Raw genomic sequence first — 143,859 nt, 5'->3', positions numbered from 1 at the left:
TAACCTATACCAAAATAGAAATGGCGAATATGTACTGTACAGTATATGTACATATGCGTTACAATACCTTTATCTTTTGTTCAGAATCAGCTACTTATCACAGGTAACTGACGCGACTTGCTTCTCATCCACCCCCGCAGCGCCACGGAGCTTTTACTGACTGAAATTGAGTGTTTATTTACTTCTACGACTTCAAAAGAATGGTATGTTCCACTCGACGAAACTGGACCGTCATTGTAAGATACTGCTGGGCTTTGTCCCGCCCATCTCAGTGTTCTGCATGGTGATTGGATGATCTGTCTTTTTGATTGACAGTGAAATAACCGAATCAGCGATCTTGAAGTGTAAACCACCGCGGAAGTTTTTCAAAACCGATCCAGAGACTTTACCGACTCCCAGCGACTTTGTCTTTCTAAAAAGTCACAACTGTTGTCAATAAATAAATAAACATAAATACATAAATAATGTAAATATATTAGCTTCCCTTCCTTTAATGACCAGCAGCCGCCACTGCAAGCCGCATTAGCATGCGCTGCTAAACTTAGCTAACGCTAAAGCTGGAGTAGTCAATGTACAGCTGGTATAGCAGTGTGTATTTATTATACACCAAAATAATAATTAGCTGGCAACACAAAATAAATTGTGACAAAAATAAAAAGTAAAAAAAATTACAAAATAAAAATATTTTTTAATTAAATTAAATAATTGTAATTAAATAATTTAATACCATACATCCCAAACATTTACACAATAATAGCAGTTTGTTGATGAATTTTCAGTTCATAGTAAATATAAACTGCTATACAAGCTGTACACTGACTACTTTGATTTCTGTATTATATGTACAGTAATAAAAATGGTTGCTGAAAGGTGAGGGAGGTGTTTTCTCACATTGCAACAATTTGTACACTCTGAAGTCAGGCAGCATGTAAGAACTTTTTTTTTTTTTTTTTTTTTTAAATGTGACATACCTTTGGTGTATTAAAAAAAATAAAATACATATTCATGAATATTTAACAGCTCAAAGAGCAACATCTGAGCAGACATTATATTTTTAAACATGCATAGAGTACAGAAAATATCACAACATGTCAAGCGGTGGCTCGTGATGACAGGTAATTAATAAGTACTGCGGTATTAGTAGCAATATCTGCCACAAACACAACTATTAAATATGAGCTACGCCAATCAAAAAAAGCCAAGTCAGGAAAGAAGTGGAAAAACCCAAGCGGCAAAAAGACTAACTCTGCAAAGCAAAGTGCTTCAATTGCAATTTTGAGCAACGCTATTACAATTTGACATTTTTAAGACAGTAACCATCTCCATTTAAGTGTGTTTTTTTTTCTGCAAGCAGTATTGCTTTCATAAATGACTGTCAAGTTAATGCACTGAATGGCTTTTTTTTTTTTTTTTTTTTTTTTTTTAGCTTTGGGGATCCTTCATTTCACATTTTTAGCAGCCATTGCTTTTGTAGCACACGTTATCGTCTCAAAAGTACAGTACTATATGAAATTAAACTTTGATATGCAGTACTTTGGAGTAGTCAATGTACAGCTGTTTAGCGGTGTGTGTTTATTATACACTGAAAATAATACAATTAGCTGGCAACACAAAATAAATTGCGACAAAAAACAAATAAAAAGTAAAAAAAAATAAAAAATAAAATTTTTTATTATATCAGAAAAGCAGGAAGTGAACAAATGTAACAGTTACTGATTGTAAAAGTACCAGATGGAGGGGTAGGATTTAATAAGCTTTGCTTCTTCCTACTCCTTTTGGACATGTGGAACTGTGAACTGATTATGTGATGCATTCAAGTGTAATCTGATGCATGTTCAAATGAAATTAAACCATTACCATTACAACACCATAATTCAAGCAATGTGATTGTGACGTCGTTAAAAATCAGCCATAAATAATTTCCAGAATTTTTATAATTCTGGAATAATATTTAAATATTTTTTTTATGAATTCTTAAATTTTGTTAATTTTTTTATTAATATTTTTTTAAGTCGGAAGGTTTTTCACAACTTTATGGTTGTGAAACATGCTTGGGGATATGATGTGGCACTTTTATACAATTGGCTATTATTTTATTATATAAGATTGCTATTCAAGCTGTACACTGATGACTTTAAAGTAGCGTATTTTCCGGATTATAAGTCACACTTTTTTTCATAGGTTGGCTGTTCCTGCCACTTATACTCCAGAGCGACTTATAAATGAAAAAAGTGTTTATGTTACATAAACACTGGACACCTTTTCTGTTCATGTTTATTTTTTGTGTAACTGAATAAGCATTGTGTTAGCATATCTTACATCTATTCTTTTATTGTTAGAACTTGCCTTCCAAGATGGCGTAATGTCGGTTTTGGGCAAGTAGTTTGTAAAATAAATTACCCGCAAAAAATGCGACTTATGTATATATATATTTTTTTTTCCGACTTATAGTCCAGAAAATACGGTATATTGAAGTTTCTTGAGAAGATATCATCAAATACTATTCACCTTTGTGAGAGAGTATAAATGTTCAAGATGCAGCTACATTTGTTTTTCTGAAGGTGAAGTTGAAAAGCACACCCAGTTTGGATATTTTAATATCTCCGTGGCCTTGTTTTTTTTTTTTTTTTTTAATCAAAACATTCAGCGGGTGCAGTGAGAGCACACTGCATAATAATAAAATCAGCTTGTTTCTTCCTGCATGCAGAGTAAAAACATCTGTGGCATTTATATTATTCTACATACTAAATATCATAATGTGTAGAATATTGAAAAGGGCGGGGGGGGGGGGGGGGGGGGGGTGAGCACCGTTTCTTGATGTACTTCACCTTTAAATAGTGTTTCCAAGCAGTAACATTAGCCACATTTACATGAGTTTTTCCCCTTTCCGAAAACAATGTTATCCATGGAAAGGAATATTCCAATATCTTGTTTACATGCGCCGCTACAATCAAACAGAATAGTCAATGGGGCATGCCCAACATTGTTTATTAGTGACCGAAACCAAGAAAAAAAGCAACAATTTTGTCATATATGTATATATTTTTTAATATTCTTGATCGATCTAGGTCACGCAGTCAGGAGATTGGGAGGACTTTGACATGAAAGTTTAATGTTATGGTATTATATACCCAAAAATTATTATATTTTCCATAAAAATTAAGATATTTGAGAACAGTGGAATGTTTTATCAGAGCTGTTCTTGTGGAAAACCGGAACCAAAGCACTGAAAAAGTAGAGAAGCATTGAAGACAGATTTTTTTTAAGCAGAGTCAGTTTCATCACTATCCTCTGATTTGGCCTCATATAGTATTGTGACATTCACGAACGAGCTGGTTCTTTTGAACGGCTCATTTGCAGGAACAATTGGAACCGAGTCGCATCCCAATGATGTCCATTGTTAGCTAGCTCATATTAACTACTTTATGACGTTATAAATACATGTTCATGTTTAATACATTTAAAAAAAGGTGCAGTTTTTTAAATAAATGCGTCTGCACCTACTTCGCCAAAACAAATTCCTAGTATAAAAACTCATAAGTCATCAGTGACCACAACATTACATCCGTGACATTTGTCAAGCTAATGTAGCTAAAGTAGCATTGGGAGGTTATCGTGTGGCAGCAGAAGATGTAATACCGAGTGTACGTGGCTACTGTCAAGCTAAGTTTCGGGATGGTAGAAAAAATAGAATCTGTAACAATAGGTGCGTCCCAATGATGTGCATTGTTAGCTAGCTCATATTAACTACAACAGTAGATGGTGGAAAAAATAGAATCCGTAACAACAGGTGCGTCCCGATGATGTGCATTGTTAGCTAGCTCATATTAACTACAACAGTAGATGGTGGAAAAAAATAGAATCTGTAACAATAGGTGCGTCCCGATGATGTGCATTGTTAGCTAGCTCATATTAACTACAACAGTAGATGGTGGAAAAAAATAGAATCTGTAACAATAGTTGCGTCCCGATGATGTGCATTGTTAGCTAGCTCATATTAACTACAACAGTAGATGGTGGAAAAAATAGAATCTGTAACAATAGGTGCGTCCCGATGATGTGCATTGTTAGCTAGCTCATATTAACTACAACAGTAGATGGTGGAAAAAAATAGAATCTGTAACAATAGGTGCGTCCCGATGATGTGCATTGTTAGCTAGCTCATATTAACTACAACAGTAGATGGTGGAAAAAATAGAATCTGTAACAATAGGTGCGTCCCGATGATGTGCATTGTTAGCTAGCTCATATTAACTACAACAGAGGTTGCAACAAAGGACTCCATAGTGAATATTGTACATGCAGTGTTTGATTTTCAGAACTTTAGAGCCCCCCAACTGTAACACAAACTTGTGAAATTAAAGGTTGCTAAGCGGGAAACCAACCTAAACGACATATAAACCAAAACTGGGTCTTAGGTTCTAAAAGGTGCCAATCAGTGGACCAGTTTAAGGCCAAAACACAAAATCCCACACAACACAGTTCATTTCAGTTCATTGACACTAAACACCACGAGAGTCAACTGAGGGTGTTGACTCTCACACAAAGAAGCCAGAACTGAGCGCCAAATGCTCCTTAAATACCCGCCCCCCCCGCTCTGCTGATTACTCAGACCTTCACCTGGGAGCAAACGCCACAGGTGCTTCCACTTGCTCCTAACGAACAAGGTGATTTTTGTGGGAAAAAACACCAAAAAATAACAATAACTCATCAGTGATCGTTCACATTTGTGACATAAGTCAAGGTAATGAAGCGTTGGGATTTTATCATGTGGCAGCAGAAAGTAACACCGAGTAATACCGTTTGATTCCCTTTCTTTCTCTGCTCATGGATCAGAGTTGGCCCGGTGAGAACAAACAAAAAAAAAGTAATAATATGAAGCCAAAAATGCATCAGCGCAGCCTTGGGGGGAGCAGAATGACGGCGGCGTAAAAAGGAGGCTGCATGTGTCTTAAAAAAAATCAACTATTTCTCTCGGAGACAAAAATGAGGTTGGGGAATTGGACAGAGCACCGACGTTCCGACCCTGATGAAAAAACGGCTCGATGGATGTGGAGAAAGCCACCGGAAAGAAAAAAAAAAAAAAAAAAATTGCAACCTAACAAGGGAATCAATCGGAGGGATTTCCAAGGCCGAGCCGCTGTTTAGACTTAAGCCGAGGAACTTCCTCGCTCCGTCTTATGGGACTTGGCGAGTGTTTCAAGTCAAACGGCGGCGTGATTTCTAACCCCCCCCCCCCTGTGTTATAGCGGCAAAACGCACAACGTTCACACATACAAACAAGAAGCAGGAAGGAGAGTGGGGGCAAGGGGACGGGGACGCGAGGTGGCAGACAGTCATTGTGGAGACAGATGGGGGCGGTAAATAGGGGTGTCATGGTGCTTTGATGGAAAGAGGCAGAGGAGAATTCATCCTGTGCCTCTTCCAGCTCGTGTCCTCCTGCTGACAGCATCAGGAAATAAGGCCCTCCGTGTCCGTATACGCCACGGCGTATGCGTGTGTGTACATGTGTGTGTTTCTGTACATGTGCATGTGATTTTTTTTTTCCTTTATGTGTATTTCTCACAATATATGTGTTGTGCATCTCCTCACTTCTGGGAATTGGATGAAAGCGTTCCTATCTGGGGAGAAAAATAGCGATAAGAGTGAGAAATCCTTCCTGTTATTCCTGATCTTTATGTTCATATCAGGTTGGAAATGAAAATCACATCCAATCGTTTTCAGTAAAATGTGAATGGATCCCGTAGAGAACCTGACGAGGGGAACTCTAGTAAGATTGTTGGTTTGAGAAGGGCTTTGTTGATAGACGGCGGTCAATAGATAGGGTGAACAGGCTACATTTGGATTGATGTACATACAGTGTATACACATCGATCCAAATCCGAATCCTGTAACAAGAAGAATGTGTAATAAGTTCCCGACTCTATATCACGGATTTCCTGTCGCAGAAATTGCTATTAGGCTACTTTAGCTACTTTAGCTGTTGGCTATAAAGTGGGAACCAAAGTGCTATGTGTAATTTAATTTAAAAAAAAAAAAAAAAAAAACTTAAACTATATTAGAAAAACAATTACTAAAAAATGTTTTATGAAAAAATTAAATTAAATTTAAAAAAAAAAATAAAAACAAAAAACAAAAAAAAAATTAAACTATATTAGGAAAGCAGGAAGTGAACAAATGTAACAGTTACTGATTGTAAAAGTACCAGATGGAGGAGTAGGATTTAATAAAACTAAAATAAATCATTAAAACAAAATAAATCACTTAAATTATATTAGGAAAGCAGGAAGTGAACAAATGTAACAGTTACTGATTGTAAAAGTACCAGATGGAGGGGTAGGATTTAATAAGCTTTGCTTCTTCCTACTCCTTTTGGACATGTGGAACTGTGAACTGATTATGTGATGCATTCAATTGTAATCTGATGCACGTTCAAATGAAATAAAACCATTACCAAGAGTTTTGATGTTCCGACACCCCCAGGTAAGACCTAGCTACTAGCTGACGCCGGTATTACACTCGGAACAAGCTATCAAGAATCAGCTAGTGATGTTGCTAGTAGCAAATACAATAAATATATATATATATATTTTCATGTCAAAATATCCGAACTATCCCTTTACATGCAACGCACCGTACCAAACATGACTTGCTAGAAACAATCTTAAGCTGTGTGTGTGTGTGTGTGTGTGTGTGAGAAACTATCTGTCTCGCTTTTTCGCCTGCGACTGCCTTTCCTGGCGATTAAAAATGAATGCACTGCCTTCTGCTTCCTGTCACTTGTACTGATGCTCCTCCTTTTTCACTGCTGTGCACCCCCCCAACGCCTCTCACTAAGCCCTCTCTATTTTCTCCAGGTCACCTCAATATATCACCCCCTATCACACACACACACACCTACACACAACTGTAGGTGTGTGTGTGTGTGTGATGGATACTGTACCTGAACTCACCTCCTCGGCCTCCCTACGAAAAAAAACATACGCCATCAAAGACCCGCTCACAGGTAACGCTCGGGATGATCTCATTAAGTGCTCCTAAGCGCGCAAGACTTGAAAGAGCACACTTATCAAACACACACACACACACACACACACACATAGTTAACAGTGGTTTAGGACAAGAGAATGAAAGACACGATGCCTGCAGATGGCTCATGTATAATTCTTAAAACCGAGGCGGGTTTTTAGAACAATCTAATGATTTCAAAGCTCCGGCAAAGAAGAACTGAGCAAGATCTTTACTTTGCAGCATCCACAATCTGATCCCAATCTGAAAATTGCAAGTCTTCACATTATGCAGTGATGGTTTGTGATGCTATTGGATGTTGAGCATCGTTCTCCATCACTGCCGAGGTTGGACGCCGTAGAACAGATAAAGGATATGAAATGATCACAAGGGTTGTGGGATCATTCAGAAACTTCACCAGAGGATCCACACACACAGAACCGGGCCATGCTGGACCTAAATAAAGGCCCCATGAAGATGATGACTGCAGTTCGATATCCATAAGACGACAAGATGGCGCATTGCATGATGCCTTGCTTGTAGGCTTTAACAAGAGATTGGTTGTTGGTTTGTTTTGATTATATTCATTCATTTTCACGAGGGTTGCGGGGGTGCTGGAGCCTATCCCAGCTGTCTTCGAAGCGAGAGGCGGGGTACACCCTGGACTGGTGGTCAGCCAATCACAGGGCACATATAGACAAACAACCATTCACACTCACATTCATACCTATGGACAATTTGGAGTCGCTAATTAACCTAGCATGTTTTTGGAATGTGGGAGGAAACCGGAGTACCCGGAGAAAACCCACGCATGCACGGGGGAGAACATGCAAACTCCACACAGAGATGGAATTGAACTCAGGTCTCCGAGCTGTGAGGCCTGCACACTAACCACTCAGCTGATGTGCAGACATTTAACCTAGCATGTTTTTGGAATGTGGGAGGAAACTGGAGAAAAACACACAACTCCACACAGAGATGACCGAGGCTGGAATCGAACTCAGGTCTCCTAGCTTGTGCGACCTGCGAGCTAACCACTTGACCGCCTTGCAGCCATAAATGGCCACAAACTGTGTTGTTTTTTTTAGGTATTTTTATGAGGGCTATAGCATCAAAATAGGTATTTATGTTGTTAGCTAGCTCCTATTAACTCGTTAATTGATGATTGATGGGTGATTGACATTCATTCATTCATTTTTTACCGCTTTTCCTCACAAGGGTCGGGGGGGGTGCTGGAGCCTATCCCAGCTGTCTTCGAAGCGAGAGGCGGGGTACACCCTGGACTGGTGGCCAGCCAATCACAGGGCACATATAGACAAACAACCATTCACACTCACATTCATACCTATGGACAATTTGGAGTCGCTAATTAACCTAGCATGTTTTTGGAATGTGGGAGGAAACCGGAGAAAAACACAGGGAGAACATGCAAACTCAACACAGAGATGGCCGAAACTGGAATCGAACTCGGGTCTCCTAGCTGTGCGACCTGCGCACTAACCACTTGATCACCGTGCAGCCATATATGGAACAGTGTTGCTTTTTTAGGTATTTTTATGATAGGTATTTCTGTTGTTAGCTAGCTCCTATTAACTTGTTAATTGATGATTGATGGGTGATTATCAATCATCAGTTATCAATAAATTGCCAACTTTTTGTTGCCCATGTTCCTTCTTTAGATTCCTTATTTTGTTCATAAAACATAAAGCTATACAATAACAAAATTAGTAGCATTATTTATTAGGTTATAATGGGAATGGGAATGCCTGTAAACTTCCTCCAGGATTAAGATTATGTTCCGGAGTGTTCGGAATGTGTGTGTGTCTTTCCCTTCGGTCTGTCCTGTTAGTAGCTGCATTAACCTGGGGTCTCCATGCTCTCCTGATCAGCGTAACCCCATTAACTCCCATTAAGTCCCATTAAGTCTCATTACCAACCTCGTGAGGATTGTTAGCGCTTGCGTTATCTCACGTCCTAAAACACTACAGCATGCGCTTCTTTCGATGGCAGACAAAAGCAGTGGATCGCCGCACCAAAAATCATACAGTACTTTACATGCTTTCCTCATCATACATAAGCAGCTCGGCGGTATGACGTTCTGCGATTGACAGTAATTGAGTCAATGGCGCTGTCCAGCAGGGAACCAGTCGGCAGCCTCTTTGCCGCCAATGGAATACTCCAAAGACTCTTCTGTGTGGGGGGGTCGAAATACCAAGAGGGTGAGATGGAGTGACGGTTTGACACCCGAGTCAACTATAATTGTACATGACTGTCAGAGTGACAGAAATAAGCAGTTTGTGGCCACAGGAATGAATTATTAATTGACTACCAGCAGGACTTGTGTTTTACTCTGATGTCCAACGGAGATTAAAGCAGGAGCCGATATTGGATTAGATGTCGTGGAACAGAGTTTAATCTCCAGAACTGTTAAATCCAGCATAAGGCTCTGAAGGTTTGTTTTACCCAGGACGCTTTTTGTCCAAGACCTTTTGATTGACCTTTATTTTGTCCTCCATAGTAACAAAACATCAGTCTAGATTGGGTTTGTCAACAGTTTATATCAGTAGCCATGTTTAGAGTTTTTCTCTTTCCGAATGGAATCTTTCCGAATTACCTTTCCGAAAACAATGGTATCCAAAGAAAAGAATATTCCAATCTCTTGTCTACATGCGCCGCTATAATCAAACAGAATAGGCAATGGGGCATGCCCAGTAAAACGTAAACATCAACATCACGTGATACCGACTTCCTCGAGTTTTTCTTTCGCTTGTTGGAATAACTCCGTATTGCGATGTTTTTCATTCGTCCGGTCTTGAATTTTAGTTTGGATCCAAAACAAACTTCCCGCAGAAGTCCAGTCCAGTGCCGATTTTCGCTCCATTTTTAAAACCGAAGAACGTCTCTGTAGGGGTGCGCCGATCGATCGGCCACCGATTGGTATTGGCCGATATCAGTAGCCACGTTTACATGAGTTTTTCTCTTTACGAATGGAATCTTTCCGAAAACAATGGTATCCAAGGAAAGGAATATTCCAATCTCTTGTCGACATGCGCCACTATAATCAAACAGAATAGTCAATGGGGCATGCCCAGTAAAACGTAAACATTAACATCACGTGATACCGACTTCCTCGAGTTTTTCTTTCGCTTGATGGAATAACTCCGTATTGCGATTTTTTTCGTTCGTCCAGTCTTGAAATTTAGTTTGGATCCAAAACAAAATTTCCGCAGAAGTCCAGTGCCGATTGCTCGCCTCCATTTTTAAAACTGAAGAACGTCTCTGTAGGGGCGCTCCGATCGATCGGCCACCGATTGGTATCGGGTGATATTAGTAGCCACGTTTACATGAGTTTTTCTCTTTACGAATGGAATCTTTCCGAAAACAATGGTATCCAAGGAAAGGAATATTCCAATCTCTTGTCGACATGCGCCACTATAATCAAACAGAATAGTCAATGGGGCATGCCCAGTAAAACGTAAACATTAACATCACGTGATACCGACTTCCTCGAGTTTTTCTTTCGCTTGTTGGAATAACTCCGTAATGCAATTTTTTTTCGTTCGCCCAGTCTTGAAATTTAGTTTGGATCCAAAACAAACTTTCCGCAGAAGTCCAGTCCAATGCCAAATGCTCGCCTCCATTTTTAAAACCGAAGAACTGACTCTCCAGCCAATCAAAAAAAATGCGTTTGCAACCGAACGGACTGAAAAAGTATTCTAGTATTCTGAACGGTATTTTAGGGGCGGTGACCTCGTTCATTCCGTTCACAAAAAAGAACCAGTTCTTTTGACCTGTTTGTTCATGACCGACACACCACTTTTGAACGGCAAAATGAGAGAAAACATTGGAGTCTGGGCTTTGCATTAAAATCATTTTTTGAAGGAGGATTTAGACACCATAAAAAATGTTGTACTATCTAAAATTGCAAGGATCAAACCATGGCGGTTGAAGAGAAAAGGTCGTTGGTAGAGGTCGTATCAATAAATCCAATAACACTGGTAGACTCGACCTGATTGTTCTGTATCAGTGCAGGCCATCTTTATTTCAGCCAACCTGCTTTTATAAGGACTTGTGTAAAAGTCCAAATCCTATCCCGATGCTCCATGTGTGTGTGTGTGTGTGTGTGTGTGTAGAGGTGTGTTACAAGGAAAGATAGGATCTGACCCATTAACTTTACAGGACACTCATTGGGCAGCGGTGCAATTGGGGTCAGTCGGCAGATTTTATTCCCCAAAAAGCACGACAGTGATGTACAGCAGGAACGTGCCAGTTGTGGATTGAGGAGGGGGGGGGGCGGGGGGGTGCGGAGTTGGTGGAACATTAGCGTGGGTCCTTCCCGTCTCTGGCGGGGAAAACACAGATTGCAACACTCTTCCCAAACGGTGTGCAAAGCCAACAAAGTCGGGATATCATGTGCTGCCAAGCTGCCAGCTGGACTTTATTTTCTTTTGTAACCCATTTAAAGCACTCCACCAACACCCCCCCCAGTCCCCCCCCTCACATATTGCCATTTTTAGAACATATGAAAGTGCAAATATGGCCTCTGTAGAGTCTAATGGGAAAAAAGCCATGATCAAAACTACAAGAAGGCATAACAATATAAATAAAATAAATATGAATATTTAGCGGGCTGCACGGCGGACAAGAGTAGTTCGCGTGAAGGCCTCACAGCTAGGAGACCCCAATTCAATTCCACATAAAATATTTGTATTATTATAAAAAAAATTATAAATAAATATATATTTGTATTTATTTATTTATTTTTATTTCAATTTATTATTTTTATTATTAATCAACCTTTCATTTTTGCTCACTGGAAAAAATCTGGACACCTCAGTTACATCATTTAAAAATGGATGAATTTATGAAAAAAAAATAAATAAAATTTATTAATCAACATGTAAAAATATATAGATTTTTGACGCAAAACAAAAAAAATAGATTTATTATAAGAAAAAATTATAAATAAAAATATATTTTTATTTATTTATTTATGTTTATTACAATTTATTATTTTTATTATTAATCAACCTTTCATTTTTACTCACTGGAAAAAATCTGGACACCCCTGTTACATCATTTAAAAATGGATGAATTTATGAAAAAAAAATTATTAATCAACATGTAAAAATATAGATTTTTTGACACAAAACAAAAAAATATATTTACTATAAGAAAAAATTATAAATAAATATATATATTTATTTATTTATTTATGTTTATTACAATTTATTATTTTTTATTATTAATCAACCTTTCATTTTTACTCACTGGACAATGTACTAATTACTAATCTACTAATTTTAAATAATAGATTTTATTTAAAATAGATTTTAAATAATCTACTAAATGTACTAATCTGGACACCCCTGTTACATCATTTTTAAATTTATGAATTTATGAAAAAATAAAAAAATAAAACAAAATTTATGAATCAACATGTAAAAATATTTAGATATTTTTTTACACAAAACAAAAATATGTATAAATATTAGCAAAAAAAGAAATGGTAAAAAGTAAGCACAATGCAAGTTCTGGACACCGGTGTTACATCATTTTAAAATTGATGAATTTATGAAAAAAAATAAAATAAAATTTATGAATCAACATGTAAAAAATATATAGATATTGTGTGAATGAATGAAAGAAGCACTGCTCTTAGCTTGACAATTTTGGATCGACATTTGCAATAAGATTTGACTGTTATTGTTATATTATAGCTTCAGCTCCAGAAATCTCCCGTTTTTCTATTCAAAGCCATGATACAGTTTCAATGAAATACTTCGGAAAGAACGGGCGGGCCGGATTCAAACACTTGTTGTGGCCCCCGGGCTGTAGTTTGCCCACCTATGATGAAAATCTGGAGAGGTGGCAATTATCTCCGCTATGGATGAAATCAAATGAATCAGACTATGGACTATGATGGACTATGATGACTATGATGAAAATCCTGGGTGTAAGTATTGATATTTATGACGCGTTGTTGCATTAAAAGCGTGCCACATAAATAAAGCGGCTTTGCCTAACAGCCAGTTAATTGCCGTTAAGGTCTGGGGGCTAATTACAGCACCTCGGCAATAAATTCCACTCCCCTCACCTTCCACCGCCAGCTATATTTGATCACATGCACTTTTATGCACCTTAGTGAAGCGGCGGCGGAGCGGAGGGAGTAATTACAGTGTAGGACGGGTCACCGGGTCGGCGTTTCGCCTTAACTCCGGAACACCGCAGCATTTGGGACCGTTGGGGGAAAAATGAAAGGCCGGTTTGCGGCTTAGAAGCCGCGCATATTAATCACATATTGGTACGGACACATTAACCTACAAATGGAAGGGCTTGCTTTTGCGTTGTATTAATTAGCCGGCGAGCGCTTTGCTCGACCTCTGCTACTAAACTTTTTTTTTGCACGCATGTTAAAGTCGTGAGGAGGTTGGGGGAATTCCAATTTTTTTCCATATTAGACCCATCCGTAGAAATAGGGAAATTGTTATGGGAAATGCTTTCCGACATTCCGCAAAGACAGCTGGGATAGGCTCCGGCACACCCCTGCCCGCGACCCTTGTGAGCATACCCATTAGAAAATGAATGAAATGATTGAGCGTGATGATTTTGGATCGACATTTGCAATAAAAAATTGACTGTTATTATATTATAGCTTCAGCTCCAGAAATGTCCTGTTTTCTCTTCAAAGCCATGATACAGTTTCAATGAAATACTTTGGAAAGAACGAGCGGGCCGTATTCAAACACTTGGCGGGCCGGATGTGGCCCCCGGGCTGTTGTTTAAGACCCATACACAGAAATCGGGAAATTGTTGTGCTTTCCAAGATTTCGCAAAGACAAAGATGAACATAAGCATTAGAAAATGAATGAAATAATTGAGCGTGAAGATTTTGGATCGACATTTGCAATAAAAAATTGACTGTTATTATATTATAGCTTCAGCTCCAGAAATTTCCCGTTTTCTCTTCAAAGCCAGGATACAGTTTCAATGAAATACTTTGGAAAGAACGAGCGGGCCGTATTCAAACACTTGGCGGGCCGGATGTGGCCCCCGGGCTGTTGTTTAAGACCCATACACAGAAATCGGGAAATTGTTGTGCTTTCCAAGATTTCGCAAAGACAAAGATGAACATAAGCATTAGAAAATGAATGAAATAATTGAGCGTGAAGATTTTGGATCAACATTTGCAATAAAAAAATTGACTGTTGTTATTGGTATATTATAGCTTCAGCTACAGAAATCTCCGGTCCCCCTCCCCCTGCGACCCTTGTGAGCATAAGCATTAGAAAATGAACAAAATGATTAAGAGTGACGTTTTTGGATCGACATTTGCAATAAAAAATTGACTGTTATTATATTATAGCTTCAGCTCCAGAAATCTCCCGTTTTCTCTTCAAAGCCATGATACAGTTTCAATTAACTACTTTGGAAAGAACAAGCGGGCCGGATTCAAACACTTGGCGGGCCGGATGTGGCCCCCGGGCTGTTGTTTAAGACCCATACACAGAAATCGGGAAATTGTTGTGCTTTCCAAGATTTCGTAAAGACAAAGATGAACATAAGCATTAGCACCCCAACCTGCGACCCTTGTGAGCATTAGAAATTGAATGAAATTATTGTGTGTAACGATTTTGGATCGACATTTGCAATAAAAAATTGACTATTGTTATTGGTATATTATAGCTTCAGCTACAGAAATCCCCCCCCCCCCCCGCGACCCTTATGAGCATAAGCATTACAAAATGAATGAAATGATTGTGCGTGACGATTTTGGATCGACATTTGCAATAAGAATTGACTGAAGTTGACGGAAGTTGTTGTGGGAAATGCTTTCCGAGACTTTGCAAAGACAGCTGGGATAGGCTCCAGCACCCCAACCTGCAACCCTTGTGAGCATTAGAAATTTAATGAAATTATTGAGTGTAACGATTTTGGATCGACATTTGCAATAAAAAATTGACTATTGTTATTGGTATATTATAGCTTCAGCTACAGAAATCCCCCCCCCCACCCCCCCCCGCGACCCTTATGAGCATAAGCATTACAAAATGAATGAAATGATTGTGCGTGACGATTTTGGATCAACATTTGCAATAAGAATTGATTGTTGTTATTGTTATATTATATCTTCAGGTCCAGAAATCTCCCGTTTTCTCTTCAAAGCCATGATACAGTTTCAATTAAATACTTTGGAAAGAACGTGCGGGCTGGATTCAAATACTCGGCAAGCCGGATGTCGCCCCCGGGCTGTTGTTTAAGACCCATACACAGAAATTGGGAAATTGTTGTGGGAAATGCTTTCCGAGATTTCGCAAAGACCACAAATGCCAGAATGTGAGGAAATGACGACTAGCTTTGGTGTTTTGGGTTCAGCACACACACACACATACACACATACACACACATACACACACGACCCCCTTATTTGCCATGGAAGTTTCCCAGTTTAAGCCCATCCTAAAATGGGAGGAGGGAAAGGCAAATAGAAAAAAAAGCAGCAGGAATATTACAAGTCAACACATGGAAGCCACATGGTCTCCAACGTTTTTCTCATAATAACGCCATTGCACTGAAGCTCCACTTTAATTCCAGCGTTAAGCTAATTTCCTGGTTTTCTAGGCCAATGTCCAAAGAGGTGAAACCAGACGGCGTGTCTTTGCGTCCCGTAGGAGCGCAAACAGAAGAAGCCACCTCGGAGCAGAAGCCGTTATGCATTTTCGGGACGGGAGATTTAGGACGCTCCCTGGGCCGGCGCCTGCTGCAGATGGACTACAAGGTGGTCTACGGCAGCCGCAGGCCTCACAATTGTGGTTCTTTGCCTCAAGGAGCTCAGGTATGTAACACACACACACGGAGTGACCGCCATGTTGTGGAGTTCAGTCAGTATGTTGACAAAAAAAAAAAATGGTTGTTATCAGCTGAAGTGAAGATCACAGTAGGTTTTTTGTAGTTTAACAGTATTTTATTTATGCTTCTGTGTTGCTTAATTACTGTTCAACAGGGGGTGCTGGTCGGCCAATCACAGGGCACATATAGACAAACAACCATTCACACTCACATTCATACCTATGGACAATTTGGAGTCGCTAATTAACCTAGCATGGTTTTTTTTTTTGGAATGTGGGAGGAAACCGGAGTACCCGGAGAAAACCCACGCATGCACGGGGAGAACATGCAAACTCCACACAGAGGGTGGAATCAAACTTGGGTCTCCCGGCTGTGTGGCCTGTGCAATAAACACAAAAAATATATACATAGTATATATATAGTATATGTGTATTATGATCACACTGATGAGGGTAAGCGGTATAGAAAATGGATGGATGATATTAATGTTATTTTTATTACTTTTTGGCTAGATTTTTGGAACAAAAAATTTTGTACATACTTAAAAATCAAAATGTAATTAATGCAATTAACTTGCATTTTGTTTACTTTTTTTGTAGCTTTTTTTCCCTTTTTTTCTTGCTCCATTTCTTTTTTTTGCTAATATTTATACATATTTTTTTTGTTTTGTGTAAAAACATATCTAAATATTTTTACATGTTGATTCATAAATTTTTTTTATTTTTATTTTTTTTCATAAATTAATAAATTTTAAAATGATCTGACAGGGGTGTCCAGATTAGTACATTTAGTAGATTATTTAAAATCTATTTTAAATAAAATCTATTATTTAAAATTAGTAGATTAGTAATTAGTAGATTGTCCAGTGAGTAAAAATGAAAGGTTGATTAATAATAAAAAAGTAATAAATTGTAAAAAATTAATCAATTTATTTATTTATTTATTTATAATTTTTAAATATTTTTCTATAATTTTTTTATATTTTTTAAATAATAATACAAATATTTGATGCATGAATGTAAAGTTGCTAAAAGCACTGCAGTGTAGGTCAATATATGGTCAACTATCTAAACCCAACCTCCACATAGTACTATCTTTGTGTCATATAGATTGCATACATTTTTAATAAGTTCCCATTGATTGCCATTACATAATTCCTACTGTGTGTGCTAACATGGAGTCATGTGTGTGTCACGAAGGTGTTGAGCTATGCCGACGCAGCCCAGTTGGCCAGTCTGGTCTTTGTGTGTTTACACAGAGAACATTACGGCTTCATGGAGACGCTCGGCTCACAACTGGAAGGAAAGGTACTTTCTGGAGGTTTTATGGAGTCTATATTGATGTATATTAAATGTACCGTATATATAAGTCCGATATTCACCACTAATGAATGATAATGCAAGCGTCACGGTGTAAAAATCATATGCATATTTGACTTTTTGCCTCGCAGCGATTGCGGTGCTTTCAAGGACCACCAGACCAGAAAAAAATGTTCCCACATACAATTAAAGCCCACAGGCTTTTGTCTTTTGAATGCCTTATAAATGCTTCATTTAGGCAAAAATGACATAGAAATTGATTTAAAATGCATTTTTAAAACAAAAATAGACCGTATTCAAACATTTATGATGACAATTTAGAGTCACAGATTATCCTATAATCAGATTCTGTAATATAAACTACTGCAAAAATCTTGTGCAATAACCGTGCAATAAAAAAGTGCAATAACCGTGCAATAAACATGTGGATGATCAACATGTATGTTTTCAATGTTTTGGTTAAAAACCTGACAATTTAGAGTCACAGATTATCCTATAATCAGATTCCATAATATAAACTACTGCAAAAATCCTGTGCAATAACCGTGCAATAAACCTGTGGCTGATCAACATGTATGTTTTCAATGTTTTGGTTAAAAACCTGACAATTTAGAGTCGCAGATTATCCTATAATCAGATTCCATAATATAAACTACTGCAAAAATCTTGTGCAATAACCGTGCAATAAACCTGTGGATGATCAACATTTATGTTTTCAATGTTTTGGTTAAAAACCTGACAATTTCGCCCCTTTGGGACTAATAAAGGTATACCGTATCTTAATAATAATAATAATAATTTTGAGTGTTGTTTTCAACCCTATTGGTGTGTACTCGTCGGAGTAATTTATGGACTTTAGGTCTTTCTGTTTCTGATTTTCCTCACTACTTTTGGTCCAAAGGTGCTGGTGGATGTCAGCAACAACCCTGAGAAGAACCTCTACCCGGAGGCCAATGCTGCATATTTGCAGAAGTGAGAGCAACTGAAGCATGCAGCTTTAATATCAGAACGTCGGATGTTTGAATCAGCAGGAATTTTTTTTCTTTTCCAGACTCCTTCCCGGATGCCGAGTGGTGAAAGGTTTTAACACCTTGTCTGCCTGGGCTCTGCAGAACGGACCGTCAGATGCCAATAGACAGGTAAATGTTTCTTTTAGTTTCTTAAAAATATTTCAAAAAGAGGTTCCCGTACACTGTGTCGCTCTCATTCATTCAAAAAAAAAAAACACAAAAAAAACAAAGCTGAAGTTTTTTTTGAAATTTAAAAACAGTTTTATGATTTTTTTTTTTTTTTAGAAAAATCAGTAAATCCTCAACATCTTTTATAGAAAGAGGAAGGGGGAGGAAAAAAAACTTCAGGTTTGTTTTTTTTGTTTTGTTTTTTGTTTTTTTCCCTCCCCCATCCTCTTTCTATCAAAAAAAACTTCAGCTTTGATTTTTCTAAAAAAATAAAAAAAATAATTAAAAAAATTAATTAAAATTAATAAAACTGTTTTTTAAATTTAAAAAAAAAGTGTTGAGGATTTACTGATTTTTCTACAAAAAAACCCAAAACAAAAAACAATCAAAAAAATTTTTTTTACATTTTTTTTTGTTTTTTTGTTTTTTTTCCCTCCCCCCTTCTGCTTTCTATAAAAGGTGTTGAGGATTTACTGATTTTTATTTTTTTTTAAAATCATAAAACTGTTTTTTAAATCACTGGCATGGTTGCCCCTATTTGTACATGTGTTCATGTGTGTGAATTAAATTATGTATATGTTTTTCATATTATGTGAAACTCTGTACACCTGCTAAATGAATGTTATTGCCCTTCCGACAGGTGATACTCAGCAAAACAGGTCGCCCTCTAAGTCCCCGGATTGGTTGCCTGCACCCATCGGGGACATACATATATTTTAATATGGATTTAATATGTGCGATGAAGGTCAAACGGACCGACACGTTACCTAAATAAATGAATGAATGAGAGCGACAAAGTGTGCGGGAACCTCTTTTTGAAGTCTTTGTTGTTTCGTACGCATTTATTTTCTTAAAAAAATATATATTTTTTTAATCGATTTATTTGGTAATTCAACGGCCACAGCAGAGCGATAAGCCTTCGGTCGGTCTCTGATGTGTCGCCGCAACGGGGGGGAGGGGTGTTGACCAACAAGTTAAAAATAATGGTGTCCGTCGAACTGGAAGGAATCTCATTCCAAATGATATTATTAACTCGTTTTGAAGTTTGGATCAAACCAATTCCACGCGACAGCAGCCAAATCTGAGGAGTCGGCCTGGTGTCTTTGCAGCGAGAGCCACGTCTGATGTATCCTTGAATCAATTAACTCAAAGTCACTCTTGGATCTGAGCGTCCAAGCCCGCGTTTCGCTTTCTCGCTCTGTACTGCGAAACGGCAGCATATGTTGGGATTTGTTGTTTCAGTGTGAAGCGTTTGAACACTCCCGGAGGAATCCGTAAGCACATATGTGTGTGTATGTGTGTGTATGTGTGTGTTGGTGTATTTGGAGCATCCTTGACCGATTGTTCTTAATTTATTGGCTTTCTTCAACAAAAAAGTACTATTTCATCCTTGAAGATTTATCAAGTGCTTTAATTGTATGTACCCCCAAGAGACAACAATATATTTTCATCATTAAATCATAGAATATTACACGCTGGCCCCAACATTAGGTACACCGATGCCTAACGAGATCTGAGTGAAGCTGTATCAAAAACTGCAGTTTTAATTACATTCATTCATTCATTCATTTTCTACCATTTTTCCTCACGAGGGAAAAATAATTTGAGTTAAAAAAAAAATTATAATAAATTGTCCAGTTTTTCTTCATTTTTCTTAAGCTGCTGCATGTCCCCTTTTCTTCTGGATAATAAATGCTATAAAGGGATAGATTGGATTTTTTTGGCATCAAGTTGTTCATTCATTCATTTTCTACCGCTTTTCCTCACGAGGAAAAAAAAATTTGAGTTAAAAAAAAAATTATAATAAATTGTCCAGTTTTTCTTCATTTTTCTTAAGCTGCTGCATCTCCCCTTTTCTTTTGGATAATAAATGCTATAAAGGGATAGATTGGATTTTTTTGGCATCAAGTTGTTCATTCATTCATTTTCTACCGCTTTTCCTCACGAGGAAAAAAAATTTGAGTTAAAAAAAAATTATAATTGTCCAGTTTTTCTTCATTTTTCTTAAGCTGCTGCATCTCCCCTTTTCTTTTGGATAATAAATGCTTTAAAGGGATAGATTGGATTTTTTTTTTGCCATGAAAAATGCCGAGATGAGAGGCGGGGCTACACTCTGGACTGGTGGCCAGCCAATCACAGGGCACATATAGACAAACAACCATTCACACTCACATTCATACCTATGGACAATTTGGAGTCGCTAATTAACCTAGCATGTTTATGGAGGAAACCGGAGTACCCGGAGAAAACCCATGCATGCACGGGAAGAACATGCAAACTCGAGGGTGGAATTGAACCCCGGTCTCCTAGCTGTGAGGTCTGCGTGCTAACCACTCGATCACCGTGCCGCTTGCAGTTTTAATTTGTATTCATTTAATAGTAATAATTAGCATGCTGCAACTCCACAGTGCATTTTGTAGAAAGTAAAAAAAAAAAAAATAAGGGAAAAAAAGGAAAAATAATACAAATAAGGAAAAAATAATAAAATAAGGAATAAGAATATAAATATAAAAATTGGCAGGTGCTGTTCAGAATAAATGTAAATATATGTACATCAAAAATAATAACCTATACGAGGAGTGGGCAAACTACGGCCCGGGGGCCACGTGCGGCCCACCAAGCATTTGAATCCGGCCCATCAGTTGCTTTCTAAGTACTTCAACTTTTAACATAAAAACTGGCCTCTTATTGACCGTCTTATTTAGTAAAAAAAAAAAAAACAAAACCGTAAAATTAAATGACATAGTCTGATGTTGTAACATTTTTACAGATAAAATTAGACAAATAATTGAAGAAAAATTATAAGCATAAAATACTGTGTGTGTGTGTTAAATATATGTTGTGGCCCCCCCTGGACAATTTTGTTAACTCAATGCGTCCCAAAATTCAAAGTATTTGCCCACACCTGACCTATATAGTAAACAACGTAGAATTGCAGTAACAAAAATGTAGAGTTGCAGTAACCAAAAGGTAGTATTGCACATGTTGTACCTGAATTTCTTGAATGAATGAAGTCGGGTATTGCACATTTTGAAGCTTATTGTACATAAGAGTGAGATGTGTGTTTTAGTGGTGCATTAAATACAGTAAAAATTGGTATATTTCAGACATAGTTGGGAATGGTGATTAATCATGATTAATTTATTATATTTTTAATTTTTTATATATATATTTTTAATTTATTTTTAAATTTTTAATTTTTATATATTTTATATTTTACATGTTTACATTTTTACATTTTCAATTTTTCAATTTTTCAATTTTTTAACCATCTGACAGCCCTACTATTAATATTACAGGTCTACCTGTGTGGGAACAGTACAGAGGCAAAGCAGGCCATAGCAGAGGTGGCCACCAAGATGGGCTTCACAGTTGTGGACAAGGGGTCTCTATCTGCAGCCAAGGACCTGGAGGACGTCCCCCTGCAGCTCTTCCCAGAGTGGAGACTCCCCCTGAGAATCGCCTTGGGCCTCACCGCCTTCTTCTTCTTCTACGTGCTCATCAGAGACGTCATCTACGCCTACGTGGATCAGGGGAAAGACATCTCCTTCAGAATCATGGTGTCCCTGGCCAACAAGGTGACGACTTGACAAGCAGCCTTGGGGTGTTAGCATCTTCTAACTGAAGTCGGCATCTGTCAGGTGTTTCCTATCGTTTCACTCGTCATGTTGTCGCTGTGTTACCTGCCTGGAGTTATCGCCGCCTTCCTTCAGCTGTACAGAGGAACCAAGTACAGGTGAGACATCGGGGTGGATGTTAGATTTGGGGGCGTGTGTCCCAAAATATGACTGGAACCGACTGGTGCTGATTTTTCAGGCGCTTCCCTGATTGGCTGGACCGATGGATGCTATGCAGGAAGCAGTTAGGACTGCTGGCACTGGCCTTTGCTTTCCTACACGTACTCTACACGCTCATCATCCCCATAAGGTGCTTTGTGAACATATTCATAGTTTTATTCATTATTAAAAATTATTTACATTTTTATTTAAATTTTAAAAAAATCATTATTAAAAAAATATAAATCATTATTTAAAAATTAAAATTAACAGTTGGTATTTTCACAGAAAATTGATTTCACTTTTTCCAATGCAACCCTCACATATTTTATTCAAAACTATTTTAAAAATTTCTATTTTATTTTGATGTTTATTTTATATTATGGTACACTCTTCTATCTTTCATGTCGGAGGGCATGGGTTTGATTCCCGGCCAAGGTAGTGTCAGGACTGTCATCTGGTGTACAAACTTTGGTTTGAGGCCCGAAATATAATAATAATAATAATAATAATAATAATAATAATAATAATAATAATAATAATAATAATAATAATAATAATAATAATAATAATAATAATATACGGTGCATTTTGTAGAAAGTAAAAATATAAGGAAAAATAATGTAAATGAAATAAGGAATAAGAATATAAAAATAAAAAGTGGCAGGTGCTGTTCAGAATAAATGTAAATATATGTACATCAAAAACAATAACCTATACCAGGGGTGGGCAAACTACGGAACGGGGGCCACATTCGGCCCACCAAGCGTTTGAATCCGGCCTGCCAGTTGCTTCCGATGTATTTCAACTTTTAACATAAAAACCGGCAACACGACTTGAGTAAAACAAAAAAAACGTAAAATTAAATGACATAGTTTGATGTAGTCTGATGTTTATAAATATAATATAATATTATTATAATAATATATATATAATATTATTATATTATATATTTATTAATATATAATAAAAAAGAAAAACAACTGTGCAAAAATGCTTTGTCTATATTTTTTATTTCCTCGTCATTCATTTTTTTGGACGTTTTTCCAACACTGCCAAAGCTGTGTATTTTTTCCAATTCTTTTCTTTCCCTGTAATGTTGTAACAAATTACCGGTAATTATTAAAACAATTACTATAGAAAATATTGGATGAGAAGAACAACAATGGAGGCAAATTAAATCGGAATTTATTTCTAAGTGCTAAATTGGCTTGACAAAGTTGAATAACTGAATCTTTCTGGGTCTTTCAGATATTATGTGAGATTCAAGATTTCTGCCAGCACTGTCACGCAGGTAAGTAAGTGTTTGACAAAGTAAAAAAAAAAAAAATTGTGTAAATTTTTTTTTACATTTTTTACCAGTGTACGAACCCCTGCCTTGTGTTGCTGTCTTATTCAGATCAGGGAGAACCAAACGTCAAAGTTTGACACAACGATGGCCTGGCGAAGTGACTCTTACTACTCTGTGGGGATGCTGGGTTTCGGTTTTTACGTTCTACTAGGAATAACATCGCTCCCTTCAGTGAGCAACGCTCTCAGTTGGAGGGAATTCAGCTTCGTACAGGTAGTCCTTTAATACTGGATGTGTGTGTTTTGTGTGTGTTTGTGTGTGTTGACTCTGAATACAAAGGTCCAGTGTACAGACTGCTGGGCAAAATCCCTGCGTCCTGTTTACCTTACTAGTCATTCCGGGCTGAAATGTCGGTGGATTTTTCCCACCCAAGCTCGTTTAAGCGGTTATTTCATTCATTTTTATTATTCATCCGTCTGGGCCTGAATGTGTGTGTGTGTTTGTTTGCGAGACCCGCTATCGCTCCTCGATTTTTTAACTTCTCAAATATCTTTTCCTATGATATTAATATGCTAGGTTCATTGGTGACTCCAAATTGTCCATAGGTATGGTTCTTTAGGTTCTATCTTGCAGTTGACAGGATAAATCAATTATTTCTAAGACGGTTTTGTCTTGTTGACAAGCTGTCAGCGCTAAAGACGAGATTCATCATTCGATCGAATGATTGTCAGTCGGACAATCAGGCAAACCGTCACCTTAAATGAAGCCCGTTTCTTGAGCCTTTACCCGATCAAGTGCTACAATTTACCCTCCATTACTGTGATTTCAGGAAAAAAAAAATAACTGCTAGATTCTTCACACCGTTTTGTAGCCAACACATTTGGCAGCCATTCCGCACAAAGGCGCTCAATGTGGAAAAAACAGACTCGCACATTGTTGGGTGTTTCAGACACATTAGCGCCACGCTACACCAGCCAGCTTGGATGCAGCCTTGCACCTTAGAAAAAAAAAATGCGAGCCGCAACTAGACTGATGATTCACCAAAATTCATGAAATAATAATAATAATAATGCACAGTTGGTATCCACTTGAAAATGTTGCCTGCTGGTAGTATTTTAGTATTTTAGTATTTTACTACAGTGCTAAGGTGGACTTGGCATGTAGGCCATAATGAAGATTTTATATCATGTTTATGTGCTTAAAATTAGGCAATATTCCTTCCACGAGGAATAATATTCAAAAAGTACACAACTCTTAGTTGCATTTTCTCACTGCGTTTTGACCTTTTCCCGCATCTTGATCAATTGAAAACATAATCGGCCTCACTATGAGAGAATGATCATTCATAAATGTAACTGGGTCATACCAAGCTCATTTTCTCATTCCACGACCCTCCCCTTTACTCCAGGAGAAATTAGAGCAGTTTTTTAAATGTTAAGTTATTCATCAAATGTCATTTCACGGCCGTATTTTATCCTTGGTCACTGGCTTGGATATCAAGTCATGTATTGTATTTCATTAAGTATTATTTAGGGCCCTTTTCTGGTTTTTCTACTCAAGTATTTGGGGTGACGCACGTGTCCTTTATTCATGTTCACCCATCCAGCCTCCTGACACGACCGCATTGAGTGATGCGAACCCGTGAAGGACATTTTGAAATGTGTGATTTGAAAAGGCCTTATCCGTCGAATTGTCAGACGCTAGCACCAGAACATCTTCTTCCTGACGGCATGGTGTCTTTCTGCTTAAAAGCAAAATGTATTATGTAGATGTATTATATTTTATCGTGACAGCATGACAGAAACTATCCAAAATGCATTCATCCTATTTAGCAAATGGCTACAAACCTTTATTTTCATAGGTAATAATTAGGGCCATCAATCGATTAAAATATTTGATCGGAATTAATCACATTCTGTCCATAGTTAATTCACAAATTTAATCATAATTAATCGCAATTAACTGACAATGCAATCGTGACAGCATGACGAAAACTATCCAAAATGCATTCATCCTATTTGGCAATTATTTTATTTTCATAGGTAATAATTGGGGCCGTCAATCGATTAAAATATTTGATTGAAATTAATCACATTTTGTCCATAGTTAACTCACAAATTTAATCATAATTAATCGCAATTAACTTACAATGTTATCATGACAGCATGACAAAAACTATCCAAAATGCATTCATCCTATTTGGCAATTATTTTATTTTCATAGGTAATAATTTGGGCCGTCAATCGATTAAAATATTTGATTGAAATTAATCACATTTTGTCCATAGTTAACTCACAAATTTAATCATAATTAATTGCAATTAACTCACAATGTTATCATGACAGCATGACAAAAACTATCCAAAATGCATTCATCCTATTTGGCAATTATTTTATTTTCATAGGTAAAAATTGGGGCCGTCAATCGATTAAAATATTTGATTGAAATTAATCACATTTTGTCCATAGTTAACTCACAAATTTAATCGTAATTAATTGCAATTAACTCACAATGTTATGACAGCATGATGAAAACTATCCAAAATGCATTCATCCTATTTGGCAATTATTTTATTTTCATAGGTAAAAATTGGGGCCGTCAATCGATTAAAATATTTGATTGAAATTAATCACATTTTGTCCATAGTTAACTCACAAATTCAATCGTAATTAATTGCAATTAACTCACAATGTTATGACAGCATGATGAAAACTATCCAAAATGCATTCATCCTATTTGGCAATTATTTTATTTTCATAGGTAAAAATTAGGGCCGTCAATCGATTAAAATATTTGATTGAAATTAATCACATTTTGTCCATAGTTAACTCACAAATTTAATCATAATTAATCGCAATTAACTCACAATGCAATTGTGACAGCATGACAAAAACTATCCAAAATGCATTCATCCTATTTGGCAATTATTTTATTTTCATAGGTAAAAATTAGGGCCGTCAATCGATTAAAATATTTGATTGCAATTAACTCACAATGTAATCGTGACAGCATAACGAATACTATCAAAAATGCATTCATCCTATTTGGCAAATGGAATTAGGGCTGCCAGAAACCTTTATTTTCATAGGTAATAATTAGGGATTAAAATGTTTAAGCGTGATTAATCGCACTTTGTCCGTAGTTAACTCACAATTACCGAGCCATCATAATTCAATTTTTCCGTCTGAATGTGACATGACATTTCCTTATTTTCCAGTCAAAGCTCGGCCACCTGACTTTGTTGCTCTGCACCCTCCACACCTACCTCTACGGCTGGGACAAGTTTCTTCGCCCCTCCACGTATAAGTGGTACACTCCAGCGGGCTACATGCTCGGTCTGGTGGTGCCTACGACGGTGCTAGCATTGAAGCTACTACTCCTCCTTCCTTGCGTGGACCGAAACATCACCCGCATCCGTCGGGGCTGGGAGAGGCCTGCAACCGACGAGGAGAAAACACTTTTAATGTAGGAAACGTAAATAAAACACATACATAGCATATTTCATATTAGGGGCAGTGCCCCACCAGACACCAAAACATGTTCTATTTTTTTATGTGTGATGTTATTGAGAAATGAATGTGAATAAATACCCATACTACGACTCACAGCTGAGTTCCTGTCAGCTCTCCCTGTCCATTTTCGACTCTGTTGGACACTACCGACAGGTTGCCAAGGAAACGCCACAGAGCAGGGGTTACCCCAGTAGCTCCTTTCTGAGTGGTTGCTAAAGGGTCAAATAATACAGCACTACACCAGTGGCTCCCTGTTGTTTTAATCTCTCTCATAGCCAACCCCCGCCATCGAGGGTGTCGGCACTTGAACGCTCCGCAATCAAAGCAGAGCCTTCCATGAATCATGTTTAACAACAAGCGGTCCATCTTGACATCAGGTAGCACTGTGGTGCGGCAAAATGTGTATTTTTTTTTTTTACACCTTTTACACACGTGATATCTGTTTTTGACGGTACTTGTGAGCGAGCAGCGACACGGCGGGGATTAAACCTTTGTCCTTCACCAGATGCACCATGTTTGCGTGGGTCAGGAAAGCATAATAACGGGGAAAATATGTCTTACTGAGAGGCTGCATTGGGACTAACAGGCTGTGCGGCAATAGAGGCAAATAAAGTGTTCATTATCTATAAAGCTTATGAGCCGAGTTGCAAATACTAAAGTTTTTATTACAAATGACCCACAGGGTTTTTTCGCTGCTGCACTCATTGGCCGCACCCCCCCCAATATTGATCCAAATTTAGTTTGCTGGATGTCTGCTAATCCTAATGTCTCTGAACACTTCTCATAAGCTACTTTCTTTGAGTTTTGATACATTTTTTTATGTGTTTTGATACATTTCATATATATATAATATATATAAAATATATTATATATTATATATATATATATATATATATATATAAAACCCTTTGTGGAAATAAACGACATCATTCAACAACATATTTTAAAAAATGAAGAAAAAAAAATTAGTTAAAAAATATAATAAATATATATAATTAATTGTTTATATATCTATATATAATTATAAAATTATATATAATTATAAGAATATATATATATATATACATAAACCCTTTGTGGAAATAAACATCATTCGACAAAATATTTTTAAAAATGAAAAACAAAATTTCGAGTTCAAAAATATAATAAATATACATAATGTAATTAATTGTTTATATATATATAATTATAATATTATATATATATAAAACCCTTTGTGGAAATAAACGACATAATTCGACAAAATATTTTAAAAAATGAAAAAAAATTTGAGTTAAAAAATAGAATGAATATATGTAATTATTTATATATATATAATTATAGTATTAGTATATATATATATATATATATATATATGTATAAACCTTTGTGGAAATAAACGACATAATTCGATAAAATATTTTAAAAAATGAAAAGAAAATTTTGTTTAAAAATATAATATATATAATATAATAAATTGTTTATATATATAGATATATATATATATAATCATTTTTTTTGCTCTTCTGGCACCCCCCCACCGTTAAATGCACTTCCAATTAAAAAGTAATGGAATTGCACCGAAATGTCTTTCTTATTACCATGACTCCTTCGTATTCTATGCGTGAGCTCATACAAATTTCCAGATGACGCTCGTCATCTGCATGTGATCCGTCACCGGGGTTCATCCCCCCGGCTGAACATTCACATCTTCCCATTTTTTACATCTCATCCCATCAGCGGTGAGAGGAGTGTGTGGAATCCTCCATCACATTAGGACCTCAGCTGCCAGGACATGTTACGGATATATTTTTTATGAGTAGCACAAGTAAGGACTGTGCAAGTGTCTTGGAAGCCAATATGAGCAGGAGTGGAATGATCAAACTTGAATGCATACATATACAATATACACACACACACACGCACACACACACATGCATTAAGCTGTTACATGCATGAATGTTCGCATTCCTGGGGATGAACGTTTCTGAACCATGGACTTATTATAATCTAAAATATAAATCATATGTTGGGAAAAATGTCATACAATATCTATTCTGCCCTGCGATTGGCTGGCGACCAGTGCGGGGTGTATCAGGCCTCTCTAAAGCCAGCTGGGATAGGCTCCAGCATAGCCCCGCAACCCTTTGTGGATATAAACGACATCATTTGACATAAAATATTTTTAAAAATGAACAAAAAAAATTTTTAGTTAAAAAAAAAATTATAATAAATTGTCCAGTTGTTCTTCATTTTTCTTAAGCTGCTGCATCTCCTCTTTTCTTATGGAAAATAAATACTTTAAAGGGATAATTTGGATTTTTTTTGGCATAAAGTTCATTCATTCATTCATTTTCTACCGCTTATCCTCACGAGGGTCGAGGAGGGTGCTGGAGCCTATCCCAGCTGTCTTCGGGGGAGAGTACAGGGTACACACTGGACTGGTGGCCAGCCAATCACAGGGCACATATAGACAAACAACCATTCACACTCACATTCATGGAATGTGGGAGGAAACCGGAGTACCCGGAGAAAACCCACGCATGCACAGGGAGAGAACATGCAAACTCCACACAGAGATGGAATTGAACTCAGGTCGCCTAACTGTGAGGCCTGCGTGCTAACCACTCGGATGCCGTGCAGCCCGGCATGAAGTTGTATGACAAGTTACAGTCCAGTTAGCGACTACCTGGAACCTGGAACCTGGAATCTTCTTCATCACCTAAGTCCGATCAGAACTGGACTTAGATGACTAAGTCGGGGGTAAGTTACCGCTGATGTACTACACTGCTGTCATACAACATGTCAAAAAATCTGAACTCTGCTTTTAAAGGAAAGCATTGTAGTCATATATTGTATATTATATGAATGATTATTGTAGTTATATTATTGTAGGCTAGCATAGCATCTTTAGCCTGCTAGCTTACAATGTGTGTTTATACACTTAAATTCTCACCCCGAGCAATGGCTGACTTCAGTCATCTGCATATTTTGATGTAAAGTGTAGACTGCCTCAAGCTAAATGTTTATGCTTTTGGGGACTAGATGTCGCCATGGCAACAGCGACTTCAGATAGATGTACATATTTAAGTACATTCTGGTATTTTGTTAAGGACAATATGTAGGACAAAGCTGACTTCTGGTTGTTATTGCTGTTGTTGTTATGTTCTTTCTGCCTTTTATTAAAAATTCAATTGTAAATTTCACAGATGAGTCCTTGGTGAATTCTTCATTACACAATGCGGAACTTTACCCACAATGCAGCAGTTTATTTATATTTCCTAGCCGGCCCACAGATAATCTTGTTAAGGCTATCAGACTGTCTAGGTGTGTGAAATTTCAACATGAGAGGAAATTACAATATGTAAGACAGCTTGTTTCACACTTTCTGTGCGCATTATTAGATTCATCGTTTCCCAGGGCGATATTTCAATCTCCTTTATAATCTCAGCACAGCAAATACACACAAAGACACGCACACGCCGCCGAAGAGGAGATTCTTTGGTAAAAGGAGGATAATACAAGACTGAGATTACAGATTATGTGAGCAAGATAATGTTATTAGATGCTGGATAATAAAGTTTGGACATAAATGTTGTGCCTGGAGGTGGACCAGGATCTGATAATGACAGCTGCCGCATCCTCCTCACTTCCCCGAGTCGACTTCCTGCTTATTTGATTAACATCGCTCTCATGTTGTTTCACACCTGCCCAACAGATGCCACTGTTGAGCTGACATAATTTATCTGATACGTCATAGCCTGCACGGTGGTCGAGTGGTTATCAGATGTGTGAACTGTAGGTTTGGTTTTTTACAGTAAACAGTGTAGCCTAGCATGATATGAGTCTAATGTTACCACTGGAGATCACATAGAGTTGTGGTCATTTTGGGGGGGGTAGAACTCGGTTCCATATCGATACAATCTACCGTTCGGGATTTAATTGCAAAATAAGCTAACTCAGTTACAATACAGCATAAACAGTTGTCAGCCCCCCCAAAAGTGCCCCCGAGCTTTCCACTGATGCCACCCATGACTTTCTATGACATCAGGAAGTGGGAAAAAAAATGCTGTAACTCAAAAACCAAAAGTCGTAGAGAGTCGTTCTTGGCCATTGGACAGCTTGTGGTCGCTTATGGTGGACTAGAACTAGCATAAAAACACCCGTTCAATCAGAATGCAGCATTAAAAAAAATTAAATACTGTATCTCAAAGCAGTCACTTCTGATCAAGTAACAGGACGGTGAATCGTTTTTGAAAAGTAGCGGTTTTGAGACACACTGAATGCCGTTGCTGCGTGGATGAAAGGTTGAAAACGCTAAAATACGTAAAACGTTTCAACCTGAAGGAGTAATACCGTATTTTACAAACTATAAGTCGCACTTTTTTTCATAGGTTGGCTGTTCCTGCGACTTATACTCCAGAGCGACTTATAAATGAAAAAACTGTTTATGTTACATAAACACTTTTTCTACCTAATTATGCATTTTTGGCCTTGTGAGACTTATACTCCAGTGCAACTTATGTATGTTTTTTTCTACCTAATTATGCATTTTTGGCCTTGTGCGACTTATACTCCGGAGCGACTTATAGTCCAGAAAATACGGTCATAAACTGTCTTCTGCAGTTGTCCCTTGCTAGATCGCATTTTGAACATCACATCCTCACTCTATCGTGCAAAAAGTAATCAAAAAATGGTCGCTATTATTCATTTGTTCATTCATTTTCTACCGCTTATCCTCACTAGGGTAGCCTAGCATGTTTTTGGAATGTGGGAGGAAACCGGAGTACCCGGATAAAACCCACGCATGCATGTGGAGAACATAAATGGAACACTGTTGCTTTTTTTTAGGTATTTTTGTGAGGGCTACAGCATTAAAATAACTATTTCTGTTGTTAGCTAGCTCCTATTAACTAATTTTTCCGTCCTCAAATTGTGATTGATGGGCAAAAGTGCAGTTCTCCTTTAAGCGTGCCACAATTTAACCTCTGTTTATTTATTCATCAGAAAAAAGATGTTGACCAGTGCAGGGTGTACCCCGCCTCTTGCCCAAAGACAGCTGGGATAGGCTCCAGCATGCCCGCGACCCTTGTGAGGATAAGCGGTAGAAAATGAATGAATGAATGAAAAAAGATGTTCATCTGTGTCGTAGTGAATAGCTATTAGTAAAAAAAATAATAATATTTGCATAAGCACATGCAAATCTTACATAATATTGGCCTACATTAAGCATTTTCAAGCATAAAATGAAAAAAAATGCGGACAAACTGACTTGTTGTGTGCGCCTTTAAGACGCTGAATATAATTAAGAACCACAAACATGCATTATTACACTATAAGAAGATATACAGGAATACATGACGTATCATTGTTTATCATTATTGCATTGCTTTATATCCTATAGATACATAACAGTGAATCATCGAGACTCAATAACACTGACGTTGACTGACGTGTCGGCGAGGAGAGACACTTAACAGCACTGATACATGCACAACAGTGTATCATGTGTCATGTTTTTGTTTTTTTTTTTACGCTCTGTTTGCTCGCACAGTACACAAGAACTCAACCTGGCTCTCCTTGTAGAGCACCGATTTAGACCGTGTGAAGTGTGTTTAATCACACTGGCTGAGGGACTGCGTTACACTACGGTGAACACTTTATTGTAATTTTGTGCGAGTGCCCTTGAGAGAGAGAGAGAGAGAGAGGCCGATTTAGGCAATGAGACGCACCCAGAGACGAGAACAGCTTCAGGGATGCTCCACTTGGAGGGAGAGGAATGGAAATGATTGCTTGTGTTTATCAAAACAATGTATGGCATCAGGGGATATTTGTCTATTTTTGACACGTTCGGAGGAACATAAAAACTCTCAAATCTCCGAGAAAAAAAAAAGAGACGTTTATACCCTGGAAGGCCTGTGTGTTTGCCTGTCTTATCTTGCTCACGATTGCACACATGAGAGGAGGCGGGGCCTGTTCAAAGGGCATAAACATACTCCACCTGCCCAAAGTTATCTCTTTATCTACCCTTTGAATGCATGTGCAAAACTCATCCGCATCACTCATAAAGACGGTTGATTAAAGTTTCTTTCCATCAACAAATCTGCTGAGGTCGCTTTGGATGACGCCGTGCGGGGGTCACAGGTTGGTCTCCACCCTCGACGATTGATTCCGCTCCCAGCCCTGTCGAATGCGAGTGAGCGTGCGATCCACGCACGGCAGCAGGAGAAGCATTTTGAGCAGCAGCACCACGGACGGCACCACCAGACACAGCATGTAGCCCGGGGGGGTGTACCACTTGTACGTAGACGGGCGGAGGAATTTATTCCAGCCGTAAATGTAACCGTGCGCAGTGCATATGAACAAGGTTACGTGGCCCAGTTTAGACTGTGGAGGATAAAAAAAAAAAACACACACTTTGCATATTTTCATTACTAATTCTCCCGAGATAAGACTATTAGATATACTTCGGAGTAGTAAGAGCACAGCTTGCATATTTAAAAAAATGACAGGGCGGCGGTCCTTTTGCAAGCTGTACACTGACTACTCCAAGTGTCATTTTTTTTCGGAACTCAAGAACACATGCATAAATTCTTAAGAAATAACATATTACATAGGGCGAAAGTGCAGTGCACGACAGTACTCCCCGCTGACTTCATGAAATTGAAATTGTCATCAGGGAATCATTGAGTGAATGACATTGGGAAGCAAAAAACACCTCCAAGATGATGGAGGAGGCTGAAGTTAAAAAAAAAAAAAAGGGCGGCGGCCCTTTTGCAAGCTTTACACTGACTACTCCAAGTGTCATTTTTTTCGGAACTCAAGAACACATGCATAAATTCTTAAAAATAACATATTACATGGGGAGAAAGTGGTTTTGAACAAACGTGGTGTTTTTTCACAGATGCACGACAGTACTCCCCCGCTGTCTTCATGAAATTGAAATTGTCATCAGGGAATCATTGAGTAATTGAGTGAATGACATTGGGAAGCAAAAAACACCTCCAAGATGATGGAGGAGGCTGAAGTAAAAAAAAAAAAGGGCGGCGGCCCTTTTGCAAGCTGTACACTGACTACTCCAAGTGAGTAATTTTTTTTCAGAACTCAAAAACACGTGCATAAATTCTTAAAAATAACATATTACATGGGGCGAAAGTGGTTTTGAACAAACGTGGTGTTTTTTCACAGATGCACGACAGTACTCCACCGCTGACTTATTGAAATTTAAATTGTCTTCAGGGAATCATTGAGTAATTGAGTGAATGACATTGGGAAGCAAAAAAAAAAACTCCAAATGATGGAGGAGGCTGAAGGTAAAAAAAAAAGGGTGGCGGTCCTTTTGCAAGCTGTACACTCATATAGTCAAGAACTCAAGAACACATGCATAAATTCTTAAAAAATAACATATTACACCGGGGTGAAAGAGTTTTGAACAAACGTGCTGTGTTTTCACAGATGCACGACAGTACTCCCCCGCTTACTTAATGAAATTGAAATTTTCATCAGGGAATCATTGAGTGAATGACATTGGGAAGCAAAAAACACTTCCAAGATGATGGAGGAGGCTGAAGGTAAAAAAAAAAAAAGGGCGGCGGCCCTTTTGCAAGCTTTACACTGACTACTCTAAGTGAGTAATTTTTTTTCGGAACTCAAGAACACCTGCATAAATTCTTAAAAATAACATATTACATGGGGCGAAAGTGGTTTTGAACAAACGTGGTGTGTTTTCACAGATGCACGACAGTACTCCCCCGCTGACTTCATGAATAGAAATTGTCACATTAAGTTTAATAGTGGAAAATGATCTTAACCCTTTGTTTTCTCCTTGGCAGCTGTTGCAGAATAATTGGTGCCGACGCTCGAGTGTCCTCTGCCGTTTGGTCGTTAATCACGCGGTCGTGTGCGGCTTGCGTACTATGCTGTCGCGCAGCTAGCACAGGTAATTGCGGTAATGTTGCGTTCCTGAGGTGATTGTAATGATTTTATTCAACCCACGATCGAAAGCAACAAACATATTTGCATGACGGATATTAAAATCCGCCATGTTGCCTTGTTGGTAAATGCGATCACAATAAAAATCTATGCAAATCGATCTCAGTTGTGTCGTCTTATCTTCTGAAAGGATCAATTATCTTGACCCCTATCATTGAGCGCCTTTCCGTATTGTTCCATCTGTGCACGTGACCTTTACACACACGGACCTGTGACCTGTATTAGCAAATGTGGGGGTGGCCGGGGAGGGGGTATTACACCTGCTATCATAATTCAGTTTAATGAATAACTTAACATTTAAAATGCTGAGCTAAAAGTAGCCGAGGCATTCATTGTGTGTGCTCCTGTGTTAGGGAGTTAGTTAACTAGGCTCTGGGGAGCAAAGAGCCCGTGACGCATTGCTTTTACAGCACTTTCAAAACTCTGATGATAAGAAAAAACTTGCTAAGTTTAATTGCAGATGATCAAAAAGGCCATTAAAGGAGATTTTGCTGATAGTAAGAGCAGGATGAGAACAATGGCGCTGGGGCGCACTTCAAGACTAAATCGACTTCTTTTTTTTTGTTTTTCTATTTTAGTCACACTGCAGGCTCTTTTATTTTATTTTATTTTTTTAAATATTACAACATCATCGCTTTTTTATCCGTCTCTTTCTGATGCTTGTCAGAGTCATAGTTATGACGCAGGATAAATGAACCCTTGGAATTGAACAGAGCACTTATGACAACTACTTATGTAGGTTCATTCCTCATTATGTTGTGTAATTTTGTGTACCTTATACAGTATATAAAATATATTGTTATTATTATTATTATTGATATTTTAATTACCAGTCCAGGGTGTACCTTGCCTGAAGTCAGCTGGGATAGGCTCCAGCATACCGCCTAGTGAGGATGGATGGATGGATTTATAGTCTAATTAACTTTTTGTTGTTATTATTTATTACCAATTATTGCTACTTTGGGTTTAGTTCAAATTTTGGTTGAAATTATACTTCACGATTTGTAGAACCATGTGATTTCTTCCAGAAGAAAACATATGGAATTCTATATAGGTATATAATTATTATAAATGCAAATATGATTGGTTTATTTATGTACATAAATTATTAATCATATGAATTCCAATATGTTATGAGGTTCAATAAATGTTTTTAAAAAATATGGTTAATTTTATGACTTTTTTCACGTTTATTTTTGTTTTATTTATGTTTTATCTGTGTGGTATGAAGACCCACAAAGTGTGTTTAACATATTTATTACAATTAGAAAAAAATTGTTATTTAATTTATTTTTGTATTTATTACTTTGCTATTTTTATTTTTTGGGAAAATATTAAATTAAATTAAATTAAATTAAATTAAATTAAATTAAATTAAATTAAATTAAATTAAATTAAATTAAATTAAATTAAATTAAATTAAATTAAATTAAAAAGTCAAAATGATAATAATTATAGGATAATAAATATTTTGTCTAAAGAGCTTCTATATACTGGTGTATTAACCATTAGAAAAACTACATTTTCATAATTACCAATGCTGTTGATTTGCAGTGACTAAATTGCCAAGCTATGTCCACAGGCGAACCGCAGCTAAAACTGTTAAGTAAAAACTACAAAAAAATTCTAGAGGATTCCTATGACAACAATGGAACGGCGACATAAAAGAAAAAGCGGGAGGTCGCTGATCAAATGCTCCAAGCCTGCTCTGTATTATATGTGATGCCCTGCTAACCAGCCTTAAAAAGTGATATAATGGTGGCCCGTTCCTATGAAAGGGTTTTTTTCTTCAGTGCAATGAAAAGCATGTTTCTCTGTATTTGGCCTTGTGGAGATGAAAAGACACCAAAGAAGTGCAAGTGTGCTCTGACCTGAATGAAGCTGAACTCCCTCCAACTGAGCGAACCTCCCACAGAGGGCAGCGACGTTAGGCCGAGCAGGACATAAAGGAAGAACCCCAGGATGCCCAGGACGTAGAAGGAGTCAGTCCCCCATGCTTCTGTGTCATTAAAGTCAAACGGGGTGGTTTTGTTGTTCTTCATCTGCAAGAAGAAGAGCTCTTCACTTCTTGGAACGTGCGTGGATCAGCTGCTGAAGCACGTACCTCGTCCACCACACGGGAGATGAGTTTATGCCTGACAGCGTAGCGAATCGGAATGATGAACGTATAGATTGCGTGGAGGAAAGCGAAACCCAGTGCAACCAGGCCCATCTGCTTCCTGCACAGCATCCAGCGGTCCAGCCAGTTAGGGAAACGTCTGCACAAATAATTTAGATTTGGTTTTATCCGTGCACATTCTGCAGCTTCTTTAAAATGATTACCTGTACTTGGTTCCTCTGTATAGCTGAAAGACGGCGGCGATAACACCGGGCAGGTAACACAACGACAACATGACAAGGGAAACGATGGGAAAGACCTGAAAGATGAGGGGAGAACAACATCAGAATGAGTTGTTCCGCTGTTGTCACTGCCACCCTTATATGGGCATGCCTGAGTACATGCTGACTATCCAACAAATGGTTGCTGAAGTCTGACGGCATTTTTAAGAGTCAGAAGGGCAAGCTTTAAGTTATCAAAATTAGGTTCGGCAGCTGTGTGGAAGTCCTCGGGAGCTGCGGGTGGAATAAATTACACAGACCATTTGGGCGGGAGGCAGGAAAGCCGAAGAAACACTGGAAGAGGCGCACAGTCTGGAAGATCTAGAAAGCTTTCTGTGCGGGTTATTGTGGGGAGCTGCTCTACAGGGCTCCAAAACTCAATACAAAGGCTCAATACAATGAGTGTAATAGGTAATATTAGTGGTTTTCTGATATACAGTAAATATATAAAAGCAATGTTTACCGTCTTTTGTGTTATTTCCAGCAAAAATAACGATTGACTTCAACTTAAAACAGACAAAAATATTGGAACGGCAATAAGAAATCGCCAAAAGAATGCCGAAAAAAATCTAAGCCTACATGAAAACACTGTCGGGGGTACTGGAAGCCATTTTAGCCAAGAAAGTCATTTCTGGAAAAGACTTAATTCATGAACAAAAAAAGCATATTCGGAAAAGGATTGATAGTAAAAAATTACAGATAATTATAGATTTATGATACAAAAAAACATTGTCAAAAGCACATTAGCTGGTCACCTTGTTGGCCAGGGACACCATGATTCTGTAGGAGATGTCTTTCCCCTGCTCCACGTAGGCGTAGATGACGTCTCTGATGAGCAGGTAGAAGTAGAAAAAGGCGGTGAGGCCCAAAGCGATTTTCAGCGGAAGTCTCCACTCTGGGAAGAGCTGCAGGGGGAAGTCTTCCAGTTCCCTGGCTGCAGATAGAGACCCCTTGTCCACAACTGTGAGACCCATCTTGGTGGCCACCTCTGCTATGGCCTGCTTTGCCTCTGTACTGTTCCCACACAGGTAGACCTGGACGGACAATTTTATGAAGATTTATAAAATAGACTAAATGTGTAATAATTGTTGCAAATTCCCTCACTGTAAATGTTTAGGGTAAACTTCATGTTGGGTTTCTAACAGGCAACTTACGGGGCAACTAAAGGCGTCCTCAGTAAGGCCACAGCCTAGCCAAAGCTTGTTCTTGTACTGCATATGTTTATGTATTTATATGCAAATTACGAATTTGCGAATATCGCCTGTTGTTTTGTGGGAAAACACTGACATTTCAAGTGCTAGCTAACCTGTTGCCGCCCTTTAAGTCGCCAAATCCAATCCATCAGACAGTATGCAAAGCGTTTACATTACACCGTACTACATGATAACCCACAATGCATTGCGCTCCTCCCCGAGCCGAAATCGACAGGCTGAAGCTCACTTTAGCTCTAAACTCTTTAAATACATCACCTTGTTGAGATTTTTTTTAAATAAGACGAGAAAGTGTCCGTTTAGATCCCGAGTGTGCCATTTATTTGTCCAAATACCAACCGCTTACAATTTCGTTCGGACGAATTCGGCTAAATTTAAGCTAGCTAGTTAAAACTTCCGGTTATTGTAACAAAATAAAACACCCCCTTACTTTTCTCATACATAAAAAGAACGCAGTGATAAATCACTGCTTTTACTTTGAAAACCAGAAGCGAACCAACTCGCAATATCAGAATCAGAATCGCCTTTATTGTCATTATATTGCATACAACGAAATATGAGTGCGACTCCACGGTGCATTTTGTAGAAAATGAAAATAAGAATAAAGAAAGAATAAAAATAAAACAAGAAATAACAATATAAATATAAAAGTGGCAGGTGCTGTTCAAAATAAGTGTAAATAGTAAATATAAGTACATCAAAACAATAACCTATGCAGTAACAAAATGTAGAATTGCAGTAACCAAAATGTGGAATTTCAGTAAAAAAAATTTTGACGATAAATACTCAACATTAACACATTAACACAGCCTTAATGTGTGTGTGTGTGTAAATTAGCATGGGCTCCTTTAAGCTTGTGACTTACATTTATGCTAATCTTCATTAATTACATAAATTAATCTGTTGGATGGAAATTGGACTGTAAAGCAATAAAGTCCGTACAGTTCTGCTACTGTGTCCGGACTTTAAAGTGCTCCAGCGAACCTACCTAACACGCATACAGTCGGTTCTCCCTCACAGTAATTACTATTTGAAATTTTAAACAACAAGTGGCCTTAATAACATGTCTGTAATACCCCAAGGATCAATAATTACCCTCTTCAAACACCCTCTAAACCACGCTATTCAGAGGAGCCACTTTAGCGGAGCTCTCCAATAAGTCACTGAACACACCACCGCCCTCAAGCCATCGGATGACAAGTGGCCCTTATCAGACAAGTGGATGAGTGGATGAATACAAGCCAGAAAGCAACAGCTTAAGTCGCATTTCAAAACCACGGGGAAAAAGTCACAGCGTCCCGAACATCGGAAAAAAAAAAAACACTGCAGCTTTTGGCCTTAATGTGATAGTGGGTCCATGTCATCATTTGCAATAGAAGAAAATGGTGGATATTCACCAAGATAGCCGCAAAAAACATCACTCGATGCTTGGGGATGCAATGCAGAGATCCAACTATGTGTAACCAATTTGTCATAATATTGAATATTATTAAAATACACTGTTTTTCCCAAATGTCATGGTTAATCAGCTTATTAATAAATATCATACCTAGAAATGTGAGATTCAAAAAGATGGCCACTTAGACATATTCTACATCATTCAATTAGTGCACCGCGGGGGGCCATTTTTTTATTTGCCCTCAGCACATTCTACCAGAAAAAAAAAAAAACGGAGAACAAAGTAATTATTTAATTTAATTGTAATTTTTAATTGTAATTTTTTTGAAAAGCAAATAAAACTAAGAATAAAGTCAAACTTTTTGGAAAATTCATATGAAAAAGAAATTTGCACATTCTACCAGAAAAATTGAAAAAAAATGTAATTTAATTGTAATTTTTAATGTTATTTTTTTTTGAGAAGCAATTAAAACTAAGAATAAAGTCAACATTTTTGGAAAATTTGGCTGGGAAAAACTGGGAAAAAAAGAAATGGATACATTTGCACATTCTACCAAAACATAGAAAAAAATAGAAAAAATTGAAAATATTAGTAATACAAAGTCATTATGTAATTTAATTTACATTTTTTTATTGTAATTTTTTTGAGAAGCAAACAAAACAAAGAAGGAAGTCAAAATTTTTGGAAAATTTGGCTGGGAAAAACTTATAATATGAAAAAGAAATAGATAAATTTGCACATTCTACCAGATAAATTGGAAAAAAAAACTAAAAAAATGTAAAAATATTAGGAAAACAAAGTAATTATGTAATTTAATTGTAATTTTTTTGAGAAGTAAACAAAACAAAGAATAAAGTCAAAATTTTAAAAAAATTTGGCTGCAAAAAACTTGGAAAAACAGAAAAAAATTGAAAAACTAGCAAAATTGTATAATATAAGGATAAAACGTTAACTTTGTCAAGTAAATTAAAAACAACTTTTTAGCCGAGCTACATGAGTCGGTTAAAGAAATAGATACATTTGCACGTTCTACCAGAAAAAAAAAAAACTAGAAAAATGTGAAAATATTGGGAGAACAATGTCATTATGTAATTTAATTGTAATTTTTTTATTGTTTTTTTTAAAAGTAAACAAAACAAAGAATAAAGTCAAAATTTCAGAAAAATTTGGCTGCAAAAAACTTGGAAAAAACAGAAAAAAATTGGAAAAACTAGCAAAATTGTATAATATAAGGATAAAACGTTAACTTTGTCAAGTAAATTATAAACAACTTTTTAGCCGAGCTACATGAGTCGGTTAAAGAAATAGATACATTTGCACGTTCTACCAGAAAAAAAAACTAGAAAAATGTGAAAATATTGGGAGAACAATGTCATTATGTAATTTAATTGTAATTTTTTAATTGTTTTTTTTTTTAAGTAAACAAAACAAAGAATAAAGTCAAAATTTCAGAAAAATTTGGCTGCAAAAAACTTGGAAAAACAGAAAAAAATGGAAAAACTAGCAAAATTGTATAATATAAGGATAAAACGTTAACTTTGTCAAGTAAATTATAAACAACTTTTTAGCCGAGCTACATGAGTCGGTTAAAGAAATAGATACATTTGCACGTTCTACCAGAAAAAAAAAAACTAGAAAAATGTGAAAATATTGAGAGAACAATGTCATTATGTAATTTAATTGTAATTTTTTAAAAAAATTTTTTAAAAGTAAACAAAAGAAAAAAAGAATAAAGTCAAAATTTCAGAAAAATTTGGCTGCAAAAAACTTGGAAAAACAGAAAAAAAATTGAAAAACTAGCAAAACTGTATTATATAAGGATAAAAGGTTAACTTTATCAAGTACATTTTTAGCCTAGCTACATGGGTCGGTTTACAAAATGCTAAATCCAGCCCCTTTCCATGTCGGGACACAATAACATGGTCAAAAAATAAGCATTTCCATACATTAAAATAGACCTAAAATGACCTAAAACACCTTATTGTTATATTACCTAGAATTAAATAAGCCTTGTTTCTATCGAATATGGAACCCATATGCATGTTGAAATGAAATAAAACCATGACCATTATGTCTCCTCTTCCCTCCTTTCACACCAACATGGACTACGTTGGTTGCACCCAAACACCCATCGGTGATGTTTTGCTGTTGCTGATAATTAAAAGATTGCGGCTCCATGAGTCACGAGGGCATGACAGCACTGCTGGCATCATGTGCAAGAAATCTTCTTGGAGTTTTTTTTTTGTAGAGAGGTGTAAAACGCTTGATACAGTAACAGTACACGCGCCACTCAATCACTAATCCCATTTCTAGATCTCACCTTATTGCTGAAGCTTATTACCACTCTTGCCGCTCGCTGATAAGGCGATTAAGATGTTGGGAGATGAAAGGGGAAGGTGTGTGTGTGTGTAAGGGATGGGGGCGTGGGGGGGGTTGAGAGAGCTGGTGGAGGATAGAGGAAGAGAAGGCCTGCAGTTTGACAAGCGAGTCAACTGAGCAGTTTTCCCCCAGGTGTGTGTAAGTGGACCGGGCAGCCAGCCATGTCTCCTTACATTACTGCAACATAACAGCAGGGGACAGCCGACAGACTAAATCTCCATCTGAATGTAAATGTGACACAACCACAAAGAGAGATGGGGGGGGGGGCACCACTGTGGGTCCAATTACGCTGCTGGTCGGGGGAATTGCTTATCTTCTTACCGAAACATTGCCAAGTCAAACAGAGGCTGGTATGATTCAGATTCATCATTGAGCATGTTTGGGGTTTTTTTTGAAAAAACATAAGGCTTTCATTGCTGATGAGAGGAGGCGAACGGCGGCGGCGTCGCTGCGTGGAGTTGGCGTGTTCTCCTCGCGAGCGCAAGCTTTTTTTCCTCCTGGTACTCCGGCTTCCTCCCAACATAATTGGAGATTCTACGTTTTTAAGATTGTACATTTGTTGACGTATTTTTGACAATCTGAAACATTTCATAACACTTCAAAGGTTCCATTATGCTGCTTATCCTCATTAAGGTCAAAGGTGGTATGCTGGAGCCTATCCCAGCATGTTCTCTATTATTTTATTAATGTTACAACTTGCCTTCCAAGATGATGTAATGTCGGTTTTGGTCAAGTAGTTTGGAAAATAAATTACACACAAAAATGCCACTTATACTCCAGTGCGACTTAGGTATGTTTTTTTTCTACCTAATTATGCATTTTTGGCCTTGTGCGACTTATACTCTGCACCGACTTATGTATGTTTTTTTTAACCTAATTATGCATTTTTAGCCTTGTTCGACCTATATTCCGGAGTGACTTATGTATGTTTTTTTCTACCTAATCATGCATTTTTGGCCTTGTGCGACTTATACCCCAGTGCGACTTATGTATGTTTTTTTCTACCTAATGATGCATTTTTGGCCTTGTACGACTTATACTCTGGGGACTTATGTATGTTTTTTTTTTACCTAAACCTTGTGCGACTTACACTCCAGTGCGACTTATGTATGTTTTTTTCTTCCTAATTATGCATTTTTGGCCTTGTGCGACTTATGTATGTTTTTTTCCACTTAATTTAGCATTTTTGGCCTTGTGCGACTTATACTCCGGGGCGACTTATGTATGTTTTTTCTACCTAAATCTTGTGCAACTTATACTCCAGTGCAACTTATGTATGTTTTTTGTCTACTTAATTATGCATTTTTGGCCTTGTGTGACTTATGTATGTTTTTTTCTACCTAAACCTTGTGCAACTTATACTCCCGAGCGACTTATGTATGTTTTTTTTCTACTTAATTATGCATTTTTGGCCTTGTGCGACTTATGTATGTTTTTTTCCACCTAAGCCTTGTGCAACTTCTACTCCAGTGCGACTTATGTATGTTTTTTTCTTCTTAATTATGCATTTTTGGCTTTGTGCGACTTATACTCCAGTGCGACTTATGTATGTTTTTTTCTACCTAATGATGCCTTTTTGGCCTTGTACGACTTATACTCTGGGGACTTATGTATGTTTTTTTTTTTTACCTAAACCTTGTGCGACTTACACTCCAGTGCGACTTATGTATGTTTTTTTTCTTCCTAATTATGCATTTTAGGCCTTGTGCGACTTATGTATGTTTTTTTCCACTTAATTTAGCATTTTTGGCCTTGTGCGACTTATACTCCGGAGCGACTTATGTATGTTTTTTCTACCTAAACCTTGTGCAAATTATACTCCAGTGCAACTTATGTATGTTTTTTTCTACTTAATTATGCATTTTTGGCCTTGTGTGACTTATGTATGTTTTTTTCTACCTAAACCTTGTGCAACTTATACTCCCAAGCGACTTATGTATGTTTTTTTTCCACCTAAGCCTTGTGCAACTTATACTCCAGTGCGACTTATGTATGTTTTTTTCTTCTTAATTATGCATTTTTGGCCTTGTGCGACTTATACTCCAGTGCAACTTATGTATGTTTTTTTCTACCTAATTATGCATTTTTGGCCGTGTGCGACTTATACTCCGGAGTGACGTAAGTATGTTTTTTCTACCTAAACCTTGTGCGACTTATACTCTGGAGTGACTTATGTATTTTTTTTCTACCTAATTATAAATTTTTGGCCTTGTGCGGTATTTACATATAGTACAGACATAATAAATGTGTGTCGCTATAAAGAGTTCAGGAAGTGATACCAGGGGTTCGGAGTTGAGTTTGCCGTGTACTACATCTGCAAAAGTAGCCTCTGTTTGTATTTACCGTATGCTGACAACGACAGAGCAGTACACAATTTCTGCGATATGGCGATAAACGGGTTTTGGGACCCAACACATGTTGACCAACAGCTTGTTCGGTTGAAAGAGCCGACTCTAGGAGCTGGGTGGTTCACAAACGATCTAGCATGAGATGGTATTCAGTTGTTTTCAATGAAAGTAGAGCACTGCAGTGGTACGAGTATGTGAAAGGGTGTGTGTGTATGTGTGTGTGTGTGTATTGTTTGTGTTGAAGAGGATTTGAGGCAGATTCAGGTTTGGTCTCCAGAGGTTCCCCCCTGTATGTTTGTGTTTCCCTTTGTAGCTGTGAAGCGGAAACTCCAATAAACACTCGTCTTTCAACTTTCTAACATTATAAAAGTGTGTTAGATTGTGTGTTTTTACAAGCGCTGCCCTCATTCTTCTCATATTGATATGGAAACATGGAAAAATCAATAACAGGCACCGCACAACACTGACTGAATCAATTCCGTCTTACACCCAATCGAGCTTGTTCTGCGGTTCCTGACTGACTTCTATGGAGGATTTGAGGTCTACAGAACACAGCAAGCATTTAATATGATGTTCTAATATCTTCCAAGGGTTCGGTTCCAATGTCCACTTATCCCCTTCTCGTGGAACGTTGTTTTTTTTTTTACCAACATATGTTCCTCTTCTACTATCTCACCTGTTTTCCTGACAGAAGAGCATTCTGCAGAGCCCAAGCGGAGAGAGTGTTAAGACCTTTCACCACCGTGGCTCCAGGGACCAGTCTGGAGAACACACAGCAAAGATTTCGGCTGACATTTTTTTTTTTTTTTTCAACACTTCTCTCTCTCCAAAAGTACCAGAAAGGTCTGAATGTCACAAATCAATGTCTCCACTTCAACGAAAACTATACTCAGCGGGCTGTTCTGACGCTCAAGGAGGCGCTTTCATTTATTTTCGGATTAAGGGGGGGGGGCTTTTGATGTTGTGCATTCTGTTTGTTTTTACACAGAAAAAGCGTTTAACCCCAAATCTCACCATCCAAAAAATTATATTATATTATAAAAGAGGATTAAAAATAACATAAAGTCAACAAGTCCATTTTTTTCAACATTTTTCCCAGATTTCCTAAATAAATATTTAATGACAATAAAGTTTTAATATAATATTTTACGAGAATAAAGTCCTAATATTGTGAGTAAAAAAAAAATCCCTGCAGGATGAATATGCAATATCACAAGAAAAAAAGGTGATATTATTAAAACATAAATAACAAGGATAAAGTCATAGTTTAATGAGGATCATAAAAGTATGGCTATGACGTTTAATGGGTTACTGAGAAAGAACTACGTGGACCAAAAATTGCATCCTGGTTCTTGTGGGCATTTTTATATTTACTCCTTAAAATGAACATTGAGATTATATTTAATATTTTTGTACTTTTATTTTTCGAGATGCGCATTTCAACTTATTGATCTATTGAGTGTATATATTGTCTTATTGTATGTATTTTATTGCCTTATTAACATACAGATGAAAAATAGCCCCTTGGCTAATTATAATTTATGAAATTGCATTGTCTCCTACAAATAAATCTAAACTAATCTAATATTCTAACATAATAATTGTTAAATAATTATAAAAATTACAAAGAAATACCAATCAAATTTAATAATAAAATAAAATTAATTAAATAAATAATTTAATATATTTAATAATAATTTTATAAATTTACTAAAAATTATAATAATAAAATAAAATTATTGGTATTACGCTTTTTTAATTTATACGGTAATGCAATTTTCTGTTACTAACTAATTTTACCTCTGCAGGTAGACAGCGTTGGCTTCCGGGTAGATGCCTTTCTTCAGGTTGTTACTGAGGTCCACCAACACCTGCAATCAATCCATCGTCGGCAATGAGACACCAGACATCTTTTCTTCCACACAAGCTTATAAAGATGAATGAGCGTTAGGGAGAAGACGTCTCTCGTTATTTATTAGCATTATATGGAATATGTTGTATAAATACATTTATTCAATGTATTATACACTACCGCTCAAAAGTTTGGTATCACTTTTTTTTGGCCAGTTTGAGATATGTTTTTTTCTTGGCAGTCCTACCATGAAGTCCCGCATCCTGAAGTCATGCTGTGCTATATATATCACTATATTGACACTTACTATAATAAGTAAAGTAAAGTAAAGTAAAGTAAAAGGCAGGAAGTGAATAATAATAAATTAATTACCACAAAAAACAATTTCATGAAAAGTAAAGTAAAGTAAAGTAAAGTAAAGTAAAGTAAAGTAAAGTAAAGTAAAGTAAAGTAAAGTAAAGTAAAGTAAAGTAAAGTAAAGTAAAGTAAAGTAAAGTAAAGTAAAGTAAAGTAAAGTAAAGTAAAAGGCAGGAAGTGAATAATAATAAATTAATTACCGAAAAAACAATTAAATGAAAAAAGTAAAGTAAAGTAAAGTAAAGGAAGTGAATAATAATAAATTACCAAAAAAAACAATTTAATGAAAAAAATCAAAAGTAAAGTAAAGTAAAGTAAAGTAAAGTAAAGTAAAGTAAAGTAAAGTAAAGTAAAGTAAAGTAAAGTAAAGTAAAGTAAAGTAAAGTAAAGTAAAGTAAAGTAAGTGAATAAAAATACATTAATTACCGAAAAAAACAATTTAATGAAAGTAAAGTAAAGTAAAGTAAAGTAAAGTAAAGTAAAGTAAAGTAAAGTAAAGTAAAGTAAAGTAAAGTAAAGTAAAGTAAAGTAAAGTAAAGTAAAGTAAAGTAAAGTAAAGTAAAGTAAAAGGCAGGAAGGGAATAATAATAAATTAATTACCAAAAAAAACAATTTCATAAAAAAAATTTTAAGTAAAGTAAAGTAAAGTAAAGTAAAGTAAAGTAAAGTAAAGTAAAGTAAAGTAAAGTAAAGTAAAGTAAAGTAAAGTAAAGTAAAGTAAAGTAAAGTAAAGTAAAGTAAAGTAAAGTAAAGTCAGGAAGTGAATAATAATAAATTAATTACCGAAAAAAACAATTTCATGAAAAAAATAAAATTAAAAATAAAGTAAAGTGAAGTGAAGTGAAGTGAAAGCAGGATGTGAACAAATGTAACAGTTACTGATTGTAAAAGTACCAGATGGAGGGGTAGGATTTAATAAGCTTTGCTTCTTCCTACTCCTTTTGGACATGTGGAACTGTGAACTGATCATGTGATGCATTCAATTGTAATCTGATGCATGTTCAAATGAAATACAACCATTACCATTACCATAATATTGTGGAATATGCATTGTGTATCCTGAATGATTAACAGTAAAAAGGCAGCACACTAATCATAGTTGTTTATGTAAAAAGAAAGCATGAAAGTCAATATTAGGCCTATTGCACCATTAGCGAGAGCATCCATTTACCTTCCCTTCCAGATAAGGCGTCAGCGTCTCCATGAAGGTGTAATGTTCTCTGTGAACACAAATGAAGATGAGCCGCGCCGCCTTGGCCGCGGCCTCATGCCTCATCACCTGCACGACACAAATAATTGTGATTTAGTCGCACAAACATAAGCTTAAGCACCTCGTGTTTTTTTACCTGAGCTCCGTCTGGCAACGGACCGCAGCTTTGAGGTCTGCGGCTGCCGTACACCACCTTGAAGCCCGTCTGGAGCAAACGCAGACCCAGGGAACGGCCTAAATCCCCCGTCCCAAAGATGCACAGCGGCTCCTGTTCAGGGTAGGACACCTCCGCACCTCCTCCATCTTCTCCTCCTCCCAGATGATGGAGAGTCAGATGCTCCGGCTTGGCCTCCTCTGATATGTTACTTGTCACGGTCATGATGTTCATGATGGTCAGTGTTCTCTCCTGTGTTGTTATATATAGCGCCGGAATCTAACCTCCCGCCTTGTCGTGCAATATACAACAACATGTGACATCCAGCCATAGTTGTGGATTATATCTCGGAGATAAAAGGTCAATCAAGGGAAGATGTTGCACCGCTAATCGTCCTTCACGTGTGTGAGATAATGTCATGTGACTCACCACTCCGCCCCACAACTTGGCGTGTTAAATGTTTTTATTGAGTCTTACGCAACAAGAACTTGAACAGACTTTGAACTGTAAAAGAAATGAAAACATCAGGATTGACCTGGGATTTAAACGCTCGCCAAACGGTTCATCAAGTTCACCGCCACTTTATGAAAAAGCTGAGTCATCAACAAATCGCCGGCCATTGCAAAGATAACATGAGCGTATTGAGAGCGGAGATCTCTGGAACGAAGATTTGTCATCTGCAATTTCAACCCCTGCATCATTCTTGATAGCGCTACAAATTGATAAGGTGAAATGGAGACTTTATCGGAACATTTTATACTACGTTGTTTATGTTCTAATATTGCCAATAATAAACTTTACTATTCACATTCTCATTTATATCTTGATAAATGTCTCCGGCCACGCCCACTCCACTGTCGCGTGCATAGAAACACTTCAAGATATCGCAAACAATGGTAAGTCGCTTTAGCATTTTAGCGTTTTCTCCCCGCTTCCTGTATGCTAGCGCTTTTGCTTTTGCTGGTAGGGAATCAGGAACTCCAACCACTTGTACCTGATGGTGGCGTCGTTAGCAATTGTAAACAGGTGGCTTTGCTAGCAAGTAAACAGAACTTGAGGGAGGGCAGAACGCTTATCTGTTTACAGAAACGCCCATATAAGGAAGTCTGCCCCTCTGTGACATCACAAAGGTACGGTTTGACCACGCCTTTTGAAACCGAGCGTTTTGAACCCAGCCCAAACTTTTTTCAGCGCTCACTTCCAAATGTGTAAACCTCATTATCTGGAACTTTGGCATCATTTAACACGAGAATACTACAATAACAATATTTTTTATTACAATAGCCGTAGTTTGCACAGCATTGCATCATATCAAGAGGTGTATAGTACCTAATATTTCCCCCTATCTCATATATAGCTGAATAGAGAAGCAAAATATGTATATATGCATATTTATGCATATATAACGGTAATGGTAATGGTTTTATTTCATTTGAACATGCATCAGATTACAATTGAATGCATCACATGATCAGTTCACAGTTCCACATGTCCAAAAGGAGTAGAAAGAAGCAAAGCTTATTAAATCCTACCCCTACATCTGGTACTTTTACAATCAGTAACTGTTACATTTGTTCACTTCCTGCTTTCCGAATATAATTTAAGTGATTTATTTTATTTTGTTTTAATGATTTCTTTTAGTTTTATTAAATCCTACCCCTCCGTCTGGTACTTTTACAATCAGTAACTGTTACATTTGTTCACTTCCTGCTTTCCTAATATAGTGCAAGTTTTTTTTTTTACATTTTTTTATTTTTTTATTTTGTCACGCTAATTTAATTTAATTTAATTTAATTTAATTTAATTTAATTTAATTTAATTTAATTTAATTTAATTTAATTTAATTTAATTTAATTTAATTTTGTTTAGTTTAGTTTAGTTTAGTTTAGTTTAGTTTTAATTGAATTGAATTGAATTGAATTTGTTTAGTTTTAATTTAATTTAATTTAATTTAATTTAATTTAATTTAATTTAATTTAATTTAATTTAATTTAATTTAATTTAATTTAATTTAATTTAATTTAATTATTTATTTTTGTCACATACTGAAGTACAAGGTGATATGAGCATCCAATGACATAATGTGTACCATAATAAGTGTCAATATAGTGATATATATAGCACATCATGACTGGTTCAAGACCCTTCATCCTTGTATTTAGCAAACTGCTTTTATTGTTTCTTGAATTGGCTCATAATATATGTATGCATATATATGCAAAATATGTACATATTGCTAAATCCATAGCCAAAGTGAACATCCTATATTGGATGCTACTTGACATATTGCTCCTATGTGCTCTATCGTTACTTTAAATGTGCCGATACTAGAATTCATTTTCCCATTTGATTAAAAGTAATTCTGCTGTTTTGTGGTTGCAGCCTTCTTTTATTCCTTCTCGCTTCCACTCTCGACACTTGTGACATGTGGGAGCTGTGGGCCCACAGATTCATTATCATTTCAAAACCCACTCTTCCAGCCAAGCGGCTGAGAAAAGAATTTGTGCAAATTTACTGCTCGTGTCCCCACGGCGAACGCATTTGCAAAGTTGTGACACGAACAGATGCAACGGTGCAGAAACCAAGTGTGGCACATATGTAACTGCTTTGTGCGAACACACACACACATATACACACACACACATGCATGCTTTACTTGACTGCGTGTGTGCAGTAAAGTGGGTCGGAAGATGGCAGCCCATTGGCATAGCATTATATCACGTTTACTTACAATTTGCTCCTTTCCACGTAGAAGCAGTCCCGTTCATTTGCATACCGAGCTAAAGTTATGGCAGGCACGCAAGGCATTACCTCAGGAGCTTTTACGTTCAAGTCCATAACTAAAGCATTAATGTCTACCTGAGGGGGGGGGGTATCGCAGCCGAAATGAGGAATCATTTAATGTTTAACCTTTAAGGCATCCATTCACTTGTACTGTTCTAACACACCTGAAAGATAAGGGATCCATTCACTTGACTCATTTATGGCTCAGCCGGAGGGTCGTCTTTTTTTGTCCTCACTTACTCCTCACTTCCTAAAAATCACATTAGACTTCCTCGGTTCCTTGCTTTTTTTCCTTTCGGTGACTTCAAATGAACAATGCTTCCATTCGCTCGGCAAAACCTACACCGATGTTTAACCCGCCGCTACAAATGCAAAATCACATAAAAGACCACCGTCCAGGACAGGGGTGGGAAAATATTTTGACTCGTTGAGTTAACAAAAAATTGTCCTGGGGGGGGCACAACATTTATTTAACACACACTATTTTATGCTTATAATTGATGTACTCTGCCTCTCGGCCAAAGACAGCTGGGATAAGCTCCAAGCGTGTGCAAACCAGGGGAACAAGGCAGGAGACAACAGAGAACAGAACTTTGAGAGAGTTCAAAAATTGAAATGGTGAACTATTAAGGCAAACTATTCATATTTCTGCTGTGGGAATTGAACCTTGGACTAATTCATGAGAACTATGGACTATTATGTAGATGACAATCTATTAGCGAGGAGGCTAATATGAGGAAATATGGAATATTTCTTCCATGCATTGTCCTCAAGTTAACAATTCAGTATCCATTAAAATGAACAGTCAACAGGAAAAGATCAAATTTTATAATATTTTATAATAAAACTTGGGACATGCTTTATATAGATATATATTTTCTTTCATTCATTCTTTCATTCCGAAATGGGATTCCCAGGGGTGGAATATTCCTTTCCGGACGAACGGAAAAGCTCGCAATACGGAGTTATTGCAACAAGTGAAAGAAAAACTCAGGGAAGTCGGTATCACGTGATGTTGATGTTTACGTTTTACTGGGCATGCCCTATTGACTATTCTGTTTGATTATAGCGGAGCAGGTAGACAAGAGATTGGAATATTCCTTTCCATGGATACCATTGTTTTCGGAAAGGTCATTCAGAAAGATTCCATTCGGAAAAAGAAAAACTCACGTAAAAATGGCTAAAAATATCGGCCGATACCAATCGGTGGTCGATCGATCGGAGCGCCCCTACAGAGACGTTCTTCGGTTTTAAAAATGAAGGACAGCAATCGGCACTGGACTAATGCGGAAATTTTGTTTCGGATCCAAACTAAATTTCAAGACCGGACGAACGAAAAACTGGCAATACGGAGTTATTCCAACAAGTGAAAGAATAACTCGGGGAAGTCGGAATCACGTGATGTTGATGTTTACGTTTTACTGGGCATGCCCTATTGACTATTCTGTTTGATTATAGCGGCGCATGTAGACAAGAGATTGGAATATTCCTTTCCATGGATACCATTGTTTTCGGAAAGGTCATTCGGAAAGATTCCATTCGGAAAAAGAAAAACTCACGTAAAAATGGCTAATAATATCGGCCGATACCAATCGGTGGTCGATCGATCGGAGCGCCCCTACAGAGACGTTCTTCGGTTTTAAAAATGAAGGACAGCAATCGGCACTGGACTAATGCGGAAATTTTGTTTCGGATCCAAACTAAATTTCAAGACCGGACGAACGAAAAACTGGCAATACGGAGTTATTCCAACAAGTGAAAGAATAACTCGGGGAAGTCGGAATCACGTGATGTTGATGTTTACGTTTTACTGGGCATGCCCTATTGACTATTCTGTTTGATTATAGCGCCGCATGTAGACAAGAGATTGGAATATTCCTTTCCATGGATACCATTGTTTTCGGAAAGGTCATTCAGAAAGATTCCATTCGGAAAAAGAAAAACTCCTCATGTGGCTACTAATGTCTGTCACGTGATGTCGGAATGCTGTGTGTCTGCAGCTCATGCGGCTTTAGCTCATTCCGCTAAACTTGAAGGACATCGGCAAGGTTATGCAAAGTAATTCTGCATTTTCCCGATTTCTGCAAGGCAATCAGAAGAAGGCCGTGCCTGACCTCTGACGGGGTCAAAAGTCAACGCTCTCAGTTTGGTCGCACAGCAATTAACCTTCCCACGCTGTAAGAAAAAACCCTCGTGTATATCTCCTACACACACATGCAGTCACATGCAGAAACTGCAACTGATGCACATTTGTACAGCACATCCCTCGGTGACCCTTCGCCGCATCAAATACGATATTCTCCTCGCTCATCGGAATGAAAGCATTCATGCAATCGAATGTGTTTTAAAAAAAATAGTCGAGCACACCTCATCATTCACTATTGTGGGATTTCTACCTCTGGGAGATTTTATAAGCTTGCATAAACTGCATTTTCCAAATGACATTGTGTCATCACACACACACACACACATACACACACACTTGGCACTTGTGCTGCCAATATAATTCATGCTTGAATTCTCTAATATGTGATATCTGCAAGCCATTCATTATTTGTGCCTTGTTAAAAAAGACTTTTTCTTTCGAGCACAGCACATCGTCGCATATGCTAGCTTGCTCCCGTTTCAGTCACTCAAAACCCCACCGACACACACACACACACACACACTTACACACACTTACACACATTGAAGCGTCAGATGTTTCTAAAGCAACCCGGGTTGAGCGCCTAAATGGGAAACCTACCAATGGAGTAGGTTTTGTGGCAGTTAAACTTTCAACGTTTTCCCACACTTGGAAGTCGAAAATTTGGAGCGCTTCTAAACAAATGTGTGATTCCTTTTGCACTTTCTCGGCCCCCGCCACATATTGCTTCGTCGTGCGTCGTGCTCTTTTTCAAGCAACTCAACTGTGTATAAATGTTAGATAGTTCCTATTTTTATATATTAAATACCTGCTAAATGCTTGTTTCTTATCACCGCTAGCATGTTGGCGGCTATTTGTGTACACATTTGTAAATGAACATGGTGCAAGGCATAATAGAATCCCACTGAATGGCAAAAAGCAGTGTGAGAGATTAGCGTAGGAGACAATGAATAATTTGCTTTCCTATTACAAACCGACAGTAACGCGTCTTCTTATCAGCTCTGACAGGATGTATGCTTGTATTTTCTTCAGAGGAACGCAAGACAAAGAAATGTGGGATGAGGTTGGGTTGGGTTGGAGGGACTGGATTTTATAATTATGGACGCATTTTAGCACTTTAATGGATACTGAATTGTTAACTTGTGGACAATGCATGGACAAAAATATTCCATATTTCCTCAAATGTTGGCCTCCTCGCTAATAGATGCGTTTGTCATCTACATAATAGTCCGTAGTTCTCATGAACTAGTCCAAGGTTCAGTTCCCGCAGCATAAATATGAATAGTTTGCCTTCATAGTTCACCATTTCAATTTTCAACTAGTTCTGTTCCATTGTCTCCTGCCTTGTTCCACTGGTTTGCACACCTGTAGGCCTTCATATACCACTCCACTTCCGTTGTTCCCCCGTCAGATCGTTTCCCTTGACTGCGTCTTTTGTTGTACTTTGCTTTTCCTACTTTGTGAGCACCCGTTGTTTATTATGAAATAGTTTTGGTCCCTGCTCTTGGGTGTTGAGGATGTTGAGGACCCTGCACAACAGTATTGTCCTAGTGGAATTCTAGAACATCCATTAATTCATTATCCTCACCAGGGTCGGGGGGGCTGGGGGGGTAGTGGTTGCTGGAGCCTATCCCAGCTGTCTTCGGGCGAGAGGCGGGGTACACCCTAAACTGGTGGCCAGCCAATCACAGGGCACATATAAACAAACAACCATTCACACTCACATTCATACCTATGGACAATTTGGAGTCGCTAATTAACCTAGCATGTTTTTGGAATGTGGGAGGAAACCGGAGTACCCGGAGAAAACCCACGCATGTACGAGGAGAACATACAAACTCCACACAGAGATGGCCGAGGATGGACTTGAACTCGGGTCTCCTAGCTGTGAGGCCAAATTGTCGAACAATAAAATAGTTTTTCTTTATTTATGCTTTTTAGCATGTTTTGTTTCTTCACAAACAAACGCCACAACAAATAATAGTGTTCTTTTATGCAATTAAATAAATTAATAAATGCGTAGCTAGTATCTGGAAGTCCTCAGGAGCGCTTGAGAGTGTGACCAATCACAGCGCAGTGGGCGTAGTGAATTAAACAAACCGTTTGTGTCTGCAGGAAGTCGGAAGTCCAGTGAAATACTCCAGAAAGAGGCGCAGAATCTGGAAGATCTAGAAAGCTTTATGTGTGTAGCTGCTTTTTTGGAGTCCACAACTCAATACAAAGCACACTAGCGTGTGCAATGCTTTGTGGGTAATATCCACAGCAACCATGACTGTAGTTTTACAAGTTTAAATGCTGAAAAATAATAAAAACAATCACATCATTTGAGATTTTATTGTTGGAGGGGGGGCATTCTATGGTATCAATTTGTAAAAATGCAATATGTTATCAATTAGAAAAAGCAAATGAAAAGAAACGCTCGTGTATTTTGAGCAATGTTGCCATGCTGACCATCCAACAGGCCTTCTGGCTCGTCGTTATTTTTCCACCAATCTGCAGTCTTTGTTGGGTCTTTGTATCCCACAGGCCCGTTTAAATGAGATCAAATGCCATCCTCTCATTAGCAGATTCTTTCCCCTTGTTAACTTTCTAATGGAAGGAAAATATGTGCTTAGACGTTACAATTGCCTTAATCACCATCAATCAGCGTGCTTTACTTTGCTTCCTCCACGGACAGGAAGCTGAAAGAAATTGCACCTGTGATGAGCACGAGGTCAAACTTCACTTCCTTCTCCGATTTTTTTTTCTGACCGCGTCAGCTCTTTCACGCCACCGGAAGCGGGGCCGAGGTAGATGGAGCGAGAAATCCTGTCGGGCCATTCAGCCTCGTAATGGGAATTTAAGTGTTTCTAAGTCAGCATGCCGCTTGTTCAGCCACTGGAAAGCTATTGTTTTTAGCGACACACCAAAACCTGCACAGAAAGCTTTCTAGATCTTCCAGATTCTGCGCCTCTTTCTGTAGTATTTCACTGGACTTCCTTTTTAAACAGACACAAACGGTCTGTTTAATTCACTACGCCCACTGCGCTGTGATTGGTCACACTCTCAAGCGCTCCGGAGGACTTCCAGATACTAACTACGCATTTACTAATTCATTCCATTGCATGAAAGAACACCATTATTTGTTGTGGATTTTGTTTTGTGAAGAAATAAACATGCTAAAAAGCATAAATAAAGAAAAACAATTTTATTGTTCTACAATTCGGCCTCACATCTAAGAGACCCGAGTTCAATTCCACCCTCGGCCATCTCTTTGTGGAGTTTGCATGTTTTCCCAGGTTTTCTCCGGGTACTCCAGTTTCCTCACACATTCCAAAAACATGCTAGGTTAATTAGCGACTCCAAATTGTCCATAGGTATGAATGTGAGTGTGAATGGTTGTTTGTCTATATGTGCCCTGTGATTGTCTGGCCACCAGTCCAAGACAGCTGGGATAGGCTCCAGCGGTAGAAAATGAATGTCTTGTTTCCGTGCCTTACAGTCTGCCCCCCCGCCGCCCTTATAATGAATAATAATTATCATATGTACAGTTGAATAAAAGTGTGTTCAACCTGGAATTGAACATTGTCAAAGTTGAAGATGGTCACACATCTACTGGAAGACAGTTCCAGAAAACTGTACACAGCTTTTCTAGAGTCTTAGCTGAGCGACAGAAGCTACTCCAACGATCTAAGCACTAGATTAATACGCTCATACTTCCTTCCTGACTCTAGTCAGGACTTGAGCAGCAGCATTCTGGACTTAGGTAGGTCAAGACGTGACCTGGAGAGATGCAGCCCGAAAAGAAGAAAGAAAAAGTGTATGAACTCTCCAAACTCTACAGCTACTTGTGTGGAGTTTAGGGAGGGGGGGGGGGGGGTTCGGGGGCGGGGGGGATGTTCACAGTTGGAAAATACATGAAAGACTCCTTCATAAAAGTAGCAGCGCAATTCAAAAATAAACACAAGATTACTGCAGAAATGAAAGAAGTGTCTCTGCTGCATATACGGATATGTCAACTATGAAGTTTTTCTTTTTGTTATGCTAATTTGGAGAGGCCGGACCGGAGCAGGAGGGGATAGAAAAGAAGAAAAAAGAAAACAGAGGGGGGGAGAGCGGGGACAATACGAAGAGAGAAAAAAACAACAGTTGTAATGACAATAACTGAAAATAGCCGACATATTTAGTTGTTTTAATTATTTATAAGTAGTCCGATACAGGTCAAAATATAACATTTTTCAAGGTTACAAGTTGTGTAATTTTTTTTATTTTTTTATTTTTACCGGAAATGATGTCAAAATGGCTCCTTTTTGATGGGAAAGATTCAATTATTATTATTATTTTTTTTTGTCCAATCAGATTTCACAGCAATTGTGGCTATCTTACTTAATATGTTGGAGTTCTACCTTCTCTAAATGCTTGTACTGAAATATATTCACAAATATAATCACAAATATTTGCACCGCCTGCCACCGATCCATGCAAAATGGTATCGACACTTCACACAAATATTAAAGAATGAAGTTTATTTACTTTTGAAATAAAAACATAAATATAAATAGAAATATTAAGCTTGGTTTTTAGCATAGCTTACCTTTTTATTCTCAATTTCGAATTTCCCATTTCATGAATGTGTACTTGTTTTGTTAATTGCCGTCGTTAAATGAGGCATGCAAATGTTTCATGCTGTAAAAAAAAAAAAACAGTCTTTACACAATTCCCATTTAACACAGTCATGTCGACGCTAGAAAGACGTTCTACCCATGAACTGGCTTTTTTTTATTCATCTAATCAGCCGTTGCGATGATGAATGCAGCAAGAAGAATCACCTTCTCCTTCCTCCTATTGTGTCTCCCATAATGAACATCCCATCCCATGTGTGCGTCTGTCTGGAAATCCGCCAATGGCAAATTCACGGAATGTTTTCATGGATCCGTGGGGGATGCATGTGCTGCTGTATTGCCAATAAAAGGAGAATTTTTGGTCTGTTTAGCTGCACTCTTCGTTTTTTTCTCGCGTTCCCGCAGGAGGAGATTCTCACAGCTGAAACTTGAATATTTTTTTTTGACATTTCCAAAAACGGTGGAGGTGGGAAGGGGGGGGTGAGAACATGTTAGATGTGATCACCACCAAGAGCACATTGCTGTTAAATTTCGCAAGCATAAAAATACTCAGTTGGTTTAAATCTCTCTGCGGACTTCTTGTAAAAACCCTCGAGGACCGCTCTCGGAGAGCTGGGTTCGTGCGTTAGCGAGAGCGAGATTGTGAGTCTTTGGCATTTTACACGTAGTCCCGTTCTATTCTGTTCCCTTTTTAGCACAACTTAACCCTGAATTCCCACTGACTCCACTGCAATCCGTCGAGGCTAAAAGACAGCATGTCTAAATGTAGCAAGCTATTTTGTCACCACCGGCCAGAAATGTGCAAACACATCCTCCACCTCGAGATGTTATCATGCAACTCGGTACTCCCGTCTTCCCCCCGGAGCGCTCGCTCCTACTCTCGCTCATGTTGGCGATGTTATCTTCACACTATAAACACGTATCCTGGGAGATTTGGAGAGCAAGACCACCGTTACATGTGTGTCTCTCTGTCGGGAAAGGTTGCCTGGCACTCACGACAACCTGGTCAAGAGCTACAGTATCTCGCTATAGCTAGCTATAAAAACATTAGCCACGTTTACATGAGTTTTTCTGTCTCCGAATGGAATCTTTCTGAATGACTTTTCCGAAAACAATGGTATCCATGGAAAGGAATATTCCAATCTCTTGTCTACATGCACCGCTATAATCAAACAGAATAGTCAATGGGGCATGCCCAGTAAAACGTAAGCATCAACATCAAGTGATACCGACTTCCCCGACTTTCACTTGTTGGAATAACTCTGTATTGCAAGCTTTTCCGTTTGTCCGGTCTAGAAATTTAGTTTGGATCCAAAACAAACTTTCCGCAGCAGTCCAGTGCCGATTGCTCGCCTCCATTTTTAAAATTCAAAGAACGGGGTGCTCCGATCCATCAACCACCGATTGGTATCGGCCGATATCAGTAGCCACGTTTACATGAGTTTTTCTTTTTCCGAATAACTTTTCAGAAAACAATGGTATCCATGGAAAGGAATATTCCAATCCCTTGTCTACATGCGCCGCTATAATCAAACAGAATAGTCAATGGGGCATGCCCAGTAAAACGTAAACATCAACATCACATGATACCGACTTCTCAGACTTTTTCTTTCACTTGTTGGAATAACTCCGTATTGCCAGTTTTCCGTTCGTCCAGTGTTGAAATTTAGTTTGGATCCAAAACAAACTTTCCTTAGCAGTCCAGTGCCGATTGCTCACCTCCATTTTTAAAACCAAAGAACGGGGCGCTCTGATCGATCGACCACCGATTGGTATCGGCCGATATTAGTAGCCACGTTTACATGAGTTTTTCTTTTTCCGAATTGAATCTTTCCGAATGACCTTTCCGAAAACAATGGTATCCATGGAAAGGAATATTCCAATCTCTTGTCTACATGCGCCGCACTAATCAAACAGAATAATCAATGGGGCATGCCCAGTAAAACGTAAACATCAACATCACGTGATACCGACTTCTCAGACTTTTTCTTTCACTTGTTGGAATAACTCCGTATTGCGAGCTTTTCCGTTCGTCCGGTGTTGAAATTTAGTTTGGATCCAAAACAAACTTTCCTTAGCAGTCCAGTGCCGATTGCTCGCCTCCATTTTTAAAACCGAAGAACGTCTCTGTAGGGGCGCTCCGATCGATCGACCACCGATTAGTATCGGCCGATATTAGTAGCCACGTTTACATGAGTTTTTGTTTTTCCAAATGGAATCTTTCCGAATGACTTTTCCGAAAACAATAGTATCCATGGAAAGGAATATTCCAATCTCTTGTCTACATGCGCCGCTATAATCAAACAGAATAGTCAATGGGGCATGCCCAGTAAAACGTAAACATCAACATCACGTGATACCGACTTATTTTGATCTAATAATTTAATTTGATTTAATTTGATCTTTTCCTGTTGACTCTTGATTGTTCACTTTAATGGATACTGAATTGTTAACTTGAGGACAATGCATGGAAGAAATATTCCATATTTCCTCGCTAATCGATGCGTTTGTCGTCTACATAATAGTCCGTAGTTCTCATGAACTAGTCCAAGGTTCAGTTCCCACAGCATAAATATGAATAGTTTGCCTTAATAGTTCACATTTCAATTTTCAACTCGCTCAAAGTTCTGTTCCCTGTTGTCTCCTGCCTTGTTCCCCTGGTTTGCACACCTGTTGCCATCAGCCATTAGGCTGATTTTGTTTCGTAATCATATTTTTGCTGCCTACTGTTTGTAAATAGTTGAGCCACTTTGTTTACTACTTATTACTAATGTTTACTACTTTACTACATATTACGTTTAATTACTTATTTGCTACTTTGTACTCTTTTGTACTTTTAGCTTCCCTTTGCGTCTTTTGTTGTACATTTTAAAGGGCATGCCCCATTGACTAGTCTGTTTGATTATTGCGGCGCATGTAGACAAGAGATTGGAATATTCCTTTCCATGGATACTATTGTTTTCGGAAAAGTTATTCGGAAAGATTTGATTCGGAAAGAGGAAAACTCATGTAAACGTAGATATTGTTGTTTTTTCCGTAAGAATTCCTATAAAATTCCATCTTTAATATAATGTAAAGTGTGCATTAAGTCACTTTAATGTGCCCTGAAGTGTGTGTGAACACAAATCCCTCTGGCATTGTCCCGGTCACGTCCAACTCCTACCAGGTAGCCTTATTCCTAGAACGAGCACATGTGGAGGAGTGTAATTAGTCTGTAAGTTCTTCAGCCGAGGTTTGACATTTAAGTATAGGTAAAGTGTGTCCTTGGACAAACGTCCTTATGTCTTCTTCTTCTTCTTTTTCTCTCTGCCTTCACATTTCCTGGATGCGTCCTTGTAAACGCTGTTGAAAAGCTGGAGGGCATGACTTTTCGGAAGTTGTGGTAACCGTTGTTGAGAAATAATATAGTATAGTACGCGGTGGCGGTGATCGTGTCGTATGCTAATGTTTTGTTTTGCGATGCATGCATTCCTTTTGTGTCGCCGTCATACTGTGTTGTTTATCAATTCATCCGAACACAGTCGTCATGTCCCGTGGACCGCCTGAATATGTTAATATTAGCCAATGCGGGGGGTTTCTTTGTATAGGTGTGTTGTTGTGTTTGTGTGTCAATGCCATGGAGGATTGTGTGAAAGCTGTCACAGAACATCAGGTTCCTAAAATAGACAATTCCCACAAGGGGGGGAAAAAGAAAGGGGGACGAGAGGGAGAGACGGTTGAGTAGGCTCACATTTGAGAGACAAAAAGCTCCCATTCTGGGTCAGTGACAATGATTAATTATAGATTAGAGCTTACAGTAAACAGGCACACACAGCAACATTTAAGCCACACATACACATGTGGGGGGGGGTCTTGCTAGGCTGTTGGGAAGTCAGAATACTCCACCTGGGGAAAGGAGATATTATTTTTGTTCAATTATTTGTGTATAATTAAATAATCATTCAAACAATATTATTAATACTGTTATTATATATTGACTTGATTTAGTGTATTTTTTTCAAATAAAAATCTATTAAGAAATAGGACAGGAAATTAATACATTTGGAAAAAATAGTATTTTTGCTGTTTTATTATTTATTGTATAACTATTTTTGATTAGTTAGACTATTTTTTTTGATTATTTTTGATTTCTATTTGTTTTTTTATTACTGTATATTTGTATATTTGTATTATTTACTATGGTTTTATTATTTCTATGGCCTATAATTATTTGTAAATATTAATTAATGTTTAACAGAAAAAGTAGGGGTGTCACAAAACCCCCAATTCATGACAAGTGACGATACACAAGATTGGGTACACGGGAACGATGCAAGATGAGATTTTAATTAAAAAAATATATATTTAAACTACAACAGTACAAACATATTTATTATTTTTAATATATTTTTTATTTATTTTAATATATTTTTTATATATTTTTTATATTTATTTTTATTATTATTATTTATTTATTTAACCAAATCACAAAATCATGCATGTGTGTTTTGAAATGTTTATTGTCCCATAAATTCACGCTAAATTATTTTATTGTCAGCATTTTTTTGAGACCAAACCACTGTTATAAAATAAAAAATAAAGAATAAAGAATAAAAAATTAAAAATTAAAAATTAAAAATTAAAAATTAAAAATTAAAAATTAAAAATTAAAAATTAAAAATTAAAAATTAAAAATTAAAAATTAAAAATTAATAAAAAATAAAATAAATAAATAAATAATAATAATAATGCAATATTTCCTTTAATATGTCATGTTTCGCTGGTGTTTCGTATTGACGAAGCGGTGATCGACGGTGCTTAGCCCAAATATAACGAGTGTAAATAGAAATATACAGGGAATGAATCTACTTGTTTCGAGCTGACAAATCTTAAGTAAATTTGATCAAATGTGGAATTGCTACAGCTTCTTCTTGGTGTCGCTACTATCCATTTTAGGTTCCCGGATCAATCACCTCATGTTTGTCCCAACTAGTTATTGAGCATGAACTGAGCTAGTGAAAGGTGAAACGTCTTCTACGAGAACCCGAACAGTGTAGTTGTGATCAACTATATGTGATGTAATTGGCCCGTGACCAGGCCAGGGTGCACGCCGCCTCTCAGCAGTCAGCCGCGGTAGACCAACGACCCTGAACACGATAGAAAACGATAAATGAAAGGATAAAAGAACCACTTCTAAAACGATAGGTAGTCATTCATTGCTCTCCCAGGTGAATACGGTTAAAGCCTTGCTGAAGGCCGAAGGCTCCTGTGTGCTCATGAAGGAAGTATGAGCGATGGAGTATTTTGGTGCCATAACTGCGATTATCAGGGCTTCTTTAAAAGGACGCGGTGTATCATCACTTTAGTGGCTCGTGGGTCAAGGTATAAATACAAGCATTGGAAGTGATTCATGGCTCTGCAAAAAACTTTGTTTTGCTTCAGTGCGTCTTTGCAAGGATTGTAGTATTTTCCGCTCACACTTTGCTCTAATGAAATACTATCAAGATACAATATACTACACTCAACAACTGACTGAATGTTTACAGTGAGCGGCATTGTTTTCTGGCGTGGCCTTAATCCTCTTGGACATGGACTTCAATGGAACGGCACAAGTTGTTGAGGACAAGACAAGACTTAAACTATATTAGGAAAGCAGGAAGTGAACAAATGTAACAGTTACTGATTGTAAAGGTACCAGATGGAGGGGTAGGATTTAATAAAAAATAAAACTAAAATAAATCATTAAAACAAAATAAAATAAATCACTTAAATTCTATTAGGAAAGCAGGAAGTGAACAAATGTAACAGTTACAGATTGTAAAAGTACCAGGTGGAGGGGTAGGATTTAATAAAAAATAAAATTAAAATAAATCATTAAAACAAAATAAAATAAATCACTTAAATTTTATTAGGAAAACAGGAAGTGAACAAACGTAACAGTTATTGATTGTAAAAGTACCAGATGAAGGGGTAGGATTTAATAAAAATAAAACTAAAATAAAACTAAAATAAATCATTAAAACAAAATAAAATAAATCACTTAAATTATATTAGGAAAGCAGGAAGTGAACAAATGTAACAGTTACTGATTGTAAAAGTACCAGATGGAGGGGTAGGATTTAATAAAAAATAAAACTAAAATAAATCATTAAAACAAAATAAAATAAATCACTTAAATTATATTAGGAAAGCAGGAAGTGAACAAATGTAACAGTTACTGATTGTAAAAGTACCAGATGGAGAGGTAGGATTTAATAAAAATAAAACAAAAATAAATCATTAAAACAAAATAAAATAAATCACTTAAATTATATTAGGAAAGCAGGAAGTGAACAAATGTAACAGTTACTGATTGTAAAAGTACCAGATGGAGGGGTAGGATTTAATAAAACTAAAATAAATCATTAAAACAAAATAAAATAAATCACTTAAATTATATTAGGAAAGCAGGAAGTGAACAAATGTAACAGTTACTGATTGTAAAAGTACCAGATGGAGGGGTAGGATTTAATACGCTTGGCTTCTTCCTACTCCTTTTGGACATGTGGAACTGTGAACTGATTATGGGATGCATTCAATTGTAATCAGATGCACGTTCAAATGAAATTAAACCATTACCATTACTGGTAATGGTTCCTTAACTCCTTTACCCAATTCCTTAACTCACCAACCAACAAAACAACACCATAAGAAGAGAAGCTGTCCTATTCTTGTCATGCTTTCTTCCATCCTACTGCTTTCATGTTAACAAAGAGTCATATTGGCAGTTAATTAAGAACAGGCCATCATCCAATCCGGCGTTTACATGTGTGTGTGTGTGTGTGTGTGTGTGTGTGTGTGTGACTGTGGAGCCAGAGGACCAGCACAGTGACCAATCCCAGTCTACTTTAATCTAATCAGTCTCCTCCGCTTCCTAACAGGCTGCCTTGTGCTTGTGTCCCTTCCGTGTTGCCTTCGTGTGTCGTTTGGAGAAGAAAGCAAAGCAAGCCGCTTCACTGCACATTTACGTCTCGGCTCCATGTGATTAATGTCCGAGTGCGTGCCGCCGTATGTGTGTGTGTGTGTTTAATATCAGCAGGACTTAAATATAATCCGGTCGCCACGGTGACCTTTAATGATTTAGGTCTGACCTCAGCTATCGAGCTCAATGTACTGTTTACTAGTCGGCTGCAGAATGTGTGTGTGTGTACGGTATGCGTACGTGCGCCATTATATGTCAATACAAGCCAGTTTTGCATGGATATAGAGCAGGGGTCTTAAACACGCGGCCCGCGGGCCAAATGCGGCCCGCAGGACACAGGGTAAATAACTGTTAATACTTATCCTCCCGATGCGTGTGGAAGTGGTAAGTTTTTGGCTATTTAAGTTCAAAGGAAATAACTTGAAGGCTACCGTTTAGGTCGCTAGCTCTTGAGTTTGCGAGTTAGCATGTGTCTCAAGACCCTGCAGTTGCGCAATATGTTGTAAATGAGGGGTCTCAAACACGCGGCCCGCGGGCCAAGTGTGGCCCGCAGGACACAGGGTAAATAACTGTTAATACTTATCCTCCCTATCCGTGTGGAAGTGGTAAGTTTTTGGCTATTTAAGTTTAAAGGAAATAACTTGAAGGCTACCGTTTAGGTCGCTAGCTCTCGAGTTTGCGAGTTAGCATTTGTCTCAAGGCCTTGCAGTTGCGCAATATGTTGTAAATGAGGGGTCTCAAACACGCGGCCCGCGGGCCAAATGTGGCCCGCAGGACACCGGTTTGAGGCCCCCGCCTTGATATGAAAGTTTAAGTTTGATATGGATGCTGTATGGTATCATGTACCCAGAAAAAATTATTAAGTTTGATTAATGTTCATGTTAAAGGTTAAATAACTGTTAATAGTTATCTTCCCTATCCGTGTGGAAGTGGTAAGTTTTTGGCTTTTAAAGTTTAAAGGAAATAAATTGAAGGCTACCGTTTAGGTCGCTAGCTCTCTCGTTTGCGAGTTAGCACGTGTCTCAAGACCCTGCAGTTGCGCAATATGTTGTAAATGAGGGGTCTCAAACACGCGGCCCGCGGGCCAAATGTGGCCCGCCGGACACCGGTTTGAGGCCCCCGCCTTGATATGAAAGTTTACTGTTAGTGCGGCCCGCGCAAGTTTGATATGGATGCTGTATGGTATCATGTACCCAGAAAAAATTATTACGTTTGATTAATGTTCATGTTAAAGGTTAAATAACTGTTAATAGTTATCCTCCCTATCCGTGTGGAAGTGGTAAGTTTTTGGCTATTTAAGTTTAAAGGAAATAACTTGAAGGGTACTGTTTAGGTTGCTAGCTCTCTAGTTTGCGAGTTAGCATGTGTCTCAAGACCCTGCAGTTGCACAATATGTTGTAAATAAAAAGAGTATAAATGTGACTATAGTCGTGTTTTGTCATGTCTACAGGGCTCTAATAATGCTTTGTTCATTTTAATCTGAAAAAAATAATTTGTCTACCCACCAACTATATGTGGTTTCTTAAGTTTTTATTATTTGCCGTTTTATTATTATTATTATTATATTTATTTATTACTGATTGATTGATTTTCTTTATTCTTGATTTGTTTATTTATTTTTCATCTTATTTTGTGCAGAAAAATAAAAATTAAGATATTTGAGAACAGTGGAATGTTTTATCAGAGCTTTTATTGTAGAAAATCTGAACCAAAGCACTGAAAAAGTTTGTATATTTTTATGTTTTTAATAATTTTTTTGTTTTTTTTGGGGAAAACCTGATGGCCCAGCCTTGCCCAGACCCTAGCTCCAGTGGCCCCCAGTTAAATTGAGTTTGAGACCCCCGATATAGAGGCTGAGCGTGACATGTTGCCACCTTGACTTTGCCTTTCTAAACATTACTTCTTCCTTTCTGTGTCCTTTTTTTTTTCTTTCTTTTCTTTAACCTTCAGTGTGAATTTATGGAAGCAACCTTCACTCCCATAAACAGCCCACCCACCTCTCTCATACACACGCAGTAGTTATTGGATTCATAACTACACACACCCCAATCCGCTTCCCTTATGTGTGCAGGATGAGAGGTGATGAAATGAAATTCTCCCACAGAAAAGCTTTGCACTTACCTAGGATTTAGAAAAGCTCTTGTAGGTCTCACACACACACACACACATACTCACACACTCGCACACTCACGCACACCCTGCAGCAAGAAGCAGCTGCACGCTGACAGAGAAGAGAATTCAGAAGAAGTGAAGTCAGAGAGGGATTACAAACAGGCTCCGTTAGGAACGATGGCACAGGGACAGGAAGCGGAAGGTGAGACGAGTGCAGGGAGTTTGAGTAGAATTTGATCCATCTGTCGCCGAGGTGGAAGAGGACTACTTTCCCTGCTGAAGTTGATGTCGTTGTATTTACGCCTCAGCATATAAAACATATTAAAGTAAGTACAGTAGTAGTAGTAGGGGTGTAAGAAAATATCGTTTCGCAGATATATCGCGATACTGTATCGATATTTTTAGTCATTTATCATAGACTGTATATGGTATTTATTCAAGTGCAGACACATGAAACAAAGGTTCATTTCTGATTTTAATTTAAACCTCTGATCGTTAGCTCGCACTTACGTAGTACGTAGGACGTTTCACTGAATCTCGTTCAACGTCCTCACACATAAACATAAATAGTTCAACATGGCAGAATGCATTAAATAATATGCATGTATTAAATAATAAAATCATAGTAAATAATACAAATGTAAAAATATACAGTAATAACAAAAACTAATAAAAATAAAAATCAAAAAACAGTCGAACTAATCAACTAATCAAAAGTATTTAAATTTTAAATAAAAATTAGTTTTTTGTCACACACCAAAGTGTGAGGTGAATTATGGTGCAAATCTGGTTGAAAATGCAAAAATTGATTTTTTTTTCTGTTTTTCCTGAAGGGATCAGTTAACTAACAAAGATACAAACACAACACAAACCTTCATTAGCAGTGCAGTAAATGTTACATTTTTTTTTAAATTTTTAAATTTTTAAATTTTTAAATTTTTTTATTTTTAAATTTTTAAATTTTTAAATTTTTAAATTTTTAAATTTTTTATTTTTTAAATTTTTAAATTTTTAAATTTTTAAATTTTTAAATTTTTAAATTTTTAAATTTTTTAATTCTTTAATTTTTTAATTCTTTAATTTTTTAATTTTTTAATTTTTAATTTTCATCTCCCTCAATATCGCAACCGTGTAACCAACTTGTCCGCTCGGATCTGTTCTGTGTATGAGGTGTGTTATGAAGCGATGATTTCTGGTGCTTGTAAAAATGCGTTCAGGCCAAAATCATGAGCAGAAATAGAAGCGTTCGGTTATTAAGGGTGCGGACAAGTGTTTAGAGCTGACAAATCTGAAGTAAACTTGATCAAATGTAGAATTATCATATTTCCCGCATTATAGGCTCACTTAAAAGCCTTTAACTTTAAATAACGGTGCACCGTCGATTGTGCGACTTGTGCTACTTTGGTAAGATTGACTGTTCGTTGATTCACTGTTGTCTTTACTATCCATTTTTGGTTTCCGGATCATTCGAGGACAATCTTGTGACTCCCCTACTGACTTGTGTTTGCCCCAACTAGTCATTGAGCGTGAACTGAAGTCTAAAGTCTACTCGGATGAGAGGCGGAACGTCTCCTTTGGGTAAGCTATGTGACCCCATGATGCAGAAGCAGAGCACAAAGCGCATGTAAGGAGTCTTCAGTGGGTTCAGGCAGGAGAAATTAACAGAATAAGAAAGACGCTGAGGTCAGAAAAGACAAAGTTATCTGGGATTAGACTCACGTGATTAACAACGCTGCAAACACAATACCATGCAACGCGTGTAATGAACCGGCGTTGGCCTAGCGCCCACGCTGAGTCTATGAAGCCATTGAATTACATATCCAGTACAACACACAATAACCAAGAAACAACCGATGAAATAAAAGCATTAAACCAGGAATACGAAGAAAAAACAACAACAAAACTAACAAAAATGATGCAGCCCATTTTGGGGGTTTAACAGTACCCCCCCTTCCCAGAATCAGAAACAACCGATGAAATAAAAGCATTAAACCAGGAATACGGAAAACAAACCACAACAAAACAAAACAAAAATGGTGCAGCCAAGTTTGGGGGTTTAACAGTACCCCCCTTCCCAGAATCAGAAACAACCAATGAAATAAAAGCATTAAACCAGGAATACGGAAAAAAACAACAAAACTAAACAAAAACGATGCAGCCTATTTTGGGGGTTTAACAGTACCCCCCCTTCTCAGAATCAGAAACAACAGATGAAATAAAAGCATGAAACCAGGAATACAGAAAAAAACAACAAAACTAAACAAAAATGATGCAGCCCATTTTGGGGGTTTAACAGTACCCCCTTCCCAGAATAAAAAACAACCGATGAAATAAAAGCATGAAACCAGGAATACAGAAAAAAACAACAAAAGTAAACAAAAATGATGCAGCCCATTTTGGGGGTTTAACAGTACCCCCTTCCCAGAATAAAAAACAACCGATGAAATAAAAGCAAGAAACCAGGAATACAGAAAAAAACAACAAAACTAAACAAAAATGATGCAGCCCATTTTGGGGGTTTAACAGTACCCCCCTTCCCAGAATCAGAAACAACCAATGAAATAAAAGCATTAAACCAGGAATACGGGAAAAAAACAACAACAAAACTAAACAAAAATGATGCAGCCCATTTTGGGGGTTTAACAGTACCCCCCTTCCCAGAATCAAAAATGATATCGATACTGACTTTTGACTTGACTTGAGCCATGACTTGGACTAGAACATCTATATTTGAGACTTGAGATTAAAGACGAGATTGAGACGGCCGTCTAACCCACTCGTGTTATCATCTTATATCATCCTCCACCAACCAGGAAGTAGCTTGCTAACAACGTAGAGATAAACAAACACAAATACAGCATTCTATGATATTTTTTTATTTTTGTTTAATTTTCATTTTCCACAGTTCCAACCAAAATGGGAGTATATCCCCTACCCGGAATGGGTAACAATTTGATTAATTTCGTAATTTTAGTCAGGGTAATAGTTCTGCCCTGCCCCTAAATATTAAAAAATGGTTCAGTCCTGTCATTCATTGCACATCATTACCAATCCTAAATTTATTTCTCGGATAAAAAAGGTTAAAAAACATTCCCAAACCATGGTTTTTTTTTTTTTCAACCTTGGCAGAGTCGTGCTCACTCGAGTGTCGTCGTAGATGTCTTGTGTCCTTGTTTCAGTTCAAAAACCACAACAACAAGAAAGAAGGGAAGATAGAAAGTGGATGTCCCCTCCGAGGTCGGATATCATGCTTCCTGCTCCCCGGAGACTCTTTACCCTCTCCTCACCGCCATCTCTCTCCCTCTTATGTGACATATGTGACCTTCAGTGCAGGATGCGTGCTGTTTGGATTGCTAAGTAGAACTTTAACCGCTTCCGTGACCTCACTTCCCGTGACCCTGCAAGGCATCGCTTGCATTCCTGCTTAGAGCTCAGACCAGATAAGGGCTCCCCCAAAATGAGCTATGGTAGCGTAACATTCTTTCATCTAGTTACCTCCTGCATGCTTCTTGTGCATGGGGTGGAAGGGTAGGCGTTTTAGGGTTAAACTGGGGGTACCCTCTAAAACTACATTTAATCTCAAGCATCGGCGCTTTGAAGTACAATAACTACAGATGAGAGGACTCTTGAGTGTTCTCTCTTGTTTGACTCAAATTAGCTGAACAAAGCGTGTTGCCGGTGGTCCGATGGGACGGACCAAAGGCATCACAAGCACACCTCATTTATTATTTACTCAGCTCCGCCGGTATTTCTACTAAATAGTCCGAGCCTATGTCTCATAATCCCCGTGTCTGCAGTCACAAACAAGAAAACAAAAAAAAAACATATTGGTAGGAATTCTGCCACCCGGTTGCGGCGCTACCTTTTGATCTCGTGCATCGCATTTTTAATAAGGCTTCACAATGGCAAACAAGCATGTGACAGGGGGAGGTGGAACACAAGTACTACTATATACACACACAATATATTCAATGTACAATAGTGCACAAAATAGACCAAAGAAAGACGTGCTTTCATCTTTTATGGCAGACGAAAAAGTAAGCAGGGAGGTATGATTCTTCATTTGCGGGTTGTTATTTTTAAATAAACAAGTAAATAACATAAGTACAGTACAAAATTATGTTGATGATGATTATTATTAGCGTTATTATTGCAACAACTGCTGTTGGGCCAGTGGTTCTCTCATGAAAAATGATGCATCCAATTTTGGGGGTTTAACAGTACCCCCCTTCCCAGAATCAGAAACAACAGATTAAATAAAAGCATTACATCAGGAATACAGAAAAAACAACAAAATTAAACAAAAATGATACAGCCCATTTTTGGGGTTTAACAGTACCCCCCCTTCCCAGAATCAAAAACAACCGATGAAGTAAAAGCAATGAACCAGGAATACGGGAAAAAAACAAAACTAAACAAAAATGATGCAACCCATTTTGGGGTTTAACAGTACCCCCCCCTTCCCAGAATCAGAAACAACCGATGAAATAAAAGCATTAAACGGGGAATACGGGGAAAAAACAACAACAAAACTAAACAAAAATGATGCAGCCCATTTTGGGTGTTTAACAGTACCCCCCTCCCCAAAATCAGAAACAACTGATGAAATAAAAGCATTAAACCAGGAATATGGAAAAGAAAACAACAAAATTAAATAAAAATGATACAGCCCATTTTGGGGGTTTAACAGTACCCCCCCTTCCCAGAATCAAAAACAGGCAATGAAATAAAAGCATTAAACCAGGAATACGAAAAAAAACTAAACTAAATAAGAATGACACAGCCCATTTTTGGGGGTTTGGTTTAACAGTACCCCCCTTCCCAGAATCAAAACTGATACCGATACTGACTTTTGACTTGACTTGAGCCATGACTTGGACTATAACATCTATATTTGAGACTTGAGATTAAAGACGAGATTGAAATGGCCATCTCAATAAAAAATAAAAAATAAAAAATAAAAAATAAAAAATAAAAAATAAAAAATAAAAAATAAAAAATAAAAAATAAAAAATAAAAAATAAAAAATAAAAAATACAGTACAAATGACTACAACAAAAAAAATATTTCCATATCTACAACATTACTGCAATTTTAGTGTCATTATTATCTCTTGTTCTGGTCCAATGTTCTGATTTTAGCGAATGGCTTTATTAGGTGCTAATAAAGTGTCCAAAGCCGAGTTGACTTACATATACAGTATATTGGTACTAACATGAAGGTCCATTACTTCCCTCTGCAGCAGGATATATGCTGATTACCTTGCAGGTAGCAGCCGTATGAATCATGAAAGGGGTGGCGGCGAGTGGAGGATGAAATGAATTTGCTGTCAGAGGGCATTAAAACAGCTTCTTGAAGGAATGCGGGCCAGAACAATGTGCAAACACACACATAGTGTGGGGGTGGGGGGGGGTCTGGAGATTTGCAGTCTCATTAATAGTCTCATTAATGATCTCGATCCGTCTCCTTGCTGCGTGCAGGACAGTCAGCAGGGTTCACGTCAGCACAGCACAGCACAGTCCGTATAAAATATACAGAGGCGTTTTTACATTGAAAAAAAGAATGGTAGGACCAAGCACTTAAACTAAATAAAGTGGTGCCTTGGTTAGTGTCATTAATCTGTCTCAAACCAAAATGGACTGTATCCAAAGCAAATTTGCCCATACAAAATAATGTAAATCTACTTAATCACTTTGAGAAACCCAAAAATGTTAACACAAAAAATATTTTATAGACAATAATTATAGTTTTGATAATAATTATAGTGTGGTCTCCTATAGAGCAGTTACACACAATAACCCGCAGAGAAAACTTTTTCGATTTAGCAGGATCTGCATCTATTCCAACTGTACTTCCTGCCAAAATAGTCTGTTTTAATTTATTGTGATTGGTCACACGCACAAAGTCCAAAGGAAGTCCGGCCCTCTGTGACATCACAAAGGACCAGTTTTACCATGCCCTTTGAAACCGAGCGTTCAGAACCAACCCAAACTTCTTTCATGGTTCACTTCCAAATGGGCAAACCTCATGGTAAGTAAAACTCAATGGTAAGTAGTGTTAGCATTTTAGCATTATTTTTTTTACAGCATAGGCAACCCCGCTTCCTGTATGCTAGCGCTTTTGCTACATGGCTTACACAAAATAAACACATTTAGGTCACTAATTTTGTTACTAAGTCCACATGACCAAGTAACGTTGAAAACCTCATGTTAAGTACAACTCAATGGTAAGTAGTGTTAGCATTTTAGCGTTAGGTTTTTACAGCATAGGCAACCCCGCTTCCTGTATGCTAGCGCTTTTGCTACATGACTTACACAAAATAAACACATTTAGGTCACTGATATTGTTACTAAGTCCACAACGACAAAGTAACCTTGAAAACCTCATGGTAAATAAAACTCAATGGTAAGTAGCTTTAGCATTTTAGCATTTTAGGTTTTCTACAGCATAGGCAACCCCGCTTCCTGTATGTATCACATGCAAGTATGATAATTTTGTGTGATGGTATTTTGGATGATAACCAAGCAGCCGAATGCAAACCAAAGCAAAATCGGTGATGTTTTGGATGTTAACCAAGGTGTAGCTGTACCTTAATGTTTTTTTTTTAACCTAGCATGGTGTTGCTGTTAAAATGTGAGTGGAAGATGACCCTTGTTTTTTTTTTTTTTGCTCTACCTTGAGCCTGCACTTTCACCACCATCAAACCATCAAAACTTGACATAAATCATATTTTGCACTCTCCTTTTGTTCTCTTTACTTCTCCCTCATGCTCATAATACCCCCCCCCCCTTACTTACTTTGCACCCTACACAAACACACCTCCAATAAATTGCGGTGCCCGTAATTACAAAGAACCCACCGGTATATTTAAATACCATTTACATTTAGATTACGGAATATTTCACTCCTTTTTATCCGCACGGCGTGGAGCCAACGTTGGGTTCAGATCCCTGATTTACAACATATTGCGCAACTGCAGGGTCTTGAGACACATGCTAACTCGCAAACTAGAGAGCTAGCGACCTAAACGGTAGCCTTCAAGTTATTTCCTTTAAACTTAAATAGCCAAAAACTTACCACTTCCACACGGATAGGGAGGATAACTATTAACAGTTATTTAACCTTTAACATGAACATTAATCAAACGTGATAATTTTTTCTGGGTACATGATACCATACAGCATCCATATCAAACTTGCACGGGCCGCACTAACATTAAACTTTCATATCAAGGCGGGGGCCTCAAACTAGTGTCCTGCGGGCCACATTTGGGCCGCGGGCCGCGTGTTTGAGACCCCTGATTTGCAACATATTGCGCAACTGCAGGGTCTTGAGACACATACTAACTCGCAAACTAGAGAGCTAGCGACCTGAACGATAGCCTCCAAGTTATTTCCTTTAAACTTAAAAAAGCCAAAAACTTACCACTTCCACACGGATAGGGAGGATAACTATTAACAGTTATTTAACCTTTAACATGAACATTAATCAAACGTAATAATTTTATCTGGGTACATGATACCATACAGCATCCATATCAAACTTGCGCGGGCCGCGTGTTTGAGACCCCTGGTCTATACGGTCCAAAGCAATATGCACCCTAACTAGTATTCCTCTGCAGCTTATAAGCCGAGAGAAGAAGGGAAGGAAGCTAGAGGCAGCAACTGGGGAAAACTGATATCACCATCACTTTTGCCTTCTCTCTCTCTCTCTCTCTTTCTCTCTTTTCCATTCTGTCTGCATGTCTCCCACCCACTGAGCCAGCCCCCCCCCGCCCTCTCTGCACCCCATCCTCTTCCCATATACTGCATCACTTCCAGCAGTAATGAGTGCAAAGGAGAGAGAAACCAAGAGAAGAGGAACTTCAGGGAATGAAAGTGTTTAAAACCTACATAAAGGTTTTCCTCTTGTGGATAATCAGTACAAACACACCCCCACACCCCCCACCCCCCACACTTACTCACTTCTAAGCATAACCTTAATGTACCCAGTCAACCTGCCATACAGTGTTTGATTCCTTGCTTTTAGGTGTCGTTTGTATTGTAGGGGATGCACTCATTATTATTATTATTATTATTAGTACTGCAATGGCGGTAGTACTGTGTTTTGGAGTTATTATGTCGGAAAATTGCCATGAATCACATTGGAATTTCCTTCAGTGAACCGCAGCTCCCCGGTGTGTGGGGAACTCATGCAACGCAGGAACGAAAAAAGCATGAAAACAATAAAACGAACGCAAAGCGAAAGTGCAATTATATAAATGCAATGTGATTTATGTGTGGAATTTTTAATAAGCATTTTCACCATCGCCGCGGTTCGGCCGCCACCGCCGCTATCTAGACAATAACAGCTGTGTGCCGAGTTATTTTTAGTGGCTGGTAAATCTGCTATATGAGCTATACACTGACTCCAATGTATATCCACCTGGCTTTCACGTCGTACAGTTCAAGGGTCTTCAGTTGCATTTCTTCAAGGGACGGAAGAAATGTGTGTCTCATGTCAACAGATCTCACAAGATTAAGGCTGTATCCCAATTTGCCCCCCCCCTTAGGGCTATTAGCACCAGGCTTTGAGCATTCACAAGAATCAAGTGGTGTCCAACCTGCATCTTTTGAAAACGGTTCAGTCTGTGCATTGGTTCAGCGACGCTTCAAAGAACAACAGCAAACAGAGTGAAGACCTCTTGTGAGGGGGGGAAAAAATCGAGATGCAGAGGCTTTGTTATGACGGTAAATACAAAGGAATACTGCTCTTTAATAGAGTTGGAAAGCCAGCACAAGAAATGCTGCAAAGGTTTAACAGGTTTAACAAAGGTTTAAACAAAGATTTATTTGGTAGCAAAAAATATATTGTTTAACAACAATAGCTGTAAATACAAAGGAATACTGCTTTTTAATATAGTTGGAAATGCTGCAAACGTTTAACAGACAGTATGAATTACCAGTGAGAAAATACACAAACATCCAATCCGGCAATTTTCAAAAGTGAAAGATGACATTTTGAAGGAAGTATTGTATTATTATGATGTGTTGTTTATTATTATAAACTGTATTATCAAGACAGTGGTTAATTTGGTTGTAAGAAAATATATTGTTTAACATCAATTGCAGTAAATACAAAGGAATGCTGCTCTTTAATACATTTGGAAATGCTGCAAAGGTTTAACAGACAGTATGAATTACCAGTGAGAAAATACACATCACAAACATCCAATCTGGAAACTTTCAAAAGTAAAAGAAGACATTTTGAAGGAAGTATTGTATTATTATTATGTGTTGTTTATTATTATAAACTGTATTATCAAGACAGTGGTTTATTTGGTTGCAAAAAATTATATTGTTTAACATCAATTGCAGTAAAATACAAAGGAATACTGCCCTTCATTACATTTGGAAATGCTGCAAACGTTTAACAGACAGTATGAATTACCTGTGAGAAAATACACGTCACAACCATCCAATCTGGCAACTTTCAAGAGTGAAATATGACATTTTGAAGGAAGTATTGCATTATTATGATGTGTTGTTTATTATTATAAAATGTATTATCAAGACAGTGGTTTATTTGGTTGCAAAAAAATATATTGTTTAACATCAATAGCTGTAAATACAAAGGAATACTGCTCTTTAATACAGTTGGAAACGCTGCAAACGTTTAACAGACAGTATGAATTACCAGTAAATTTGCAAAAAATCATATTAACATCAATTGTAGTAAATACAAAGGCATGCTGCACTGTAATACATTTGGAAAGGCTGCAAAGGTTCAACAGACAGTATTATTATATTATATTATTATATTGTTTAACATCAATTGGTGGGACAAATGAATGTTGAAATCTTGTCTGGTCTCTTTTAATGTGTACCCAGTTGGGTCTCGTCTGATGAGTTGGGTGTCTCTTGACCCCCCCCCCCCTCCCCCCAGCTGTTATACACATACTGTATTTAAGGAGAAATCTGTGTTATTGATATCAAATGTTTTAGCCTTATATTATGCCAAGGGGGGATGTTGGGATAATTCCAAGGGGAGGATTTCTCTCTTCCATTTTTGACTTTTTTTTATTCTTACTGAATACTTGTTATTCGTACTGAGTGTAACTGAGCAGGATTGGCGATGTCTCTTTAAAAAAATCCTCTGGTTTTGAAAGTCCATCCCAGCTAGAGTCTCCTGGAATACTCTGCAGGAGTGATGTGCTGGCTGGAGGGAGAAGGAATGCAAATGTTTCAGTCCATTGTTCTTTCAATTATAGATTTGCACCGTCAACTTTTTTTTTTTTAAGCAGCGAACTTGGAACACGCCATTCTCGTACCAGCAACGCTCTGACAGCTGGAAAAGTGTCGATATTTGAAGTTAAAAGTTGCAGGCAGAAGTAAACTTTGTAAACTGCTGCTCTTTAATACAGTTGGAAAGGCTGCAAACGTTTAACAGACAGTATGGATTACCTGTGAGAAAATACACGTCACAAACATCCAATCCGGCAACTTTCAAGAGTGAAAGAAGACATTTTGAAGGAAGTATTGCATTATTATGATGTGTTATTTATTATTATAAACTGTATTATCGAGACAGTGGTTTATTTGGTTGCAAAAAATATATTGTTTAACATCAATAGCTGTAAATACAAAGGAATACTGCCCTTTAATACATTTGGAAATGCTGCAAAGGTTTAACAGACAGTATGGATTTCCTGTGAGAAAATACATGCCACAAACATCCAATCCGGCAACTTTCAAGAGTGAAAGAAGACATTTTGAAGGAAGTATTGTATTATTATGATGTGTTATTTATTATTATAAACTGTATTATCAAGACAGTGGTTTATTTGGTTGCAAAGATTATATTGTTTAACATCAATAGCTGTAAATACAAAGGAATACTGCTCTTTTGATACATTTGGAAATGCTGCAAACGTTTAACAGACAGTATGGATTACCTGTGAGAAAATACGTGTCACAAACATCCAATCCGGCAACTTTCAATAGTGAAAGAAGACATTTTGAAGGAAGTATTGTATTATTATTATGTGTTATTTATTATTATAAACTGTATTATCTTGACAGTGGTTTATTTGGTTGCAAGAAATTATATTATTTAATATCAATTGCAGTAAATACAAAGGAATACTGCTTTTTAATACATTTGGAAATGCTGCAAAGGTTTAACAGACAGTATGAATTATCTGTGAGAAAACACATGTCACAAACGTCCAATCCGGCAACTTTCAACAGTGAAAGAAGACATTTTGAAGAAAGTATTGTATTATTATTATGTGTTATTTATTATTATAAACTGTGTTATCAAGACAGTGGTTTATTTGGTTGCAAAAAATATATTGTTTAACATCAATTGCAGTAAATACAAACAAATGCTGCTCTTTAATACATTTGGAAATGCTGCAAAGGTTTAACAGACAGTATAAATTACCTGTGAGAAAATACGTGTCACAAACATCCAATCTGGCAACTTTCAGCAGCCAAAGATGACATTTTGAAGGAAGTATTGCATTATTATTATGTGTTATTTATTATTATAAACTGTATTATCCAGACAGTGGCTTATTTGGTTGGAAAAAAATAGTCCATTAGAGGAACATATCAAACTGCTCGACAGGCAGAATGCTTCATGAAAGGCTTAAAAGCGAAAGCATCCACTTACTCATCCATGCGTCACAAAATTGTCATACCTACACAATATTGTATAGAATGACCGCTACATCTTTTTCCTTTTAAACAACCATGAAGATGAAGAATTTAATGAGTCTTACTGTGTGTGTGTGTGTGTTTGGGGGGGGGGGGGTGAAATATAAAGCATTCAACCAAGGTCGTAATTCAGCATCTTAAAAATGTCCCTGCATTTTGGAACATAAAACGTTTATGGTTAACATATTTCTCCAAAAGAAATACAGAGGCATGCTTTTATGATGTTGACAGATGAGTCAGAAAGAAAGCAAAAGTTCCAATGTTCCATTAAAAAAAAAAGGGCTGGAACACCGGAATAAGGAATGTTTCTTGCCATAAAGTCAGATTCATACATTTCATTGTTTTATAACCTGCCTCAGAACACCTCTTTAAAAAATAAAAGGAACACATTTATTGCAAAACAGAAAAAAAAACACTTTAATAACTTTAATAACAACCAGCACTGTTTACACTATAAAATATACATAAACATTCACTATTACTTTATTAACCTGCTTATTTCTTTAAGTCCAGAATGGAGTTTTGTTACAGTCAGCGTTTGAAACAGGCATTGAAACGGGTAGCGGATGGGTTGGGGGGGACCCAGCAGAGGTGGATAAACCTGCTTTTCATTTAGGTTTTCGGTTAATTCATTCGTTCATTTTCTACCGCTTATCCTAACGAGGGTCGCGGAGGGTGCTGGAGCCTATCCCAGATGACTTTGGGCGAAAGGCAGGGTACACACTGGACTGGCGGCCATGCAGCCAATCACAGGGCAAACAACCATTCACACTCACATTCTTACCTATGGACAATTTGGAGTCGCTAATTAACCTAGCATGTTTTTGGAATGTGGGAGGAAACCGGAGTACCCGGAGAAAGTTTTCAGTTAATAATGTGAAAAAATATTTTTAAAAATGCATTGTGAAATACAAAACTTGACTTGTGGATATCATTCATTCATTCATTCATTCATTCATTCATGTTCTACTGCTTTTCCTCACGAGGGTCGCGGGGGGTGCTGGAGCCTATCCCAGCTGTCTTTGGGCAAGAGGCGGGGTACACCCTGGACTGGTGGCCAGCCAGCCAATCACAGGGCACATATAGACAAACAACCATTCACACTCACATTCATACCTATGGACAATTTGGAGTCGCTAATTAACCTAGCATGTTTTTGAAATTTTGGAATTTGGGAATTTTGGAATTTTTTTGAAAGTTTTCAGTTAATAATCTGAATTTTTTTTTTTAAATGCATTGTGAAATACAAAACTTGAGTTGTTGATATCAGTGTTGTAAGATTTTGAGTTGGGAAAACAATGGCCTCTTACTAGCTAGGGGATAGCCATAGCAACTGAAATGTACACCAGACCAGGGCTTGAGAGCTCTTCGAGTTTATTTTACAAGAAAGTGCAGCAGCATTTCTTCCCTCCCCCCCCTCCAGCACACACAACAGGCCTCCCTCAAATAATTTCACCCAGCCCCCTTTTACCTGTGAAGGGCCAACCACAGTTCCCAAGGAGAGGGTGAGGAAATAAGTCCAAAAGGTACCCGATTTACATATTAAATATAAGTCCTTCAAGAGTCCCACATTGAAGTGTCACTTCCTGTATATATATATATATATATATATATATATATATATATATATAAACACTCAAGTACACCTAACAACATAGATTCCCGAACTACCACCCAATCAATCCCCCCCTCCTCCAGGTGGCACTTGGGAGAGTCCAATTAAGGTGATCAGCCTCTGGCCTGCACTCCCATGGGCGTGCCTCCATGTTTGTGCCACGACCAATCACCTCAAAAAAAAAGGAGAAACTGATGAAAAATTGTGAAAAACACAAATGACTTCTAACTAAAGTGGCACTTAAACTTAAACAAATATTAAAACACTAACCAAAATATATGTAATATAACATAAATAAATAAAGCCAACTATATACACAGAGAAACCGGACAGTGTAGGCGGGGCATACACCTGATCAGTGAGGAAGGATTGGCAGCTCCCTCACAGCCATAAAGTCAGATCCATACATTTCATTGTTTTATAACCTGCCTCAGAACATCTATTTTAAAAAAATAAAAGCAACACATTTATTGCAAAACAGAAAAAAACACTTTAATAACTTTAATAACAACCAGCACTGTTTACACTATAAAATATACATAAACATTCACTATTACTTTAATAACCTGCTTATTTCTTTAAGTCCAGAATGGAGTTTTGTTACAGTCAGCGTTTGAAACAGGCATTGAAACGGGTAGCGGATGGGTTGGGGGGGACCCAGCAGAAGTGGATAAACCTTGTTTTCATTCAGGTTTTTAGTTAATTCATTCGTTCATTTTATACCGCTTATCCTAATGAGGGTTGCGGAGGGTGCTGGAGCCTATCCCAGATGACTTTGGGCGAGAGGCGGGGTACACCCTGGACTGATCGCCAGCCAATCACAGGGCACATATAGACAAACAACCATTCACACTCACATTCATACCTATGGACAATTTGGAGTTGCTAATTAACCTAGCATGTTTTTGGAATTTTGGCATTGAAACGGGTAGCGGATGGGTTGGGGGGGGACCCAGCAGAAGTGGATAAACCTGCTTTTCATTTAGGTTTTCAGTTAATTTATTCATTCATTTTATACCGCTTATCCTAACGAGGGTCGTGGAGGGTGCTGGAGCCTATCCTAGCTGTCTTCGGACTGTTTCAGACTGATCATAATACATGTACAGTTCATCACAGCTAGCTGGTCTTGTTTTGTAACATTATTAGAGCCCTCTAGACATGAAATAGTACCCCTAGAGTCACCTTTACACTTATATTACCCAATCACAGGGCACATATAGCTTATCCGCTTATCCTCACAAGGGTCGCGGGGGGGTGCTGGAGCCTATCCCAGATGACTTTGGGCGAGAGGCGGGGTACACCCTGGACTGGTGGCCAGCAGCCAATCACAGGGCACATATAGACAAACAACCATTCACACTCACATTCATACCTATGGACAATTTGGAGTCGCTAATTAACCTAGCATGTTTTTGGAATTTTGGAATGTGGGAGGAAAACCGGAGTACCCGGAGAAAGTTTTCAGTTAATAATGTGAAAAAAATATTTTTAAAAAATGTGTTGTGAAATACAAAACTTGACTTGCGGATATCAGCGTTTTGGTAATGTTATAGTAAAATAAGCATTTTCATTTGATAAAAGTAGCTCAAAAACTGATAAAAAAAATCGGTATTGGTATCATCAGTATCGGCCGATTTCACTCTTATCGGTTATTATCGGTATCGGCAGCCTAAAACCCCGATCATAACGTCCCTAGCTACATACAACTGTAAACTCCTAATAAGACTGTTTACATGTTTTATATTTAACTAAGTTCCAGTGGAATTGGGTTTCAGCCTAACTCTAAATGGTCCAGCCCGTGTCGTGTGCCTCATGTTTGAATCCCGTGGACTAAGATGCTCCAATGTGTGTGACTTGAAAAGGGTGAAGGAATCCCCCAAAGAGTACAAAGATTAAATTGAAAGCCTTCAGCACACATGGCGGCGAGGTTGCAGCGTTGCTTTAAATCCCATGTACTGTATATAGCTGGGAGGCAAATGGTTGGCGCTCCGACGCCCACTTCAAAGACTCTTGACTTGACCTTGAAGAACGGTAGGCAGATTCTCGGCAGAAGCTGCAAAGACCACGAGGTTGCAGAGTGTCAGGAGTTTTTCTTGTTTTTCTTTGTAGCAAAGGCAAAAAATACAAAAAAAAACAAATATTCTGTAATGTGTCCTTTGGCTGCATGGCGGAAGAGTGGTTAGCACAGGCCTCACAGCTAGGAGACCCGAGTTAGATTCCACCCCGTGCATGCGTGGGTCTTCTCCGGGTACTCCGGTTTCCTCCCACATTCCAAAAACATGCTAGGTTAATTAGCGACTCCAAATTGTCCATAGGTATGAATGTGAGTGTGAATGGTTGTTTGTCTATATGTGCCCTGTGATTGGCTAGCCACCAGTCCAGGGTGTACCCCACCTCTCGCTTGTAGACAGCTGGGATAGGCTCCAGCACCCCCGTCACCCTCGTGAGGATAAGAATGAATGAATGAATATTTACTATATTGGGTAACGTAAGTGTAAAGGTGACTCTAGGGGTGCTATTTCATATCTAAAGAGCTCTAATAATGTTACAAAACAGGACCAGCTAGCTGTGATGAACTGTACATGTATTATGATCAGTCTGAAACAGTTTGACCCTGGAACTGACTCGAACTGATTGGCTGGCCACCAGTCCAGGGTGTACCCCGCCTCTCGCTTGTAGACAGCTGGGATAGGCTCCAGCATCCCGTGTCACCCTCGTGAGGATAAGCGGTAGAGAATGAATGAATGAATATTTACTATATTGGGTAATATAAGTGTAAATGTGACTCTAGGGGTGCTATTTCATGTCTAGAGAGCTCTAATAATGTTACAAAACAGGACCAGCTAGATGTGATGAACTGTACATGTATTATGATCAGTCTGAAACAGTCCGAAGACAGCTGGGATAGGCTCCAGCACCCCCTGTCACCCTCATGAGGACAAGCGGTAGAAAATGAATGAATAATTATTTACTATATTGGGTAATATAAGTGTAAAGGTGACTCTAGGGGTGCTATTTCATGTCTAGGGGGCTCTAATAATGTTACAAAATCCATTAGAAAGATCCATTAGAAAGTCCAAGTATTTAAAAGTATGACTGTGGGTTTTTTTTTTAAGGCCATAATAATAAAAGTTCTTCTCATAAAAAGAATATAATTCCCAAACGGAAAACAACATATTTTTCTGACACGGCTTCGATTCAAGTTGAAAGTCTACACTTCAGTCGCATCTTGATTGTTTTATGACTCATCCATTGTGGAGACTTAAATGCCATATTTTTGTGAGAAATGTTCAACTAAAAGCTGGAAGACAAAAGTAACAACCACAAAAACAGCAGTAATACTTTTTAAAAGTTCTTTTTGCAGTGATGTCACTTTTTCATTGCTAATCTCATGAGGGAATAGAAGAGGTGGTCAGAGAACGGGATATCTGGGATTTCCTGCTGATACGGCTGCTCCCATGACCTGGAAAAGTGAAAGAAAATGGATGGATGGATACGTTTTTAGCGGCACTTTTTGGTAACAATCTGACACGCCTGAGCTACGTTATTATGTAAATATGAGGCGTGTCATTAGGGCTGGAGGCTATTATTATTTATTTAATGTTTTATATTTTGATTCAGATTGTGTTTTTTGCACGATAATTTATTATTTATTTTATATATTTTATTTTATTTTATTTTATTTTATTTTATTTTATTTTATTTTATTTTATTTTATTTTAACTTTTTTATTATTTTTTTTTTTATTATTTTATTCACAACGATAAATTAGCATGAATTGCTATATAGGTCAAATTATGGGGAAATAATTGATAATCGAATCTAAATCAAATAAAATCAGATTTAAAAATGAATCGTTAAATTAATCGATGCATCAAAAAAATATTTTGTAGATTAATTGATCATAAAAAATAATCGTTTAACCCAGCCCGAGGTGTCATAGCATCTCGAGATCTCGCAAATTTTAAAACATGATTTCTAGTTCAGAAAAAAAATGCCCCAGGAGTGTAAATTAATTAATCTCACAATAAATAAAAATTAACTGAATCATTTTGCCGGTTTCAATAAATTTCCATTGTTCACTCTGCTACCCCGTTTCCACCATTACTGGTGGTTCAGAGTCGGTTTCCAGAACTGTGGTTTTTCCATTATCATGGTTCCACAGGGTGCTGAACTGGGGTCATATTTTTTTGGGGGGGTGGGGGGGGTTCAAGTCTGGCTCCAAAAAGGCCGCTATGCTGTGTGTTGAACGACATGGGGGAGGTGTTACCTAAATACCCGCCTGTTACCTCCGATTCAACTTCACTGACCCATTTTTTTTTGTAAAATAGAGCAGACTTTAATTTAGTCAGCAAATGCCGGAATTTTACTGTGTAATTATAAGTGGCATGGAAAATAAATGGAAGTACGGGATTGGATGGAATCCGATGACGCAAATGTCTGAAAATATGTTGGTCAAATAATGCAGTGGAGGAAAACGGGAATATATTTTAATATATTTACACTTTGTACCGACACCTACATCACTGACTGTTTAAAAATGTATCAGCATATCTACATGCGGTTGGATTAAAGAATGTAAAAGTACCCCCCCCCTTACCCCCTCTCCCACGCATCCTTTGATTTTTCAGTATGCAGCCCACCGTGGGGGGGGGGGGACCTGGACACCCCTGATCTCAGCTTTTTTTGACTGTCGTCGTGACCGTCATCAAGGATAAAGATGGTATCTTTGAACATGTGAAAGCTTGGCCTGCTATGAAATGGATAAGTCAGCATTATAGTGGTCTCATTAATTGGGACTTCCTTGTTTCTCCTTCTTTTGGAACGCCACTTTCCGTGGTGCAAGACAACCACAAGCAGAAAATTAAGGAGCTGTTCTCCTTTTTTAAAATGTTGGTTTCATTGCATTCTGTTTATGTATGTTTTTATTAGGTGTTAATTTAGGTGTATTTTTATACAGTAGCATCATTAGGCCTATTTTTTTTATATTTTATTTTTTAAGCCCCCTCCCAAATAATTTTATATTTTTTATTGAATTTTTTTTTTACAAAAAAATCTGACAAATTTTATATAATAGGGCAAAAGCTTACTATATTTTATATGTTCATATGTTTTATGTACTAGGTGTGTATTAGGTGTTAATTTAGGTATATTTTTATACAGTGGCATCATTAAAAAAAAAAATTAAGCCCCCCCTAAATAATTTGATATTTTTTATTGATTTTTTTTACAAGAAAAAATCTGACAAGTTTTATATAATAGGGCAAAAGCTTACTATATTTTATATGTTCATATGTTTTATGTACTAGGTGTGTATTAGGTGTTAATTTATGTATACTTTTATACAGTGGCGTCATTAGTCCTATTTTTTAATATTTATTTTTTTAAAGATGTTCTTGAGCTAATTTGATATTTTTTATAGTTTTTTTTTTTTTACAAAAAAAAATCTGACAAATTTTATATATCTCCATGTAAAGTGATTGAGAATGTGCTGGTTTCAGCACCACGGTAGTGGACAGCTCCTGCTATGAGTTCCTTATGAAAGCAAACCGCTGCAGCTCTTCTTTTAATAATAATAATTTGATTATTATTTGATTGTAATATGTTTTATAATATGTTAGACCCCCCCCCACCCCCACACATTTGCTTTTATACAATACACCAAAATAAGGCGTGATGCAAACTACATTCAAAACAACTTGCCTGTTAAACGTCCATGTAAAGTGATTGAGAATGTGCTTGTTTTCAGCACCGCAGTAGTGGACAGCTCCTGTTATAAGTTCCTTATGAAAGCAAACTGCTGCAGTTCTTCTTTTAATAAAATTAATAATAATAATAATTTGCATTATATGATAATAATATGCTACCCCCCACCACCACCACCACCACACACACCCTCCAACTAAACTACACAACAAATGCAACTAAGACAAAAAGCAGTAAATGAGATCATGCATGTACAGAAACGGGCTGGATCACGGTTTAAAAAAAAAGAAAAAAGAGTGGGTGGGGGGTGGGGGGTGGGCAGTGGGGGTAGAAGTGGGACTGTGGAAGAGCTAGCGAGAGAGTGTAGAGTATATTTCTTCCGCGGGGAAAAAAAAGAATGTGAGCCACATCATCCTGCCGCGGATCAGCAGGAGCCACGCACGACCATAACTCCCGTGGATGGATTTACGTCTCCTCCACCTCCGCACACCACCGCTGGATTGAATACACACCGGGGAGGAGGAGGAGGAGGAGGGAGGAGGTAGGAGGGAGGACGTCTAAAATCTGCTGCCAATCAATACACATCAAGAAAAGAAGGAAGGGGATAGAAGAGGAGTGTCACACCCCCCCACTAAAGTGTCTCCAAAGCGGGAGAGGAAGAAGAAGATGAGGGACACGCGGTGCATTCACATGCATCGGGACTGTTCGCACTTCGTTAGCGAGTAGCAGCGAAGAGTGATCCTTATTCTTCTCCTCCGACTTTTTTTTTTTTTTTTTTTTAAATCTTTTAACGTACCCCGGGGGAAAAAAAGCGACGCATGGGCCCGGAGCCCCGAGAGTCCCCGGGGATGGCGTGCGGTGCTTGTTACTACCTGGTGATCAGCTCCACTCACCTCAGCAACGGACACTTTCGGCGCGTCAAGGGGGTGTTCAGGGGCCCGCTGTGCACCACAGCGGCGTGTGATTCACCGGTACGTCACTTCTCCTTTAAATGTGTGTGTGTGTGTGTGTGTGTGAGCACCCCCTTTTTTTTAAATGTGATAGCGCTCTTAAATTGAAACTCTCAGATGTACCCGAAGGCAACTCCATTTAATGACAAAGTACTCAGCTTTACTGTTTTCTATTATTGTTATTGTGACGAGGGATAGGAACGTGAATGCCACAATTGGGTATTCAAGCGTGAAGTCATTGTCCCTTCATGCTAATTCCCCATCCCAAGGCTACGGGAATTAAACAAATGGAATTGCATTAGTGCTTTCGGAAGTGGGTTGAGCTGCCCCTGTTGTAAATAGCACTAATTATACCTCAGGTGTGTGTGTGTGTGTGTGTGTGTGTGTGATGGCATGTGTGTTGCTCCATGACCTTTTCCTATATAGAGTCGGTTGTTCTTTTGAGCCACCGCTGTGGCGTTTAGTGTCAAAGTGTGTGTGTGTGTGTGTGTGTGTGTGTGTGTGAGTGAAAGGTTTCCGGGAATCGCACATTTCTCATGAGCTCTTAATGTTGGAGCTTTTGACAAGTTTGATGAGAAAGGCAGTAATGACCAGCTGGTGTGTGTTGGTGTGTGTGTGTGTGTGTTCATGCTACTTCCATTACCAGTCTGTCAAGTCTGGCCCGCACTCAATAGGTGATAGCATTAAGTGAACAGATGCAGGGAAGCCTGGTAGAGATGCTGCAAAAAAAAAAAAAAAAAAAAAAAGTTGCGTTCAAAACACGGTGCAAACTTTTTTTGCACAGAACCGCAACATGCATCAGATTGCAATTGAATGCATCACATAATCAGTTCACAGTTCCACATGTCCGAAAGGAGTAGGAAGAAGCAAAGCTTATTAAATCCTACCCCTCCATCTGGTACTTTTACAATCAGTAACTGTTACATTTGTTCACTTCCTGCTTTCCTAATATGGTTTAAGTTGTTTTTTAAATTTTATTTATTTTTATTTTTATTTTTATTTTTATTTTTATTTTTATTTTTATTTTTATTTTTATTTTTATTTTTATTTTTATTTTTATTTTTATTTTTATTTTTATTTTATTTTTTTTTGTCACGTACCAAAAATACAAAAATATTGTGTAATGCTTTCACAAACACAATGGAAGCAGATTAATCCGTTCCAGGGTCAAACTATATGAATTTCAGTAACAATGAAAATATACAAAATCAGACTTAATTTTGACTTGGAGGTATACTACACACAGATCACATATGATCTATGGTTGTCATCATATTTTTTTTTTTCATTGGTACCCTAAAAAAAACCCATCCCAAATCCTTTTATATGCTGCCTGAGCTTGTGAGATTTGTGAGATCATACACGTCTTCCATTTTAACTTCAGAGGCGTATTTTGTGAAAATATGACCGTGAGAGGCAAGTAAACAACTTTTAATGAATCTTTTCGGAAATATAAAGTGATGTTATGATTAAATAAAACTAAAATAAAGCATAACTTTGAAGTTAAAAGCATGTAATGAAGGCCATGTCAGGGCATTTAATGTCATGTTGTCTTTTTGGAAGATGAGTACAGTTGCTACTTGCTCAACATGGCGCCCTCACTCTATCATGGTGTTTTGAAAATTATTATTTTTTTGACTATGGAATATTATGAGTCTAGAAATATTGACAGACAAGTATTCTGCTCACTAGTAATGTTACATGGATGAGACATGATATTAGGTTAATTTGGGGTCAGCCATGACACGGTGAAAAGAAGCTCTCCTCGTCATCAGTGTGGAAGTGGTTTCTTGGAGATGATGAATCTCCATGGAAGTTTTCAAAATTAGGTGAAAGTTGGCTCAGATGGTGTCAGGAATTACAGAAAAATAAATACACTTCCTTTTATTTATCCGCATCCATGTGGACGCGGCGCAATTTAAGTCTTTCAAATGGAATCGGGTAAAAACCCGGACTTGGACTGATATTAAGTATTAAGGAGTAAGTATTCTGCTCACTAGTAATGTTACATGGATGAAACATGACATTAGGTTAGCATTGGGGTAGCTCTCCTCATCTTTGTTGTGGAAGTGGTAACTTTTTGCTGTCCTTTTTGTCCTTGTTAAGCACTCCGTTTGAAACAGTTTTCTCCAGTTCAGAATAAACACATTGGAGGCTAACTAGTTAGCTCATGCTAAGCTAACGCTTAACGTGGTGCCCATCTGTAGCCTGTACATTATAGTAGAAAGAGTGTAATGGTGACGACGGCTGTAATAATAGTAAACATTGGTTTTAGATTCGCTAATGATACAATAAATTCCCATTATTATATATGCAGCTTCATATACAGTACATGTAGCGGATATCATTGGGAATAAATTCCCCTTGCACACGTGCAGACATTCGATTCCCACTCACTTTAGTTTGCTTTGGGAAAGCAAAACAAAAGACTCCTAGCCACGCGGTTAATCTGTCACATTATTCAACATCTTTCTTGACAAACTTACATGTGTCCAAATGTCACGCATCAAATATTGAAGCGCGACACGTCGTATTAACTCCGCCGTTTCATCTGCCTGTCTTCACCTCTCCAGTCGCTCTTTTCATGTCTCATCCGTCTGTTGCTCTTCCTCCCGCTCCTCTTCTGTTCCCACACATGCAAACAAAGAAGCAGCAAACATGTCACGCCGGAGCTAATCAAATGTTGATCGTTTGTCAAGTCGTACAAATATCTCGGAACCCGCTGAGACAGTTTTGTTTAACAAAGAAGAAACGCTAATTAGGGGCTGCGCGGTGGACAAGTGGTTTCCACGCAGGTCTCGCAGCTAGGAGACCCGAGTTCAATTCTCATCGTTGTGCATGCGTGGGTTTTCTTCGGGTACTCCGGTTTCCTCCCACATTTCAAAAGCATGCTAAGTTAATTGGTGACTCAAAATGAGGAAAATTAACTTAAATGAGTTAATAGGAGCTAGCTAACAACAGAAATAGCTATTTTGATGCTATAGCCCTCACAAAAACACATAAAAAAAAACAACAGTGTTCCATTTATGACTGCATGGTGGACTAGTTGTATAGCGCGCAGGCCTCGCAGCTGGGAAACCCGAGTTCAATTCCACCGTTGTGCACGCATGGGTTTTCTCTGGGTACTCCGGTTTCCTCCCACATTCCAAAAACATGCTAGGTTAATTAGCGACTCTAAATGAGTAAAATTAAATTAAGAGTTAATAGGAGCTAGCTAACAACAGAAATACCCTCAGAAAGCCCTCACAAAAATACCTAAATACCAAAAATACCTCCGTATGGTGGAAAAGTGGTTAGCGCGCAGGCCTCACAGCTAGGAGACCCGAGTTCAATTCCACCCTCGGCCATCTCTGTGTTGAGTTTGCATGTTTTCCCGGGTTTTCTCCGGGTACTCCGGTTTCCTCCCACATTCCAAAAACATGCTAGGTTAATTAGCGACTCCACATTGTCCATAGGTATGAATGTGAGTGTGAATGGTTGTGTGTCTATATGTGCCCTGTGATTGGCTGGCCACCAGTCCAGGGTGTACCCCTGCCTCTCGCTCTGAAGACAGCTGGGATAGGCTCCAGCATGCCCACGACACTAGTGAGGATAAGCGGTAGAAAATGAATGAATGTTTGTCTATATGTGCCCTTTGGTGGTGACCAGTCCAGGGTGTACCCCTGCCTCTTGTCTGAAGACATGCTGGGATAGGCTCCAGCACCCCTGCAACCCTTGTGAGGATAAGCGGTAGAACATGAATGAATTAATGATTGTTTGTCTATATGTGCCCTGTGATTGGCTGGCCACCAGTCCAGGGTGTACCCCTGCCCCTCGCTCTGAAGACAGCTGGGATAGGCTCCAGCATGCCCGTAACACTAGTGAGGATAAGCGGTAGAAAATGAATGAATGTTTGTCTATATGTGCCCTTTGGTGGTGACCAGTCCAGGGTGTACCCCTGCCTCTTGCCTGAAGACATGCTGGGATAGGCTCCAGCACCCCTGCAACCCTTGTGAGGATAAGCGGTAGAACATGAATGAATTAATGATTGTTTGTCTATATGTGCCCTGTGATTGGCTGGCCACCAGTCCAGGGTGTACCCCGCCTCTTGCCTGACGACAGCTGGGATAGGCTCCAGCATGCCCGTGACACTAGTGAGGATAAGCGGTAGAAAATGAATGAATGTTTGTCTATATGTGCCCTTTGGTGGTGACCAGTCCAGGGTGTGCCCCTGCCTCTTGCCTGAAGACATGCTGGGATAGGCTCCAGCACCCCTGCAACCTTAGTGAGGATAAGCGGTAGAAAATTAATGAATGTTTATCTATATGTGCCCTGTGATTGGCTAGTTGCTATTATTTCGACTTACAGCACCATCTCATCTCTGATTTCTTCTTTTTGTCGCATACAAAGTCAACAAAGCCTTCAAACCATCAAACCATTTGACTCGTCTCCGCTCCCTCAAGTATTCCATTCGTTCCAACATACAACTTTCATTCATTTCTGCTTTCGTGCGCGGCTAAATTGTTGTTTCAAGATTGGGGGAATGTGTTTAAACACTATTTTACATAAACACTGTTGGGCTCCAGCATGTGGCGCACATGCTGGAGCATCGGCACTCATTATGACACCAGGCATCGGATTTAAATATACATCAAAGTGGATGTTGGGCTTAGTATGCACATAGGAAAAAAAAAAAAAAAGGCTGTATAATATTCTACCCAGGGAGCGACTCCGAAAAGGAACACTGAAAGACAACACGAGCGTGCATCCATTCAGAGACTCGCTCCTTATTCATCTCGCCCTCAATAAAAACAACATAAAAAATGCCAAGGAAGAGTTTGAAGAATGACTCACCGCCGACAGGAAATGTAATTAAGAAGACCACAATTAAGACACGTCCGAGAGATCTGTCACAATGGCTAATTAGTGATGCGCAGTAATATCTAATATAGATATAATGAGGGGGCCTGCAGGGGGACCACACACACACATAAGGTAGACGTCACTGTGCGATTCACGAACGAACCCGAATTGGAATTCAAGGGTACCATTCTTTGTAATGCAGAATACTGCTGCTAGAGTCCCGACTAGAACTAGTAGATATGACCACGTTTAGTCCAGTACTCGGTTCTCTGTGTCTCTCTTGTGTCTTTTCATAGTAGAGCCACATTTACCATCTCGGGCTCAGAGGGGTCACCAAAATCTGGTACCGTCTTCCAGATGTGCAACAATCCTCCATTTTGTTTATGAATTACATTGTGTATAAATTGTATGCTATAAATAAAGTTGTCTTTACCCCCCCCCCACCCCCTGCCACTGCGAGCTAAATTACCAGCTAACATGTCCAACTGTTACCGCACTAGTAGCTGGGATTTCCCAGCGCAATTAAATGCAACAAAATCCAACAAATGGGACAACCATTTTCTTTTTGTGATTTTCAGAGTGTCCCTGAATGCATCTCCTGTTCTTGTATTGAACCCGTGTTTGTGACCTAACCTAATCATCCCAACAGTCACGACTTCATAACAGTACGTGACAAAAATAAAAATAATACGTTTTTATTAAAAAAAAAAATGCTACTGAAATTCATATAGTTTGACCCTGGAACGGATTAATCGGCTTCAACTGTGTTTGGGAAAGCATTACACAATATTAAAGTGGTAAAAAGTTATTGTTATTCTGTATGTTTATGATCACCTCGTACTTCGGTATGTGCTAAAAATAAAAATAAAAATAAAAATAAAAATAAAAATAAAAATAAAAATAAAAATAAAAATAAAAATAAAAATAAAAATATTAAATATTTTAAAATTAAATATTTTAAAATTAAAATTAAAATTAAAATTAAAATTAAAATTAAAATTAAAATTAAAATTAAAATTAAAATTAAAATTAAAATTAAAATTAAAATTATGCATCTCCTGTTCTTGGGTGGTACCCGGGGTGGTACCATTGCATCTGGAGACAGAAGGGGTGTTGACATGATTGCAAAAGTTGATCCGAAATTCATGCACGGGGAAAACATGCGAACTTCCACCGAGAGTGGAATCGAACTCAGGTTTCCTAGCTGTGTGGCATGCATGATAACCACTCCACCAACATGCAGCCTGATCCAAATGTGTCGAAGAAAATCAACCTGAAGCTGGAATGATGCCTTCATGTACCTTGGAAGCAAATATCAGTCCAAATATCAAATCCAATTCCGGTGTTTTACCCGATCCCGTTCGAACCACTTGACCACAGGACTGTTTGTCCTTCTGACAGGCACATCAATTACACCGCGTCCACATGGATGCGGATAAATAAAAAGGAAGCGTATTTATTTTTCTGACCTTCCTGCCACCATCGGAGCCAACCTTCACCTAACTTTGAAAACCTGCCCCCCATTGTAGATTCATCATCTCCAAGCAACCAAAGCTGGAATGAAAAACCAAAACGTGAAGACCTCTCACGCTGCACGACTTAACAACACCGAAGCGCTACCTCCCTCTAAATAGGTACTTGATGCCTCATTACTTCCTGCTCATCATCCATCCCGTTTTGCGCTACCTCCTAAATTAAGTAAAGCATCCTCCTGCCAGGAAATTATTGCACAGTGTTCATTTAATTACAAATCAGAGGTGGCGCATTCCGCATTACATACATTAATATTCCCATCCACGTCTTTGCTTTGAACGTTAAATCGAAAAAGCCTCACTGCGGCGCCGTCATTAAAGATTTAACTGACTAAACAAACTATATGGCGTGATTACATGCTTACTTGGAACATTTAGAAACTAACTCCCTGTCATTCGGGCCCCTGGACTGGTGGCCAGCCAATCACAGGGCACATAGAGACAAACAACCATTCACACTCACGGGGGAAAAAATGCACGGGGAGAACATAGAGAGATGGCCGAGGGTGGAATTGAACTCGGGTCACCTAGCTGTGCTAACCACTCCCCTACGTATGTCCATTCACGTACATATAATATTACAGTATATTGTGTGTAAAATGTGAGTGTATGCGTATTCCGGAATGGGAATTTCTCCACAACCACGGAATGATTAACAACACGTCAGACAAGCACTTTAGGGTGAAATATAAGTACCCTATTATATCCGCACAACAGTCGGCCTGTCAACAAACAGCGTGTTTACTGCTATTGCTTTACATTTCGCACGGTGGCTTGGAAGTAGATTACGCTCCGCAAATTTGTACGGCTTGAAAATGAAAATAAAAGCCGCCGCCGCCACCGCGTCGCTTCTTGAATGCTTGGCGTCTAATTCTGCGAGCAGTCAGTCATGATCATAAAGATGTGTGAACCCACACACACACATATACACACACATATACACACACAGTTAAGCCATTTCAAAGTGAGCAGGTGAGTACAGCTGAATACAAAAGTGTTTGATTCCTGCTGACCGCTGCAAAGTGCTCCCACTGATCACTGCTTATGTCCTCCATCACATTCAATGTGACCGCCTGTGTGTGTGTATGTGTGTGTGTGTGTGTGTAGCGGCTTGGAAAGGTGGGATAATTGGGACGGATGGTTGAGATGGGACAAAAAGAAAGGAGGAGGAGGAGGAGGGAAGGGGGGAAGAGAACGAGACGCTCGGCATCGATTTGAACACTCTCTCCAGCTCTCAAGCTCTTTTATTGACATTTCATTTAGCTAATGAATTCATTAGCGGCGTCATAGCATAATAACCTCCACTTGATAGCCGCCGCCGCCGCCGCCGCCGCGGTTCCCCACCCCCCTCCCCCAGAGGAAATACGTTTGTGTTTACTCTGTGGCTCTTCGCCATTTTCTTTTCCAAACTCAATCTCCACTTTCTTTGATTTGATACCCCCCCCCCTTCAGTGTCCCCGTTTCTTTGCTTTTACCTCACTCGTTTGTTTGCGAATTGAAAGCGTTAGTCGGTAGAAAGTGCATTAAAGTTTGTTTTGGCTCAATGACCCTTGCTCATCTTTTGGGTGGAGATGTTATTTATTTACTTGTCTGGGGGCGTTGGGGGGTGTTGGGGGGCGTGGGGGGCCAATTCACTGGTGCATATATCGCTTTAACCTTTGACTTCCTGTTTACTCCTGGAAACACACACACACACACATAGACTTGAAAGCCTATTTGAGCCTTTTGATAAATAATTCCTCCGACCGCAGGAAGGGCAGCGGGTGATACAAGAGAGGGGAGGGGCAAAAATAGCGGCGTATGTCATCATCATCCTCATCATCATCATGGATGTCGGATGCGAAACCATTCATTCATTTTCTACCGGGGTGCTAGAGCCTATCCCAGCCGTCTTGGGGCGAGAGGCGGGGTACACCCTGGACTGGTGGCCAGCCAGCCAATCACAGGGCACATATAGACAAATGTTGGCCTCCTCGCTAATAGATGTGTTTGTCATCTACATAATAGTCCGTAGTTCTCATGAACTAGTCCAAGGTTCAGTTCCCGCAGCATAAATATGAATAGTTTGCCTTCATAGTTCACCATTTCAATGTTCAACTCGTTCTGTTCCATTGTCTCCTGCCTTGTTCCACTGGTTTGCACACCTGTAGGCATTCATATACCACTCCACTTCCGTTGTTCCCCCGTCAGATCGTTTCCCTAGACTGCGTCTTTTGTTGTACTTTGCTTTTCCTACTTTGTGAGCGCCCTTTGTTTATTATGAAATAGTTTTGGTCTCTGCTCTTGGATTCTCTAGAACCCAAGTGGAATTCTAGAACATTCATTCATTCATTCATTCATTCATTCATTTTTTACCGCTTATCCTCACCAGGGTCGAGGGTGGGGGTTGCTGGAGCCTATCCCAGCTGTCTTCGGGCAAGAGTCGGGGTACACCCTGGACTGGTGGCCAGCCAGCCAATCACAGGGCACATATAGACAAACAACCATTCACACTCACATTCATACCTATGGACAATTTGGAGTCGCCAATTAGCTTAGCATGTTTTGGGAACACAGAGATGGCCGAGGGTGGGATTGAACTCGGGTCTCCATCACTAGGACCACCGTGCAGCCTTAAAGTTACCTAAAATTCTGTAATTTTAAGTAATATTTGCCCAAAAACAGCTGGGATAGGCTCCAGCACATTAATTTTCTACCGCTTATCCCCACTAGGGTCGAAGGGGAAGATGCTGGAGCCTATCCCAGCTGTCTTCAGGTGAGAGAGGCAGGGTACACCCTGGACTGGTGGCCAGCCAGCCAATCACAGGGCACATATAGACAAACAACCATTCACACTCACATTCATACCTATGGACAATTTGGAGTCGCTAATTAACCTAGCATGTTTTTGGAATGTGGGAGGAAACTGGAGTACCCGGAGAAAACCCACGGGGAGAACATGCAAACGCCACATAAAGATGGCCGAGGGTGGGATTGAACTCGGGTCTCCTAGCTGTGAGGTCTGCGCGCTAACCACTTCTCCGCAGTGCAGACATTTAGCCTCAAAAGTTCATTCATTCATTTTCTACCGTTTATCCTCATGAGGGTGATGCTGGAGCCTATCCCAGAGGCGGGGTACACCCTGGACTGGTGGCCAGCCAATCACAGGGCACATATAGACAAACAACCATTCACACTCACATTCATACCTATGGACAATTTGGAGTCGCTAATTAACCTAGCAACCGGAGTACCCGTAGGAAACCAAAGCAACCAAACTTCACACAGAGATGCCCAAGAGGGGAATCGAACCCGGGTCTCCAGCACTAGAACCACCGTGCAGCCTTAGAGTTACCTAAAATTCTGTAATTTTAGGTAATATTGATGGCCGAGGGTGGAATTGAACTCAGGTCTTCTAGCTGTAAGGTCTGCATGCTAACCACTCATCCACCGTGCAGCCCTGGATGCTTAACCACGGTTGTGATATTACACGTTCATAACAAATACATAAGGACTATAATCTCGCTATTCATGTGTGATCCAGACAATAGAGAATATAGTTGATCAGTCTGGGGGGCAAAAGGTTTATTATAAAAATTAAAACACACACATAAAAGCTTTATGAGTACCCAGAAGACACCTTGGCTCCAAGTTGTTCCTTCCTTGGTCATTCTACTTTGGCCTTCAAGCTCCGCTGTGGTGCTTAGGGAGTAAATATGTTATTGTTTTATTGTTCCATCCTATTGCTAGGATATTCCCAAGTGGGAATCTTATACCGTACTGCAATGACGTTGCAATATTATTAATATTTGGGAGTTATTTGAAGAATAGTTGTATGCAAAACATGATTTATTTTTGTATGATAACAAGTACAGCAGTTGCTTTTCATGAGACAACAACAATCAGAGATGCTGACTTCACGGAATCTTGAATAGTATAGTGCCTGAAGTGTGCTCCGGGGGCCATTTTGTATCCTGCAGTGATGTTCCAATCAGTGTTTTATGCTTCCGATACCGATCCTGATGAAAATTTTCCGATACAGATACCAATAGCAATCTAGTACCGGCTACATTAGGGGTCACCAAGGGTATTTTTTGTCTTGTGAGAGGTACTTTAACACAATGAAAACGGGCCAAGAACAACTTTATTGACCAGAACATTCACGTTTTTTATTTCACAATGCACTTATTTATTTATTTATGCTCCGGTCCAAACAAGCTGTAGGTGCTAATTGGACAGCCCGACTGTGGAGTCGCACACAACCAAAGTTCCTCCTGCACTAAAAGTGCTACATAGTGTCTGCATGAGACGGTACCCATCCCCCAAAATTTTGCCCACTCTTGCAAGTACAGCGGGTTGGGGCCGGGAATGAAGGTTTAGATGCTGCCTGACGGGGTGATCACATCGCGAGCCTCGAACTCACCACACTCTGCCAAGTGCTCAACCCCCTGAATGCAGCATCAATCAATGATATCAATCAGAACAACCCCTACCTGTAAAGCTGGAAATGTTGAACTAATGTTTTTTTTTTTTAATGCATTTTTACAAAATTACAAAGCGCCCCCCCCCCTCAAAAAAAAGGGTTAGGGAACCTCAGCTTATTTATTTATTATTTTTTGGTTATTATTTTTATTATTTTTCCCTCCATACAGACTAAATGTGCAGCTTTATTAAAATAACCGTCTGGAATGAGACGTTTTGTTTTGTTTTTTATGCATTTTTACAAAATTACAAAGCCCCCCCCCCCCAAAAAGGGTTAGGGTTAGGGATCCTCAGCTTATTTATTTATTTTTATTATTTTTATTATTTTTCCCTCCATACAGACTAAATGTGCAGCTTTATTAAAATAAGCGTCTGGAATGAGACATTTTGTTTTGTTTTTTATGCATTTTTACAAAATTACAAAGCCCCCCCCCCAAAAAAAAGGGTTAGGGATCCTCAGCTTATTTATTTATTATTTTTTTGTTTTTATTTTTATTATTTTTCCCTCCATACAGACTAAATGTGCAGCTTCATTAAAATAACCGTCTGGAATGAGATGTTTTGTTTTTTATGCATTTTTACAAAATTACAAAGCCCCCCCCCCAAAAAAAACTGGGTGCATATATATCAATGTAATTGACGTCAATTATGAGACTAACTAACTTATAAATGTGATACCTTCTACTTTTATGATGCCCCAAATTTTGCACCAATGGGTTTTCTGCCCCCCCCCCCCCCAGCCCCCCCATGCAACATCATGCTTGTTTGTGTCTATGTCCACCTGACTCTCATGGACAGGAAGATTTAAGCGGCGGTAAAGTCGGCCATCATTGTCGAGACGTCTGTTGCAACTCTTCAATAAAATTCTACCACCCCTAAAAATTTAGCATCATGGATGCCTGCCCCGCCCCCACCCTCCTTGAGCCATGCCCCTTTATCAATGTTTGTCACATACACCTGCGTGCAGACACACAAACACAAACACACACACAGCAGCTGTCCTACCTCTCATTTTGCACATTACCTCGGGACAGATGTTTGTCTGTGTGGTCATTAGTGATCACAGCATCAGATAATTACCTGGAGTCACACCAGCACACATACACACACTCACTTTTACGCAATTAGGGATTGTTTGATAATTACAAGGGGATCGGCGAGCCATCTGGAACGGCAGCTCCGGTTGGGAGTGAATGACGCGTTAAAAAAAACACAAAGAACACACCTGGAAAAATAATAATACAGTAAGCAAAAGTATCAGGGAAAAATAATGAAAATAATGACAGCTACCATAAAGCCACCCTTGCTCGTTTTCATGTCGTATTTTATCTGCAGTATTTATTAGCAGTGCGATCTTTGACTTTCCAGAAAGCATTTTTTTGTATTTGATGCTCACGTCTACGATAACGTTTTTATTCAGCCCCCCCATACATCAGATTGGAGGGTATAATTATAGCTCCATTTATGCATTAGCGCCTACATGCTTATTGTGGTTGTGCATGTTGAACACCTTTTGCACCTGTGTGTTTCAATGCCGGCGGTGTGTGTGTGTGTGTCCACGGATGACTTGCAGACCCGGGTTAAGAGCAGCTCAGACAAATTAATTATCTCTCCTCTGGAGGAGGAAAGATTCACTGAGAGAGGGAGCGGGACTCTGTGAACCGGCACCCCCCCCTGGTTGAGCAGATGCCAACAAATTACTCCCAATTCAGGAGACACCAAGGGGCTCCTTCGGAATAAAGCAACTTGGATTTAATTCTCAGCTTATTTATTCTTTTTTTTGTTATTATTTTTATTATTTTTCACTCCATACAAACTAAATGTGCAGCTTTATTAAACCCTAACCCTAACTCTAACCCTGAAGTGTGCTCCGGGGGCTTGCAAGTACAGCGGGTTGGGACCGGGAATGGAGGTTTTAGACCAGGGGTGGGCAAACTACGGCCCGGGGGCCACATCCGGCCCACCAAGTGTTTGAATACGGCCCGTCCAATCTTTCCAAAGTATTTCATTTAAACTCAACATACAACCTGGCATCATGGCCTGAGCCAACCTTTTGATGGTTTTATCAATTTTGTTTTTTGACATGGTCTGTTGTTTACAAAGTGCTCCTGAAAAAAGGGACACAAGCACATAATAATAATAATTATTAATATTATTATATTATTATAATTATTATTAGAACTACTATGATTATTATAATTATTATATTAATGCTAATTATTATATTAATTATATATAATAATATTGTTATATTTGCATATTTTACATAATAATAATATAATAATTATTATTTTAATTTTATTGTAATTATTATAATATTTTATTATTTTTTAAATATTTAAATATAAATATAAAATAATAAATAATAATAGCAGATTGCATGACAATTTTACAGATACAATAATACCAGGTGGACTGTTACGTGTAAAATATATAGTCTGCCCCCCCCCGTAAATTTTGTCATATTAATGCGGCCCACGAGTCAAAAAGTTTGCCCACCCCTGTTTTAGACGTTGCCTGACGGGGTGATCACATCGCGAGCCTCAAACTCACCACACCCTGCCAAGTGCTCAGCCCCTGAATGCAGCATCAATCACTGATATCAATCAGAAAACGACTACCTGTAAAGCTGAAAATGTTGAACTAATGTTTTTTTTGTTTGTTTTTTGTGCATTTTTACAAAATTACAACCCCCCCCCCAAAAAAAAAAACGGTTAGGGTTAGGGATCCTCAGCTTATTTATTTATTATTTTTTTGTTATTATTTTTATTATTTTTCCCTCCATGCAGACTAAATGTGCAGCTTTACTAAAATAACCGTCTGGAATAAGATGTGCAGGGCGCTTTGCATTTATGGATCAAAGTTCCAGACGGATTTCAATACGTACGAATATGTTTCCCCTCCCTGAAATGGATGACATAAGAACAGGTCTTTCATGTTTGGCATTGCTGTACCATCCGGCTGAATGGCTCGCTGCTGCACCGCCGGATGTACCGCCACGGTAAAGCAGGATGCTGTAGTTCAAAAGCCTGACGATAAAAAAAAAAGCGGAATAATTATTCACACTGTGGCATGCGCATTCCAAATTGGCTTACACCCTTAAAATAGTCATTCCCTTGAAAAAAAAAAAAAAAAAAAAAAAAGCATATGTAGGTATGAGCTCAAGGAAAAAAATTGGGACACACAGTGTAAAAGTATTTTTATCACAATGGTAGGATTTTTTGAAATAATGCCCTTTGCTGAATGTAAAGGTGAGGCTGTCATGTTTCTCTTCTCTCAGCCGCAGGCCTCTTAACCTTAACCTTTCACCTTTTGCACCGTGACGGCTATCCCTGAGAGGTAAATACAGTCGGTGGAGAAAGGGTCACTTCAAGGGTCAAGGATTTATAGATGAGAAGGCAATTATTTCAACCGTGGCTTCATTAAATATTGCCTGGTAAGCGGTGTGTGCAAAAACGTACAATACAATACTATTTCTGAACGACTCTCCACCGACTCTATATGGGCATGCCTGGGTGCTAGTAAAGCTGGACTTTCCTATTGGTTATGTTTAAGGGTCAGAAGCGCAAGCTGTGAGTAACAATTTATCAGTGTTCTAACTGTGTTAGAATATGGGAGTGTATAGGTTATTTTCTGCCCTGCCCCCCCCCCCCCCCCCCACACACACACACATTTCTACATCTACATTCATGTCCTCATATAATAACCACTTTTGAAGTAGCTCTCCAAATGGTTTATTCGTTAGAAAGTGGGTTTCGGCAGTTGTCTGGAAGTCCTCGGGAGCGCTGTTTTACATTAAAACAGACCGTTTCGGAAATCTAATGGACTCCAGCTGGAATAGTTGCAGATTCTGGAAGCTCTGCAAAGATTTCTGTATGGGTTATTGTGTGTACCCGCTCTATAGGAGTCCACAATTCAATACAAAGGGGCAAAAATGAACACAATAGGTCACTTTTAAGGTTTTTTTCATTCATTTGTCGGAATAAACGGATATGCAGTGGAATCTCAGGTTTCGTCTTTAAAGTTGGAGCTGTTGACTTGCTCACTTGAACTTTTATTGTAAAAACTTCAGCATCAGGTACAATCATCATTACACGCTATGGCCCAGCTAGCTATCTGTTACGTCTGCCTACAACCTTCACATTATAATGTTGTTGGAAAAATATGCTGCTTTCGTACTTTGCCGTGACCTCTTTCTTGAATTCAAGAGTGTTTCTCATTTATTTTTTATCAAAGTTCCAGCACTTACAACTTTTGAGGGGCTCTTTGAGAGTATTCTGTAGCCTTACTCGGTTAAAAGCTGCACCGTTGCGCTTCAACGCCTCAGCGGTACAGGGTGCACAGTGTGGGGTGGAATCTGTCTATAGTGTCCTAACTCTAAAAGAATGACTATTCATTGTTCACAGAGTCGCCAACATGTGAATCCGTTGTATGCGTTAGGACTAGTTCATTAACCGAGGCAATGTATGAAAACCAAGACATATTTTGGGTGAGATTGTTTTTAACCTTCCTTTTGTGTTCGGTTTACATTTTATTGCATAAAAATAATCACATAACATTTGTTTATTTCATTGAAGGCTTTTTGACTTTGTCCGGAAACTCTATTTCAACAAAATAAAACCAAAAAAATTATTTTTACAAAAATTTTAAAATGGTTTGGTTGGTTAATACATGAGTCAAAACAGACCCATTAACATTAGAGACGATACCAGAAAGCTAACACAAGACAAAGTTTAAAGACACAGAGTGTCACAGTTCGGCTTTAAGGTTCGATCCCCAGGATGCATAGAGCAGAACCAAATGCAGTTACAAAATATTTATTTGTCGCAGAAATTGCAGCAGCAGCAGGAAAAAGCAACTGAGGGGCGCAGACGTACAAACAATAATGACCCCACACAGGGAGAAGAAGCACACACCTGAACTAAATAGACGGGACAAATTAGGCACAGGTGTGGGTTTCTATGGCAACCAATGCAAAGCAGGCAAAAAACAGGAAGTCCAATACAAAAATAAGTGTCCAAAACAAGCGTGACACAGAGGTTACGTTTTATTTTTATGAAAGCGGTGCCTCGAATGCATCAGTTTCTGTGTCCTTTTTGTGTAAGCGAAACTAAACTAAAATACTAAAAGTTCAAATCATTAAAATTGAGCCTGTGGCGTTCAGACCACATTAATATATTAAGCGTGCGTACCGGATCATTCCGCGAGTGCAGTCGCTTTGTGCGCATCACAGGAGGAGCACCGCATCGTACGTGCTAATAATTCATTTCCATTTGTTTCAACCAGCCGAGTCGACAATCTGCAGCGATTGTCATTTATTTATTTTTATGGGCTTGCTCAGTAATGCAAGCCCCATAGACAGCTGCTAAAGCAGGGGCTTGCGGGCCAACAAAAAAAACGCAAGGACCCCCCACACATGTTACACCGCCAGAATCCTGACGCTCAGGACTACAGCGGTATTTATTTATTTTGTGTAACCATGGCGACGCTATTCACCAAAACGTTCAAAAATGGGCCACTAGATTAGGTACACCTGTCCTCAGCCATACGGCCACGTAGAAAACGTGATTAACGGCTCTTTTTTTTTAGATAAACTTCTCAACGCTCTCTGTGGCTAAATGCTAATTGCTAGCATGTTAGCATTTAAGCTAATTCACTCACGTCTAAAGACAAATACACACATGGCATGATGTAGGCATGTTAAAAGACAACCACTTTCTAAACTTGAGGCTCTCTCGCTAGGTGCTAGCATGGTAGCCATTAGCATGTTAGCATTCGAGCTAATTTACTCATGTCTACAGGCAAATACACACATGGCATGATGTAGGGATGTTATAGGACGACCTTGGCACTTTCTAAACTTGAGGCTCTCTCGCTAGGTGCTAGCATGGTAGCCGTTAGCATGTTAACATTTGAGCTAATTTACTCATGTCTACAGGCAAATACACACATGGCATGATGTAGGGATGTTATAGGACGACCTTGGCACATTCTAAACTTGAGGCTCTCTCGCTAGGTGCTAGCATGGTAGCCATTAGCATGTTAGCATTTAAGCTAATTCACTCACGTCTAAAGACAAATACACACATGGCATGATGTAGGGAGGTTAAAGGACAACCTTGCCACTTTCTAAATTTGAGGCTCTCTGGCTAGGTGCTAGCATGGTAGCCGTTAGCATGTTAGCATTTGAGCTAAGTTACTCATGTCTACAGGCAAATACACACATGGCATGATATAGGGATGTTATAGGACGACCTTGGCACTTTCTAAACTTGAGGCTCTCTCGCTAGGTGCTAGCATGGTAGCCGTTAGCATGTTAGCATTTACGCTAATTCACTCACGTCTAAAGACAAATACACACATGGCATGATGTAGGGATGTTATAGGACGACCTTGGCACTTTCTAAACTTGAGGCTCTCTCGCTAGGTGCTAGCATGGTAGCCGTTAGCATGTTAGCATTTAAGCTAATTCACTCACGTCTAAAGACAAATACACACATGGCATGATGTAGGCATGTTAAAGGACAACCTTGCCACATTCTAAACTTGAGGCTCTCTCGCTAGGTGCTAGCATGGTAGCCATTAGCATGTTAGCATTCGAGCTAATTTACTCATGTCTACAGGCAAATACACACATGGCATGATGTAGGCATGTTAAAGGACAACCTTGCCACATTCTAAACTTGAGGCTCTCTCGCTAGGTGCTAGCATGGTAGCCGTTAGCATGTTAGCATTTAAGCTAATTCACTCACGTCTAAAGACAAATACACACATGGCATGATGTAGGCATGTTAAAGGACAACCTTGCCACATTTTAAACTTGAGGCTCTCTCGCTAGGTGCTAGCATGGTAGCCGTTAGCATGTTAGCATTTGAGCTAATTTACTCACGTCTACAGGCAAATACACACATGGCATGATGTAGGGATGTTATAGGACGACCTTGGCACTTTCTAAATTTGAGGCTCTCTCGCTAGGTGCTAGCATGGTAGCCGTTAGCATGTTAGCATTTGAGCTAATTTACTCATGTCTACAGGCAAATACACACATGGCATGATGTAGGGATGTTATAGGACGACCTTGGCACTTTCTAAACTTGAGGCTCTCTCGCTAGGTGCTAGCATGGTAGCCGTTAGCATGTTAGCATTTGAGCTAATTTACTCATGTCTACAGGCAAATACACACATGGCATGATGTAGGGATGTTATAGGACGACCTTGGCACATTCTAAACTTGAGGCTCTCTCGCTAGGTGCTAGCATGGTAGCCGTTAGCATGTTAGCATTTAAGCTAATTCACTCACGTCTAAAGACAAATACACACATGGCATGATGTAGGCATGTTAAAGGACAACCTTGGCACATTCTAAACTTGAGGCTCTCTCGCTAGGTGCTAGCATGGTAGCCGTTAGCATGTTAGCATTTGAGCTAATTTACTCATGTCTACAGGCAAATACACACATGGCATGATGAAGGGATGTTATCGGACGACCTTGGCCCTTTCTAAACTTGAGGCTCTCTTGCTAGGTGCTAGCATGATGACTGTTAGCATGCTAGCATTTTAGCTAATTTACTCATGTCTAAAGGCAAATACACTCATGGCATGATGTGAGGACACTATGGGCCTGCCCCAAACTTTTCGGGACCTGAGGTTGTCTTGCTAGGTGCTAGCATGGTAGCCGTTAGCATGTTAGCATTTAAGCTAATTTACTAATGTCTAAAGGCAAATAGACACATGGCATGATGTGGGGACACTATGGGACTGCATCAACCGTTTCAGTACTTGAGGTTGTCTTGCTAGGTGCTAGCACGGTAGCCGTTGGCACACCGGGCCCGAGGTTAACAGCACAGGTGGCAAACCCATCAAAATTTTCACGGGAATTTTCTAGTTAATCTTTTTGTCTTTTTTTTTTACAGAAAAAGCCGAGCTTAGCGTTGTACACAAAAATGTACGCCTCACAGCGGTCCCGCGTGTAGCCCCCCCAGCCAGCAGAACACCAAGACTTGGCTTCCTCTTCCGTCTTACGGGCATGGCGCCTGCGCCTTCTGTCACGTTGTCATGATTGTGTTTAAATATGTTTCTGCTGCAGTCTGCAGTGGGCTGTTGGTGCATGCTGAGAGGAGCACTCTCAGGATTAGTCACAACGTTTAAACTGGGAGAAGCAGGTGGAGAGGAGGGAGAAGATTGAAAGGGAAACCCCGCACTTGAGAATAAATGTGTTTGTGTGTCATCATTTCATGGGTATTCATCAGTTCCGCCACTTTTCCTCCGCCGTCAAAGCCACCAGGCAACTCAAAAAGGCAAGGATCTGCTTCTCTTTGCTAGTTTTTATGCCGCTCTGTCGGTTTTTTTCTTCTGTGTCGCTTTCTGCTCTGCTTATGTTAGTCAGATGTGGACGTGTTTGTGTGTGGGATTTCTTATGCAAAAATACGGCTGTGAAAAAAAAAAGCAACAAATAAAAAGTGAGCTTTTGCAGGATATGGGAGTGTATAGGTTATTTTCTTCCCAGGGGACGAATGTTTTCTCCATACTATTGAGGAACTGGTAAATATCTATTTGTTTATCTGTACTGTACGGACTAAACTGAAAGCAGCAAAATGGAACAAAATAGAGCTGTGAACCATACAAGCATTTTCTACCGCTTATCCTCATGAGGGTCGCGCGGGGGGGGGGGGGGGGGGGTGCTGGAGCCTATCCCAGCTGTCTTCGGCGCGAGAGGCGGGGTACACCCTGGACTGGTGGCCAGCCAATCACAGGGCACATATAGACAAACAACCATTCACACTCACATTCATACCTATGGACAATTTGGAGTCGCTAATTAACCTAGCATGTTTTTTTGGAATGTTGGAGGAAACCGGAGTACTTGGAGAAAACCAACGCATGCACGGGGAGAACATGCAAAATTCCCCAATTTGCATTTATTTTTGTAACTTTTGTATATATTTAATGACACAAATTTTAGTTTTTGTTTATATATTCAAAAATTACTTTTTTTTTTATTTAGTTTTTTTTAATTTAGCGATCTTTCTTACGTTTTCATGTATTTTATAACTGAATAAATGTAGTATTTTATATATATTTTGAAATTATATCTATTTAATTACCACATTTTGTGGACTATAAGTCGCACAAGGCCGAAAATGCATAATTAGGTAGAAAAAAATATACATAAGTCGCTCCGGAGTATAAGTCGCACAAGGCCAAAAATGCATAATTAGGTAGAAAAAAACATACATAAGTCGCACAAGGCCAAAAATGCATAATTAGGTAGAAAAAAAACATTCATAAGTTGCTTCGGAATATAAGTCGCACAAGGTCAAAAATGCATAATTAGGTAGAAAAAAAGCATACATAAGTCGTACTGGAGTATAAGTCGCACAAGGCCAAAAATGCATAATTAGGTACAAAAAAACATACATAAGTCACACTGGTGTAAGATATGCTAACACAATGCTTATTAGCTACACAAAAAATAAACACGAACAGAAAAGGTGTCCAATGTTTATGTAACATAAATAATTTTTTCATTTATAAGTCGCTCTGGAGTATAAGTCGCAGGAACAGCCAACCTATGAAAAAAAGTGTGACTTATAGTCCGGAAAATACGGTCATCACTGTATGTGTACTGTATAGCTACTACTACATTCTCCATTCATTTCTCATTTCCATAACATTGAAAAGCAGCATCTGAATAAATTAGCTACTACCTACTCCTTTTCGGACATGGGCTGGTCCTCCATGTAACTTTGCTAAATCATGACTATAACCAATGTGTGACACAAGGTTAATCTACCGGAAAAGCTAAAACAAGCTAAAAGCCCAAACAAGCCAAATTCTTGTGTGTTGTGTTTAGACGCGTGGGGGGAAAAATGACAGCGTGTGATTTATGTAAATGAGTGTCATCGGCCGAGGAGGAGGCAGAATTCCCCGGCCTGATGAGTGGCTTAATGATTCATCAGCCTGGCTGAGGCAGGCATCAATAATGGATGACAGAGTGGGACATGCAGGATTGCTCGCCCCTTGATTAAAGTGCTCCACAACCTGACGCCTCACTTCCTCCCTCTTCTCACCCCTCGTCTGCGAGAATAAATAAGAAAACGTGTGCGCTTGCACACACACACACACACATGTAGCTCCACCTCCATTTATTTCCATATATCTTAATGTCATTCCACCTCTCACATAATAAGCGCTCATCTCCTCATACCCTCCTTGCTGTTTTTTTTTCATTTTATATATATTTTGAAATTATATCTATTTAATTACCGTATTTTGTGGACTATAAGTCGCACAAGGCCAAAAATGCATTATTAGCTAAAAAAAAAACCAAACATACATAAGTCGCTCCGGAGTATAAGTCGCACAAGACCAGAAATGCATAATTAGGTAGAAAAAAACATACATAAGTCGTACTGGAGTATAAGTCGCACAAGGCAAAAAATGCATCATTAGGTAGAAAAAAAAAACATACATAAGTCGTACTGGAGTATAAGTCGCACTAGGCCAAAAATGCATAATTAGGTAAAAAAAAAAAAAAACATACATAAGTCGCTCCGGAGTATATGTTGCACAAGGCCAAAAATGCATAATTAGGTAGAAAAAAATATACATAATTCGCTCCGGAGTATAAGTCGCACAAGGCCAAAAATGCATAATTAGGTAAAAAAAAAAACATACATAAGTTGCTCCGGAGTATAAGTCGCACAAGGCCAAAAATGCATAATTAGGTAAAAAAAGAACATACATAAGTCGCTCCGGAGTATAAGTCGCACAAGGCCAAAAATGCATAATTAGGTAGAAAAAAAACATACATAAGTCGTACCGGAGTATAAGTCGCACAAGGCAAAAAATGCATCATTAGGTAGAAAAAAAAACATACATAAGTCGTACTGGAGTATAAGTCGCACAAGGCCAAAAATGCATAATTAGGTAGAAAAAAAATATACATAAGTTGCTCCGGCGTATAAGTCTCACAAGGCCAAAAATGCATAATTAGGTAAAAAAAAAACATACATAAGTCGTACCGGAGTATAAGTCGCACAAGGCCAAAAATGCATAATTAGGTAGAAAAAAAACATACATAAGTCGTACCGGAGTATAAGTCGCACAAGGCCAAAAATGCATCATTAGGTAGAAAAAAACATACATAAGTCGCTCCGGAGTATAAGTCGCACAAGGAATAAATAAGAAAACTTGCTGTTTTTTTTTTTGGTTTTAATCAAATCATTCCAACAAAAATGGAAAAAAAAAATCCACAAAATGCTTTATGATTTAACTTTCCAGCAACAGAAGCGCTCTGGAGATAAAACATGAACATGTGGAACAAGGGGGGGTTTACAGCTACATGTGGGTGTCAAATCTTGGTCTATTAGGAGACATAAACGTCTAAACCCTGAGCTACACGGCCATACATACTAATGCAGCAGTACACAAGGCAATGCAGAGATGGGAGAGAGAGAGAGTGAGAGCGAGAGAGAGTCCTGGTGGGATTTGAGTCCCTGAGCCAGCAGAGGGTCTTAACTGCTTCCATCTCTGAGCACAGCTTTAACAAAGTTGGACTGTTGTGCGCCACAGCGGCAGTGTGAGTGTGTTTGCATGTCCTGTAAGAGCGTCGTTTCTTTTCATTTTTCCCTTCTGTGATATCATTCCCTATGCAGACACTCTTTCTTTTAACGTGCTGAAGAAAAGATCCCTCGCTCTTAGTGGACACACGCTTGTTATCCCATCATAGGAAAAAAAAAACAACACAAATCAACCCCTACATTGCAAAGAGACACACATGGTAGCTTCTTCTGTCCATTGACAGATCCAATGCAACCTTGGTTTTTGGCATTCGTTTGTTCCAAAAGGTCAGATAAAAAGTGTACAAAATGTACAAAAAACAAATATTTTTTTCCCCCGTAAGAGATCATGTAAACACAACTGATCCAACAGGGGAACAATGGAAGCGGAATGGTATATGAAGGCCTAATGGCTAATGGGCAACAGATGTGCAGACCAGGGGAACAAGGCAGAAGTCCGCTGCAGAAAAGAGACACTGAGCAGCAGATCATGATATATCTATCATGGATTTGGGGTGACATGGCTCGGGTGGTAAAGTGGTCGTCTCCCAACCTGAAGGTTGCGGGTTCGATTCTCTGTCGTCCCTTCATGTTGGTCCTGATGCAGCAACCATCAGTGGAAAAGTGCTATTTATCCGTTTAACCGTTCATATACAAAAAATTATGAATTTGCAGTTATTTGCAGTCATGTTGTTAATAATTAATACCAGGAAAAGGTGAAAAAATCTTGCTGTTGGGAGTCCATCCGTGTTTTGCTTAGCCATGTTTGGGTGGCAGGAGGGTACGTGGTGACTTGTCAAAACATCGCAAGGGGGAAGGTAAAAAAAAACGTATCCGTCGCATCCGTGGGAGAAACATTGGCAAAAAAATCAGCTAATAATGTGATGATAGTCAAGATGATGATGGCTGGGTTTGCTTGACAGATGAGAAAAATCGAAAAATTACCTAAAAAAACCCATAACATGACAAAAAGGATGCGGTTCCTCAATGCATGAACCTCAACTACCCCCCCCCCCCCTACTTCTACGCAAAAGTTCCCGAGTCGGCGAGATTACGCCGAGCCCCTCATGTAATCTCCACATCGCAATAATCTTGTTTTTTCTCCACCTCCCCCCCCACTCTCGCCTCCCAAACTGATTACCTTCATCTTCTTAACTTGTCGTTCATTTTCACTCGCGTCATCGCTCAGATGTCAGATTAAAGTTTGAAGACGTCACCCGCGGAGGAAAAAACGCTCTTCGGTCGGCGAGAAGACAAGATAAGATAGGAGTGATGCGTTCATTGACCCAACATTTTTCATGTATATCTTTAGTCCGAATATCAAGTGTGCGCCCCCCCCCCCTTCCACCCCTTTCTCTGATTCATTTACTGCCATTTCCCAGAAAGTACTTAATACCTGAGGTGACATTTCACGAGAGAAGAAATCTGATAGTCACGCATGGAAGGACACCGAACTGACGAGTGCTTTCAAAAAATCTTTACGGAGCGAAACAAAGAAAACGCCGAGTACTTCCTGGGATTAGAATAAATGATTATAGAAGAGAAGGAGCGATGAAGATGATATGAAGAAGAGATAACGGTATCTTTACAATCTACCTAAACATGGAAAGGTTGTTGCTTCCATGCAGCAATGTGTCTTTTCCAGGCCTCGCATCAGAAGAAAACAAGAACAAAAAAAAGAAAAAAAAACAACAAGAAACCATGCAGGGCGTAATTACAGTATACATGTTCTGTCTGAGAGACAAAGAGGCGAGTTCACGGCTACATCCTTTACACTCGCCATGCTTTGTCTTCCAGTAATTGCTTTTATAGCGTTTGCTTTAATGTGCACAGAGAAGAGCAAGGAAAAGCAAAAATTGCCTTTCAGAGAAATAAATACACGTCCCTAAAGAGAGCAGTGAAGGAGTAGTCGCGGAGGTGTGGGGAAGTGGTCTGGGAACAAAACACATTTTTAAAAAAACACAAGTTTAAGGTTATTTTAGGAAATTGAACACTCTAAAATGGCGGTCCTCGGTACAAATTCGGACTCAGTGATGAGTCTTTTTCGAAAACAATTGTATCCAAAGAAAGCGCCGCTATAATCAAACAGAATAGTCAATGGGGCATGCCCAGTAAAACGTAAACATCAACATCACGTGATACCGACTTCCCCGAGTTTTTCTTTCACTTGTTGGAATAACTCCGTATTGCCAGTTTTTCGTGAAGGAGTAGTCGCGGAGGTGTGGGGAAGTGGTCTGGGAACAAAACACATTTTTAAAAAAAACACAAGTTTGAGGGTATTTTAGGAAATTGAACACTCTAAAATGGCGGTCCTCGGTACAAATTCGGACTCAGTGATGGGTCTTTTTCGAAAACAGTGGTATCCAAAGAAAGGAATATTCCAATCTCTTGTCTACATGCGCCGCTATAATCAAACAGAATAGTCAATGGGGCATGCCCAGTAAAACGTAAACATCAACATCACGTGATAGCGACTTCCCCGAGTTTTTCTTCCACTTGTTGGAATAACTCCGTATTGCCAGTTTTTTGTGAAGGAGTAGTCGCGGGGGTGGGGGGGGGGGCAAAACACATTAAAAAAAACACAAGTTTGAGGGTATTTTAGGAAATTGAACACTCTAAAAAGACCCAGTGATGGGTCTTTTTCGAAAACAATGGTATCCAAAGAAAGGAATATTCCAATCTCTTGTCTACATGCGCCACTATAATCAAACAAAATAGTCAATGGGGCATGCCCAGTAAAACGTAAACATCAACATCACGTGATAGCGACTTCCCCGAGTTTTTCTTTCACTTGTTGGAATAACTCTGTATTGCCAGTTTTTCGTGAAGGAGTAGTCGTGGAGGTGTGGGGAAGTGGTCTGGGAACAAAACACATTTTTAAAAAAAACCACAAGTTTGAGGGTATTTTAGGAAATTGAACACTCTAAAATGGCGGTCCTCGGTACAAATTCGGACTCAGTGATGGGTCTTTTTCGAAAACAATGGTATCCAAAGAAAGCGCCGCTATAATCAAACAGAATAGTCAATGGGGCATGCCCAGTAAAACGTAAACATCAACATCACGTGATAGTGACTTCCCCGAGTTTTTCTTTCACTTGTTGGAATAACTCCGTATTGCCAGTTTTTCGTGAAGGAGTAGTCGCGGAGGTGGGGGGGGGGGGGGGGGCAAAACACATTAAAAAAAACACAAGTTTGAGGGTATTTTAGGAAATTGAACACTCTAAAAAGACCCAGTGATGGGTCTTTTTCGAAAACAATGGTATCCAAAGAAAGGAATATTCCAATCTCTTGTCTACATGCAACGCTATAATCAACCAGAATAGTCAATGGGGCATGCCCAGTAAAACATAAACATCAACATCACGTGATAGCGACTTCCCCGAGTTTTTCTTTCACTTGTTGGAATAACTCCGTATTGCCAGTTTTTTGTGAAGGAGTAGTCGCGGGGGTGGGGGGGGGGGCAAAACACATTAAAAAAAACACAAGTTTGAGGGTATTTTAAGAAATTGAACACTCTAAAAAGACCCAGTGATGGGTCTTTTTCGAAAACAATGGTATCCAAAGAAAGGAATATTCCAATCTCTTGTCTACATGCGCCACTATAATCAAACAAAATAGTCAATGGGGCATGCCCAGTAAAACGTAAACATCAACATCACGTGATACCGACTTCCCCGAGTTTTTCTTTCACTTGTTGGAATAACTCCGTATTGCCAGTTTTTCGTGAAGGAGTAGTCGCGGAGGTGGGGGGGGGGGGGGGGGCAAAACACATTAAAAAAAACACAAGTTTGAGGGTATTTTAGGAAATTGAACACTCTAAAAAGACCCAGTGATGGGTCTTTTTCGAAAACAATGGTACCCAAAGAAAGGAATATTCCAATCTCTTGTCTACATGCGCCACTATAATCAAACAAAATAGTCAATGGGGCATGCCCAGTAAAACGTAAACATCAACATCACGTGATACCGACTTCCCCCGAGTTTTTCTTTCACTTGTTGGAATAACTCCGTATTGCCAGTTTTTCGTGAAGGAGTAGTCGCGGAGGTGTGGGGAAGTGGTCTGGGAACAAAACACATTTAAAAGAAAACACAAGTTTGAGGGTATTTTAGGAAATTGAACACTCTAAAATGGCGGTCCTCGGTACAAATTCGGACTCAGTGATGGGTCTTTTTCGAAAACAATGGTACCCAAAGAAAGGAATATTCCAATCTCTTGTCTACATGTGTTGCTATAATCAAACAGAATAGTCAATGGGGCATGCCCAGTAAAACGTAAACATCAACATCACGTGATAGCGACTTCCCCGAATTTTTCTTTTGCTTGATGGAATAACTCCGTATTGTGATTTTTTTTCGTTTGTCCGGTCTTGAAATTTAGTTTGGATCCAAAACAAACTTTTCGCAGCAGTCCAGTGCCGATTGCTCGCCTCCATTTTTAAAACCGAAGAACGTCTCTGTAGGGGCGCTCCGATCAATCGGCCACCGATATTAGTAGCCATGTTTACATGAGTTTTTCTCTTTCCGAATGGAATCTTTCCAAATGACTTTTCTGCAAACAATGGTATCCATGGAAAGGAATATTCCAATCTCTTGTCTACATGCGCCGCTATAATCAAACAGAATAGTCAATGGGGCATGCCCAGTAAAACGTAAACATCAACATCACGTGATAGCAACTTCCCCGAGTTTTTCTTTCACTTGTTGGTATAACTCCGTATTGTGAGTTTTTCGTTTATTCGGTCTTTGGGTCCAAAACAAACTTTCCTTAGCAGTCCAGTGCCGATAGCTCGCCTCCATTTTTAAAACAAAAAAAGTTCCCATTTAAGTTGGAAAATGGCGTGAGGAAGAAGTAGAACTCCTCCTGGATGTAGTACTACTACTAGCTACCAAAGAACAGGTCACAGATCAAACTGATGATGCAGTTCTAGAAAAAGATGGAGAATAAAGGCGAAGAGAAGAAGCTCTCCACATCCATTAGCATCTTTCAGCTCTCAGCAAACAAGGTGAAAGATGAAGTCGCGTTGAAGTCGATAATAATTTGATGCTCTGCGAGTGCGATAAATCCGCTCGGAATGTTTCTGGTGTTCAATAATCATAAACATGTAGAAAAGCGCCATTTGCAAAGACCCGATTCTTTATGACGAACATTAAAAAAAACGTTGTCTGCCGCTTCTAAAAACGTTCTGTAAACGTCACCGCTAGCAACGCGGCAACACGGGGAGGAAGGCTTAGTGTGGCAACAGCCTGCAGGGTTGTTTTTTTTTTGTTTTTTGTTTTTTTTTCTTCCCTCTCTTGTTGTTTCCTGCCTGACATAAAGGAAAACATTGTGTTTGTCTCTGACCTTTGAGGTTGAGCAGCATGCATGAAACAAACTGAATAAATAAATGATGAGCAGATTATATTTGCTAATTTGCGCCGTGCCCTTTGTTGCCGAGTCAACCTCCTCACCGTTCAGCGTCAAACTTAGAAGCGATATTGTATTGAATGTTCAAGTCTTATTTTTTTTGCATGTCCTGAAAGTTAAATGCGCTTAAATTAAACAATAAAAAAAATGTTTGCCATGTAAGAGCGATGTCTTGCAGCCGCCATTTTTTCTAATCTGTCAATGCAGGAGTGACACTCAGGTTTGCAGTGACGTTTGCTAATTTAAACATCGCAATGGGGGAATGTAAAAAATGTAAAAAAAAACGTATCCATGGGAGAAAAAATGGCAAAAAAATGCACTACTAATTGATATATGCAGCACAGTTGTACAAAATACTGATGTAAGTGATGATGATGATGGCTGGGTTTGCTTGACAGATGGGAAGAGTATAAGTGAATACGCAAAAATTGATTGAATATTCAAGTTTTATATTTTGTATGTTCTGAAAGTTAAATGCACTCAAATTAAACAATATAAAAATTACACATCTCTATGTTTGCCATGTAAGAGCAATGTCTTGCACCCGCCATTTTTTTTCTAATCTGTCAATGCAGGAGTGACATTCAGGTTTGTTAGGGAAAGGAACAGCACTGAATGTAATTGCAGGTAATTTATTTCTGTGAGAACTTGTCATACTAGACTTGTTTTTTTTTTTTACCATAGTACATTACATTTGTGTTAAAGTGCTGGTATTGCTTGACAGATGCATGACATATACGTCTCATTTTTAGACATTATATATGTGGTGAAAGATTGACAAAAACTGCACCACTGCCCATTATTTTCCTGACAAATACACAACACGGTGGTGCTGTCACGACTAACACAGCTCAATGTACTCATGTATACAAATACAAACACACAATGTACTTTAGGAGGACTTTAGGGCAGGGGTATTAAAGTCATTGCATAGATGGCTACTTTAAACTAGCCCCACCAAATGTTTCTTATTATTTATCCAGGAATTTTGTATGGTTCTGCATATTTAGCAACATAATTACCCCAATAATGCAGGCCAAACACATTTCAGGTTGGGACAAAATGCTGATTTTGCAAATTCCGCATTTCCCAGGATATTCTGTTCCATAGCTATATAAAAAAAATTGAATCTACCAAATGAACAGTTTCATCAGAAAAGTTTTTTCTACCCTTTTCTGTTCTTTATTAATCAGAAATAGAACATAGGCAAGTTTCAGGAAAATATCAGTTCCCGACTAACAAACTAACTTTGAAATTTTTTCTTTTTTTGGTTTTGTAACAGCAGAAATATCTAAATAACTATACCACAACATGTACAACACAAAAAAGGTTGTTTTACATTGAAAATAAGACCCTGCTGAGCTCCATCAAATGCACATCTGCCACCTTGTGGCCGATTTATTAGTGGACAGTTGCATCATGATCTCTTTTCGCCTCACAAAAAGGTAAAAGGCGATTCCAAATTGTCCAGAAAAGTTTTTTTTCCTACCCTTTTCTGTTCTTTATTAATCAGCAATAGAACATAGGCAAGTTTCAGGAAAATATCAGTTCCCGACTAACAAACTAACTTTGAAAAAAAATTTTTTGGGGGGTTTTGTAACAGCAGAAATATCTAAATAACTATACCACAACATAAACAACACAAAAAAAGGTTGTTTTACATTGAAAATATTAATTTATTTACCAATATAACACCATGACCTGCACGCTACACGTCTCCACATGTGATTTTTTTTTCACTGAAATGACCCTGCTGAGCTCCATCAAATGCACATCTGCCACCTTGTGGTAAAAGGCGATTTCAAATTGTCCAGAAAAGTTTTTTTCTACCCTTTTCCGTTCTTTATTAATCAGCAATAGAACATAGGCAAGTTTCAGGAAAATATCAGTTCCCGACTAACAAACTAACTTTGAAAAAAAAATTTTTGGGGGGTTTTGTAACAGCAGAAATATCTAAATAACTATACCACAACATAAACAACAGGGTGTACCCCGCCTCTCGCCCTAAAACAGCTGCAATAGGCTCCAGCACCCCTACAACCCTTGTGAAGATAAGCGGTAGAACATGAATGAATGAATATCTTCAATAAACTGAGCATTATGACGTTTAAGATTGTATTTACAAGTCTTCCGTTGGACGGTTTGACTGTTCAGAGCAAAAATCCGATGTCCTTTTATTGTGAATGAATTCCTTTGCTCCTCTGCTGTGGTCGTAAATCCACGCTAAGTCACAAGGCCCGACCCAAAGATCACTCAGCTCGCGATCAAGATTTAATTCCCTGTCCATCAAAATGTGAGTCCAAAGACTCTTTCTAGTGATCCTCGGATCTATTCCCTCATCCCCAGCTTTCCATTCCCTTCATCTCCGTATCCTGCTTTATCTGGCTTCCACAGGTGCCTTCTACTTCCACCTGCGCTCTATCACTCATCAGCTGTGCTGCGTGCCAAAATCCACTTCCTGTGGCGTGCGGGACGAGGAGCATGGAGCTCATTGAACAGAATGTATACTTTTATTAGAGCACGGGTCTTCAATTAAAATTATGTATATGCGATTTTTTTCATAGCAAAATTGCATCAAACTGACTAGCCCATATGAATATTAAATATAATGAAACCCTGGACCCTGCACCTGAGGGGCGGGGGGGGGGGGGGGTGGGGTCAGGGGGTCATCAGTGACATCTGAATATGCGTGTACATATGCTCTCCATTTTGTTGCATTTTGCTGGTTTCTGTTTCAAATTCAGTTTGTACAGTACAGATATCAGATTAATAGATTTTTCAATAGTATTTCAAATAAGGGGGGGACATATTTGTCCCCCCAGTGGGAAGCACAATGAGAAGCACTGCCATACAACACACTTATTTTGGGAACAAAAAAAAAACAATTAAGTGTCTTTTTAAGACAAAAAAGGCTGGAACAGTTCATTGTTTACCTTTGTGTGCATTAGCACCATCTGTGGAACAGAATCTAAACCCTTCTATACGCCATTCACAAGTCCGGTTTTATTAAAAAATAAAATATATATCTATATAAAACATGTCCGGAGTTTAATTATAAAATATTAGCAAGATTGAATTTGATCTTTGACCGGGTTTCTGCGTTCTTTCATTCGTGTCATGGCTCAGATGTCAGATTAAAGTTTGAAGACGTCACCGCCGAGGAAACGCTCTTCAGTCAGCGAGAAGACAGATAAGATATTGTATTGTATGTATGTTGTTACAATATCACAGCATAAAGCATTAATAAATAATTTTTTCACTTGAAAAACACCTTTATAACTTTGACTGCTCCAAACCAGGGCATCCTTGGAGACATTCTCACTATGACGAGAACCTTCTCCGTTTCATGGAACTGCACTTTTGGGGGAATATTGCCCAAAAAACTCAGCCAAACAAATCATGTGAGTGACTCAGCGGACACCCACCGCTATTCATATATACAGTAAAGTCTCGTTATATCGATATCGGTTATAACGAATTACTGCTTATTACGATACTATTTTCATTTCCCGGCAAATTTGTAGTCTTTTATGATATAATTAGTTCCGTTAGTACGATACACGGTTATTATGATAATCCGGTTACTACGATGCCCTTTTCATCTCCCGCCAGCCAATTTGGTCTGCTTATATCGATACAAAAGCAGCTTAAATCAATCTTTGCTTAAGGATTTCAATACCAAAAAAGAACACGGCGAACGGCTGCTTCCAGTCAACATTATTTTTCACACTTCCACCACCAGAGCGCAGCACACACACCGATTCCCGCACTTCCTGGTTCACAGGTCATGCTCAACCCGCATACCCACATAGCTGGCCAAACACATGCCTGCAACAGAAGAACCAACTGACATAGCATACACACCTATTCCAACGAAGACACAAGCGTACAAATACATGTATTTAATTGTGTTGTATTCAGATATCTTTTTATCGCTTGCAATAATCACTGTTTTTCATATGTACATGCTGGCGTTGGTTCTTCTGTTGCAGGCATGTGTTTGGCCAGCTATGTGGGGCGGGTTGAGCATGACCTGTGAACCAGGAAGTGCGGGAATCGGGTGTGGTATTGAACTCCTTAAGCAAAGATTGATTTAAGTGCATTATTGCCCACTTTTAATGCAGTTCGGCGCAGGATCGGATATATCGATAGTCCGGTTATATCGATATTTTTTCCGACTCCCGACAATATCGATATAACGAGACTTTACTGTATTTCTTTTTTACTACCCTATGTCTAAAATTGACTAAGAGGCGATGGTGTGATGCAAACAAAGACACGCAAACATGCAAAGCAATGTCAGACAGAAGCACACAGACAAGAGACAAAGGCATTAGCGAGGACATGCATGCAGATCCTCACACATTCATCAAATAAATAACTGGGGGGAAGCAGCCATGAAGGCATAATAAAAGCAGTCAAGAGAGATGCATTAGGGCTGTAAATATCAGCTCATTAACACTCTGCTGTCTCGTTTGGCACTCTGTGTGTGTGTGTGTCTAACACCGAGAGTTCTACAGGTCATTATCGTTGCAAGCTTCATAGAAATAGCCAAGAAAGCACGGCATCAAACTTTTGCATGTATAAATGAACGTGTGAAACACAGAGAAAACGAGAGAGGGAAATAAATCTGCCAGCGCAAATGAAATTGTTTCTATTCATTACGCTGTCCAGGCTAGGATGCTAATTATGGATTAGGATAATTAAAGGCCTAATTGCGCTTGATAAACATTTATAAATTGCAGACTGAATTGTTACACGGGCAATTAGGAGTTGTCAGAATTTCACCAAATGTCATCGATTCTGAGTTTATAGATTTCGAAATTGTCAACACGCTCATCGGAATCATTTTTAAACAAACGGGATGTTGTCTAGACGCTATTTATTCTCAGGATTCAGACTTTTTTTTTTTACTTTTTTAACCTCATTGGTGTCAGAGCTGCATCGGAAAAAAATAATGACATTTCGAGAATAAAGTGGTAAAAAAAAAGCCATAATATTACAAAAATAAAGAGTAAATTTACATGTCATAGAAAATATAAAATAGAGCATAACTCTTCAGGAAGGAAGATTAGCCGTTTTTTATTTATAATGTGGCAGCAAAATGGAGCAGTTTAGCCAGATTAGCCTAGCTAGCCTCCAAATGCCCAAGGTCAAAATTCACAGAAGTCCTCACTTTTCATAGCTGCAAATTATACATTTTTTTTCTCGAAAATGTATGACTTTATTCTCAAAATATTACGACTTTTTTTCCGATGTTCTTTCCGATTTTCTTTTCCTTACTTTCAACTCGAAATCTCTGATTACGTCCTAATCGATGCATCGTAACATGCATTGCCTGAGACGGTTAAGAAAAGCGGGGACTCATGTGACCATTGGTAGTAGTAGTAGTAGTAGTAGACAAAAGTAGTATTATGACTTTTTACTCCAGGAAAAAATACGCAAATGTAACAAGAGTGGAACAGACACAAACGCTAGCAATAGCTAAGTGAGCTAACAGTAGCATCGCGAGTGAAAGAAAAATACACCCGTCAAATTTCCATGTTTGTAGCAGATCGCTGGCAAAGTTAAACGGCTTTATTTTAAGATGTGTAGAGAAGCCTTTCATTTATTTATTTCGGTTAAGGATGACGGGAATTGGCTTTTTTACGAAAAAAAAAAACCCAATATGCCGATATTTTTATTCCGATATCAGCCGATAGATGACATATCTCCTGTGGTTGAATGAACACGTGTGTGTTGTATACAGTATTTTTTATATCAATATCAACCGATTTTTATTCCGATATAAGGCCGATGATTATCAGTGCCGATAATTATTCGACATCCTTAATAACAAAAACAACAATAATATCGGAATTGAAAAAGCCCAGCCCTGTGTGTGGCATGGCGTTGGGTTAGGGATGATCTGCTCAGTCTTTCAGTGTAGCACGACAGTGATAGTAATCTGCCACTTTTTTCGGGAAATGATGCCGTGCTTTGGATGATGCTGGTTCTCTATGATGAAAGTGAGCATCCTAGTGTCCTTTGTTCTGCCTCGGATGTCAGACTGTCCAGGTCAGCGCCAATGACAGTAGCTGCCTTGCTCACCAGTCTTCCTGAACCGACACATATTACGGGTTTAACATATTTAAAATGTCCATTTTGCATAATAAGGGACCTTCAAATGCTGACTATATTAAAGTGTGTCACACATGGTGCTTTTAATGACATGATGTTGCGCGTAAATGTTTGCATAACTTTATGTTTACATATGACTATAAATACAGTATGCTATAAGGTTTACATGATATGTCATCACTGCTTCAGTTGCTATGGTAGCAATCAAAATCCTCTCCGTAGACATTAATATCATAGAACACAGAGAATATAATAACACCAGTTTGGTTTTTTTACTGGGCTCTTTTTCTTGCATTAATTATGCATATCCAGCTAGTTTCGCCCTATTTTTTTTTTTTTTGTGCAAGTTTTGGTTATTACACAGGCAAGTATTTAAAAAGAATAAAATAGTAATTCATTTTCGATGTTTTGAGAAGGTGAAATTCAAATGATAAACGTGACCGCGGATGGTTGCCGGCGTGCCTTTTGTACACGAGCGGCGCGAGGGATGATTACTGACATCAAAGCGGCGGCACGGGAAAGTAAAAGTTTTGTTGCATTTTAAATGGGATGTTTGCGTTGCTTTTTTTTTTTTTTTTTTTTAGGAGCGCACAGTGAAGTAATGAAGATGTATGAAGGTGCTGTAAGGGAGGGATACGTTCGATACCGCACACTTTCAATCTGCTGCACAACCAGAGGTCCCTCGTGGGATCTTTTTCATGAATATATTGTATATCATTAGCTTGCTATGCGTGAAAAGATGTGACTTTCTTGCTTGCGCTGTGGCCTTAACATATTAAATGACATGTTTGGGATTTTGGTTGATTTTTTAATTTGAATGAATCACATGTATTGCATATGTGAATTGGGGCATAACAGCGAAAGATAATACTTACAGTACATCATACCTTATTTTCCTACGAATAATTGCACAATTAGACTGCATGAATCCAAACAAGGAACAAACACATACTTTTCTCTCTCTGAGCACTCAGAAAAGGGCTGCTCTGGGTGATTGCATCATTTCCTGGTCATGACTTTAAGTCTGCAAGAAAATCAATAACACACACACACACACAAGATCAATGTATATTACTTACCTTTGTGTGGAGCCTCCCGTCAGCCTCCTCACCCATTTTGACTGCAAATGATCTCCATCGGTGATTCTCATCTGGTCCCAATCTGGGTAGATCCTGTACCTTTAACCCTTAAATGCACGAGTGACTGGACCACTACACTCTTCCATAAGTGGGTCAAAAATGACCCATACTAGAATCAATGCGTTTTTATGCTAATTTTGCTATTTTGGTTAGGAATAATCACTTGTATGATATTTTGATAAAGTTGATAAAAATCAAAGGTTCCTATTGGATTCCATAGAAAATGCATGCGGGTCATTTTTGACCCACTTATGGAAGGTTGGGGTAGTAACATAAAAACTAAAATTTCTTAAAATGTATAAAAGATAAGTTAAAAATGTGAACGACATCCCAGCTGACTTTAACTTACCTGGTACACCCTGGACTGGTGGCCAGCCAATCACAGGGCACATATAGACAAACAACCATTCACACTCACATTCATACCTATGGACAATTTGGAGTCGCTAATTAACCTAACCTAACAACGACATTCATTCATTCATTCATTTTCTACCGCTTTTCCTCACGAGGGTCGCGGGGGTGCTGGAGCCTATCCCAGCTGTCTTTGGGTGAGAGGCGGGGTACACCCTGGACTGGTGGCCAGCCAATCACAGGGCACATATAGACAAACAACCATTCAATTAACCAATTAACCTAGCATGTTCTTGGAATCTGGGAGGAAACCGGAGTACCCGGAGAAAACCCACGCATGCACGGGGAGAACATGCAAACTCCACACAGAGATGGCCGAGGGTGGAATTGAACCCTGGTTTCCTAGCTGTGAGGTCTGCGCGCTAACCACTCGACCACCGTGCTGCCCTAACAACGCCATATTGTACGCAAAGCAGAAAATGTTCACATACAGAGGCAAAATTTTTTTGGCGACCGGTCCAGGGTGTACCCCGCCTCTCACCCAAAGACAGCTGGGATAGGCTCCAGCATAGTGAGAATAAGCGGCATATCAAGGGAGGGCCATTAAAGTGTGCTTGAAGTGGATATAATCTGGCATTCATGCTCTCTTTTGCAAATTCCACACAGAGATGAGCCGAGGGTGGAACCGAACCCTGGTCTCCTTGCTGTGAGGTCTGCGCGCTAACCACTCGACCACCGTGTCGCCCTAACAACGCCATATTGTACGCAGAAAATGTACAAATAGAGGTAAAATTTTTGGACGACCAGTCCAGGGTGTACCCCGCCTCTCACCTAAAGACAGCTGGGATAGGCTCCAGCATAGCGAGAATAAACACCATTAAAGTGTGCTTAAAGTGGATATAATTTGGCATTCTGAGGCAAAAATTTTTTGGCGACCGGTCCAGGATGTACCCCCGCCTCTCACCCAAAGACAGCTGGGATAGGCTCCAGCATAGCGAGAATAAAAACCATTAAAGTGTGCTTGAAGTGGATATAATCTGGCATTCATGCTCTTATTTGCAAACTAAACACAGAGATGGCCAAGGGTGGAATTGAACCCTGGTCTTCTAGCTGTGAGGTCTGCGCGCTAACCACTCGACCACCGTGTCGCCCTAACAACGCCATATTGTACGCAGAAAATGTACAAATAGAGGTAAAATTTTTGGACGACCAGTCCAGGGTGTACCCCGCCTCTCACCTAAAGACAGCTGGGATAGGCTCCAGCATAGCGAGAATAAACACCATTAAAGTGTGCTTGAAGTGGATATAATTTGGCATTCTGAGGCAAAAAATTTTTGGCAACCGGTCCAGGATGTACCCCCGCCTCTCACCCAAAGACAGCTGGGATAGGCTCCAGCATAGCGAGAATAAACACCATTAAAGTGTGCTTGAAGTGGATATAATCTGGCATTCATGCTCTTATTTGCAAACTAAACACAGAGATGGCCAAGGGTGGAATTGAACCCTGGTCTTCTAGCTGTGAGGTCTGCGCGCTAACCACTCGACCACCGTGTCGCCCTAACAACGCCATATTGTACGCAGAAAATGTACAAATAGAGGTAAAATTTTTGGACGACCAGTCCAGGGTGTACCCCGCCTCTCACTCAAAGACAGCTGGGATAGGCTCCAGCATAGCGAGAATAAACACCATTAAAGTGTGCTTGAAGTGGATATAATTTGGCATTCTGAGGCAAAAAATTTTTGGAGACCGGTCCAGGATGTACCCCCGCCCGACAGCTGGGATAGGCTCCAGCATAGCGAGAATAAACACCATTAAAGTGTGCTTGAAGTGGATATAATCTGGCATTCATGCTCTTATTTGCAAACTAAACACAGAGATGGCCAAGGGTGGAATTGAACCCTGGTCTTCTAGCTGTGAGGTCTGCGCGCTAACCACTCGACCGCCGTGCCGCCTTAACAACGCCATATTGTACGCAAAGCAGAAAATGTACACATACAGAGGTAAAATTTTCAAAAAAAAGGGTGTACCCCGCCTCTCACCCAAAGACAGCTGGGATAGGCTCCAGCATAGCGAGAATAAACACCATTAAGGTGAGCTTGAAGTGGATATAATCTGGCATTCATGCTTTCTTTTGAGCGCTGTGGAACGAAAAGTGGACGCCATCATTTTGTTTCTTCTATTATCACTTCCTGTTATGCGTAATAATGTCCCAATACTTTTGTCCCTACAGTGTACCTGAGTTTTTTGTTTTTTTTTTTTTTCATTTTCTTTAATTAAAATCACCTTCAATATGCACATCAGGGCTCATTAGTCTCAGCGGTAATAATCCAGTCATGAGTCGGTGTGATATAGACTGTCACCGTATGACCCGGCCTCGCTTCATAGAGAAGGCGTTAGACAGAAGGAGAAAAGGGCAAATGGAGGGCTATAAAACGAAAGGAGGGGGGGGGGGGGTATAACGAGTGTGGCGAGAAGGATAGACTGAGAGTTGGAAAAGTAGAAGTATAGAAAGAAGTGACAAGCTCAAATTAAATTCCCATCATGTCAGTGTAGAACAGAATTCAATAGTGTTTATTGGCAGGCCCTAGCCTGAGGGAAATTACATTCTGAAGCGGAGCATGGAATGAATGCACACACACACACACACACACACACACACACGTGCACACAGACAAGTATATTGTGCACGAGCCCGCATGCCTTCAGACCAAGAGAAACAAAGCCTGTAGCTGATGTGAGCATGCAAGCTAGTGATGTATCCCCTGGGGTCCGTGTGACATTTGTGCACTGTTGTGTCCTTGTTCTTTTACATGCATCTGGACTGCTTTGTGTTCTGATTTGCAACACTCAACACACACACACACACACTGCATGTACAGTATAGTACAGTACACACAAAGGACCTAACGGTGCATTATGGATGATTGCCATTGCTGTCTTTTCTCAATCTGCAGATCTGGGCGAGTTGAGGGGTTTAGAAGTTGCAGTCTTTTAACAATAGATACTAAAAACAGAACAAAGAAACTGAGGGAAATAAGTTCCAGGACTGGCGTCAAAAAGGATGTATACTACTCCCAAAAAGTTTTTGTGTTTCGTATTACAAATAATACGAAATATAGAAGCACAAATTGAAAAATACAATGAATTTATACAAAATTAGAGTATAGAAAACCTGTTTAATGTGGTTTTCAACATTATTAGAGCTCTATAGACATGAAATAACACCCCTATAGTCAACTTCACACTCATATTAACCAATATAATAGACCAGGACTAATATAGTACAACAACAAGGTTCTACTGTATATGTACAGATCAAATGATATGTTTTTCTTTTCAGGGCCGATTCCAGTTCTTAGTGGTCAATTACTAGCTAAAGTTAGCCAAAATCGCTATCATTAGCTGACGACAAACATAACTTGAGCCAATCACAAAACAACATTATTTAATCATTATTATTTAATATATTTGAAATTGAAGTGGAGAGCAATGACCGGACGTTCGATGATAGCTAACATTGCTAGCTAAAGTTAGCCAAATTCGCTATCATTAGCTGACAATAAGCATAACTTGAGCTAACCACAAAACAGCATGATTTTTTCATTACTATTATATTTGAAATTGAAGTAGAGAGCCATGACCGGACGTTTAATGGTAGCTAACATTGCTAGCTAAAGTTAGCCAAAATCGTTATCATTAGCTGACAATAAACATAACTTGAGCTAACCACAAAACAGCATGATTTATTCATTATTATTATATTTGAAATTGAAGTGGAGAGCCATGACCGGACGTTCGATGATAGCTAACATTGCTAGCTAAAGTTAGCCAAATTCGCTATCATTAGCTGACAATAAGCATAACTTGAACCAACCAGAAAACAGCATGATTTATTCATTATTAATATATCGGAAATTGAAGTGGAGAGCCATGACCGGACATTCGATGATAGCTAACATTGCTAGCTAAAGTTAGCCAAAATCGCTATCATTAGCTGACAATAAGCATAGCTTGAGCTAACCACAAAACAGCATGATTTATTCATTATTATTATATTTGAAATTGAAGTGGAGAGCCATGACCGGACGTTCGATGATAGCTAACATTGCTAGCTAAAGTTAGCCAAATTCGCTATCATTAGCTGACAATAAGCATAACTTGAGCCAACCACAAAACAGCATGATTTATTCATTATTAATATATTTGAAATTGAAGTGGAGAGCCGCCGCCACTATGTCTTACATACTACATGTAAAAAAATCGGAGCTATCCCTTTAAGAGTCGCGCTTGGACATCGGCTTTTAGCTTGACGGCTTGCGCTGTCGACTCTCATTCGGTGGACCGTGTTGGTGCCGTGACCTGGATGAGAGTGAGGTTTCGCGGGTGACTGAGAAGAGCTGGTGCGTTGGTAAACCCTACTCCCTGATGCCTTCAGAGTCACGCTGGGCATCAAATTGACACCAGTTCGAGCCCCCTGGTGTGTGCGGGAACGGACCAGATGGGTTACAGAAGATTAAGATGTAGCACGACTCTAGTACTCGTACCTCAGACAGTAGTATACAACAAGGAGTGTAGTTTGGAGTTGTTGTTTTTTTTTTCCTCCCCTCTCCTAGTGTTGTCCCCCTTCTCCCCCCCTCCTTCATCGCCCAATCATCCCGTCCTGTCACCCCTTGTCTCACTGCATAGTATGTTATATATGTATGGACGCATGATTGCACTATTTCGCTTGTACTCCTGTATAAGTGACAAGAATAAAGGGCTATTACTACGACTACTACTATAAGTCGCACAAGGCCAAAAATGCATAATTAAGTCGAAAAAAACATACATAAGTCACACAAGGCCAAAAATGCATAAGCAGGTAGAAAAAAAACATACATAAGTCACACTGGAGTATAAGTTGCACAAGGCCAAAAATGCATCATTAGGTAGAAAAAAACATACATAAGTCGCTCCGTAGTATAAGTCGCACAAGGCCAAAAATGCATAATTAAGTAGAAAAAAACATACATAAGTCGCTCCGGAGTATAAGTCGCACCAGGCCAAAAATGCATAATTAAGTAGAAAAAAACATACATAAGTCGCTCCGGAGTATAAGTCGCACCAGGCCAAAAATGCATAATTAGGTAGAAAAAAAACATACATAAGTCACTCCAGAATATAAGTCGCACAAGGCCAAAAATGCATGATTAAGAGGAAAAAAAACATACATAAGTCGCTCCGGAGTATAAGTCGCACAAGGTCAAAAATGCATGATTAAGAAGAAAAAAAACATACATAAGTCGCTCCGGAATATAAGTTGCACAAAGCCAAAAATGCATAATTAGGTAGAAAAAAACATACATAAGTTGCTCCGGAGTACAAGTCGCACAAGGCCAAAAATGCATGACTAAGTAGAAAAAACCATACATAAGTCGCTCCAGAGTATAAGTCGCACAAGGCCAAAAATGCATGATTAAGAAGAAAAAAAACATACATAAGTCACTCCGGAGTATAAGTCGCACAAGGCCAAAAATGCATGATTAAGAAGAAAAAAACATACATAAGTCCATCCGGAGTATAAGTCGCACAAGGCCAAAAACGCATAATTAAGTACAAAAAAACATACATAAGTCACACTGGAGTATAAGTCGCACAAGGCCAAAAATGCACAATTAGGTAGAAAAAAACATACATAAGTCGCACCGGAGTATAAGTTGCCCAAGGCCAAAAATGCATAATTAGGTAGAAAAAAACATACATAAGTCGCTCCAGAGTATAAGTCGCACAAGGCCAAAAATGCATAATTAAGTAGAAAAAAAACATACATAAGTCGCACTGGAGTATAAGTTAGGTAGAAATAAAACATACATAAGTCACACCGGAGTATAAGTCGCACAAGGACAAAAATGCATAATTAAGTAGAAAAAAAACATACATAAGTCGCACCGGAGTATAAGTTAGGTAGAAATAAAACATACATAAGTCACACCGGAGTATAAGTCGCACAAGGACAAAAATGCATAATTAGGTAGACAAGTGACAAGAATAAAGGGCTACATCATCATCATACCCTATTAGGGTCTACAGCGTTAAGCCTTCTGGGTAATGTAGTATAGAAACACTTAACACATCGAGTACTGCAGGTGACAATGGCATTGGGCAGTCGGCATGCATGACCCAGACCCTCCCCTTATCCTGGGCTGGAGAACTTTCCGTGCATCTGGGTTTGCCCTTATTTTCTAAAAAAAAGTGGCCTTTATTTTGAAATGCAATGATGCTAACATGCCCCCCAGCGTCACGACCCCGACTGAGAGTACTGAACATGGCGACATATCCTAAGTGAAAGGTGTCACCAGGTTCAAGTTCCCCCAAGCGCTCGTATTTGTTGTATTTGTCCAACCTCCAGCAGAAGGTGCGGCAAATGATTTGGACGTGATAGCGTTTAGCGGCTATAGGCAGCGAGCGCACATGTCAGGGCTATTATTACCAGCGATGGAGATTTGCTCTAAATGGCTAACGCTCTCCGTAGCTCCTCTAACCCTGTTGTTTTACTGCCTCTCACTCTGTCGTTTTTCCTTGTTCCGCAGGAGCGCGCCGAGCGGGCTGTGGGCTGTTCAGTGGAGGATTTGAAGTCTCTTTTCTACTGCGAGCTGTGTGACAAGCAGTACCTGAGACACCAGGAGTTTGACAACCACATCAACTCCTACGACCACGCTCACAAGCAGGTACGCGACGGGATGCTCGTGCGTGGCGCGGGCATTTTACCTATGATCCGAGAGCTGCAGCATATCATCCCAAGCACACACACACACACACACAAGCTCAGCGGATTCCAATTTCAATCAGCAGAAACTAATAAGAAACGAGAGAGATGAGAGTTATGAAGGGCAATTAATATTTGATGTGAGCAGGAGGAATAGATTTGGGTACTTAGACCGCAGCAGGAAGCACATGGCCTTAGGAAGATGTCTTATGAGTGCCGGTGACATTACTGATGAAGAATGAGGCTTTGGGCCGAGATGTACACTGATGTACATTAGAAGGATGGACTTGGAATAGGAGAGGGGGGGGGGGGGAGGGTGACGAGAAGAAGGGTGATTTAATCAAGTTACTCATTCTCGGGTCAAAATCTTCAATCTTTGAAGAACAGGATGTGTCCACAAAGATGCACATGCAGAAGAAGAAGAAGTGAGCCTCCCATACTCCAATTAGACACTTCATAAATACTATATCATATACAATAAATCATTCTTACTACATTTGCAAAACGCACACAAAATTATAATTAATACTAATTAAAATAAATGCAAAAAACATATTGGAATATACCTCAAAATTTAAAAAAATACTACAAATAATACAAAATAAAGAAGCACAAATTGGATAATAAAGTAACTATGATTCCTTATTTATAAATGGAATATCTGCATAATTAAAAGTATAGAAAACCTGTTCAATGTGGTTTTTAACATTATTAAAGCCCTATAGACATGAAATAACACCCCTATAGTCACCTTCACACTTATATTAACCAATATAGTAAACCAGGACAACTGGTCAACTGAAGCGGAGAGCCATGACCGGACGTTCGATGATAGCTAACATTACTAGCTAAAGTTAGCCAAATTTGCTATCGTTAGCTGACAATAAGCATAACTTGAGCTAACCACAAAACAGCATGATTTATTCATTAATATATTTGAAATAGAAGTGGAGAGCCATGACCAGATGTTCGATGATAGCTAACATTACTAGCTAAAGTTAGCAAAAACCGCTATCATTAGCTGACAATAAGCATAACTTGAGCTAACCACAAAAAAGCATGATTTATTTATTATTAATATATTTGAAATTGAAGTGACCAGACGTTCGATGATAGCTAACATTACTAGCTAAAGTTAGCCAAAATCGCTATCATTAGCTGACAACAAACATAGCTTGAGCTAACCACAAAACAGCATGATTTATTCATTAATATATTTGAAATTGAAGCGGAGCACCATGACCGAACGTTCGATGATAGCTAACATTACTAGCTAAAGTTAGCAAAAATTGCTATCATTAGCTGACAATAAGCATAACTTGAGCTAACCACAAAAAAGCATGATTTATTTATGATTAATATATTTAAAATTGAAGTGACCGGACGTTCGATGATAGCTAACATTATTAGCTAAAGTTAGCCAAAATCACTATCATTAGCTGACAACAAACATAGCTTGAGCTAACCACAAAACAGCATGATTTATTCATAAATATTTAATATATTTAAAATAGAAGTGGAGAGCCATGACCGGGCGTTCAGTGATAGCTAACATTACTAGCTAAAGTTAGCCAAAATCGCTATCATTAGCTGACAACTTGACATAACTCGATGATAGCTAACATTACTAGCTAAAGTTAGCCAAAATCGCTATCATTAGCTGACAACTTGACATAACTCGATGATAGCTAACATTACTAGCTAAAGTTAGCCAAAATCGCTATCATTAGCTGACAACACACATAGCATGAGCTAACCACAAAACAACATGATTTATTCATTAATATTTAATATATTTAAAATAGAAGTGGAGAGCCATGACCGGACGTTCGATGATAGCTAACATTACTAGCTAAAGTTAGCCAAAATCGCTATCATTAGCTGACAACAAGCATAACTTGAGCCAACCACAAAAAAGCATGATTTATTTATGATTAATATATTTAAAATTGAAGTGACCAGATGTTCGATGATAGCTAACATTACTAGCTAAAGTTAGCCAAAATCACTATCATTAGCTGACAACAAGTATAGCTTGAGCTAACCACAAAACAGCATGATTTATTCATAAATATTTAATATATTTAAAATAGAAGTGGAGAGCCATGACCGGGCGTTCAGTGATAGCTAACATTACTAGCTAAAGTTAGCCAAAATCGCTATCATTAGCTGACAACTTGACATAACTCGATGATAGCTAACATCACTAGCTAAAGTTAGCCAAAATCGCTATCATTAGCTGACAACAAGCATAACTTGAGCCAACAACAAAAAAGCATGATTTATTTATGATTAATATATTTAAAATTGAAGTGACCAGATGTTCGATGATAGCGAACATTACTAGCTAAAGTTAGCAAAAATCGCTATCATTAGCTGACAACAAGTATAGCTTGAGCTAACCACAAAACAGCATGATTTATTCATAAATATTTAATATATTTGAAATTGAAGTGGAGAGCCATGACCGGGCGTTCAGTGATAGCTAACATTACTAGCTAAAGTTAGCCAAAATCGTTATCATTAGCTGACAACAAACATAACTAGGGCCAACCAGAAAACAGCATGATTTATTCATTAATATTTATTATATTTGAAATAGAAGTGGAGAGCCATGACCGGACGTTCGATGATAACAACAGCTAACATTACTAGCTAAAGTTAGCCAAAATCGCTATCATTAGCTGACAACAAGCATAACTTGAGCCAACAACAAAAAAGCATGATTTATTTATGATTAATATATTTAAAATTGAAGTGACCAGATGTTCGATGATAGCTAACATTACTAGCTAAAGTTAGCAAAAATCACTATCATTAGCTGACAAACATAGCTTGAGCTAACCACAAAACAGCATGATTTATTCATTAATATTTAATATATTTGAAATTGAAGTGGAGAGCCATGACCGGGCGTTCAGTGATAGCTAACATTACTAGCTAAAGTTAGCCAAAATCGCTATCATTAGCTGACAACTTGACATAACTCGATGATAGCTAACATTACTAGCTAAAGTTAGCAAAAATCGCTATCATTATCTGACAACAAGTATAGCTTGAGCTAACCACAAAACAGCATGATTTATTCATAAATATTTAATATATTTGAAATTGAAGTGGAGAGCCATGACCGGGCGTTCAGTGATAGCTAACATTACTAGCTAAAGTTAGCCAAAATCGCTATCATTAGCTGACAACTTGACATAACTCGATGATAGCTAACATTACTAGCTAAAGTTAGCCAAAATCGCTATCATTAGCTGACAACTTGACATAACTCGATGATAGCTAACATTACTAGCTAAAGTTAGCCAAAATCGCTATCATTAGCTGACAACTTGACATAACTCGATGATAGCTAACATTACTAGCTAAAGTTAGCCAAAATCGCTATCATTAGCTGACAACTTGACATAACTCGATGATAGCTAACATTACTAGCTAAAGTTAGCCAAAATCGCTATCATTAGCTGACAACAAGCATAACTTGAGCCAACTACAAAAAAGCATGATTTATTTATGATTAATATATTTAAAATTGAAGTGACCAGATGTTCGATGATAGCTAACATTACTAGCTAATATATTTAAAATAGAAGTGGAGAGCCATGACCGGACGTTCGATGATAGCTAACATTACTAGCTAAAGTTAGCCAAAATCGCTATCATTAGCTGACAACAAGCATAACTTGAGTTAACCACAAAACAGCATGATTTATTCATTAATATTTAATATATTTGAAATTGAAGTGGAGAGCCATGACCGGGCGTTCAGTGATAGCTAACATTACTAGCTAAAGTTAGCCAAAATCGCTATCATTAGCTGACAACTTGACATAACTCGATGATAGCTAACATTACTAGCTAAAGTTAGCCAAAATCGCTATCATTAGCTGACAACAAACATAGCTTGAGCTAACCACAAAACAGCAAGATTTATTCATAAATATTTAATATATTTGAAATTGAAGTGGAGAGCCATGACCGGGCGTTCAGTGATAGCTAACATTACTAGCTAAAGTTAGCCAAATCGCTATCATTAGCTGACAACTTGACATAACTCGATGATAGCTAACATCACTAGCTAAAGTTAGCCAAAATCGCTATCATTAGCTGACAACAAGCATAACTTGAGCATGGCTTCTAATGAAATATAATGCTTATACAATACATTTGAACGCCCCATGCATTACCTAACCAAGGCAGACAGCACCTTTGATACTGTAAGTAAATAAATATTCTATTTATATTTCCTCCCAAAAATATATATTCAGGACACAAAACCCCTGAAAAACCAGAAGCTATTAGTCATGGCTCACATATGATTGTGTTATTGTGGCGTAGACAAGCGAGGCCAGTGGAGCATTAGGAAAAGGCCGGCAGCGGGTTCCCTCCTGTTCTCCGCGTTCGTTCCCGTTTTCATACACAAAAAAGTTATACCGTGAACACAATCTCCTACAGCTTTATATCGTCATATTAAGACGTATAATAAAGACGCAGGCGTGCACCTAGCGTCACAGGGGCGATCTGCCCCCCCCTACGCCCACACATCGGGGCGATGAAATGAACATTAAATAAGACTGTTCCCTCACTGTCATTGTTGTCTGAAAATGAATTGAAGCAACTGCGGGGCCAATGTTAATGCTTTGTTTTAGCCAGCGGCTGGCACATGAAACAAGCTGCATGAGGCACTGAGCTGACAGTAGCCACTGGCGCTGGGAGAACACACACACACACACACATACACACACATAGACACACACATATACACAAACTGGCATGCATGCTCGATGCCGAGCAAGCAGACAGCAGATGAAATTCCAGCTGAAGACAGCTTCCCTGCAGGAGTATTGGCTTTGCGGGATGGGAAAGCTGATTGCATTTGCTCTGTCTCCTTTCCTTACCATCGATTCCGGTTTAAACATGTCTGAACGGAACCCTTCTCGGCGTTTACCGCTCATGGCTGAAATTGCTCATTACCACAAAAATGCCCTCATTTAAATAAAAGAGTAATCAAGCCATTATTAGCATGGCCGTGTCAGTGTCATTCAAACACAGAGCAGCCTTAAGCTCTGCACATCTGACGGACTATCGATCCGGAAGGGGGGGGGGTTCGCTTGACAGCACAATGCAAGATTGACATGTTAGCAGGGGGGGGGCATGACATCAGCTTTAAAGACAAAAGACTCTATAAAGTCTTTTTAAAGGGGAAACGGTGTCAGTAATGACTGGGACTTTGGTTTTATCCAGGAAGTGAATCCAGGGCATCTTCATGGCATCCAGCTCACCTAAGCACGTCTTAGTCCTTAGTCCTGGTTCGTTATTATGGATGCCCCCCCCCCCCCCGTCACTCCGATGGCATAAATATGGTGAATATTACTCACAAGACCCTCAAAGCTCCAAACAAATACACAAAACTATGCTCACATGCGACAAGCTCACGCCAACAGGATGACATACTTCATGGACACTTCATTAGGTACATCTGCATAATGTACTCGGACAGGAACTGGCATCCTTCATACTTCCTGACCTGTAGTGGGTCGTTTGAGTGGCTCTCAAATGTCCTGTCCTTTAATAAAAGGACTTGAGCTCGTGTCCTCCCAATTCTAACAATTATATTTTAAATATTTGAACATTCATTCATTTTTGCAAGGGGGGTGCTGGAGCCTATCCCAGCTGTCTTCAGGCAAGAGGCGGGGTACACCCTGTACCGGTGGCCAGCCAATCACAAGGCACATATAGACAAACAATTATTCATTCATTTATTTTCTACTGCTTATCCTCACAAGTGTTGCAGGGGTGCTGGAGCCTATCCCAGCTGTCTTCAGGGCAAGAAGCGGGGTACACCCTGGACTGGTCACCATCAAAAGGCACATATACTAGACAAACATTCATTCATTTTCTACCGCTTATCCTCAGTAGAGTTGCGGGCATGCTGGAGCCTATCCCAGCTGTCTTTGGGCGAGAGGCGGGGTACACCCTGGACTGGTCACCAGCCAATCACAGGGCACATATAGACAAACAACCATTCATTAATTTTCTACCGCTTTTCCTCACAAGGGTCGCAGGCATGCTGGAGCCTATCCCAGCTGTCTTTGGGCGAGAGGCGGGGTACACCCTGGACGGGTGGCCAGCCAATCACAGGGCACATATAGACAAACAACCATTCACACTCACATTCATACCTATGGACAATTTGGAGTTGCTAATTAACCTAGCATGTTTTTGGAATGTGGGAGGAAACCGGAGTACCCAAAGAAAACCCACGAATGCACGGGGAGAACATGCAAACTCCACACAGAGATGGCCGAGTGTGGAATTGAACTCAGGTCTTCTGGCTGTGAAGCCTGTTTGCTAACCACTCGCCTGCCATGCAGCCAATATTCGAACAATATTTTTGTTACTAAGACATTATGAACTGGTTTTAATTGGGGCTGTCAAATAATTGAAAATTTGAGTAAGATTAATCACAGTTTTAAAGTTAATTAATCATGATTAATCAACAATGATTAAAATATACAATTTTTATTATATTTAATGAACAGAAAGATAAATGACAGGGCAGGATTATATATATATATTGGTATGTAGTAATAGCTAGCTCACAGGCCACACAGCTAGGAGAACCGGGTTCGATTCCCTGCTCGGGCATCTTTGTGTGGAGTTTGCATGTTCTGGGTACTTTATGAATGGTTGTTTGTCTACATGTGCCCTACGATTGGCACCCCGCCTCTCGCCCGAAGACAGCTAGGATAGGCTCCAGCACGCCCGCGACCCTCATGAGGATAAGCGGTAGAAAATGAATGAATGTACGGGTCATAGTGGTCATTCCAGCCACCAAGCATGGAAAGACGGTAGTGACTGTTATTTAATTTAATCCTCTTTGTTATTTAAATACCAGGATTACAAAAACATCTTCAATTCAGGTGATAATTCCGATAAAATGCCAACACAACAATACATTGTTTTGAGTTAAAATGACCTATTTCCCCTGAATACAAATGACAGTCTTGTCCATCTTATCCTTCATCATTCCCTATGAAACAGGAAGTAGCCTCTAGAGTCGACAAACAAGCCTTGGCAGAGGTCGGCATTGTCTTCTTTGTAACGCTATCATGGCCGGCATGCGAGTGCACGCGGGAATGAATACACTCCAGGAGTTGATCTCCACCACCATCTTCTGAGAGCTGATAACGGGATGTCGCTAATGAATGATAATGTAGAAAGACAAGAAGCTTGTACGAAACGGAGCGGAGATTAACTTGACGTCTGTCATCTCCTGCATTAGATGGAGGTGTGAAAGACTCGGTGCGTGTGTATAAATAAACCCAACGTGCGAGTGGCTAATCTGATGGCTGCGTGCTAGTGTGTATGTGTGATATGTAACATGATCTTAAAGCGAGAGTAGTATTATGGTCCAGCAAGGTACAAATTTCAGTTTTTCCATCTTTCTGTTTGGGAGTACGCGGCGGGCGAAAGAGACAAGATTGCGGTGGGAGAGGGGTGCCGATGCACAATGCCGCAGCTATTCCCGAGTCCCCCTCCTCGGCTTTTCCACGCAGACAGGCAGACAAAAAAACACAGCTCACTAGCATGCACATGCACACACCTGCCAAGCGTGGATAAAGGAAGGATTACAGTGTGTCAGAAAAGGAAATGGGGGAAAGAGTGGCATGAATCCCTACGAGAATTAGCACAGCTATAGTGACAGACATGTCGTTTTACATAAATAAACATGCACGTGCACAAAGCAGAGATCATTGTTGTATTTCGCAGGGCACAACGCACTTACTCAAAACGGAATCAATCTTAGTAGGCTTTTACATTTTGGTGACTGTAGAACAGGGGTCTCAAACACCTTTAACATGTTCATGTTAAAGGTTAAATAACTGTTAATAGTTATCCTCCCAATCCGTGTGGAAGTGGTAATTTTTTTGGCTATTTAAGTTTAAAGGAAATAACTTGAAGGCTACCGTTTAGGTCGCTAGCTCTCGAGTTTGCGAGTTGGCATGTGTCTCAAGACCCTGCAGTTGCGCAATATGTTGTAAATCAGGCGTCTCAAACACGCGGCCCGCGGGCCAAATGTGGCACACAGGACACTAGTTTGAGGCCCCCGCCTTGATATGAAAGTTTAACGTTAGTGCGGCCCGCGCAAGTTTGATATGGATGCTGTATGGTATCATGTACCCAGAAAGAATTATCACGTTCGATTAATGTTCATGTTAAAGGTTAAATAACTGTTAATAGTTATCCTCCCTATCCGTGTGGAAGTGGTAAGTTTTTTGGCTATTTAAGTTTAAAGGAAATGACTTGAAGGCTACCGTTTAGGTCGCAAGCTCTTGAGTTTGCGAGTTGGCATGTGTCTCAAGACCCTGCAGTTGCGCAATATGGTGTAAATCAAGGGTCTCAAACACGTGGCCCGCGGGCCAAATGTGGCCCGCAGGACACTAGTTTGAGGCCCCCGCCTTGATATGAAAGTTTAATGTTAGTGTGGCCCGCACAAGTTTGATATGGATGCTGTATGGTATCATGTACCCAGAAAAAATTATTACGTTTGATTAATGTTCATGTTAAAGGTTAAATAACTGTTAATAGTTATCCTCCCTATCCGTGTGGAAGTGGTAAGTTTTTGGCGATTTAAGTTGAAAGGAAATAACCGTTTAGGTCGCTAGCTCTCTAGTTTGCGAGTTAGCATGTGTCTCAAGACCCTGCAGTTGCGCAATATTTTGTAAATCAGGGGTCTCAAACACGCGGCCCGCGTGATTGTAAAAGTACTTTTACTGATTGTAAAAGTACCAGATAGAGGGATAGGATTTTATAAGCTTTGCTTCTTCCTACTCCTTTTGGACATGTGGAACTGTGAACTGATTATGTGATGCATTCAATTGTAATCTGATGCATGTTCAAATGAAAATAAAACCATTAGCATTACCATAAAGATGTTCTATGGTATGAGAAGTTTATTAAAGATGAGCTGCAGCACTTTAAGGTTCCACTCAAAACAGCCCACCAAGGAAGTTGGCTCATCTTCACGTCACGTCATCTTAAATATGCGTGTTGCCAGTTTTACTGAATCATTATATGTCGTGTCGCCATCTTGACTGCGACTATCATCAACTATTTGCTGTTTATTCGCTCTGAGAGAAAAGCTGCTTTTGGTCTAGCCTGAATGGAGTTAATAGGGGTACGTGTTTTGGAGAGGAACATCTGTGAGCGGCAATTACAGTTTGGAAAGAAGGCCGCCTACAGGCTCCCTAAAAAACAATCTCTCCCCTCACCCTTTTCCTTAATGTGTGTTCGCTGCAGAGGCTGAAGGAACTCAAGCAGCGGGAGTTTGCTCGCAACGTGGCCTCAAAGTCATGGAAGGACCAACGCAAGCAGGAGAAAGCTCTCCGACGCCTGCACCAGCAAGCACAGCTGCAGCAGGAGAGTCAGCGGTGAGTGCGTAGCGCCGTTTGTGGCTGCGTGCGTGTGTGCGGAGGTTAGAGTGCGTCACATCTAGTAAATGTTTCGAAGATTTGATGGATGCATCCGCAGACGTGGGAGCACTCAGTTGGCCTCCAGGGGCCACAGGTGAAGTAAACACAACATGAGGACACTCTCTTACTGACGAAAGGGGAAAAAAAACAGATCTGAAATTACAAGGAAAAGTCATATTTCAGAAGAAAAAAAGTTGTAATATAGAAGGTGAAATGTTATCGTTTCACAAATTTGGCGTTTCCACACATCAAAAACGATGTTAGCACTACCATTTAGCCCACAGCGATACTTCATTTTTGCTGTTAATTGCTTCATGATAAGGATTTCTTATTTATGAATGGAATATTTTCATTCATTTTCTACCGCTTTTCCTCACGAGGGTCGCATGGGGTGCTGGAGCCTATCCCAGCTGTCTTTGGGCAAGAGGCGGGGTACACTCTGGACTGGTCGCCAGCCAATCACAAGGAATATTTTCACATTTAAATCAATTTATGACATTGTAATTGCAGTTTTTAACATTACTAGAGCCCTCTAGACGTGACATAACACCCCTATAGTTACATTTACAGTAGTAATACACGATATGGTAGATATAATCAGAGAAAATAAGCAATTTATGACATAAATATGACTTGTGGCTGTGTGTGTGTTGCTATAAATTGCTAAATTTCCCAGACGCGTGGACAGGAAGTGACATTCAGGGGTTTAGAGTTGAGTTTTTTTCAGCCAGGTACGTGACAAAAATAAACAAATTTGGTGTTCCCACACAACAACAACGATGTTAGCACAAACCATTTAGCCCACAGCGATACCTCGTTTATTGCTGTTAATTGTTTCATTCTTATTTATGGAATATTTTCATATTTAAATCAATTTATTACATTGTAATTACAGCTTTTAACATAATTAGAGCCCTGTAGACATGACATAACACCCCTATAGTTACTTTTACAGTAGTAATAAATGGCTGTGTGTGTGTGTGTTGCTATATATGTTTCCCGGACGCATGGACAGGAAGTGACGTTCAGGGGTTTAGAGTTGTTTTTTCAGCCAGGAACGTAACAAAAATAAAATTACAAAATGTTACATATTAAATTAAATTTACATGAATTTAATAATAAAAAAATATTTTAATTTATTAATTTCAATTTAAATTATTAGGAAAGCAGGAAGTGAACAAATGTAACAGTTACTGATTGTAAAAGTACCAGATGGAGGGGTAGGATTTAATAAGCTTTGCTTCTTCCTACTCCTTTTGGACATGTGGAATTGTGAACTGATTATGTGATGCATTCAATTGTAATCTGATGCATGTTCAAATGAAATAAAACCATTACCATTACAGTACCTTGTGTTAATATTACATTATTATTATTATTATTATTATGCCTGTTGCAAGATCATTCAGACCTGCAATAAAAGCCTATTGTTCCAGCAATCAAAATTGGAGGAGTTGAGTGTTTTATTTGAGTCATTTATCAATTTTATGACTTTATACTTCCATGTTATGGAATGTTTTTTTTCCTAGTTTGGTCCTCAGACCCCCTTATTCACAGAGTCAGCTCAGTACATGTGCTTGGTTTTAGAAAGCCACGGTCTTTCTGTGAGACTAAACTGAAGATGCTCTGCATCATCTGTCATTGCAGAGTCCAAGGAAGGACGTACGAGCTAAGAAGCGCCGTGAGGCTTGTTAGCCACCAGCAGCAGCAACAAAATCAAGACAGAAGCACGGAGGAGCACACAGCCTGCAGCCCCGCGGACAAATGCGAACCCTTCAAACACACACAGAGGGCCCCGGCCAAACAAGGCACTACATCTCCACTGAGCCACCAGCGAGGAAATCCATGCCGGCCCCCCCACTCCCAAATACCGCCGGCCCCTCCGGCGGAGTCGCCGCTAATCACTCATCCAGAGTCCAATACAGATTGTCCTGCAGTGAATCAGCAGCCTCATGCGGGCTGCCAGCTGCCTCTGGAGGGGCGGGGGCGAGCCGGAGGCAGACGTGGGGTGTCCTTCTGTTTCTCGCGTAGGGGGCCTCGGCTGGAGCCCTCCGCTTCGGTTTTCTCTGACCAGGAAGAGGAGGAGAAAGAGAGGCGGGAGCAAATGAAACAACGGATAAAAAGAATTTTGGAGGACTTAGACCGGGAAATTGATAGTGTCGGACAAAGCAAAATGAAAGCAAAAGAAAACGAAAGAAAAGAAAATCACAGCAACGATGAAGAATCCGCGGAAGCGCAAGTCGGCGTCGGCGTGCACGTGTCCGTCGTAGCTAAAGATGGCTCCACCTGCGTTCCCTGGCCTGTCAGTTTACTTAACTTCACCAAATCCCGGCCGTGCATTTCTTACAGCTGCAACCCAAACAGCACAAAGCAAAACCAAACGCCAACCGAACATGAGCGCCGATCACGTGATCCCTGTGATGAATCAAATCCACGCCGGCCTGCCGCTCTTACTCCTGACGCTCGTTACCACGCGGGGAAAGAAGCCGCGGAGAATGTCAAAGAAGAAGAACACCTGTTTGTCGGGAACAAAAAGCTTTCATCGTCGGGGGGAGGATCAGAAGGAGCGTCACGCATGCTAAGTATAGAGCATCGTGTGAAGGCGGCCTCCTTTCCGTTTGACCCCACTTGTAGTGACAGCTCCAACACAAACCCCCCGACTCCCGGGGGAGACGGATTAGTAGGCGCAACGGGGATCGGGAAGGGAGCCGTCGCAGCTCTGAGCTGTAAATTAGAATCCGTCACCGAGCTCGGAGCACACAGGATATGCATCAAACCATCCAGGTGTGAGAGCGGCGGCGTGACGATGTCACGGCGCCCCGACGCTACTCGTGGTCCCGGTGGCGTCTCACGCAAGAAGAGTAAAAGCAGCACAAAAAATCCAGGGAAAAGAAAAAAACATGGAAAAGTTGCTATTAGGTGTAAAGTGAGGAGTGTCGTGTCTGCGGTTAAAAATGGCCGACCTAGCGGAACAGAAACCGGGGGAAGTAGCGGCGAGGAAAGAGAGGTGTGGTTGGGTAGAAGGGGACTATGGAAAACAGGGAGCAGCTCTCTCTCCGAGAGATCCGAGGCCGAGCCGGTTTACGTCTCTGTCAGGAAGAGGACGCCCCACAGCGGCCGCCGCTCGCTATCCCGGCGGAACGGGGAACGCAGCCACACCTTTTCCCAACTCGCCACATGCGCGTCTGACGCGTCTCTCCGAGGATCTCACTTACACTCGTTCTCCCCGGGATGTAACTCAAAGCTGTTTTGGGAATCAGGTCACCATAGCAACCCCAGGAGTTTCATTGACTGCAGTTACCCTGACAACAGCTGCGGCGGTAGCCCGGCGAGAAAGAGAAAACTCCTCCATAGGGACAGAAGATTCATTCACGGGAACCGGAATACTTGGAAACGCTGCGAGGAGACGGACAACGGGAGGCGGATACATTCCAAAGACAGAGATTTGTTTTCAGACTCGGAACAATGGGAGTGGAATAGTGAGGAGTCTGGATGGAGATGCAGAAACAGGGATGCGGGTCGGGAGTGGGGAAGTAGAGCCACCCCGAGTCCGAGCACCAGGCACAGGACCGGGAGGGGGTTAAGTACTGAAGACATGGATTGGGATAGGTGGACATTGGGAAGCAGTGACAGCTGGGAAGACCGGCAGACACGCAGGTCTATGTCCGGCTCCGGGGCTGTACCCGAGAACAGATGGAGCCCTAACTGCATGTGGGGGTCTTCCCGGTACTTATCTAGTCCGGAATGGTGGACAAGCAGGCGTGTGTACGGTCCTCCAGGAGAATCCAGTCACAGTCCACGTTCCTGGAGCCCGTGTAGCAGCTCCAGTGTCTCGGAGTTGAGTTGGGAGTGGAGCAAGAGCAGCACCTGCTCAGGTACGACTTACGTGGGGTCCGAGGTACCAACTGAAGCAAAGACGCGGAAACGTTCCAAATCTCCATTCCCTGCCCACAATTCCTTATCAGGTCTAATCCCAGAACCCGACACCAAGTCCCTGGCTGGGGAGACTAAATTCGGATGTCCTGCTTCCATGAACACAGACACAAGTGATCCGGTACCACAGAAACCGATTCGGACTTTGCTTCTCCCCCTTATTGGGAAACTCCCGGCAATCCAAAGAAAGGCTCGACGGAGAAAAGAACAGTTGGAGAGGAGTCAGGAAAAGGATTCCGAGGACAATTCCAATCATAAATTGGATATCGGGAATCCTTTTGGTTTGGCAAAACCAAGCAGTCCGCCAAAAATGTGTGCGGTGGAGATCGGGACTGAGGACAAGGACACCGGTGGCGAGACCGCCACGCCGATCAGCTTTACCGCAGAGGAGATGGACAAGTATCGCCTCCTGCAGGAGCAGGCTCGAGAGCACATGCAGAAAGTTCTAGAACAAACTGAGGTCCACGTGAACTCCACCGCGCGGGTGGACGACAGCGGGCCTTCAGACGGGGGCCACACGCCCCCGACTTCGTTCAAGTATCTGCAGAATCATTATGACACAATACAAACGGGCCAGGTCCTCCAAGAGAGTCCGCTTCACGTGAACCTACAGGAGGACTTGATGCAACCGATAAACATGGGCGCCCCCAACGTTCCCCACCTGGCGCTAACCCCCCCTTTAAACAGCCTCCATCATTTCATTTTACAGCACGCCGCCTTCGCCGCTTCACCCGACATCCCGGTTCAGCCCGCTCACTCCCTCAACCACCATCACCTCCAACCTTCACCATTCCCGCTCTCCTCCTTGTTCCCCTCCATTTTTTTCTCTCACCACCCCATCCCTCTCATCCCTCCTCCCGCAGCCGCCGCCTTCCCCGTGACCCCTCTCCCCGCTCTCGCTCTGCCGCCCCTCAACCTGCAGTCTTTCATGGACAGAGTTTGGCCGCTGAGGTTCCAACAGAAAGCCTTGTGACGTTCACTTTAAATGTGTGTAGCAACAAAGAGCATGCTGTTGGTATCGGGGATGTTCTACCATAGAGGTAACACACACACACATACATGCACACGCACACACGCACACACGCACACGCAGAGCTCACCTGTTGATTCATTTCTCCGCCGCCGCATTGCAGGCAACATTGACACAAAGTGACTTTGATCATTTTTTTTTCTTCTTCTATGATTGGAGCTCATAATAAAGAGAAAGGTGCACCTGCTATTCAAGGACAAGCCGGGGCTCGTGTCATCCTTTCTTTTTTTTTGTGACCAGCTGCCTTTTGAAGTTTAGCCTTCATGTCTCTGGCGAAGAAAGAAAAAACGCCACGCTATGGCGTCGCCTTTTCCTGACGCCGATCTCAGTCAACTTTTAACCGACGTAAATAAAGTCGCTCCGTCGGCCGGGATGACGTAACGTATAGGAACTGTACTTGGTATATGGGAGTGACAGGACGAAAAGCTCTGACTCACTTGGGGAGATGTTTGGTTCCCCTTGTTAGTCGAGAGGCTGGGGTACACCCTGGACTGGTGGCCAGCCAATC

General features: G+C 39.3%; 3 protein-coding genes across 3 annotated transcripts; 2 read left to right on the top strand and 1 right to left on the bottom strand.

The window, feature by feature from the left end:
• The first annotated feature begins 15,517 nt into the window (after positions 1–15,517).
• Positions 15,518–27,023, top strand: LOC131137127 (metalloreductase STEAP4-like). Its single transcript, XM_058084707.2, has 10 exons — positions 15,518–15,844; positions 17,058–17,165; positions 18,079–18,149; positions 18,229–18,316; positions 21,655–21,933; positions 21,997–22,091; positions 22,172–22,282; positions 23,383–23,425; positions 23,531–23,695; positions 26,640–27,023. The coding sequence occupies exons 1-10, from the start codon at positions 15,635–15,637 to the stop codon at positions 26,889–26,891; spliced, it is 1,422 nt and encodes a 473-aa protein (XP_057940690.2). The 5' UTR covers positions 15,518–15,634; the 3' UTR covers positions 26,892–27,023.
• A 5,406-nt stretch (positions 27,024–32,429) lies between these two features.
• Positions 32,430–48,419, bottom strand: LOC131137128 (metalloreductase STEAP4-like). Its single transcript, XM_058084708.2, has 9 exons — positions 48,177–48,419; positions 48,002–48,109; positions 46,422–46,492; positions 45,298–45,382; positions 38,040–38,318; positions 37,228–37,322; positions 37,010–37,163; positions 36,777–36,947; positions 32,430–33,300 (listed from the first exon to the last, which is right to left on the bottom strand). Exons 1-9 carry the CDS (start codon positions 48,417–48,419, stop codon positions 33,052–33,054), a joined length of 1,455 nt encoding a protein of 484 aa, XP_057940691.2. The 3' UTR covers positions 32,430–33,051.
• A 37,775-nt stretch (positions 48,420–86,194) lies between these two features.
• znf804b (zinc finger protein 804B) lies at positions 86,195–143,545 on the top strand. The gene is made up of 4 exons (XM_058084254.2): positions 86,195–86,768; positions 128,731–128,868; positions 138,216–138,346; positions 140,036–143,545. Exons 1-4 carry the CDS (start codon positions 86,616–86,618, stop codon positions 143,292–143,294), a joined length of 3,681 nt encoding a protein of 1,226 aa, XP_057940237.2. The 5' UTR covers positions 86,195–86,615; the 3' UTR covers positions 143,295–143,545.
• The last annotated feature ends 314 nt before the right edge of the window (positions 143,546–143,859 follow it).

The sequence above is a fragment of the Doryrhamphus excisus genome, linkage group LG17 (genome assembly GCF_037039965.1).
Source record: "Doryrhamphus excisus strain RoL-2023G ecotype Guam linkage group LG17, RoL_Dexc_Guam_v1.1, whole genome shotgun sequence".
Taxonomy (NCBI): Eukaryota; Metazoa; Chordata; class Actinopteri; order Syngnathiformes; family Syngnathidae; genus Doryrhamphus; species Doryrhamphus excisus.
This window is presented reverse-complemented; position numbering and strand designations above follow the sequence as displayed.

What these genes read in the sequence shown, in the direction of transcription:
- LOC131137127 (XM_058084707.2), top strand. Translation starts at nt 15,635, where the DNA reads ATGTCCAAAGAGGTGAAACCAGACGGCGTGTCTTTGCGTCCCGTAGGA. An exon ending in CTTTGCCTCAAGGAGCTCAG is followed by an intron (nt 15,845 to 17,057) that starts GTATGTAACACA and finishes TGTGTCACGAAG; the next exon opens with GTGTTGAGCTATGCCGACGC. An exon ending in AATGCTGCATATTTGCAGAA is followed by an intron (nt 18,150 to 18,228) that starts GTGAGAGCAACT and finishes TTTCTTTTCCAG; the next exon opens with ACTCCTTCCCGGATGCCGAG.
- LOC131137128 (XM_058084708.2), bottom strand. Translation starts at nt 48,419, where the DNA reads ATGACCGTGACAAGTAACATATCAGAGGAGGCCAAGCCGGAGCATCTG. An exon ending in CGTTGCCAGACGGAGCTCAG is followed by an intron (nt 48,110 to 48,176) that starts GTAAAAAAACAC and finishes TGTGTCGTGCAG; the next exon opens with GTGATGAGGCATGAGGCCGC. An exon ending in TACAGAGGAACCAAGTACAG is followed by an intron (nt 37,164 to 37,227) that starts GTAATCATTTTA and finishes TTATTTGTGCAG; the next exon opens with ACGTTTCCCTAACTGGCTGG.
- znf804b (XM_058084254.2), top strand. Translation starts at nt 86,616, where the DNA reads ATGGGCCCGGAGCCCCGAGAGTCCCCGGGGATGGCGTGCGGTGCTTGT. An exon ending in CAGCGGCGTGTGATTCACCG is followed by an intron (nt 86,769 to 128,730) that starts GTACGTCACTTC and finishes CTTGTTCCGCAG; the next exon opens with GAGCGCGCCGAGCGGGCTGT. An exon ending in ACGACCACGCTCACAAGCAG is followed by an intron (nt 128,869 to 138,215) that starts GTACGCGACGGG and finishes TGTTCGCTGCAG; the next exon opens with AGGCTGAAGGAACTCAAGCA.